Consider the following 121,896-nt stretch of genomic DNA (forward strand, 5'->3'; position numbering starts at 1 on the left):
GTGATTAATCATTCTTTAATATGAGGATAGCTAAGTCACAGTCTGAAACAGGAAAGAGAAGCTTAAAAGCTGGTTGCCTCGAGAGAAAGTCAAGAATCCGTGGTACAGTTGCATCTTGGCAGTGGAAGCTGAAGTGAATATCAGTAATTATTAGAACGTTGGGAACGAGTGTAGTGAAGATTAAAAAAAATTAATAGTGAAGGTTTCTGTGAAAGTTACAGTTGGATTTTTAAAATGGCATCTAATTCCGTGCTGAGATTTCTTCTACTGACAAGTGTCTTTCTAATTTGCATTTCCATCACTCGAAGCAATGAAGTCGGTTGGAATAACACTCTATTTCTAAATAACACCTCTGGAGGTAACATCATTTCGAGTAACATTAACTTGTCATTTTTTCTGATCGATTCTCTCTTTCACCAGTGAATGAAACCCAGCATCCTTACTGGAGTAATGGCCCAACTGGTAATGCTGCCCCCCACGGCAATACACCCGGATCGAATGTGACGGTGATTCGTGAAGTTTACATCATTAACAACACGAGGCCCAACAATAATCCCCACGGTCCTTATCATCCTCCACCGAGGGGATCAAAATCTTCCGGTGTAAGGTGGTTTGTGCAGCCTATTGGAGTGACTCTAATGGTTGCATCTTACATGATAAGTTCCAATTTTGTAATTTGAACTAAGAGACTTATTCTTAAGAACTCTAGTGGATAATTGAAAATTTAAAATTTGATTCAATCTGTTCTAATTTAAATATTTCTCATTGTTAGAAAGAAATTTAAATGTAAAACCTAAGGATAGTAAAAGAAATATTTTGAAACAAAAATCATCATGAACCCAAAATCATTTAATTCATTTCATCATCCAAAATTATGATAGGCCAAACATTCACAAAACAAGCATCGAACTATGAGAAATGTAAATAGTAACTTAAACAGAAAATTGATAATTTAAATATTATAGATTTGCCAGCAACGAGAATCAATAGAATCTTCATAGCCGAAAGGTTTGTAGTGCATTAGGTAAAGCATTTTACGAAAAAAAAACCTGAAAATAAAAACAAAAACTTAAGCAGAGTGGGCGTTGATATTTTTGGATTGAACGCGTTATATCTACGTTTTTTTAAATTTTCTGATATCAAATCTTTGAAAGTGGAAAATCGTAAAAATTAGAGATGTACTGAACAGTGATATTCGGCGAACGGCCGATTACCCAATATTGACCGTATCAATTATTCGGCCAAACGAATATTCGGCCTAACATTCGGTAAAATATTCTGTCGAGTTTTTAGTTAACCCTCATCCGCATTAGAGTGTCATTTTGACACTATTGCAAGTTTGAAGGCTTCTAACTTTTTTCAGAAGCGTCAAAAAACAAAAATTTCTTCAGGAACCCTAAATGAATTCAAAAGTTCTTTAATATTGCATCTTTACTTTTTTATGAATGAACCCTGGAAGCCTGGAAAAAATCCCTTTTCTGACTTAGAGTGTCAATTTGACACTCCAAAAGAAAAATCTATCTAAATCGTATGAATTATAATTAATTTCATATAAACCCTTTATCAATACAAACCTTGTAATGTCAGTCAAATATGTTTTGAACATCGACGCGCATCATATTTTTGTAAAATCTCACAGCGTTAATTGTGGCACCTCATTAGAATGTAAATGAAATTTGCTTTCCAATGAATATACTTTTGATTAGTCCAAACAAAGTAAAAGCACTGAAAGTCCGGGTACAACCTGACGGTGGACCACAAAAACAGAGGAAATTTCAATTTGTGAAAAAATTCGCACAAAAAAGTCAACTTTGAAAAATTCCAGTAAATTCAATTTTTGTTGCATCAAAAATCCAAAGACAACAAAATGTTAGAATTAAAATAAATTTTGTAGTCATATTTTAAAAAAAACTCTACCATCGCTCAAACAGCATTTACTAGCAATCGAATGAAAAGTAGGTTTTCAGACCACTTTTTTTAAACTTTGTATGACCCTTTCATTAAAAAAATTAAAAAAATATTTCTGGGCTCCATGATGTAGACATTAGCTTCAGCTTTCATATGCATAAAGCAAATATTTTTTTGGACGTGTAACATATGAACTACAGCAGTGTTCCTGAGGCATGTTTTTCGGATTTTTTTTCTTTCATGCTGAATAACGAGAAAACAAGTAGCTTTAGCAATATAATATGTTCTAAATATATTTGACTGAGATTGAAAGGTTTCTATTAACATAAGTTTTGTTTAGATCGGTTGAACAAGCCAAAAGTTATAACGATTTGAGCTTGTAGTGTCAAATTGACACTCCTAGTGCTGATAAGGGTAACGAAATCTAATGCGGATGAGGGTTAAAATACAAAAGCTGTTACTTCAATATCCTTTTATTTCTTCCATCTTTATGTCCCTCATGTTTTTGAGTTGATTATTTTCTACCAGATGATATTACCAGATGATTTATTACAAGATCTTTTTCAAGAAGGGGTCTCTCTGATTTTTAAAATGTCACCTGTAACTGATAAAACAGATGACTTTTCGCTTTCTAAGGCGTTCATCCTGTAAAATTATTCTGGGCAAAACACATCGAAATAGGGGCAAAGCAGTTCGATATTGCTTTAAATAAGATAAGATTTAAAATTTCAATTTCAAATTCAATCGATTAAGCAAATAATTTGAATTAACCTGGCAAAATCCGACCAATTTTGAAAAATATTTGGCATTCCGGCCACATTTGACTTATCTCGAACTCTTTATTGGAATTATGGACAAGCCTGGATACATGAAAAAAAATCTGGAATAAACGATAGTCAAAGTATAAAGCTATCAAAGATTTACCTAAGAAATATGGTTTACTGACACCATAAGCTTTTAAACATTGCTTTTGGGCATTTTATAAATTATCCAAAATGATTAGAAAAAAAATACAATTATGTTATTGTATTGAATATCATTTAATAAACATTCGGCCTATTTAAAAAAATGCCAGGGAGTATTACTGGAAATGTTGGGCTTAGCAAAACTGCCTAAGCATCCAAAAGTCTCGTTAAAAAGGTCGAACACAGCTTAATCAGCATAGTTAATGTGCTGAAGTTCGTTTTATTCTGCCCAAAATTTAAGTTCTTATTGAAACTTTGAAGTTCCATCACAGATTTGAACGGCCTTCTATTCAGCCCACAAGTAAACGTTTAATCAGCAAAACCAAAAAATAATTCGCCTCTCCTCTCTTACTTTGGTCACCCACCAACCAAGCCCATGTGGTGCTGCCGGTTTCTCGGCATCCATCTTTATTCCTCCCCTCACCTTCCTTAATTGATCTTGCTTAATTACCATCAAGACACCATTCACCGCCCAGTTAAGCGGTTTTTCAACTTCAAACATGTGTAATAAAAAAAATGACGGCAGATTTTTATTCGCTTTCTTTTCCAATACATCCCAAAACTGTTCTACTTTAAATAAAAAAATTAGTGGAACTCGAAAAATGTACGGTTTTCAAAATAATTAACTAAACTTTGGGGTGTTCAACTGGCCCTATTACCGCCCACTCAACTTTTTCGGGTATCGATAATGTTTTCTTAAGGAAAAACTATCTAAACAACACGGAAACTGTTCTTTTTAGTATTTTCCATACAACGAGCTATCAAAACCATATTTTGGCTCTTTAGAGAATACATTTTGTGAAATTTATTCCGCAAATTGAGTACAAATTTTAACAAAGTGCGTTGACTGTCAAAATTATGTTTCCCGGTAAACAACCTCAAGTAACCGGTTACTTTCAGCGATCAAAAATCATTTTCTAACATAATCAAACCAAATGCTTCTTACAATTTACACATTTGACTAAATACATGCGTTAAAAACAAAAAATTGTGCGTGACCAGTCACTAGGAACCCACACTTTTTTTTATACACCAATTACCGCCCATCACTAAACTCTTCAAAAAACAACAACTATTGAAAAAATCGAAAATTGTTTGATGCAAATCTATTCTACGAAAATAAAACTATCGTTTCAAGTCGATTTTAGGTCCAATAGGTACTATCTAGTAAACAAAAACCCTTTTTGCCCTAGGTGTACAGTAATGCTTAGTTCGCTAACAGGCGTCGAATTCAATAATTTGACCGGAAACGAAAAACCAAATATTTTATTTCTGGCTATTTATAGTTAGCATAATTAAGTGATGCTTTTTCAGTGAAATGGTCGAACAATGATGCCGACACAGAACACAGGTCTTATATTTGGAGAAAACATCCCAGTTTTTTTTCAAAATACACACAAAAGGGTGATTTTGGGCGGTAAATGGTGTCTGGGCGGTGAATGGCGTCTTGATGGTACTTTGTTTTTAAATTTTTTCGGTACATGTCGGCACGTACGCCAGTTCTGCTACACAATTATTTGATTCGCTTACTCAAGCAATCAAATAATCTAATGGAAAATATTAGTCCTAGTACCAGATTTGAACCCGATCCTCCGAGATGATAGCCAAACACGCTGCCATGACGCCACGCCTAGATGTTGCCTTGCCGGCAGCTAAAATTCGAAGTGGTTATAAGCTTCCTAGAAAACCCGCAAAGGCAGCCAGCGGCCAGCAGCAAAGACGTATTATGATTATTACTAAGAAACATTACGAAACGGCGTATAAATCAATCATCCGTTAAAATTACATTGGATTTTTAAAAAAATGGTATTCCATGTTTATAACTGTTAAGCTTAAAAGTTTACAAATTCTTGAGTTTATTTTGATATTTAATAAATGAATTGCTTCAACTGACTTTCAATCTGTGATAAATTCGTGGTAAGTGTGGAGAATAAGGTGAAAGATAAGAATCAAGTTTATTTGAGGGCAAATAAACTGATTTAAAATATAAGAAATATTAAGTTATTTACTTCAATGTTTCTTGAGAAAAATGTTGACATCTCGACACGTGAGTGCCTGCGAGATACAACAATCAATTATATAGGAGACTAGCTGATTTTACCCGGCCTTGCTCGGGTTCATGTAAAAAAAATTAATCAAAATGAGTCGTTTGACTTTTCTAAATTTTAGAAGCAGAAATTGCAATTTGACCGATTTTTGGTCATGCAATTTAAGTCTTTTTAAATTATTTAATGAGATTATAAACTGTTTTTTTATCGTTTTCATATCATTGGAAAACGTATAGATATTAGGTTTTCATTAATAGAAATTTTAAATGATTTCCCATGAAATCTTATCTCGAAAGACATTATTTTTACCCACCATTTTTTAGAAAACTTGCATAGATATTTTTATCTTCAAATGATACAACTGTTTTTTTTATCTAACTCATCCCCCATTCAATAAAAAGCTCTTTTGGAGATTATTCCACTTTTCAAGATGTACCCCGTAGGTTTTATTTACTTAGAAATTTCTAATAAGACTTCAGAACCTTGTTGAAGACTCACTTTGCATTGTAATTGTGTATCTTATGATCAGTTTTAATTAAATTGAATGTTTACTAATAGTTATTTAAGTAATCAAGAACAAATAATCTCGGAACTGAAATCGCTCGTTTTATAATATTATGATAAAGGTTTTTTAGCTCTATTTAAATTTTTCTATTCTTGGAAACAATTATCCCAATTATTATTGTTTAGATTGACCACTGCAAAGATTTTTAGATTCTACTTCTTTGAAATCGTAGTAATTCACGGCTGTACAATTATTTTTCTCAAAATTGGATGGTAGAATTGAACCCATTGATAACCAATAATAACTCAAAAGTTATAAATTGACCAATGAAATTTAATTGAATTAATCTAAAATCTAAAGATTTAGTTATATAATCAATTTTCAAATCCCTCGTTTAAATTTCCCGACGGCTATCAAAGCGTTGCAGTCGTAGCCTTGAACTTATAACCCTAAATCTTATTAATTTTTCTTTCTCTAAGAGGAACTCTTAAAATATGAAAATGGTTGGTTCTAAAGCTGGATTTTATGAAAATCCGCCCATTAATTTCCAGCACTCAGTCTGAATAGTCATTCAGCTAAAGAAGTCAATTCTCTGTTAACTTTCAAGTTCACTGTATATTCTTGTAGTCTCTCAAAGCCCCCCAACGGCGGTAGGGAGCACTTTGAAAACCACTACATTTCAAGTCAATGTATTCCCAACAGGCTAGTTGTATTTTTCAAACTAAAATGTAGGCTCTTTATTGCTTCCAAATATCTCGTACCTATAAAACACGTGCTTTAAACTGCAGAAAAAAAGCCCGCCAAAACTATCAGCCATCAAATTTTCCATCAGTAGCAGGCTTGGATTTGCTGTCCAGTACACATGAACTCTGGCTGGATGGTTGTTTCTAATGCCCGGCCCATGGTGATGGTGAAAAAACCCCGCCAAAGGAAACGAAATTCGGTCGACAAAATTGGTGCCATGACTTTTGATTCGTGAAAAAAAAAAACGAAAGTTGTATGGGAGGGTCCCTTTTGTTAGGTGGGAGGGGCTCAGAACTATTACTAAAACCTTACCCTGGTCCAAAAACACCTCTGTACCAAATTTCAGGCTGATCGGTTAAGCGGTGTGGATTTGTATAAGGTGCATACAAACATATATAGTCCAACTCATCTTTATATATTAGATGTAGATGAGTAAAAGGGAAAGCAATACCTCGATGAGCGTGGTAAGCGATCGATGAAAATATGTTCTTTCTTCTATTCGCGACTGTTACTGAAGACAGACGTACTTCAAAAGTGCGGTCCGAAAAATTAACTAGAGTTTCTTTGAAGTAGTCAAAGTTTATGAAAAATCAAAAACGAGAGTACACGACAGTAAGTAAATACAGTTGGATGAAATTATATAAAGTCAAATTATTTACTCATTTCATAAACAATCATTTGCTAGTTAGCTTTAAGCTGTTCTGAGTTGAAGTTTCAATATAAATTAAACATTTCAACAATTTCCAAGCTCCAAAAATGATTTATTTATTATATGTCCTTTTGTGATGTTCGTTCACATCTCATATTCATGAAATGGCGGACATGTCTCAAGAAAGGCTCTTTGAGGAACTTCTTGGAACTTGAAGTTTACAAAAAGCTATTTGAAACCTTATTTGTAACTTTTATACTGTGTGGGTGTGATTGACATGTAACAAATGAGGCTATTTGAGGAACTTTTTGGAACTGAAATCCACAGAAGGCTCTTGAGACATAATTTGTAACTTTTATACTGTGTGGATGCGATTGACATGTCACAAAAAAGCTTTTTGAGGAACTTTTTGGAACTTCAAGTTCACAGAAGGCTATTTGAGGAACCTTTTGTAACTTTCATGCTCACATTCGAGAAAATTCGGGACCAATTCCCTTTGGAACCTTTGTTCAGCGAAATTTAAACTTTGCAGGCACGAGTTTAAGTAGATATGAGACTTTTGATTGCTTGGGTGTAACTACTGTAAAAGGAACAAACAGGGGAGAGTTTTGAATTTTTCAAACCCTAGGCTCTTAAAACCTTTATTTTGGTTCCAAATCTATCCATGATTTTTTTGCAGAAATTTTAAGTAAAGTTTCATGAGTAAATTTAAACTTTTATTATTGTTCGGAAAAATTGAATATTTTGTTCTGAAAAATCAATTACAAATCTTCTGAGTTTTATCTTCACATTTTATTAATAGAATGAAAATTTTCAGAAAAATGTATGAAGCGCGATTTATTATCGAAAAACGTTTATGCTCACGTTCATGATACATATAGGTTGCTAGATTTTTTTCAGCACGTATCCGGGCCGAACAAATCGGGGCTATTTTATCTTAAAACCTGGCAAAAATCGGGCATTTGATTTCAAAATTGTCGACAAAAAAAACCGGCCAATTTTGATCAAAATCCAGGAGTCACAAAAAAAATATTGAAGAACAAATTTCATCACAACTAATCAATTCTTTTGAAATCGTATTTTAAGCTTTCAAAAAACCTCTCATTTTGCGCATTAACATAAAATAAAATTCGCAAGAAAATTTGTTATTTCTGTTTGTTTTGGCAAATAAAGTGAAAAAATCCCGACTTTTTTCAACGAAATCCAGGCAACCGGGACGGACCAAACATTTGTCAAATTTTGTATTAAATATCCGGACAAACCCGGTTAAAACCAGACAATCTGGCAAGCTTAATGTATGAAAGTGTTTTGAACCAAAACAAAACTTTCAAGGTTACAGGGTTTGAGAAATTCAAAAATAGCCTCAAAGCGACTCAATCTAACAACCAATGATTCAAGTCAATAAAAAAAAGTCTCTGGGAAGTTGAGTCTAATGTTGATCGCATTGAAGAAATTTCGTCATTCATTGGAAGTGTAAAATTTGCCTTAAATAAGGTTTTCAAACAGATGGAATAAGAATGAAAAAAAGTAAAATATGTCTTGTTACAGTGTGAAATTTTCCAGGATTTAATTTTCAAAAGTGCTGGAAAATGATATCAAAATGTACGTCCTTCCTTCTGAGATTCACTTTAAAATATTGATTAAGAGAGCCTACCGGCTGAGCTATTGGTAGAGATAGAAAGAAACCATTATTTGATTGGATTTTCTTAAGAAATTGTGTTTAGAACACGATTCTTGTAAAAAAAGAAAAGAAAATGTCGTGTGTTTCGTGATTTCAGGTGAATTAAACGGCTAGAAGGTTCAGGAGAAAATTTGTTTGTTTCCATAGTTAACAAAAGTTACAAGAACAAGTCTTATTTTTTGTTCTCTTCATAAAAAGCATTTCTAGAGAAAAGAGAATAAATTTTATTATGACAATTAGTCTTAATTTAAAATATAAAACTCAAAAAGTGATAAAATTTTGAAAGTCTATTTACTGAAGCTTGATTTTGAGCTGAATTTTACAGATGCGCGCTGTAACTTTTTGAATGGCTTCAAGCTGGTTTCTGTGTTACGAAATTGAAATAAAATCTTTCTTGGAGGAGAGTTGTAGCTCTCGCGAGAGATGTTTCAATTTTGTATTTTCTTTTGTGGGTTTCATGTTATGAGTAGTAATACACTGAACTCTTTGAGAAGGGGAAAAATTGAGAAAGATTTCAGAACTTCATTCAAACATCATATTTTTACTCTTTAAAATATGAATAACTCGAAATGAAGTTACAGAGAATTTAAAATTTCAAAGTATACCATTTTTATGCTAAGCTTACCATCAATATTGAATATCTCAGAGGTCGCAGCAAGTTCTGCTCGAGAACGGATGTGTTTCTTTCCAACGTAGCGAATTTTGCATTTGTCTTTTTTTTTTTGTAAAAGTTCATTGATTTTATCTGTTTGAAGCTTCTTTTTCGAAATATGTGTCAGGATAGGAGGGACGATTGTGCTAAACAAAATATTTGCAAGTGAAAAGAATCATTCAAATCCCTGTCGCCTGCAAATTGGATTACCTGTTCCAATAAGCGTCAAACTTTAGAAGTTTCAGGTGAGATCAATCCATTTACTTGTCCGTTTTATGATTCCATATTCACAAATTAAACATTTTCGTTTATAAATGAACACTATATCATTTCCTCGCTTAATTCCTTCCTTGTTCCTGCTTCTTTTGCGGTTTTCATTACAAGGTTGACCTGGCCAAAGTAGTTTGTGCAGTGCATTTTCTATGTACCAGATTGATAAATTTTCAATTTCTCTGTAAAAATACTTCATATCCATGCATTGAAGAAGGAATCGCAAAGAACAATCAACAAGGACATAGATGCCGAATTTTTCTTTTTCAGGCCTGAAAAAGACGCCGTGAACCGCATTAATAATGCTTATGGTAAAATCTACAAAAAATTGTGTAACACTCAGAAATAAAACTGCTGATCTAATTATCAAACTCAATAGATTTATAATGTTCAAGGTTCAGTCCAACATTAAAATTTTCTGTTTGATAGGTGAATGTCACAACTCAAATCAGTTTTCAGCTCTAGAAATAAATTCATGAGTCCTAAAAATATCATTAAAAATTCAAACTTATTTTTTTGCAGAATAAAATTTAAAAAAAGGAAGCAGATTCTGGAATTAAAATTGAAAATTTCATGAGACGCCCAATTAATCCTTTACACAATTTTTATTTCTACCAAATTTCAACAAATGCGGTTGTCAATATGAAGTGATAATTATTTCCGCAGTTTTTCAAAGCACTGTGATAAAGAATTTCGTTTTTGGTTCAGAAAAAGCCTTTTTTTTTATTTTAACTGATTTCAAATCCTTATATTTTTTAGGGACCCTGTCCATTTTCTGAAACTTATCCGTCTACCATTTTGGTAGAAGTTCAGTCGAGTATGGCGGATTTTATTTCTTCGTTGCAAGGACAGTTTTTAAGTTCTTGTCATTCTTGTCTTTTAAAAATCTTGTCATCGAAAACCATGGATGTGATATCGATTTAACAAGAACCCATAAACCCAAAATTACTTTTGATTTTTCTTTATTACTTCATTAAACCTTAGCTGGCATACAATTCTCCATTGGCTCTTTTTTTTTTTAATTGGCAGTAATTAATTATCTTAACGCTACAGAAACGGAAAAGAGTACACACTGAATGGAGGGTGATGGTGTAAAGGTTTATATTTTTCGATGTTTTATTTTTTCAACCGCGGTTTTTTTTTGGAAAAACTTGACCGCGTTGTCGTTCTTCTAACCTTTTCGAAAATGTTGCAAAAAACTAGTCCAAGTTTGAACAAACCAACAGTACCGAAACTGTCGTACAACTTGGTCTCTTTTTTCCAACAGATTGATGGGTTTGCATTTTTTCTTAAGTATGATTTTTTTTATTACTCTTAATTGATTCTTTGTTTAAATTATTTGCTTCACTGAACTTCCCCGATACGCGTTGATGGGTTTGTCTTAACTCAATATTAAGGTCTTATTTAACTAGAAAACATAAAAACAGACAAAAAATAAAGGAAAATAGTTGCTTATTTACAAATTCGGACTGTGTCCCTCATTGTCTTAGTACTAGGTTGAGAGGTTGCGTTGAAAAAAAAAAGAAAAGTCTCGTCTCAATAAAAAAAAATCAAGAAATCAAATAAAGCGAAACTATATTGACGAATTTCACTCACGTTAATTGAAACTAAACAAAAACAAAAAAACGCTAAATAAGGGTTAATAAGTTCAAGTTATGATTTACAAACATAAAAGTGCTTAGTCTTATTCCTGTTGAAAGGATGGTGGAGCAAATTTAAGCGGGGTTTAAATAAAGTGAGAAAATAAACCTTATCGCGATACTGTAAACATAAACACAAAGTAAACAATGGCTTCACATTTTTTTTCAAACTACTAATTCTAGGGGAAAAAATTATAAAGAAAGAATTGAGGAAAGATAAGATTTGAGGAAAAAAAACCGACAATAATGGAAACTATAAGGAAAATATCTGATGATTTGGCCTTTAGATGCTTGAGTTAATTTTTTTAAGTATAAAATTGTAAAATTTTGAAAGAAATTAATAATTTTATCTTTTGGAGAATAATGATATTTTGAAGAAAAAAGCAAAATTTTGAATTTGTTGTTATGGCTCTCAGTTGGGTTTTTAGAGTTTCCAAGTGATTTAATTCAGGTCAGAATTGACGACAGTTGTATGGCGTTTTCGATTATTTACCAGTTGAAATCCTAAAAGGATGAAACGAAATGGATTTTTTCTGTTGAAATTTCGTTTTTCCAAGAACAAATTAACAAAAAAAATTTAATGATCAAAGTTATAATATTTACTTAATATTTCTCTCAGTGTTCTTCGCAAAAAATGTAAACAGTCGACCATGTCGACATACACAATCGAAACAAAGCCACTCCAAGTGTCAAACTTCATCCGAAAGGATGCTACTATTTTTTTCTCTATGAGATTTTTTGATCAAATTTAATAAGGTTACACTAAAAAAAGGTTCCACTCAAAAAATGGGCAAATCGAAGGCCAAATCTTCAAAATTTTGTAAAGTCAAGGGAAAGAAGGTCAAAGTTTCGAGGAAAGGAAAAGAACTATTGGCGGTAACCTCTCTTAGTACTCGATGTTGTGACCCCGCAGGAAGGCATCGATCTGCCCGCTGCTGGCGTGACCCTGCTGAGGCTGGATGAAGTAGTACTGCTGCTGGGGTTGGGGCACCCGATGAACCTGAGGGCTGGAGGCCTGGAATCGGTGTTGCTGCTGCTGTTGCTGGGATTGGGTTTTGCGGGCGGCCTCCAACCGATCCTGGCGGAGTTGGCTCTGCTGAAGTTCGAGCTGTTGGGCGAACAGCTGTTGGCTATTGACGAACTGGAGTTCGTTCTGCTGTCGTTGGTACAGCTGCTGAGGGACTTGCGGGGCAGGCTGTGGAGCAGCAGGGGCTACTGGGGCTGAGTTCCGGTACAAGGGGCTCTGCTGTTGGAGCTGTTCCAGGCTGACTAGGTGTTGAGGTTGCTGGTGCAGGGGCTGGTGCTGAACGAATGGCTGTAGACGGTGGTTTAGCTGGAAGTCACCTTCGGACTGAGGGAGTTGCTGGTACAGGGCTGTGTCGTATTCACCGGTCTGTGGGTTGAAGACAAGCTGCGTCTGGTAGATCGGGTTGCCGCTTGATGGTTTGCTAGAGGTAAGGGCAGGTTTGGCCGAGGTTGAGCCGACCTTGTTCTCCTGTTGGAACTTCTTGAACTCGGCGTCGAAGTCTAGTGGGGCTCGGTTTCCTCCGAGGATGGTGTTGCCCTTGGTCGTGGAGATGAAGCCACTTCCGATTGAGGTCGTCACTTCCGTTTGAGGTCGGTAGGTCGTTGCGGGGGGTTGAGCCTGCAGGGTGTTCTGGGCTGGCACTCGGTAGATCGGTTTGGGAGTGATGTTCACCGGGATGGTCTGAGTAGGGGTGTGGAAACCGGTATTGGGAGTTGTCGAGACTACCTGAACTCGTGGTCGCTGGGTTACGGTCTGAGGTTGCTGATTAGTGAATGGACGAGCAGCTGGACGAGCACGTTGACCGATCTGGACCTCCTCGTCGGATTCTTCCTGCTGGTTGTAGCCGGTGGAGAAGGTGTTCTGGAATACGGTGGTCGTTGGTCGTGGAGTCGTAGGGTTGGGACGAGGAGTTGGTCGTGGAGCTACCGGTCGTCGTGGGTAGTTCTGTGGCACATTCTCATCCGACTCTTCAACAGACTTCTCTTCGTCTTCCTCGCTTCCTTCAGGGTTGTTGGGGTCACATGGGTTTCCGGACACATAGGTGAACTCACGTTTGTTGCCATCGGGGTCGATGTATCCGTACTTGCCTCGTACAACGCAATCGGTTCCACGAGTTTCCTCCTTGAACGAACCATCAGCGGCCTCATAACCGAAAGTGAACGATCCGTCGTCGTTGACCTTGTTGTAGTTGCGGATGGTCTGAACTGGAGGTGGTCTAGCTTCCTGAACCTTCTGACGAGCTGCCAGAGGAGCGGCTGTCGTTACTCGCACAACCTGTCGGGCATTATCGGCCCGAGCTCGAGCTGCCGGAGCTCCGTACTGGCCGTTGTAATCTTCCTCACTGGCCGCCACCAAGACCAGCTGCCGAGGATCCTCCACATCCTGCCGAGCTTGAGCTCTGTAGTACTGGACGGCTTGCTGTGCCCGGCTATCTTCCTCCTCAGCGCTGTTGATCTCCAAACTGTCCTGCTGCAGCTGCTGTTGCTGCTGCAGAACTCGCGGCCTCACCCTCAGTCGTCTCTGTTGTTGAGCTTCCACCGAAACTGCTAGCAACACTGCCAAGCCGGCCGTCAGCAACCACTGCAAAATGAAAGAAATCTCTATAAGAACGGATTGAAAAAACGGATTGAAGAGTGGTCTTATGGAAGAATTTCCAAAAAACTAAACAAAAAAATTGTAAAAATTGACGAAATTGACAAAATTGACGAAACTGACAAAATTGACAAAATTGACAAAATTGACAAAATTGACAAAATTGACAAAATTGACAAAATAGACAAAATTTACTAAATTTACTAAATTCACAAAGTTGACAAAACTGACAAAATTGACAAAATTGACAAAATTGACAAAATTGACAAAATTGACAAAATTGACAAAATTGACAAAATTGACAAAATTGACAAAATTGACAAAATTGACAAAATTGACAAAATTGACAAAATTGACAAAATTGACAAAATTGACAAAATTGACAAAATTGACAAAATTGACAAAATTGACAAAATTGACAAAATTGACAAAATTGACAAAATTGACAAAATTGACAAAATTGACAAAATTGACAAAATTGACAAAATTGACAAAATTGACAAAATTGACAAAATTGACAAAATTGACAAAATTGACAAAATTGACAAAATTGACAAAATTGACAAAATTGACAAAATTGACAAAATTGACAAAATTGACAAAATTGACAAAATTGACAAAATTGACAAAATTGACAAAATTGACAAAATTGACAAAATTGACAAAATTGACAAAATTGACAAAATTGACAAAATTGACAAAATTGACAAAATTGACAAAATTGACAAAATTGACAAAATTGACAAAATTGACAAAATTGACAAAATTGACAAAATTGACAAAATTGACAAAATTGACAAAATTGACAAAATTGACAAAATCGACAAAATTGACAAAATTGACAAAATTGACAAAATTGACAAAATTGACAAAATTGACAAAATTGACAAAATTGACAAAATTGACAAAATTGACAAAATTGACAAAATTGACAAAATTGACAAAATTGACAAAATTGACAAAATTGACAAAATTGACAAAATTTACAAAATTGACAAAATTGACAAAATTGACAAAATTGACAAAATTGACAAAATTGACAAAATTGACAAAATTGACAAAATTGACAAAATTGACAAAATTGACAAAATTGACAAAATTGACAAAATTGACAAAATTGACAAAATTGACAAAATTGACAAAATTGACAAAATTGACAAAATTGACAAAATTGACAAGATTGACAAAATTGATAAAAAATGTCACATAATTCAATTAAAAGTTACAGAAAATCGCCCAAAAATTTAAAAAAAATCGATGATTATTAAATGTAATTAAATTGGGTACAGTTATCTAGTATTATTTTCTAAAAATATTCAAATTAAACGCCTCCAACGATGAAATCCGACACAGACTTAAAGTGCGGATGGCCCACGGGAAGATAATAAATTATCTGGCCATTGTTGGGGCCATGTGAAAACGGTCACCGTGGCACCGAGGCGGCTTCCCCAAAAGACCGGCGCAACGCATTGTTTTGACGGCTAGATGAATGAATGAATGATTTAAATCATCTGCCGTCGTGTGGCGTCGTCGTGTTTGGACCACAGCTGTTTGAGATAAATCTCACCTGAATTAGTGTCAATTAGCAAACAATGGAGAGCTCATTTGCTGGGTAGATTAGTTTCAACTGGCCTTAGGTTTGTGGATTGAGCTTTTAAAAAGAAATTAACTGAAATTCTGAAAATTCTGAAAATCCTAAATTCCACAGGAGTTTATTTTCCGGGTACTCTCACCAATAATTTGGCCAATCAGTACATCCTCATTTCGCAGAATCAATCAGATTCCAACCGAAACCACCGAACATCATCAGCTCATTAATGGTGGAATACCCACCATTGCTATCGTCATCGTCCTGATCATAACTGCATTCACCATTCACGCAAAACGAATTCCGCCGACATCATCATCCATCGTCACAAATACACAAAATCATGTGTATTTGTTTGTTTGATAGCACTCAGCTCAACATTCCTTCGCCTCTCACCATAAATCTAACGAGGAGGAGGATGACGACGACGTCGTGTTCGAAAACATCATCGGGAAACCCTTTCACTACTTTATGGGTTGCATTCGGGACAATTTTCTTTAATGATTCGATGCAAATTGTCACCAGTAGCAGTATATCACCACTGGCTGACTGAATGGATACCTACGTGGCGACCGTGACAAACGGATGCGATGGTGGTGCGGTTGAGTGAAGCTGGAGGAATCTACATTTACTATGGTTCGGTGCGGTCGTCGAGAACTGCTACTGCTACCTGAAATTGTCTAGGATAGTTCCATCTGATTTCATCTCTCCTGCACCCTCTAGTCGAGCAGTTTTCCGTTCGGTAATTGGAACTTGGAAAAGAACTAGACGATTTCTTTCTTTTTAATTTTTTTTCAACGCGAAATTTGTTTTAGAACATATTTATTTCATAAAAATTTCACTGGAATCTTGAGTCGGTTGCAGAAATGTTTAAAATTGACACTGAAAAAAATTACGATCGTGAATGAAAAACTGTTATACAAAAAAAAAGAAACCGCTTGTTTCCAGTTGGGAATCAAAAACAAATCTTCAATTTTGCTAGCTAAAACACTGTAACTACGGAAGATGAAAATACTTAATGGAATATCTCGGGCTCAACATCAAAAAAAGGGCTCGTACGAAAATAAGTGTGGAGAGTTCGCCAGTACTAGCTTAATATCAGTTAAGTTCCGATTTCAACTTGCAAGCCGTCTCTTGGAAGGGTTTGACTTGTAGATGACGAAAATAAGTGTCGCGAGTTTGTCAGTACAAGCTACTAGTGTGAGTACTGGTAGGTATTGGTTTAGCTCTGATTTCAACTTGCGACCAGTCAAGTGAAAGGGTTTGACTTGTAAGTGACGAAAATTAGTGTCGCGAGTTCGCCAGTACAAGCTGCTAGTGTAGGTACCAGTAGATATTAGTTTAGCTCCGATTTTAACTTGCGACTAGTCAAGTGAAATAGTTCGAATATTAGGTGACGCAAAATTAGTGTCGCGAGTTCGTCAGTATAAGCTACTTGTATTAGAACCGCTAGATATTAGTTTAGCTCCGATTTCAACTTGCGACCAGTCAAATGATAGGGTTTAACCCATAGGTGACGAAAATAAGTGTAGCGAGTTCACCAGTACAAGCTACTAGTGTTAGTACCGGAAGAAATTAGTTTAGCTTCAATTTCAAAACTAAAACTAAAATTAGTGTCGCGAGTTCGCTAGTTTAGCTTAGTTTAGCTATGACTTCAACTCGCGTCCCGTCTACTGGAAGGGTTTGATTTGTAGGTGGCGAAAATTGATGTTGTGAGTTCGCTAGTACAAGTTACAAGTGTAAGAACCGCTAAATATTAGTTCAGCTCCGATTTCAACTTGCGATCAGTCAAGAAAAAGGGTTTGACCTGTAGATGAAGAAAATTAGTGTCGCGAGTTCCCCAGTACAAGCTACTTGAATAAGTACCGGTAGAAATTAGTTAAGCTCTGATTTCAACTTGCGACCAGTCAAGAGAAAGAGTTTGACTTGTAGGTGGCGAAAATTGACGTCGCGAGTTCGCTAGTACAAGCTACTAGTGTAAGTATAACTAGTGTAACTCTGATTTCAACTTGCGATCAGTCAGGTGAAAGGGTTCGACTTGCAGGTGACGAGAATAAGTGTCGTGAGTTCGCTAGTATAAGCTGCTAGTGTTGATACCGCTAGATATAAGTTTAGCTCCGATTTCATCTGACGATTAGCCAAATGGAAGAGTTTCAGTTGAAGGTGACGAAAACTAGTGTCGCGAGTTCGTCATTACACGCTTTGCGGTTTGAATTGAAGGTGACAACAATTAGTGTCACGAGTTCGCAAGTACAAGTTACTAGCGTAAGTACCGGTAAAAATTAGTTTAGACCCGATTTCAACTTGCGATCAGTCGAATGAAAGGGTGAAAGGGCAAATAATCAGGCAAAATCTGGACTTTTTTCTACAAAATCCAGGCAACTGGACCAGACCGGACCTTTCCCGAATTTTGTATCAAATAGCCGGGCAAGTCCGGGTAAGACTGGGTTATCTGGAAAGGTTATCTGGCATATCATATCAATTCGATCAAAAAGTCTATAATAAAACTTTTATGAAAATTTCGGAATAACAAATAATTTTTTATATTTTAAACCAAGCTCTATTTCTTCATTTAGGTTGTCAAAATTTTCTCCACGTGTATTCGGGCAGGGCAAATCCGGGCTATTACATCCAAAAACCTGGCTCAATCCGAACTCTTAATTTATTATAGTTTCAACCAAAAATCAAGGCAATTTTTTGAGTAAATTTGGGCAAAACACATAAATTATTCAATAAAAGTTCGAAACAAAAAACAATCTAAACCAGTGGTCGGCAACCTTTTGAGTCGGAAGAGCCGAAAACTTCAAATTTTCAAAATTTCAGAGTTTGAAAGAGCCACAATTAAATTTTTTTTTTCTAATTATAAAAAAATGAATCAATTTTTATGAAAATAAATCTAAAATCAGTCAATTTTTTTTTCTCTCTTGGATTTTTTCTACCTCTGTTTTTAATTACCATTAAGTACATGGACTCTCTTCAGGATTGTCAACTCTTTTGACATGACTTGATATATTATTAAATTTCATGCGATGGCAAGTATCGAGTCAAGAAAATATAAAATCCATATCAAGCTCAAATAAATACTTAGCATGATGATAAAATGAGAAATTTGAACATATTGACACAAGTACAATAATAACATTTTTTTTCGACGAAGAAGAGCTTATAACATAACAGGGTAAAGAGAAATAAATTTTCTTAAAAATTCAATCTGTTTTATAACATTCACTAGATTTAGCTAATACTTTCCAAAGTCCAGAAGTATGTGGTTGAATTCAAAGAAAATTTATGTAGCCGAAAAATTTAATCTTCAACACATATTCGCCTGAAAACTGGTATAACTTTATGAAATTTATGATATCAAGCGATCGTGTCTTAAGAATTGAATGCATCTGGGAAATTCAAAAATTTCATTGTATTTCGTATGTGATTCTTCAGTCTTGTGCGTCTTAAATTTCAGGAAAAATCTGTGGTTTGACAAATATAATTCTATGATATCGTGATTTTGTAGCCTTCATTAAAAATTCGTGACAAATAATTACGAAACTACTTTTAAAGTTCCGAAACAATAATTAACAAAAATAAATCAACGGTGATTTACTATAAATAAAAAATGAGAAAAAAAAATCATGTCCGTTACTGAAATTCTTTCAAATTTTCTGTCGTTTTGATAAATATTAGTTGCAGGCTTCACGCTTGAAATTATAAGTGTGTTCAAAGACTCAAAGGTTTACTTTTTTTTAAATACATACAATTAAATTATAAAAAAACTGATTTGGGGTGCTATGGTCAATTTTGTTATTGATTACAAATATTAAGCATTTGATTAAGTTTTCAAATAGATTATCAAGATTGAAATCTTCATTCATACACAATGCTGATTCGAGTTTGAAAAGCTGTGAAACTTTAATTTCTAATTCTAAATTCTTAGTTTTGAAATTTTGTATTTGAAATTCACTTTTTAACTCGATATTTATTGAGTAAGCTTTCCACATTTTATCTGTAGGTATCCAGGGCGGGAAAATCTGGGCATTGGGTTTCTACATTTTAAACTCAGAATCATGTCCGGATATTACACGCACATCCAGTCAAAATCTAGATTTTTTCGATAAAATGACAAGAAAAAAGCTGATAAATAAACACACGATAAATTATTTCCACCAAGACACATCAGCAGGCCTTTTTCTTCGATATCCGAGCAACTGGACCGGACCGGGCATTTCCCAATTTTTGCTCTAAAAATCCGAACAAGCCCAATTAAAACCGGACAATCTGGAATGCCAATGAGTTATCTATATTCCGATACATTTATATTATCGTTTTTAGTTCAAATAATAAGGATAGGAGTGATGTGAATTTACTAATATTTTTATGTTGATACGCATCACAGTTGTCAATGTTTTTCAAAAGGGTTGACTAATTCTTATACGATTTTAAAATTGCTATTGATCAATTTTTATACTTTGCAAAAAAGTGATTGTGAGTGCTTTAAATATTACATGTGATTAGGTTTACGTTCTTTGATAACAAAACAGAGGCTATCTAAGAACTACTTTTTTGTAAATGATTATCTTTGATTTTCTTTATTGCCACAGCTCAACTTTTGTGTTAGATTGAAACAACAATAAACAAATAAATAATTTTATTTAAGTTGCTGTTATTCTTTCCATTTAAGTGAAATGATAAATTAAATTTTGATCTTTTTTTTTTGTTTTGCCAGGAATTTACCACTTTGTGGCATTCTTCCCTATTAAATTTTGATCTCTACGTTGATGCTTCTAAAACAGTGGAAAGCAAAAAATTGTGAAATTGGGCTTAAAACATTGCTACTTTGCCATTTTTTTTTCTACTGCGGATGCAATTTTAAAACTTTTATCTGGAGCTATTAAAATCCATGTGCCAAATCACACGACTCAAATATCAGTTGAGCACGATTTTATAAACATCTTATTTAAAAATATGTATAATATTTTCACAGTGAGCTAAAGAGCCGCAGTTTTATATCCAAAAAGCCGCATGCGGCTCGCGACTTAAACGTATCGATTGAAGTTTATAGCAAGTTGAGAGGACAGCTTTAAATTGAAAAGCAAAATGAGAGGACAGCCTGAAAGTTTCGATTGAAATTTCAAGCGAGTTGAAAGGACAGCCTGAACGTATGGATAGAAATTTCAAGCGGGCAGAGAGAACAGCTTGAAATAGAAAAACAAATTGAGAGGACAGCCTGAACGTATTGATAAAAATTTTAAGCGAGTTGAGAGGACAGCCTGAACGTATCGATTTAAATTTCTAGTGAGTTGAGAGGACAGCTTGAAATTGAAAGGCACGTTGAGAGGACAGCCTGAACGTATCGTAAAAAATTTCAAGCGAGTTGAGAGGACAGCTTGAAATTGAAAAGCGGGTTGAGAGGACAGCCTGAACGTATCGATTGAAATTCATAGCGAGTTGAGAGGACAGTTTGAAATTGGAAGGCGAATTGAGAGGACAAACTTAACGTATCGATAGAAATTTCAAGCGAGTTGAGAGGACAGCTTGAAATTGGAAAGCGAATTCAGAGGACAGCCTGAACAAATTGATTAAAATTTCAAGCGGGTTAAGAGGACAGTTTGAAATTGAAAGCTCAATAAAACAGCTTGATTATCTATCAAATTGATAATCAAGCCGGTTGAGGGAGCAGCTTGAGATATGATAAAAACTCAAAGCAAGTCGAGAAGAGAGCTTAAAATTGAAAAAAAATGCTACGAGCTTGGATACCTTATCAAATTGAATATCAAGCTGGTTGAGAAGACAACTATGAAGTGAATCGAAAGGACAGCTTGAAATTTAAAAAAATAAGTGTATCGAGAGGACAGCTTAAACTTTTAATAAGAATGATCTTCAAGAAACCAGAAGTTCTCGAGCGGAATCTGAGAGTTCGGGAAACCAGAGAAGCTGCCGAAACCCTACACATCCAAGTAAGAGGAAAGCGAATCAACAAACCGAAGTAGGAAAACTAGCTACCTACAACGATCTTATAGCAAAACTGAGAGCAGAGACAGCAAACATACCGACAAGCAGCCGAAGAGAATAAAATTTTGCTGCTTTATTTTTTGTAAGTGATGTGAAGTATTGTAATTTTGATAAATGTAAGTCAATTTTAATAGTTTAACGTATTTAATAAAAGTAAATATTTTGAGACGTCTGATGAAGAGTAGAGAAAAGTAACCCGAAACGTTACGTAAATTTAAAAAAGTTGTTTCACTCACCGAAAAAAACTCAATCAGCGAAAACCGTATGTATAAGGATGATCCATACAGTTCAAAAGAATCAATAAAAATTTGAAGCGAGTTAAAAGGGTTGCTGATTTTTTCTCGATCCTTTTGAGAAAAAAAATCGAAAAGGCAGCTTTCCCTTAAAGGAATAATGTAGAGTAAAATAAATCAGGCGAAATGAAAGAACAACTTGTGATAAGAAAAAAACGAGCACCTTGAATGATTTTTTTATTTCAAGTGAGTGGATTTTTCCTTGAAACTGGAAATTATGATGAGAGTATGAGTCTAGAGTTCAAACGGTTAAAATTTCAACTTCAGACTTGAGACCTGAGCGAGATCCGAGACCTAAGAACAAGAATGCCGAAATCACACAAAAATTTTAATCACGGGATGTGTGTCACAGACATGAAACGTGAGACGTAAGATCTGAGAAGTGAAGCGTGAGAAGTGTCACATGAGATGTGAGCAATGAGAAGTAAGAAGTAATAAGATGTTTGTGACTCGTGAAGAGGTAGACGTGAGGAATGAAAAGTAAGACGAACGACATGAGAGCACTGCATTAGCAGAGAGACGTGAGAAGTGTGAAGTGAGACGTGAGTCGTTAAAAGAAAGACGCGATCAGAGAAAAGTGGGTCGGGAAAAGTGACACGAAAGACGTGAAAAGTAAGGCACAAAGAGTGAGACGTGAAGACTGGAACAAATTTAGCCCTCAAGTTTTTTATACAAAGACACGTCGATATTATGAAAAACCCTTAAAGTGAGTGTTGTACTTGAAATTCAATTCAGAATATCACTTCTCATGAATTAAAATTTAAAGATAATCATCGAATCCCCTACACGTCCTCTCAGATGACACCGATACTGATGCTTTCCATTTCGACGACTCGGTTGCCTCGTTCAATTTAATCATCCCATTCAGAGGAACTTCCCTCAGAAGTCGGAGTCGAAAGTGAAGGATAGTTGCTGCTGAAACATTCTAATCGTCCCAACTCTCCATTTTCGTCCTTCATCTTTCCATCCATTCCCTTTCTACCGGGAAGCAAGGAAAATTACCGGTGAAAATCTCGAGCCATCTCGAATGGCATTCCAAAACCACCTCCTGCTACAAACATTTTCCAAGTACTTACCCTAGTACTTCCACTTCTCGTGGGGCGGTTTAATTGCACCTCATTCCACAGATGGTCTAATCGTGGGTAGCAGCAGTAATTACATGCTACTTAGCGGTTTTCGAAATGCTGCAGCTCTAAATTCCTCATTTGGAATTGAAGGATCCCCTTTTAATTTGGAATGGGGAGAATTACAAGCCATTTGTTGAAAGTTTCTGTTCTGAGAGATATTTTTGACAATTTTGATGATTTTGACAATTTTGATGATTTTGAAAATTTTGACAATTTTGAGAAATTTGAAAATTTTGACAATTTTGAAAATTTTAAAAATTTTGACAATTTTGACAATTTTGACAATTTTGACAATTTTGACAACTTTGACTATTTTGACAGTTTTCCAATTTTTCCAATTTTGACAATTAATACAAGTATTTGAAAAAAAATTTAACATTTTCGATTAAACGTTTCAAACTAAACTTCGGTTAAGAGTATCGTTTCATTCATATTTTTCGCAGCATCCATTCAATAGCGGGAGTTTCAGTGTTTCATTCAAAATCGTACTCGCCTTCAGATGCTTCGTAGATCTTATCATGCCCGCCCATCAACCCAGAAGTGGCATCAGCTGCTTCACCTCTTATCGGAAATCTTCTTCGGATGGAAGATGGAATTTAATGAGCGTATGAATGTGTGATGTACCTGCAGTACTGATTTACGGGTGCAGTTCAGAGATGCACCTGCCCTCAGGTGGGTAAGCAAAGATAATCCACCCGCACTTGTCTAAGCCTTCACCGTTTGATTCAAACAACCGGTAAACTAAATTTGCAACCATACGAGACATGAGATTTTCCCATCTAGGGTAGAGGGTTTCAAAATTGGCTTACCAATGTCGATAGTTTTCAGAAATTTTTTTCAATTAAAAAGCCATCAGTACCAAGACCTTTTTTCGGAACTGATAATCAGCTAACAATCTCCATTCAGTTGATAGAAAGGTTGTTAGCTGTAAGATGCTGCCACGACAATTGATATGATGATGATGCTGATAATGACGCAAATGATGATGGGTCGGTTGATTGTGAAGTGCAATGGGAAATTGTTTCTCCATTCATAGTTTCTTCTTGCTTATGTTGTCTTTGCATTTCCCATTTGTTCGAGTTAATTCAGTTTTGCCTGCCGATGGAACCGACAACCTTAAGCGTTTATATAGTTGCTGTCAAATCACCTTCACATGGAATGAGTATTAAATAAAAATATTTTTTTTAGCAAAATTTCACTGCTCTATTTAACACGCCAATTAAAAAAAACATTTTCTTCCACTTTGAACAAAAATGCATCTAAAATGCCAAAACTGTCGAAATATCACACATTGTCAAAATTGTCGAAGCTGTCAAGCTGGTCAAAATTGGCAAATTTTTCGAAATTATCAAAATTGTCAAAATTGTCAAAATTGTCAAAATTGTCAAAATTGTCAAAATTGTCAAAATTGTCAAAATTGTCAAAATTGTCAAAATTGTCAAAATTGTCAAAATTGTCAAAATTGTCAAAATTGTCAAAATTGTCAAAATTGTCAAAATTATCAAAATTGTCAAAATTGTCAAAATTGTCAAAATTGTCAAAATTGTCAAAATTGTCAAAATTGTCAAAATTGTCAAAATTGTCAAAATTGTCAAAATTGTCAAAATTGTCAAAATTGACAAAATTGTCAAAATTGTCAAAATTGTCAAAATTGTCAAAATTGTCAAAATTGTCAAAATTGTCAAAATTGTCAAAATTGTCAAAATTGTCAAAATTGTAAAAATTGTAAAAATTGTCAAAATTGTCAAAATTGTCAAAATTGTTAAAATTGTCAAAATTGTCAAAATTGTCAAAATTGACAAAATTGCCAAAATTGTCAAAATTGTCAAAATTGTTAAAATTGTCAAAATTGTCAAAATTGTCAAGATTGTCAAGATTGTCAAAATTGTTAAAATTGTCAAAATTGTCAAAATTGTCAAAACTATCAAAATTGTCAAAATTGTCAAAATTATCGATATTGTCGAAATTGTCGAAATTGTCGTAATTGTCAAAATTGTCAATATTGTCGAAATTGTCAAAATTGAAAAAAATTAATCAAAATTGATTCAAAATAAAATCAAAATCGTATCAAAATTGATTCAAAATTGAATCAAATTAAAATCTGAATTGAATCAAAAATAAATCAAATTTGATTCTAAATTGATTCTAAACTGAATCAAAATTGAATCCAAATTGAATCAAAATCAAATAAAAATAGAGTTAAAATTGAATCAAAATTGAATCACAATTTAATCAAAATTTTATCAAAATTTAATAAAAATTTAATCAAAATTGAATCAAAACTGTATCAAAATTGAATCAAAATTGAATCATAAATTAATCGAAATTCAATCAAAATTAAATAATATTTGAATCAAAGTTGAATCAAAATTGAATCAAAATCAAATCAAAATTGAATCAAAGCTGAATCAAAAATGAATCAAAATTGAATCAAAGTTTAATCAAAATTTAATCAAAATTTAATCAAAATTTAATCAAAATTTTATCAAAATTAATTCAAAACTTAATCAAACTTTTTCAAAATTTAATCAAAAATAATTCAAATTTAAACTTAAATTGAATCAAAATTGAACTTAAAGTAAATCAAAATTAAAAAGAAAAGGAATTGAAGTAAATCGAAAATGAATCAAAATTTAAATTAAATTCAACCATAATATCATCGAAACTAAATCAAAATTAAATCAAAATGGAATCGAATAAGGAGCGAAATTGAATCAAACTTTAATAAAAATTGTATCTAAGCTGAATCGAGATTGAATCTAAATTGAACCGCAGTTGAATCAAGTTTTAATTAAAATTGAATCAAAATCAAATAAAACTTTCATCAACATCGAATGGAATATAAAAATAAATTAAATCCAAAATTGAATCCTGATTGAATCACAATTAAATCAAAATTTATTCAAAAACTAAATGAATCAAAGTGAATCAAAATTTAATTAAAACTGGATAAATGATGTAGTCAAAATATAATCAAAATTGAATCAAAATAAATCCAAATCAAATTAAAATTGAATAATAATAGAATCAAAATTGATTCAAATCTGAATCATCTGATCTGGATTAAAAATGGTTTTAAAATCGTATCAAAATTAAATCAAAACTGAATCAAAATTGAAATAAAATTGAATCAAGTTGTAATTAAAATTAAATCAACATTGAATCAAATTTTATCAAAATTGAATCAAAATTGGTCCAGTCCAAGTCCAGTCAAAATTCAATAAAAATTTAATTAAATTGTAAACCAGATTGTATCAAAATTGAATCAAAATTAAATAGAAATTGAATCAAAATTCCATCAAACTTGAATCAAAATTGAATCATGATGCAGTCAAAATATATTCAAAATCGAATCAAAATGAATCGAAATTGAATTAAAATTGAATCATAATTGAATAAAAAAATTTCAAATCAGAATCATCTGAACTAGATTAAAAATGGGTTTAAAATTGTATCAAAATTTAATCAAAATTGAATCAAATTCAAACAAAAATTTAATCAAAATTAAATCAATTGTTATCATAATTGAATAAAAATTGGTTCATAGTTCAGCCAAAGTTGAATAAAAAATAAATAAAATTTTAACCCAGATTGTAACAAAATTAAATCAAGATTAAATAAAAATTGAATCAATTTGAATTAGAATGGAATCAAAATTGAATATAAAAAATTTAAATTGAATCAAAATAAAATCAAAATTGAATCAAAATTGAATTAAATTGAACCAAAGCTGAGTAAAAATTGTGTCGAAATTGATTAAAAATTGAATTAAATTTTTATCCAAATTGTATCAAAATTCAATCAAAATTGAATCAAAATTCGATCAAAATTTAATCAAAATTTAATCAAAATTTAATCATAATTTAATCAAAAATAAATCAAAATTGAAGTAAAACGGTTTCGTAATCGTTTCAAATTTGAATCAAAACTGTTTCATAATCGTTTCGAAATTTGAATCAAAGTTTAATAAAAATTGTATTTAAATTTATTCTAAATTCAGTCAAATTTGTTACAGATTTGAATCAAAACTGAATGAAAATTCAATCAAAATTGAATCAAAATTGAATCAAAATTGATTCAAAATTGAATCAAAATTGAATCAAAATTGAATCAAAATTGAATCAAAATTGAATCAAAATTGAATCCAAATTAAAACAAAATGATTGGAAATTTAATCAAAATTGAATCAAAATTGAATCAAGATTGAATCAAAATTGAATCAAAATTGAATCAAAATCAAGTCAAAATTGAATCATAACTAACAGCTTAATTTTCGACACTGTTTCTTGGTAGGAAAAGGATCACTTTATGCAATCGAAATTAGTTTTGGAAAGTTGATATTTTAGTTCGGAGATTTATAAAACCAATCGCATCAAATTTGAAACAAAACGCCTCGTGATAGCTCAATTTCAAGTTACAACAGATGGGCAAATTGTCCAAATATGAAATTGACTTCCGTAATATGAAATAATGGAAATAGAAATAGACAAGGGAAATAATGATGATCACATGGGAGACCGATTTCCTTTAATCCAATAGACTTTAACACTCGACCAGTAGAACTTTCATACGTCAGATTGTCTCCGTAGTAGAATGTTCATATATGTGGCCCGAAGAGGCGCAAGATGTTAGTACAAATCCTACCGGGAGACAAGGTGAATTTTTTTATCATGTTTTTCAATATCAATTTTCAACTAATCTATTCGCTGAAATTTCACCAAAAAAACCAATTTTGATTCAAATTGTGACAAAATTACATAAAACTATATCAAAAATAATTTTCACTAATGACCATTTATTTTTGTAAGTCAGGTCAGGTCAGATCTTTGAATGTGTCAAAAACAATGCGAAATTTTGTCGAAAGTGTTTACGACACAATTAAGTCAACGTTATTTAACAGTCGTATTAAACCTGCTTCAATTTATGTTGAATGTATCAAAATAATAAGCTATAACAAACGGCAACATATACCAAAATTGAATCAAATTTGTGTAACAAATATGTCAAAATTATTCAAAGATATGTCCAATTTGTATAATTTTTTTTATTCAAAATTGAGTCAAAGTTAAAATTAAATATTGTGTTTAAGTTATGTCAAAAATAAATTAAAATTATGACAATTTAGTGTTTAAATGCAGTTAAAAGTGTATCAAAATCTTTCAAAATTTATGAAAATTTCGTCAAAATTCTATCAATATTTTTTCAAATTTTGTAAAGTTGGTAAACAAATATGACAAATTAATATTAAAAAATGTCAAAATGTGTCAAAATTATGCAGAAGTTGTGTAACATTGTATCAAAATGATGTTAAAATTATATCAAAATAACTAACAAATTGTGTTAAAATAAATCAAAATTTGGATTCAACTTTTTTAATTTTGTGTCAGAATGATAGGAAAAGTTGTATCCTAATTGTTAAAATCTTTTAGCTTTTAAAAGTTATGATGAATACAAAAGGTTGACAAATTTGAGTTAAATCAAAAGCCATCCAATCAATAAAGCAACCCTCATTAGTAAACATAACAACACCTTGAGGAAGTTACCTTCACCAAAAGTGCAATAAAAAAAAGAAGCGGAAAAGACAAAGAGCGGCTAAAAACTCAAATCAAAACTAAAAAAAACAACAAATCGCAACCGAATGAACGAAAGGAAGGGAAGTGAAAAAGGGTTGGTAACTACTCGAATTGACACACTGACTGAATGACTGACTGACTGACTGGTGTTCGAGGCAGCACAATCAGCAAAACATAAACACAACAACTAATTTCCTGAAAACACTTGAACAGTTTCAACTTCGAAGGGTTCCTCAGCCCCTTGGGGCTACACATCTCCCCCTTTTTTTTGTTTTGAGAGTTTCTGTCTTTCTTTATATCCCCAGAGCTTGTCGACAATCAACGAGGCACACACCCATCGGTGTGAAGATGCAGATCGTGTGAAGTTTCCCTTGAATGGATGGGATGAATCAATGGAGCCACACACACCCAAGGTGCTGTTGCTCTTAAGGTCTCTCAAGAAGCTTTTATCTCTGATTGAATTCAATCAACTCACCGGTAGATGTACTGTTTAAAAAAAACTAGTAAGAAAAAAAAATGAAAACATTAACCATCTTAGCAGAGATTCTCTAAGATTGAATCTCTCAACATCATAACATCAAAATAAATTTTAAAATTCAATTTAAAAATAAAATTCAAAAATTTGTTCAGCATAATTTTAATGGATATTTTTTTTTGTTCTCAAACTGTATTACACCATGACAAAGGTCAGAAATTTATTCACTTTGAATGTCAATGTCTCTCGTGAGAAAATGTACATCCAATCCATCCTTTCGAATGTGTCCAATTTCCTTAACTCATGTATGTCATACGAAGAGGGACGGCCGGCCGGGACCTTCAAGTGTCAAATGTGGAACAAACCGGCCGAAGCTTTTTTACGCTTATCCCTCGGAGCTAGTTTTTTTGCTACTATTAACCCACACCGGCACCGGCAAAGATTCTCGTCGTTCATTCAATAATGTGACTGAATGGAGGAACAAAAAGTGATGGAAGCTGTTTTTTTTCTCCTGTTTGCAAATTGCAATTTCCAACTTCCGAACGACCTCCTCGCTGCAAGTGGACGTGAAATCGAATCAACTCAACTTCTCACGAAATTCGCCAAGCCAAGTCGAGCCAACTGTTTAGTGTGATCTATTCTCGCGGTGTCCCAAGCCTAGACTTCTAGGTAAAGATTTTCCTGAATGACACACATCAGCAACAGAAGAAAAAATAACAACTCATTCAGCGTCCTAAACTGGCGGCTTCCAAGTAGCGAGTAATTTTAACAAGTTTGTTTTTTTTCTCTTCCTAACCGGTGTGGCGTCCAAATAAAGAGTGAAATCTAACCTTTACCTTTTCCCTCACAAAGCTTCGGTCGTCATCTTAGCGGCCAATATTGATGCGGGGAAGACGATTGATGAACAACTTCGCCTGGTAATTACAGCTAAACTGCTGAGAGTGGCTCACAGCATGTGCATTGACGGACTCTTCCATTCAGTTTGTCAATTTTTCAATTAAGTCAATCGCTGGAAGCTAAGGTAGTTTAGTCAAACTGTTCAAACTTCGGTTGAGAAAAATCACTATCAATCTTAAATCTGTTGAATTGAAAATGGAACGCAACCATATAAAAATGCTGACAAATGCATACAATAATCAAACAATTTTGATACAACTTTGGTGCAAACTTAACACACTTTTGAATTAAAATTTCTAACAACAATTGAATCAAAATTGTGAATCAATTTTGACAATTTTGACAATTTTGACAACTTTGACAATTTTGACAATTTTGACAATTTTGACAATTTTGACAATTTGGACAATTTTGACAATTTTGACAATTTTGACAATTTTGACAATTTTGACAATTTTGACAATTTTGACAATTTTGACAATTTTGACAATTTTGACAATTTTGACAATTTTGACAATTTCGACATATTATTCATCATTAAGCTAAATTTTATTTTGTTGAAGTCTTTTATAAATGAATGAAATGCTTTTGGATTGATTCGAAATGAACTTGTTGTTTTATTGAGTAAAACTCATTGATGTATTTTCTCATTTTCACAAAAACTATTCCGCTCCAAGAAACGTTTCATTAAAAAAAATCATAAAATGAGCTAGAAACAGAGATAATTTTTATTACACAAGTTTGCTGCATTTTTTAACTAAGTTAACTGAAAATCATTTTGAATGGGAAATTGGGCACTGAATCCGAAAATCAAATTTGAAAAAATCTCAGTAGAACGGTTTTAAAGTTATTCTCCAAATATGAAACTTTAGAAAAATGATAAAAATACTTGAACTTTAATTCAAATATCTCGGACTGCGTAACAAGAAATTTGAAATCTCTTTTTTTGCATATTGAAGGTAACTAAATTTTCTTTCGATCACCCGAACTTCAATTTCACGTATAATCAAAAGTATTGGTGAAAAAAAAGTATAAAAAATTAAAAAAAAACATTTCTTTAAAAAATTTTTTGTTTCAACAAAACTTTAAGACTAGATGGTAACATTTAATCATCTTTTTTTCTATTAATTTAAATCAGATTTTTTAAATGTTACCATTGAGTCTAAAACTTTAGCTGAAACAAAAATTTCTCTAAAAAAAATGCATTTTTCATAATGTTTTCTTGATTATACGTAAAAATTAAGTTCAGGTGATCGACAGAAAATTAATTCACCTTCAATATTTGAAAAAGAGATTTCAAATTTATGTTACACAGTCCTATCTAAGTTCAAGAACTTTTTTTTTTATTTTTTCTATAATTTAATATTTGGAGCATAACTCAAAAACTGTTCTACTGAGATTTTTTTTTGAATTAAATTTTCGGATTCAGCGCCCGATTTCACATGAAAAATATAGGTCGGTCAATATAGCACACGATTTTTTTTTTCAATTTTTAAAATAGTGTATTAATGGATATCACAACATTTAAACTTTACATCTTCATTGTATTGATATGTCATATTTTACCACATTTGTCTTTTAAAATTTTCTCAATTTAAAGAAAAAAATAAAAATTTAAAAAAATGTTCTCTTTTAATTTAATTTAATTTAATTTAATTTAAATGATAAATTTATTAATTTCAGGTTCGTCGTTATGACATTGAAGTCTCTCAATAAAAAAAATTATAAACATACGAATATTTTTACACAGGTTTCAACAATTACCTAAAGTGATTCGTTCTTCATTGCAAGCCATCACCCGAAATTACTTCACCCGTATGAAAAATTGGTGTCATCATTTCGAAGGTTTTGTTCAATTTTCTTGATCATCTGGCAAAATTTATACCAATGTTATTATTGGTGACAATGGAAGGTTTCATAACTCCTCGTATATAGGATGAGATAAAATTGAATAATTTGAGCATAGATCAATATCATCCAACTTATTACAATTTCAAGTTTAAGTGACTGCCCTTAAACAGTATTGATGAGGGAAAAAAGGCTAAAGTAGAAACCATTTGCCATTTAAAGTCAGACCAAACTTGAGAAACTTGATTCGTGTTAACTTGAGGTGTCTTTGTGTGGTCCTTCTACCCGTATGATTGTTATTATTTCTGCCAATTTTGTTATTCTTTCAACTAGCTAAGCTGCTGTTTAAGTGCATGCATGCATGCTTGATGTGACGCATGAAAACGATTTGTTTCGTCTGCCTCGTCTACTTCTTCTCCATTCATTAAATTATTTTCCATCTTCTTTTCTGATTCCCACAACGAACGCCGATTAAAGCCGTTAAGCTCCGGTGTGAAAATCGAGCTCTGCACGCGAATTATTGAAATTGAAATTGAAATGACGAAATTTTTGCGAGCGTTTACTTATTCACGTTTCATGTCAAGAAGGCAGTCGTGGGTCGCGGAGTTTGGGGCGGATTTGGCGTGAGAATTTTTTTCTTCTTCTGAAAACCATGAAGACGTCAGGTTTATGTATGTGAACTTGTTTTAACCTTCGCCGGTTTATGATACAAGTTGGATGAGGTGATTTTTAGTAGGTAATCCCCACGCTCTTGACCATGGGCCGGGTGGGTGAATTTCGACTGTTTAGTGGCATAGGAGATAGATTTTATTCTACAATTTTCAAGTTAAAATAGTATCGTCTTTTTCTGGATTTGAAATTTTAGAAAATTTCTTTTCAAGATTAATTTGGAGAAACTCATTTGATGAATAAATGTTAAATTTAAAATAAACAGTTTTGATTTCTTTAAATAGTGTTTTTGAAAGCAATTTTTAGAATTATATTTAAATAATATTCATATTTCCAAAATAAAAACAATTGTGTTCGAAAACAGGTGCAGAATAGAATTTAAAAAGAAAAACTCTCAAGTTTCTCAGCTTTTATTTATGGAAACACTTATCAGTTCAAAGCTTTTTTTTTCAATTCTGTCAGGTCTATAAATTTCTATGTAAATCAACATAATCAAATAAAAATTATACCTTTTTATACCCACAATAAGATGTTAGATTTTTGCTCAAAATCACAGTCAAAAGATTCATGAAAGAATTTTTGAAATACTAAAGGTGGCAATATTTTCCAGTTAGTTTAACACCACATGTTTTTGTTAAAAGATTTCAATATTCGTCTTCTTAGCTGTTTTCTTAAGAAAAACCTAAGAGATTCATAGATTCATAGATATAACATGTAAAACATATGTATTTTCGCACCTCAAAAAGGCACCTTAACTAGAGAAGCAATTGTTTGGAAACTCCATAAATTTCTTAAAATTTAAACTTTAAGTATAAAAAAATCACAGTTCTTGTTCGAAATTTTGCAAATAGTTTTGGATGACAACTCTAAATGAAATCTATACACCAAAAATCATCTTCTATGGATTGCGTTAGTAATAGGATTTTTTATCGAACTTTTTCATTTTTGCCGATTGCCATTGATTGATATTATATGCATATAGTTTAATTTAAAATAATCAAAGAGTTCCCATGTCAAAAAGTTAGATTAAATTTAAATAAGTCTAAATAGATTGAAGATGTGCAATAATATAGACAAATACAGTCCCAGTTTGAAGTTTCGTCCCCTAGGCATGGCCGTAGGAACGGGGGGGGTTTTGGGGGTTAAACCCCCCCCCCCATAAAGGTCTAAAAATTCCAAGACAAATTTGAAATTTCTAATCAAATTTTGATGAACAACTTAAATGATTCATGAGTAACTATAGTGAAATAATCTCGACTCCAAAACCTCAAAACTCATTCCAGAACCACAATTCTACATCAGTTTTTCAAAAAAAATTCTCAATTGTTGATAGTAATTCAGTCCCAAATATTGAATCCCAATGAAGTTAGACTTAGCTTACCAGATTGTCCGGATTTTGACCAGAATTGCTCACTCTATTTGCAAAATCAAACGAAAATTTCAATTGAGTCATAAGAGCTATGTATCTTGCGTCCAAATATTTTTTTAAAACAAATTTTGTCAAATAAACATAAAAGATTTTTTGGAAACCTTAAATATGATTTTGAATCGGCTGATGTGTTTCAATTAGTTAAACACAGTTTTCCACGTGTTTTTTTTGTATTTTAATGAAATAATTCCGAAATTCTCCTGCATATTGACCGGGTTTTTGGGAAAATTCTGAAACAATATGCCCTAATTTCGCAACATTTTGAAATAAAATACTTGCGGAAAAAAATCTAGTAAAAGTTCTTGATTTTCAGTTTGCATCATCATTGGTATAGAATCCTGCTTCGAATCTTGGTGATGCATTTCAATCTAAAATGTGATGAATTTTCAAATTCCGGAATATGGGGTTTGGGTTTCGGTCTGAAATTTTTATCCTTAATGTTTATGCAAAGTTGAAACATAATAAAGTTTAGAATTGAAAAATGTGAAACAATTTCATCATTCAATATGTTATTTAAATTTACTAGTTCAAATACGAATAAATTATTGAAAAAAATCATATTGAAAACCATAAATTCAGAATCAAATTAAAGATTTCTGGTTTAGGGTTCTGATACAAAATTCGCTTTTTGGACTCAAATTCATAGTTTTTGTTATCTGGAATTTAGATTAGGGTTTTGATTTTTGGTTCAAAATGCAGAATTCAGACTAGGAAAAAATATGCCATGTTTGTATCCAGATTAAGCTCAAATTTAAGATTTATAATCAATATAAAAATATCAATGTTTAAATTTCATTAAGTATTCAAATTGGAGGAGATCGCAGTTTCATAACTTTGATTCTTGGTTTAAAAAAATTCAATCAAAGTCAGTTTGGAAACACAAAACTGATGAAAATCACACATGAAAAATTAGATCAGGATTTATTTCAAGGACTATTTTTTTTTTAAATATCTAAACTTTAATTTTAACGGGATCACAGGATTATAATAATGAAATATAAAAAAAAATAATGATAATTTTTTAACTTGTTTTTTATCCTCAGGTCCTCAGGTTTTATTTAACAATATTTACATTTATTACAGATTCTTCATTCTTCAAAATCACAGGTTCTAACTTAAGCTTGCCAGATTGCCCGGTTTTATCCGGGTTTGCCCGGATATTTGATGCAAAATTTCGAGAAAGTCCGGTCCGGCCCGGTTGCCCGGATATTGTGAAAAAGGTCCGGATATTGCCCGGATTTTTTCACAATTTTCACAAAGAAACCAAAAAAAATCAAAGTTTTTGAGTAAGTTTCAGCAAAATCGATTAACGGTATGGAAATTTTCAACAGTTGTTTCAAATAATTTCGCTGATTTACTTTTATATACCTTTAAATATTTAAGTGTTCCAAAAAATTTTTGGAAGTCAGCAATTACGTTAATAAAATATTAATTTCATTTTTTTTTGCATTTTTTCATTGCTTTTATATATAATAACACCTAAATTTTGCCCGGTTTTTGCCCGGTTTTTGGATTTGAAAAATTGACATCCATGCCAAGATTTTGCCAGTTATTTTTTGAAAAAAATGCCCGGAATTGCTAGGCCCGGATGGAGTGGAAAATATCTGGCAACCTTTTTCTAACTAAAATCTTTAATTTTAATCGAGTTTACAAAAGTAGAAAATAAAGCTTATTTGAACAGTAATCCTAACTTTTTACTTTTATTGCTAAATATTTAAAACATTTTCACCCATGCTTAAAATGGTTATGTTTGTGATTAAAAAGAATTGGCTTCCTAATGCCAGTAAGTAAAAAAGTTGTGTAATCATTGTGCCACTCGCAACTTTCACTTATCTGGAACAACTGTGTTCGATGTTTATTCTTGGGCTCAAACTCACGAACATCAGCTCAGAAGGCAGCTTTACTGACTGAACTATATCACAAGTACCTATATTGTTTAAAGCTTCATTTAAAAAATTGCATCTCCTAGGACTAATTTTCAAAATTAAATAACTTTTAATGCAAAATAACTTTAACTTGAATCATTTATACTTAGTACATGTACATTTTTTCACTTGTGTATGCATTGTTCAAGCAAAAATGTTATAGGAAAAAAATGTCATCAAAACCCCCCCATGAGCCGGTTCTTTCTACGGCCCTGCCCCTAGGTAATTTATTTTCTAAAACTGAAAAAAAATTCTCATATTCGTATAAATAAGATCGAAATTGAAACTTTCTTAAAGTAATATTTTTAAAAACTCACGAACCAATATTTTAGATACAGCGTCCTTTTTGCTTTAATGAGCGGTAAAAATCGTTTTCTTTAAAACAAGTGTTGTGCTATTTTTATTTATTTTTTACTTTCATTTGGAAAATGTCGAAAAAACTTGACTGCACTGGGTTTGAACCAGTGCTGCAAATTATCAGTATCAGTTTTAATATTCATTTGAATTTATTGCAGTGTATCGGTCAGTTCAATTCCAACTGGACGCTTACGAGAATGAACAAGAAACTCAATCCCGAAAGCACTTTGCATACTCATTCACCAATCAGCAACATCGATGGTCAGTATACATTAAGGCTCTTAGCAGGTTGATGAGGTTATTCAATCTTCATTTTCAGTTTTGAGCAAACATGGCTGAAAATGAAGAAAGCCTCATTATTATTAAGTTTAGCTGAATTGTGACAAAGCTTGTTCAATTCGCTAGACTTGCAGAAATTGAATTGCTGCTGAAATCGCTATTTTTAAAGGATTTTGATATAAATAATACGACTTTTACAAATGGTGTAAAAGGGTGAGAAGGTTGAGAAATGAGTGTTCGGGTTGGCGAAAAGAACGCTGGCGAGGTAGCGTGTAAGTCGAATGTGGGGGACAAAACTATGACAAAATATCTACAAAAATATGATAAAAAATTGGCAATAAAATGACAAAACATGACAAAATTTTTACAAATGTGTTAAAAGTATGACAAAATTGTGACAAAAAATTTAAAAAAATACAAATATGACACCAGTTTTAAAAAAATACAAAGGAAACAAGAATTAACACGACTCAGTCGAAAAAATGACAAAAGTGATAAAAGCATGACAAAATTTTGGAAAAAAAACAAGGACAAAATTATGGCAAAAATATGACAAATGTGGTAAAAAATTGACAAAAATATGACAAAGAACAAATTGCAAAAATATGTCAAGTGTCTGACAAATATGTCAAAATTATGGTTAAAATATTACAAAATTTTAAATTAAAGACAAAATTCCGATTATGTCATCAAACTATGTAAGAATATGACAAACGTTGTCTCTTTCAAATTTTTGTCACTTTTTACCACATTAGTCAAAAGTTTGCCATATTTTGTCATTTCATTGTTATTTTTTTTATTACTTTGTCATAAGTCATAATGTTGTCTTATGAATAATCGTATAGTCTTAGCGGTTTTCAAGTCGTGTTTTCTTTTCAAATTCCAATTCACAATTTGAAAAAGTGGCAAAAACAAACGCCAACAGAAATTATCAGCAACTTTCGCTGACACTGATTGAATGCTTAAGCTGCCTTCACTGATCAAATAAAGTTAATGACATAAATGCCTAAGCGAAAGACGCTTTGTGAGTGATACAAATTTGTTCGGGTTTACGAGTGAGTTTTCTACTGACTGATTGACATATTAACAAAGCTTACCATAAGCACGAAGACGACCGAGCCGATCAGAAGCTTTTATATTTGTTAACTTTTCTATTTCATTCATTCCAGTTTGACCTTTTTACTCTGATAAAAAATTATAGTCAATATCATTCGTGCTTTAGAAAATGTGCAGCATTGATTTGAACTCCTAAAAACCGGTTCTTCAAGTGCGTTTTTTAAAGGACTTGAACAATAGAAAGTGGTTTGATCGGAATCGTAAAAAGTTTGATAAAATGGAGGAAGCAAGAACAAATACCATGCGTATACTTTTTGGACTAGGAAAAAGAGAGCCTTCTGAGCTGGAAATGTTTCGGTTCATGCAGGTTAAACTGCGTTTGGAATCGGAGACATTGTTGGCTATGTACAAGGAGCCAAAAGAATTTTGCGTGTTCGTAAAATTCAAGTCCTCGGAACAATTGAAAGCTGTGCTTTTTCGATTGCCATCATCGATCGAGTTCGATTATAGCGACGGAGAGACAATACAAGTTACATTATCAGCGGATACTACAGCGTTCAAATATGTTCGGATCTTCAATCTCCCGCCTGAGATTGAAGATAACGAGATATCGGAAGTTTTGAACAAGTATGGAACTATCCAGCGTATGATAAGGGAGCGATATGCGGCAGAAACTGGATATCCCATCTGGACTACTGTGCGCGGAGTGTACATGGCGATCAAGAAGGAAATACCGTCATTTATCATCGTCCGAAATTTTCAAGCTCGAATTTTCCATGATGGTTTGATCAATAAATGTTTTATTTGTGGCAGTAATGAGCATTTAAAAGTCAATTGTCCAAAGCGTGTCAGTGTTAATGGGCGGTTACAACAGCATGGCGGACCATCTTACAGCATGGTAACGGCAAATTTTCAAACCGAACCAATTCACCGTTGGTTGGCTCGTGATTTGAAAAACAGGAATAAAGGCGAAAGCAATAATCGAAGTACGTCTAAGGAACCGGCGAAAACGGAGGGGATGCAGACTCCAGTGGCATCGACAGGAGGTTCAAAAAGTACAACAATCGTGAAAGCTCCGAACTCATCTGAGCAGTCGGAGCTTCCAATAGGAGCTGAAGTTTTGGACGCCACGCTAGTTCAGAAAAATAGCAAAGCTGATTGTGCAAACGATTGTACAGTTGACGAGGAGGGATTTCAGACCGTTAAAGAACGGCGCAAACGCGGCCGGAAAGTTGCTGGCGACATGGAGACTTCAGATGGTTCTACCGCAGATTCTGACCAAGGCGTGAAACGTGATGCATTGAAGGGAAGTGCAGTATCTCAAACTGTTTTGACGAGAGCAAAAATAAAGCAAATTAAAGTTGATGAAATTAGGGTTAGGTCGAAGTCTTGTTCTAAATCAATATCGTCTATGGAACAAATGAGGTTACGGAAATAATTTGTATCTAATGGTAGTTTTAAAACTGATTGAAAAATACAAACAATCAAGATCGTTTTAATGAAATGAGCAAATGTTGAATAAAAAGTACAAATATAATTTTTGAAATTGTAATGCAAGAGGAGAAAACAGCAGTAAAAAGTTAGAAAAAAATGTACAAAGCCAATGTGTAAAATATTTGTAATATTAACTTTTCTTAATTTTAATAAATAATAATAAAAAAAAAAAAAAAAAAAAAAAAAAAAAAAAAAAAAAAAAAAAAAAAAAAAAAAAAACTCCCAATCTCCAGCTTTCAAGGCCAACGCACTACCGACTACCCAAGTAACCTAAAGTCGCATAGTTACTTAATCGTGTGCAATCAAAGTTCTTAATTGGCTGAATAAAAGGTTCTCGAGACCATTCATCGTATGTTCTCAATTTAGACTTCTGAACGAACATGAAAAATTCAAAGAAGTATCATGGTACATCGTTCCAAGTGACTTACAAAATAAGAAAATTATATTTAACTGTCGTGCTTTCTAATGAACTTCTTACGAATTTTTAAGTTCCATGCGGAAATTCTAACGATCTTCCAAGTTAAATGCGGAACTACGTCTTGATGAAACGACGTGAATTTTTACCAGATCAGGTCAGAAATTAGCCATGCTTAAATTTGTTTAAGAAAAATGTTAATAACACAAGGCAACAAAATTCAACTTTTTCCGAAGTTCACAGAATCAAAGAGTTTATTTTGACTAATATTGGAGCGCTGAGTTTATATCTATCAGCTTTTGTTTCCGAAATTTCTTTTGAAAATAGTTAAAATTCATTAAATAAATTTGTACACTTTTTTGAGAAAACTGTAGAACATAAGAAATATTATGAAAAAAAATTGACTTTAAGAAAAATTTTCCCGAAGATCGCGAATAATTATTACTTGTGTGAAAATAGTTCTCGCTGTTTTGTTTTAGTAATTTTTCCCTAAATCTACCAAAAACAGAAATTTTGACAAAATTTCAAAGAAGATTTGAACTTAATTCTTCTTGTATGTTTCTTACAGCATGAATCAAAATGTTTCACTGTCTTCAACAAAGTTGTTGAAAAATGAGTTAAAATTCTTCATATGAAATACTCAAAACTTTTCTTAGTTTATGTATTCTGTAATTCATATTTAGAATTCTTATGTTTAAAGCATTGAAGGATTTAAAGAATATAGAACAAAATATGAAGCCATGTTCCAATAAAACTCAAAGTTTTCAGGTATCAATATGTCAATTTTTAAATTTCTTATCATCTCAGTTTACCTTTCTTTTCTACATTTTCAAATTATGGGATGATTTAATAATTTCGCTGCCTTATAATGAATTTGAAAAAATACTTGATCTATTTTGAAGTGAACGGATTTTTATTCAAAAACATTATTGATAATTAAACTCATCATATGAAGAAAGAAAACATAAAAATTAATAAAAAAAATCAAGTGCAGGTTTTATAGTTTAAAATTTTAAGATCTGGTTTTTAAGCAGTCAGTTTCAATAATAGGTTCTGGAATGGAGAAAAGGTAAAAACTATGTTTTTCTTATTAAAAAATTGGATTTATTCGCTGGAAGAAGATTATGTTTTCAGAACACAGAAGTTTAGATTTGAAAAACATCAACAAATTTATAAAAAATATTACAAAAAAACAAATTGTTTAAGTATAAATTTCGTTAAATTTATTAAAAAATTTAAACAAAATATAAAGATAAAAAAATAAGTTTTTTTATAGGAAGCCTTCTCATGTGCTTTTCGTCTACAGGCAGTTGGTCTCTGGCTGTCAGGAAATATCGAAAGATCATCGAGTCATACAAATGTGTGGCCTGAATTAGTTAGATTAAACAAGTTCAATCTAGCGCCAAACGATTTAACACTCTCGAGTAGTTTTCCCTACATGGGGTTTAAAGTCAAATTTCCTTCTCCTCAAGAATGGTTATCAGGTTTCGTAGAGGACCAAATGTCCTCTCATATTGTATTCTATACTGACGGTTCATTATCAAACGGCCGTGCAGGTGCAGGAATTTACTGTCACGAGTTGAACATAGAATATGCTCAACCTCTAGGAAAATATTGTACAGTCTTTCAGGCTGAGCTATATGCTATTATGTATGGAGTGCAAATTGCTCTTCAAAAGAAAATTATGTTCAGAACAATTTATTTCTGTTCAGATAGCCAAGCAGCTATCAAATCACTCTGTGCTTCCAGTTCTAGATCAAAACTGGTTATCGCATGCCGGAAAGCAATCGAAGAACTTGCTGAAGGCAATGGATTAAACCTTCTATGGGTACCCGGACATAAGGGAATTTTTGGAAACGAATGCGCCGACGAACTCGCTAGAGCTGGGTCGGAAAAGGAATTTTACGGACCAGAGCCGGCTGTCCCAATATCACCATGTCGGTTCAGAAACCAAATTCAAACTTGGTCCTCTAACCAGCATGAACAATACTGGGAAGAGTTGGACACTTGTCGTCAAACTAAATTATTTTTAGAAAAACCATCTCCAATCATATCGAGTTACTTATTATCTTTAAATAAATCTCATTGCAGCATCTTGATCAGAGCACTCTCCGGCCATTGTAAACTCAACTATCACATGCACAACATTCAGCGTGCTGAATCTCCAGTATGTGGTAGTTGTGAATCAGATGTGGAAGATCCCTTCCATCTTATATGTAACTGTCCCTCATTTGCCAGACTACGTTTTCGTACTCTGGGATCTTACGCTTTAAGCGAATCTGAGTTTAAGAAATTAAACTTAAAAAACATTCTATCATTCCTTACCGAATGTAGAAAAGAGCTTTAATGCTAATAATCCCTAGTGGAAAGGCTTCATGCCATCTTAAATAGATTGAATTTATTTCTTCCTTTTATAGGTTTTTAAGGTTTCTCAGGTAAATGATGAAATCTTGGAAAAAAAAGGCTAGGCACAATTTTCCCGTTTGTTTGGATAACGTGCCGCTATTAAGCCTACCCCCATTCTGATACCTGATACCTGAAGATAAAAAAATAAGTTTTTTTTACACTTAGTTATACTTTTTTTTTCAATAGAAACGTCGAACCATTTAAAAACAAATTTATAGAAATACAAATTTATAATTGATAACTCAAAGGAACAGTGTTTCAGTGCTTATTTTTTAGAGTTTGATTTGGTAGATTTTGGCGTGCTGAACTCCAATCTCCAGATATTCTCTATCAACTCCAGTTTTGTTGATATGGAGTTTATAAGTTTAAAACTGATTCAGATTTGAAAATAAACCGATTCCGAATTCTTTGATTATACTTCATCCAATATTGAAATAATTTTTTGATAATGATCTAAAAAATATAAATCTCCAGTTTTTCAAAATTTGTAAAGATATCATTAAAAGTACTCCTAATTTTACTGAAAAAAAAGTAAAAAAAAGGTTTACTTTTATTTAACAAATTTGTTGAAACCTTGAAGTCTTGATCTATTTTTACTTAAAAAAAATCCTAAATTTAATTTGGTCTGAACCTTTATAAATATTCTTTTAATTTTCTTTCTCGTTATATACAAAATGGGGAAATCAGAAATTTCTTGAATGCTTTTAACATATTTTTAAAGTTAATTTAAAAACAGAAGCTTATAAAAAAATCATTGCAAATTTGGATTCAGGGCAACCAGAGCAATCAAAAGAAGCTCTCAGATTTTATACAACTCGGAAAAATGTGGCTATGTGTAATGTATCAAAAACCCCTTGGAATGTGGAGTCGAGCATTTAAATAAAAAAAACAAGAAACAAAAAAATAAATTGAGGTTGAAAGTGGTTCCTTGAAAAATTTTTGATATCAGCATGAAATTTATAATGACATAAACGATTTTTGATAACCAACGTGATTAGTAATATAGTAATGGATACCAGGTTTAATTTTTTGCTTGTTTCAGTAGTTAAGAAGTGGCTACTAACTAGATGATAAACACTTTTCTGACACGTTTGGTAACACTTATTTTGTACAACGTTAAATACATAACTTGATCTGTAAAAAATCACCATGTGGGGGAGGGGTTAAACCCCTAACCAAATTATTCATATAAAGTTGACAGTGTAAATGTTGCTTTAAACTTCTTTTATCAGTAACACCAAAAATAACAGTTTAAGAAATTAGTAAAAATAATCGTACTTCTATGGTTAAAATTTCAGGATCACAGTTCTGAAGATGACAAAAATTATATTTTTCCAATAATTCAATTACTTTCGTAGCAAGACAAATAAGTTGGTAATTCACAGCAATTTCATTAAGTTACCTATATAGTTCAACTTTAAAATCATTGCCTTTTGATGCTAAGGTAACATTAAATACAACTTCATTATCCCTCTAAAATTATCTTCATCAATATGGTAATCAATAGAATTTTAAAAAAATATTTAAATGTCTGTACGAAATTATTATCTAAAGAGTAGTAGAAAATTGTTGAAAAAAACTGTTTTCAAGAAATTAAAACCCACAGCAGTCAAAAAACGGTTCACTTGCCCAGCCGAAAATGGGGAAAAATATGAAAAGGATATGCTATATCGCGTATCTTAATAAATCAATTCTAAACTGTTAGAAAAAAAAATTGTTGTCTAATTCTTCCTAGGTTTTTTTTCTCAAAATTTTCATTGGCTCTGGTGTTGATAGGCCGAATCAAAACAATAATCCAAAATACGATAGATTGTCACGGCTTTTCAGTGATTTTGGTCAAATGATAAGATAAAAAATTAATTTCATTGTATTCCTAAAATGCATGTCAGCATCGAGTCAAAAATATACATCAATTGGTTCATAGTTCTTCAATTGCCCTTGAGAGTCTTTTGTCTTTTTTAAAGCTAAATTTTTGTTCAAATTTCAAATATTTTATACAGAAGTGAGATTGACGTGTCTGAATTTCATTTCGGGAACCATATTCAATTTTTGTATGAATAAAATAGTTATGTATACATGAGATTTTTCTTTGAATGTTAGGATTAGACGAACATCACTTTTATAGTTCAATCAATTTTAAGCAAAATAAGTCTTTTCTTTCTCAGCCAGTTGTTCTGTGTTAATGAAGAAAACTTATATTTTAGAAAATAAGCCTAATTTCGTGGAAATCAGTGAAATATTACGTGGTTGTAGTGAAAAAAAATCATAAACAAGTTTATTCAGCAATGCATCAGGATTCTCAAATCACAGAGAAAAAAGTATGGTATTTCTTACAAAAATCCACTTACAGTTGCGTTCAAAAATGAATGAAATCGCGTGGAGCTGCGCACCCACTTCCAACTTTGACAAGCTGCCATTTCTCTCTCTGTTGGTATTTTTTCATGAAAATTTCACACATTTTAGTTCAATTATTCAACTAACCCTCTACGAAGTTTGAAGTCTTTACAACGACGGGAAACAATGATAGAGCTATTTCCGTAAAAAAAAGGGAAATTTGGAGTTGCTTCACTAAACTTGCTCTTATGTCGACAATTTTCATTGAAAAATCTTGAAATTTGGTCCAAAGATGTGAAAATGTTTAATCTAATACCAGGCTAAGTTTCGTCAAAATCGATGAACGTCATCAAAAATGGTGGCGGGTAGAAAATCAGGTTCATTATCGCTCAGCAGACGATTTCATTCTTTTTTGCACGGATGTTTGTATGGAAATCATCGTAATCCATGTTTTCTTGGTGTTTTCTTTAACGAAATTAAAATTTATTACAAAGAATGTTGTAAATTGATAAAAAACTTCATTCGTGCTTTGTTTCGGAAGAGAAAATGTTTCAACAGAGTTCGAAATAAGAAGAACAGAGATTCAGAAATTTCCTGCTAATTACTCCGATAAACAAATTTGATACACAATCAAAGCGAGTATTCAATTCGCTCTTATGTATGTTTCAATACCAGCTCTGTTGGAACTATTTCTATTTCCAAACAAAGCAGGAATGAAGTTTCTATCAATTTACAACCTTCTTTGTAATAAATTTTGATTTTGTGAAAGAAAAAACCAAGAATACATGGATTACGATGTTTTCCATACAAGCATCCGTCCAAAAAAGAATGAAATCGTCTGCTGGGCGATAATGAACCTGATTTTCTACCCGCCACCATTTTTGATGACGTTCATCGATTTTGACGATTATTAGATTAAACATTTTCACATCTTTGGACCAAATTTCAAGATTTTTCAATGAAAATTGTCGACATAACAGCAAGTTTAGTGAAGCAACTCCAAATTTCCCTTTTTTACGGTAATAGCTCTATCTTTGTTTTCTGTCATTGTAAACACTTCAAATTTCATCGAGTGTTAGTTGAATAGTTGAACTAAATTGTGTGAAATTTTCATGAAAAAATATCAACTGAAAGAGAAATGACAGCTTGTCAAAGTTGGAAGTGGGTGCGCAGCTCCACGCGATTTCATTCTTTTTTGAACGCAACTGTATATCCAATCATATTTCTGATTCACCTACTATAAATATCAAAATTTCAACAATATATATTATAGACCATCTGAGCGATTTCGTACATTCGACAATATATATATGTATAACACATTCATTGTTTTCATAACTAATTTTGTGCATTCAACAATGAACGTTATAGATTCAACAATAATTATAGTAGATTCGACTATTATAATATGATTGATTTTATTATAAATATTTTAATTATATTCCTTTGTTTGCTTCAACGAGGTCCACATGGAAAAAACAAAGTCCACAGATGTTCGAATTATTTCAGCTGGTCATACAAATTATCAAAGCGTGTTAGTTTTTTGGCATCCAACTATAAATGTAATAGATTGAACTACAAACTGATGATTAAATTTACGCAATCAACTATATATGTAATGGATTCAACCGTAATGGTATAGTTGAATCAATTGTTAATATGATAGATTGAAATACATTTGTATGATTGATTTTAGGCATTCAACTATAAATATAGTTAATTCAACTATACAATCCTAGTTGACCTCTCACATTTAACTGTCAATATGATAGATTCAATTGAAGTGGTATAATTGATTCAACCATAAATATGATAGACTCAACTACAAATGTATGATTGATTCTAGTTATTGAATTATAAATATAGTAAATTAAACTATATTTTTATGATTGATTGTGAGATACTTGAATACTATAGTGTTCATCCGGGTTCGTCAGAAAAAAATTTAAAAAAATCGTTGGTGTGAGACCTATACCAGTAATGCTGTGGCTCAACTCTCAGTTCTTGACAAGCAAGCGCTCTTCGGCGATAGGTAGATATTTTCCTCTACCAGTTCCTGGCAAAGGTCGTGTAGTAGGCCGAAAGTTCCTGAAATTTGGAAAGGTACACCTACTCTGACTGCCCGTGAAATCGACGTTCCTTTACGTAATCCTGGGAAGATCCCACAGTAAACTAGTATGGTAAGTCAGTAAGGTTGGTATATCGAATGATAGATTGTTGTCATGATATTGAGTGAATTCTGCCTCCGCAAAGTCAATCATCGCCGGGTGCAGGAGGTCTTCCGGGACCGATCAGCAACGACGCACAATTTGCTGGGCCATCATGCATCAAGATGCAAAAAGAACAACAACAGAGGAACCAGAACGTGGATATCGAGATTATTGGTTAGCGTTTTTAGCATCGTGGCGGCTAAAACGAACTAGATGCAAAATGCTGAAATTATAACTTAAAACAAAATAGAACGTAGCCATAAAATTATTTAAAAAAAATACATCTTAAGATATGAAAACTTCCAATATAAACAAAATTTTAAATTACAATATTTAGAGTTGGCCTCATTGAATCTATCAAAGAAAAATAATGGAATCCTTCATATTTATAATTTATCCAATCATACATTAATAGTTGAATCTACTATATTTTAAATCAAATCAATCATATAACTATAATTGAATATACCATACTTACAATCGAATCTATCATACTATTAGAGTTGAATCAACTATAATTATTGATGAATGTAAGACATCAATCGTACATTATAGTTTAATCTATTTTATTCATAGTTGAATATCAATCATTCAATTGTAGTTGAATCTATCATATTTACAATTGAATCAATTGTGCCACATTAGTGGAATCTATCATATTCATAGTTGATTATGTAAGGTCAATCAGCAGTTTGTAGTTGAATCTATTATATTTATAGTTGAATATCTAAAATAAAGCATAAAATAGAAATTAAATCTATCATATGTACAGTTGAATTAATCATACCAAAACAGTTGAATCTATAATATTTATACGAATTTGTCTGGCCCGTATACGTGCCAAACAATTTTTGGCAACCTTAAGCTAACCGATGAGACGCTGTGCAATTTGTTCATTCATTTATTTTTGTTTAAAACCGAGCTGTAAAATGTAGCGAAATAGTTATTACTTTGAAACATTGAACAGGATCTCTCTAATTCTCAAAAATTCATCTCCTCATTATCGAATTTCGCTATAAGAATTCTAAATACGAAATTCGAGTTTAAATTTTAATATAAATTATGAATTTGACTACTGTACTGTACTGATGATTGTGGACTCGTCTGAATGAATTCAACTGAAAAAATCTTGAAATTCAAACTGTTTAAGCCGAATATACTGCTTCTGTCAGAAGCCACTTTGACGGATCGCCCTAATCAAACCCGATGAAGGGTAGTTATTTGTGATCGACCGAATAAAACAGAACATCTGTGAGGATTTTTCGCTGAACATTTTTTGCAGACCATCATGGACCGATCAATCTCTTGCCACAGATTCATTTCTATATTGTTAATTTCAAATTATCAGCCCCGGAAAGTTGGAAGTTAGCTTTAGAGAGGAACGCCCCTCGCTTCTGTTCCCCAACGAAAGCGAGATTGGCTCAAACCGGGCTCAAAAACTCATTGAACGGTTCAACTGCGAGCGTTTCGAGGGGTTTATTAAAAATCACGACGATGCCCGTCGAAAAACTGGGTTCGGTAAGGGGGGATGACAGAGCACAAGATGGATCTCGAGCCGATGAATGAACTGGCTGCTGCCCATCACCGGGCATCATCATCATCATCCATCTTGATGCGAGACCTTTTGATGCTTCTGTTCCTGCGATTGGAGATTAAAAAAAAAGCATTTTTAGAGGAACGACGGATGTTGACTTTCGTAGCGCGATGCCGCCGCAGCCATTTCATTGTGTTTTCAGAGCGTCTCAAACAAATCTGCCAGGCGGCTGGCAAATTTTCGCAACCGTCAATCAATATCCTTGGCTCGGGGTTTTGTTTCTTCAGACGGCGACGTCCATCCGTCAGCTGCCACCGTCGTCGTTAAGCAGGAAAAGCCTGGAAAGTCACCGTCGTTCATTCATCCTTCCATTCGGGGTCCATCTAATCTAGATGAATGGCCAAGGTTCTTGCTTCTCCGCGAGAGCCGAAGATCTTTCGTTATCCGTTTTTGATTGGTTGAAATTTGAGCTCCCAGCAGCTCAGCTCCCGGAAAGGGTAGGTATTTGTGGAATGAAATAAATCTCGGCCCGATTGATGGAAAGGTTCGGAAAGGTCAGCTCGTTGAAATTTGCCCGGCTCCCATTTTTTTTTAAATTGAAACAATGATGAATGGAATGCGACTTGAGTTCGATCTAATAAACTACTGGAAACCTTTTATTATGGACATAGAACATAAAAAATCGGGTATAAAATCATTATTTCGTCAACATATTAAATTTGGCATTAACCTACAACTTGAACTTGTCTTACCAAACATATGATCTGTTACTGAAATAAGCAGCTCAACTAACCTGTAAAGAGAAAGAATAGAAAAAAAATCATTAATATCAAGAATACTGTTTCACAGAAGATAAAAAAAAATCAATCAACTAAACTAAGTTAATCCCCAACTCTGAGTAAAGGTCACCCCGAAAAGTTAATTCTCCACTCCAAGGAAGAAAAAGATTGCTGGACAGAATCGTTCGTCGTTTGACGCGTTATTACTTGTGCACGTTGCAAATTTTTGTATGATAAATCACCACGAATTATACGGGTGCCCATCTTAACAACAACACCTGCCCTCTAAGCTGATTGCCTTTATGCGCATCAGGGTGACGATGAAGATGAAGATGATCGGGCATGTTTCCGATGATGATGATGATGGTGATGGCTGCTGACCTTTAACAGGATCAGGACGTTTCGATTCATATATAGTATTTTTTGTCTTGAATTTCAGATAGATTGTTTTAAGCAAACGTAGGAATTGATTCGAGACATACTGATTTCGAAATTCTTCTCTAATGATGCTCATTACCTAACGTGAGATCGATCTCTGGTGATGATTATGGTGAACTTTATTATTATTTTTCAAGACTCATGTTTCGAATATTGATCGCGCGCGCATCTTCTTTCAGGGGACAAGCGATACCTTTACTAAACATAAGGCCCTTGCCCCACCAAAAATTTGAAGAAAAAAAAATCTGCACATCTACACGGGGCCAATGAGCTTGACGATTAACATGCCGCGATTATGGATCTCCGTGAATGGTTACAAATAGTTCATAAAATCTTTAAGGTGCCACCATCAACAACCCAAACGCTTTATTAGTCCCATTTCAATCGGATGGCATGATGGCACACACAGATCGTCTTCACTTTTTTCCCACATGAATATGCATATGAAGATTTGTTTTTTTTTCTCTCTTATACATTTTCGCAGCTTCCAAATGAGACGAGACACGCTTCGCTACACGCTCGCAAGGGTCGTCGTCAGCGCTGATTTAAGATTGAAGAAGCGCATCTTCCCGGACGACTTCTCAATGGATGACTTCGAAGAAGCAAATGGTTTGCGTTCCTCGAATCTCACGTCCGCCGTCTTGAGCTTCATTCAACGAAAATCATCCCCAGAGCCGGATTAAATTTATTGCATTCAGGAATTCCGAAAATCAAAACCCAAGAATTCAAGAATTCATTCAAGAAGTGTTAGAATGGTCAAAACTGCGAAGATTGTCAAAATTGTCAAAATTGTCAAAATTGTCAAAATTGTCAAAATTGTCAAAATTGTCAAAATTGTCAAAATTGTCAAAATTGTCAAAATTGTCAAAATTGTCAAAATTGTCAAAATTGTCAAAATTGTGAAAATTGTCAAAATTGTCAAAATTGTCAAAATTGTCAAAATTTTAAAATTGTCAAAATTGTCAAAATTGTCAAAATCGTCAAAATTGTCAAAATTGTCAAAATTGTCAAAATTGTCAAAATTGTCAAAATTGTCAAAATTGTCAAAATTGTCAAAATTGTCAAAATTGTCAAAATTGTCAAAATTGTCAAAATTGTCAAAATTGTCAAAATTGTCAAAATTGTCAAAATTGTCAAAATTGTCAAAATTGTCAAAATTGTTAAAATTGTCAAAATTGTCAAAATTGTCAAAATTGTCAAAATTGTCAAAATTGTCAAAATTGTCAAAATTGTCAAAATTGTCAAAATTGTCAAAATTATCAAAATTGTCAAAATTGTCAAAATTGTCAAAATTGTCAAAATTGTCAAAATTGACAAAATTATCAAAATTATCAAAATTATCGAAATTATCAAAATTATCAAAATTATCAAAATTATCAAAATTATCAAAATTATCAAAATTATCAAAATTATCAAAATTATCAAAATTATCAAAATTATCAAAATTATCAAAATTATCAAAATTATCAAAATTATCAAAATTATCAAAATTATCAAAATTATCAAAATTATCAAAATTATCAAAATTATCAAAATTATCAAAATTATCAAAATAATCAAAATTATCAAAATTATCAAAATTATCAAAATTATCAAAATAATCAAAATTATCAAAATCATCAAAATTATCAAAATTATCAAAATTATCAAAATTATCAAAATTATCAAAATTATCAAAATTATCAAAATTATCAAAATTATCAAAATTATCAAAATTATCAAAATTATCAAAATTATCAAAATTATCAAAATTAACAAAATAATCAAAAATATCAAAATTATAAAAATTATCAAAATTATCAAAATTATCAAAATTATCAAAATTATCAAAATTATCAAAATTATCAAAATGATCAAAATTATCAAAACTATCAAAATTATCAAAATTATCAAAATTATCAAAATAATCAAAATTATCAAAATTATCAAAATTATCAAAATTATCAAACTAATCAAAATTATCAAAATTATCAAAATTATCAAAATTATCAAAATCAACAAAATTATCAAAATTGTCAAAATTGTCAAAGTTGTCAAAATTGTCAAAATTGTCAAAATTGTCAAAATTGTCAAAATTGTCAAAATTGTCAAAATTGTCAAAATTGTCAAAATTGTCAAAATTGTCAAAATTGTCAAAATTGTCAAAATTGTCAAAATTGTCAAAATTGTCAAAATTGTCAAAATTGTCAAAATTGTCAAAATTGTCAAAATTGTCAAAATTGTCAAAATTGTCAAAATTGTCAAAATTGTCAAAATTGTCAAAATTGTCAAAATTGTCAAAATTGTCAAAATTGTCAAAATTGTCAAAATTGTCAAAATTGTCAAAATTGTCAAAATTGTCAAAATTGTCAAAATTGTCAAAATTGTCAAAATTGTCAAAATTGTCAAAATTGTCAAAATTGTCAAAATTGTCAAAATTGTCAAAATTGTCAAAATTGTCAAAATTGTCAAAAATGACAAAAATGACAAAAATGACAAAAATGACAAAAATGACAAAAATGACAAAAATGACAAAAATGACAAAAATGACAAAAATGACAAAAATGACAAAAATGACAAAAATGACAAAAATGACAAAAATGACAAAAATGACAAAAATGACAAAAATGACAAAAATGACAAAAATGACAAAAATGACAAAAATGACAAAAATGACAAAAATGACAAAAATGACAAAAATGACAAAAATGACAAAAATGACAAAAATGACAAAAATGACAAAAATGACAAAAATGACAAAAATGACAAAAATGACAAAAATGACAAAAATGACAAAAATGACAAAAATGACAAAAATGACAAAAATGACAAAAATGACAAAAATGACAAAAATGACAAAAATGACAAAAATGACAAAAATGACAAAAATGACAAAAATGACAAAAATGACAAAAATGACAAAAATGACAAAAATGACAAAAATGACAAAAATGACAAAAATGACAAAAATGACAAAAATGACAAAAATGACAAAAATGACAAAAATGACAAAAATGACAAAAATGACAAAAATGACAAAAATGACAAAAATGACAAAAATGACAAAAATGACAAAAATGACAAAAATGACAAAAATGACAAAAATGACAAAAATGACAAAAATGACAAAAATGACAAAAATGACAAAAATGACAAAAATGACAAAAATGACAAAAATGACAAAAATAACAAAAATGACAAAAATGACAAAAATAACAAAAATGACAAAACTAACGAACGTGACACTGGTGACAAAAAATTTAAAAAAAAATTTCAAAACTGTTAAAAAAATACTTAATTTCTCAAATACTAAATTCAACTCTGCAAACCACAAGGATTGACCTCTTAAATCATGGCAAGCAGAAAAAAAGGCAATAAAATCTAGCAAATACGAATTTGGCATCTAATCGCCAGAGAGCCACCTGCCACCCCCTCACGAATAAGGTTTCAAGTCCCAATCGAAGATACGCACGACCGACCGGTTGTTCTTCATCTGGGAAGTTCCATCAAATCCCATAAAAAAAATAAAAAGAAAAAAAAAACAATCCGATGCATATGCTGCTTTAGCTTTGTTGTTGTTGTTGTTTATTTTCATTACAAACGATCGACCGGCGCGATGCGGTGGCACGTTTTGACATTTTCAACCGTAGCTATCATCAAATCCCACAAAGCTGCCCAAAGATGGTTGCCGAGAATGGTGGTGAGGTGCTGTTATTAATTACCGGTGTTTTGGAGCATCATCATCCCCCCTTCCCTTCACCCGAATCGATTAAAACTAAAATAGATTCTCCCCGCTCATTTGGGGCAATAAAGTTAACCATAAAACACACTCCGTTTTCCATTAAAACATTTCGATCGATACAGTTGCTTTAAGCGTCTTCTTCGAAGGGGTTGAGATTTTTCAAACGGAAAATTAATAAACTATCCGAATATACTTAATCAGGCGACAGATTGGGTTGAGTTGAGATAGAGTGCATCATCGTAATCCCCCCTTACCCGTTTTCGTTTGAGATGTTTGTAAATCATCTTCTAACCACCATATGTGGTCTCAACTTTTCATCCTAACAACCGCTCTCCCATTATATTAGCTAATCTATTTCCGAGTGTCGTAAAAATCAACAGTTAATCATCGCCTGTTTGGCATTTCGTGTGGAGACATATTGGTGAGTTACATCACTAGCCAACTGACAAAATTTATTATGAAAACAATGTTTTAAACCTGATCAGAAACTGGTGGATGCCAATGAACACTTAAATTTTTCATCAGTGTCATTGCGGATATTAATATTTTTTTCAAGCATTATTAAAATTTTAAAATCAAACTTTAGTATGTATGCTTTTTTACCAGTATGGCCCGAAGCTTTGAATCCGTGTAACTTAATTTTAAAATAGCCTAAATTGATGAAAAACTGTTTCAAAACATCTAGAAAAAAGTAACTTCATGTCTGCAAAGTAATTTGATTTTGCAATGAATATTTACGGAAATTTTAGGGTCATTAAAACATTAGTTCGAGTAGCCATTAAAAAAACACCATATGGATTCGCCTGACCACGTTGCTTCAAAACTAGTACTGCGTTTAAACTCGCCAAGAAGATTTTTAACGTACTCCATGGAACGGAAAAAGGCATGCATTTCTTTCAACTACCAGAAGACTGAAATTTTAAAATTTCTAACTAAATTTCGAATTTTTAAAATTGGTCTTGTTTTAGAACGCAGGGATTTAACCCTTTTAGCACTGAGCAAAAAAGTATACACTAGTGAAAATAACCGACCCAAATAAGTGAAGTTTCAAAGGTTTCTTGAAAAGCCTGTAAAATCGAAGGAAGAAGTGATTTTGACAAAATTCTACAGCAATTTGTTGGAAAAATGAAGATGATTGGAATCATTTTAATTTTGTTCCGATATTTATCTAAGCTCCTCATACGTGAAACGCCAAAAAAGGACGTTATCAAAATTTAAAAACATTGAACTTATGGGGGAGCTCCAGCTGTATTTGTTTAAATTTTAAAGTGTTCTAAGAAGTTGAAATATTCCTCAAAAACTAGGCTTACCAGAAAAAAATGGGAAGTAGGACATTTAGCTCCAAGTACTATTAAAAAGTAGGAGGTTTTTCAATCTGAAGTAGGACGAAAAGTAGGACGCTTTATTTTGTGATTTTTATTTAAAAAAAAAGTTTTTGCACAAGTTTTTGATAAGATAAGATAATAGCACAACAAATTAAGAGCAAAAACTTTTTTTACATTTTTATGTAGTTCTGTTTTCCAAATTCAATATTTTATCGTTAGTATTTATTTTTATAAAAAAAAGAAAGTTATTCTTGTTTCGTAGCATACTTCTTTGAAGAGCGGATTTTTCTAGCAACTCTACATTTTTCAACAATTGGGAATGGAGCTCTAAACATGAAATTTGCCTGTTGTTGTATTGCAGTAAGATAATCGCTCACACTGCGTCAGTAAGGAGATTTCCGCGTTCCTTGGTCCACTGGGTATTGATGACAGAAAAAATCCTCTCTACATTGGCGTTGTGAGCCGAAATTGCGCAAAAATATTTAGCAATCGTCAACAGCTCGGAGTGATAATCTGCTAATTAATTTGATTGGAAAAAATTATTTCCATTTTTCATGAGTTAGTTTGTTCCTAAATTCATCTTGTGAATGCTCAATGAACGAATTTAGGCGATAAAATTTGTCATACAGTTTGACTTCGTTGATTTCAGTACCTTGGTTCGCTAAAATTTTCACACAGTTCTCAAGCTGCTGGAATTTGAAACTTTGTGGTTCCAGCAAAGACAGCCAATCGCCAAATCACCAAAAATCAATGGGCCAAACCACTTGCGAATATAGTCCAAAGAAGACTTATAGACTTGGCACAACTCCTCTAGCACATTTTTCGCTTCCGATGGGTTATTAATTTCTTCCAGAAGGGGCCTTAACTTTCATTGGCAGAAACTGATCGTGAAGACGATTTTCCAAAATAGGTACGTACAAGATTCTCCAAAGAGTGAATAACTTCTATCAGTGAACTATGTTCGCGATCAACCGAGGCCATACTACTATGAAAAGCATTCATCAATGAATGCGTAAACAAAAGATATACTTTGCGTAAGGATTCGTAAAAAAAAGAAATAATAATAATATTGGCTGGGAATAAGCTAAACAATCTTGTCTTCGAATGGCTTAGCAATGGATGATAATTTACATCCACAAAATCACAAAAACTCTTTAGAGTTTCAGTACGAGCCGTGTAGATCGAGAATTTTTATGAAACCTAATGGTTTCGATGTCAATAGTAAGCTGGTCTGTGCCATGGTGCAAACTGTTGTGGACAATGTAAGCTAGGTATCCAATTCCAATCAACGAACCATTTCCTAAGCGTGATTTGAGGTGAGTGAAAAGGAAAAGCGCTAATAAGGATTTCGTATAAATGGATAGAAATAATAAAAAAAACGGCAAGTAAAAAATTCGATAAACAAGATAATAGTCCTAACCGTAAAAAAGAAGGATATTTTGGGTCCAAAGTAGGACGATAGAACGAGGGTCGAAACAGTAGGACAGGTCCTTCTAAAGTAGGACTTCTGGTAGGCCTACCCAAAAAGATAAAAAAAATACTGAAAAAATATAAGCTGGATAGCTAACAACGAAGTTCTAAGTTCAAATTGAATTTAGAATGGGTTCATAGTCATTCGTCATCCCAATTTTTGTCTGAATCTAGGCGTTGATTTAAAAAATATATATTTGTTGTTTTGAAATAAGTCACTAATGTGTGCTACAAACTTGTCCGGTGGCATAACAAAAATAATATCTGGTAATTAGTACTCGAACAAAATCAAAACCAAACAAAACAAGAAAACAAAACTTTTTCGCTTAAAATTCAAATGATTTGCTCAATTTTCACTTTGTTTAAAAAAAATATAAGCCCCTGAATCTATATAAAAATGGATTTCTGTCTGTCTGTCTGTCTGTTCCCTATAGACTCGGAAAGGGGGAGGGGGCCTCCCAAACAAAAGGCACAAGTTTGCATAACTCGAGAACCGATTAAACAAATGGTACCAAATTTGTCATGGGAGGGTATTCGGGTACGAGAACTAATCAAGCCAGTCGAACGAAATTTGGCATGCAAAGGTATATAGGAAGGAAGGATGTTTTAATGATGGTTTGAGACTCCTTGATATAGAAGGGGTGGGGCCCTTTGCACTTTACAGATAAGCGGGGTGAAAAGGAGTTCCACAGAACTTTTTGTATATCTTGAGAACTTATCCAACAAATGGAACCAAATTTAAAAGAAAATGTATTCAAGTACGATAAATATTTCTATTTTTTTAAGGAGAGATTTAGTTAAAACTATACAGAGCCAAGAATGTGGGAGCTTTTATCGCATAGTTTTCAAAACATTTCAAGCAATAGAAACTATATTGTGCATGAAATGTTTTTTTTTTTAAATATTCAAGACCCCTCCTTCTGAATAGCTCGAAAAGCCATTTGTGAAATATTATGTTATTTGGTAACGAAAATGTTATTATTGCTGTTGGAGGACCCTCCCCACATTGCAAGGGAGAAAGGCATATAAAAAAGAGTTCTAATATCATATTTAAATAATTATCGGAAAACATGTGAGACGAAAGCTCTCATTGTAAAGGTACCGAACATTTATTTATAATGAAATTATTTTCACAATTTATTGATTTTTAGAAGGTGTAGCAAGGCACACCGGGTCAGCTAGTGTAAAATAAAGATCGATGCATTATAATTATTTTATTTTAAAAATGCTAATTAATTACACTAGTTTACAAAATTTAAAAAAAATCATCGTGCACTTCATCAACTGACCCAAATTTTTACACGGAATCAGAAAATGAATTTAAAAAAAATTTCAGTTGAACAGTTTTTGGGTTATACTCCAAATTTCAAATTTTGGAAAAAAGTACTTGTTTTTATATTAAAAAAATTCGGACTGCATAAAATTTATTTGATATTATCTTGTTTGCACATATGAATAAATTTTCTATCAATCATCTGAATATCATTGTTGCATATGATCAACAGTATTGTTAATATTAGTGAAGTCGTGATAGAAAAAAAATGAAAAATGCATTTTTTTAGAGAAATTTTTGTTTTATCAACATTTATAGACTCGATGATAACATTTTTAAAATCTGATTTTCTACGGACCGTAAATTTGAATTCAAAACAAAGACTACAAGTGGTTTTTTAATCAAAGTCGATTGAAAATTGAAGAAGTTATGGTTATTTTATTTAAACAGTAAAATTTACATTTTTTTTTATAATTTATCGAACTGCAGTGTACTAATCTTAGTATAGTAAGAATAAAACACAAAAAAAATGTAAGAGATAAAAACATCGGATCAAATTTGCTTAATGCAAACAAGCACCAAATTTATGATTTTAGTTTGAAATTTGGCTTTAAAAAAACAGCAAAATTAAAAACGTCAAAAAATACACATAGAAAATAAAGCATTTTAAGCAGATTATTCAGGTGAAGAACAGATATCTACATGCTACTTTCACAGCACATATTTTCAATAAAGAATCAGTTACAAAATTAAAATCCTGAGGATAATTTTTGTAAAGAAATTTAAATTTGTTCCATAAATCAACACTGAATTGCGCTTAATTGTGTGTACAAACTAATTTTGACTCAAAATTGAAAATCTGGACAAGCTTGAATTCCTCAAAATTTTATATTAATCAAAAAAATTCATTCACACGCTAAATTCTTTTTAAGAATTCTGAACCTGAATTCAACAATTGAACTGTGAGTCTGTTTCCGAATTTCTATACGATTTCTGAAATGTACAAAAAATTCGAAATTCGATTCTGAGTTCAAGATCAGAATTTTATGAGCCAAGTTTAAGGGCTCTCATTCATCAATCTTATATTTAAAATCTTTTGTTCTGGTTTAATCTAAATTCATTATTTAAATTGTTATCTTTCAAACTGTATAAAAATGGGAATTGAAATATGAATTTCAAATGAAAAATGTGAATTTGAGTTTTAAATTTCGGATCGCCATTTAGAAGCTTTAAATGTTTGAAATTTGTGTAAGAATTGATTTTAAACGCTCCAAATTCCTCTTTTTTTTATGCTGGGAAAACTATTATCAAAATATTGAAAATGTATATGATTTCCGAATAACATGATCAAAATTTGATATGAAATGCAAAACAAAATTTGAACCATTTGAAGCAGCTTTTTTTCAATTTCTTATGATTATTCGAACTGAAAATCAAGAACCCAAAACTGGATTCTGAAACTGGAATCCCTAATACAAAATAGAAATACAACTTTGGTTATGGGAATATGGAACCAGAACATCAGGAATGGGTTGAATCTCTATGAACAAGTGAGAAAATTTTGAAAAACTGTAGCAGAATTTGGAACTTAGGATGGGTTTTTAAGGTGCTGGCATTGGTTATTTGCCTAGGATTGTTGCGCTTGAATAACCTTATTTTATTATAATAATTTGATTATGAATTTAAAACTTTGAGTGTAGAGAAGAAGAATACCTCGTTTTTTGGACCCTCATGGGATGGGGTTTAAACCCCAAAAGGTATCAAGCCAAATTTCAGTAAGATCTGACCATGGGGAGGGGTTGCATGAGAGGTTTTAAGCTATTCTACACGAGAGTGACAAAAAATACTGGTTTTTCATTCAAATTCTTATGAAATATGGACTTCACAAAAATTATTTTTTCTGAAAATGTTTCAAGTAGAATCTACTTTTTTCTCAATTGATTTTTTTTTAAATTCTGGATGAAATTTGTTAAGGTCTCTTTGTGTTCAAACGGTTGTTCACTAACCTAATCTTCATATGCCGCAGCCCGTGGCGTTGTGGATAGCCTTCCAGTCTTCTAAGCCAACGGTCATGAGTTCAAATCCCGGTCATGGCACACATAGTACACTTTCTGTGGATTAGTGGTTTTAGCATTTGCAAGATGCTAGCCATCATATCGTCGAAAGATGTACGCGCTTAGAGTTAAGTGAAAGGAATCTCTTCGAGGAAACATAAAGTTTCATTGAGATCCTGTATGTGTTTGCGTTCGTTTTTTTCAAAATATTTACTGAAAAAACAAGATAAAATTCTCATCGACTAAAGAGTTTTGAATTTCAAAAATGATTTTTTTTAGGCTAGAGGATTTTTTTCTGTACACAAATTGAAAATCCACCGGATTAGATATGGACAATTGATTTCGTCAAACATTTTTCCATGCTTTAATAAATATTAAATTTGGATTTTTAATATTTTACATACCTAGTTTCCGATTGCAATTGAATTTTAGAGATTGGGAAATATCACAAATTTTCTTATTTTTGTGCTAAATTTTCGAAGAATTAAAAAGCAGGAAAATAATCTCTGGAGGGCTGATAGATTTCATGTGAAATTCAAAACTAAGGAAGAGTGCATTTGTTCCCAAGTTTAGTATTGCACTGTTTAATTGATGTTTCCACAGCATTTTTGTTTACGAATATGGTAAAATGAAAACATATAATTAAATTATTGTACATATAAGAGCTACAAGTTGCAAAATCAGCAATCATTGACAAATCTAAAAATTATTTAAAGAAAGTATAAATGGAAAAAAGTGATTTTCACGAAATCAAAACAGAGCTAAAAAAACGGTTAACAATTGTTTCATCAATCAAAGTTATCCGCTACCTGAATAAGAAGTGTATAATAAGAAGTGTATATTCGTGCAGAACCAAGGAATAAATTTTGATCGGTAGCTGAAATCTTTAAATTCAGATTAAACGTGCTGCACTTCTACTAGTGTGAACCGTAACTTCAAATTCTTTTTCAATGGCGACCGTCAGAAGTTGGGTTTTAAAAATGTCGGCTATTAACGAGTCAAGTTCCGATGCCTCCAAAAAAGGAATGATGAAGATGAAATTCCTGCTGTGTCAAGTTAAGTTTTCAAAAATTTATAATCTCATTCCTATTTAGAAAATTAGTATTTTCAAGTTTGAAATTGTAAAACCTTCATTTTAGCTTTATTTTCTTGCCCAATTCGCTAGTTTCGAGTGCTCCGTGCCAGATTTATAGTACCGCCTGGCTTTCCTTCAGCTTGTTCCATCCTCGTTTCAATATTCCGGAGAAGATTTACCTATTCCATTGGCTCTCAAAGGTGTAGGAGGCAGACTACACTACTGGCAGACGAATAGACAACCGTTCCGAATAGGAAAAAAAAAACATTAAATCGACTGGTTCAAATGCTAGAATAACTGCAACTAAACTGAGGGGCCAAACATACATGTAAGCAATATACAGAGCTAATACACAACCGAATCCATTCCGAGAGCTATCTACCAGGTGCTTCACCAACAAGCCAGAAGCTCGTTGAAGAAGATGAGCCTCCTGCTTATGAATCAATCAGTCTCGTCTAGGAGCTCTCCACCGATAGGTCCAGATCTTTTGGGAACGATCCGAGGTGGAATGTGTATGAAGTATACTTGGGAGAGAAACTAAGGGGCAGATTCCTGAACGAACATCGGATTTGAATGGGATATTGGTTTGGATGCATAATTGGTTGCTGGTATATTAGTCAATACCAATAGTACATGCGGAAAACATAGCACCAAGCTTGTCGCCATGCCGGTGCAGTTCCCATACAACTTTGTAGCCAGATGGGCACCCAAACCAGACTTTTAAAAATAAATTCTATCGAAAATTGAAATATTTTGGAATCAAAAGTTAGTTGATTTCTTGTAGATTTTTTTTATTATTTTTCAAACGTACATAGAAATTTGAATCTTTGGACCACCTTATACGACAGATGTTAGAAAAAATTCAATCTTTGGGTGTACGTAATCGAATAAAACATTCCTCGGACTAACGTTCTGACTAAGGTAGGTACCTGTCAAAGGTCGTTCGGTATCTCCAATCAGTCGAGACGTTCGTCGTCCTCATCTCCGTCTCCTGTTGGTATGTTAAATTGAGTTGTATCGGAAATTATGAGACTGTTATAATGGTCGACAGTTTCTTCAATCAGAAATGCTAATTGGTAGGACACACACAAATACACAGATACACTTGGCTTGAGGTTGGCTCCAATTATAACTGACAGATAGCATCGGTAGTTTTTCACGTTTGGTTAAAGTTGTAAACAGACTTTTAAAGTTCAATTCTAGAAAACTATAGGATTTTAATTATTTTTCTTAATTTAATGGGTTTTTGTTTTTTTTTTTTAATTTTGTACCGAAATTTTGAATGCATAATTTTAAAGAAAACATTCAAGAATGATTTTTGCATGTTTCAACACAGTATTCATTCTGAATTTTGGATACTGCATTTCAAAATATGAAATTTGAGTTTTTTTTTTTTTTTGATTATTTGACGGGTTTGCGCCGGAAATCTTCAGTTTTTTCTCGAAAATTCAAATTTGTAACATCAACTGCCAAGTGTATTTTTCACAGAATTTTTTGTGACACAGACGGTCCTTCAAACACATGAATTTTTAATGCATTTTTATGTGCATTTATCGTACAATTATATTGTTTCCAAGATAAAACAAAAACGTTAATATCTCTGGATTTTTTTTTTAATTTACAAAAATTTATGTGGTTTTAAATAACAAAAATGAATCAAATTTGAAATTTTTAGGAACACAGGTGCAAGTTGTCAGATAATAAAAAATCTCCAACTATAGTTTTTAATTTTAAGACTACTGGTGGCAGCAGCTGTAAATGAATTAAACTTTGATGTAAAGGCTTAACTTTACTTAACAATCATTAAATGGAAGGTTTGATCTTTAAGCAGAGTCAGCTAGTAATGCAGTTTTGGCATTAAAAATGACACAATACCAGGGTGTGCCAAATTTCAATACAAGGGTGTGACAAATTAATTTTTTTTTAATATAAGTGGCCCGGGATCAATACAATTTCCTTTTTTGATAGAAATAAAACTGTATTTTTTAAATTTTTAAATGTGATTTGAGATTTCCATTATTGTGTGTATTTCAGGTGATTTTCATTAAAATGTTGATTTGTTTGTATCACATAAATATTGCAAAAGTGAGAGGGGTCATCACTTTTGCAATATTCATGTAAGGTTCATGAAATTTGATCCACATGTAAGTTCTATCATAACAAGATGATATATTGCTAAAAATTACGGTTCACATTATGATAACGGAGGAATCCTTCACAAAATCAGCGTAGAATAAAAAAAAATCGCCAAATTTTCTATTGATTTTTCTGAAAATTGATTCACAAACAAGTTTTGCCAAAAATTAAGTTCATTGTACATATCCAATGATCTGAACCACTTTTGCAACGGGAAAGGCTTCTATTCAAACACAATACAATCACTGTGAGTTTTGTAGAAAGACTTAAAGTAGCAAAAAATGGTAGCGCTAATTTTTGCATGGGCAGAAAGTAGAGCTTTTCCAGGTTTATTTCCACCATAAATTAAAATATTTGGTCGGTGACCCCAGTACAAAAGTTTTTTTTTGAAAATTTGATCTATGAAATCTTTAAAAAATAAAAATATTTAAGGAAGACGCTCATTTAACCATAGAAAACAGCTAAGATGTGTAACTTACATCATTGTTTCGTGTTCAGACAATAAAAAAGGCTATTTCCTAACTGGCTGATACTTCAAAGAGAAGATAAAATTGTTTAAAAATGCATTTTAAAATTATTTACCGAAAGCTGAAAATCAGTCGCTATAGGAGTATACTGAGAACCCCCACTGGGGCAATATAAGCAACATCAATCGGGGCACGATGAGCGTTTTCAAGTGAATTTCACTTGATGAAGTCAACTGGATAATATAGCTACAGCTTAACTTGTTTCATCTGGCGATTTGGCCTATTGGTTAGATGTCGGAGAGGTAATCAGTAGGCTCGAGTTCGATTCTTGTTCAAAGTGATTATTTTTTTCTCATGGTCAATGCATTTTACACTAAACCGTGAGGCGTAGATCTATCAAACAAAGAAATACTTAATTAATGTGTGTCCGTTTGTGGAAAACAAACAATTCACACACACTCATACATTATGTTTTTGGTGGTTCGCATCACCCGCCAAGATGCTACTAGTCATATAATGCAACAATCAAAATAATCGATACCTACCTACCTAAGGGTCCAGCGCCAATTGACCGGCGCATAGGGCTGAGATAAAAGATCTCCACTGCTGGCGATCCGGAGCCAGCGTCTTCACTTGCTGCCAGCCGAGGTTCTCGTCAACTGTGCGGATTTCAGCGGCTCGACTTCGCCGCCACGAGCTTTTGGGCCTGCCTCTTCTTCGATGCCCATCTGGATTCCAGTCAAGCGCCTCTCTGCAAATCTCGTTTTCATCTCTTCGCAGCGTGTGCCCAATCCATCTCCACTTACGTTCCCGAATCTCGATTTCTAGCGCCTTTTGATAACACCGGCGATGAAGTTCAACGTTTGAGATCCAGTTGCCAGGCCACCAAGCGCGGATGGTGTTCCGCAGGCAGCGATTCACAAAAACTTGCAGTTTTTGCGTCGTCACCGCATATGTGCACCAAGTTTCACACCCGTACAGCAATACGGATTTGACGTTTGAGTTGAAGATTCGGATCTTAGTTCGTAGAGAGATCTGGCGTGACCGCCAGATGTTTCGGAGACTCGCAAACGCAAATCGGGCTTTTCTGATCCGGGTCTCGATGTCCTTCTTGGTCCCACCATCAGGCGTAATCTGGCTACCAAGATACTGGAAGCACTCCACTGTCTCAACCTGTTGTCCAGCTACCACGAAATTGGAACGATTTTCTGTATTGATTTCCATCGACTTGGTCTTTCCGACATTGATTTTGAGACCTGCTGCCTTGGAGCTTTCGGTGAGGTCGTCGAGTTTGCTCTGCATGTCTTGTTGTGTTTGGGCGAGCAAAACAATATCGTCTGCCAGGTCAAGGTCGTTCAGTTGCTCCATGGTTGAAGGATTCCACGGCAATCCTCGGTTTGGTCTACAGTCAATCGATCCAGTCAAGATCTCATCCATTACGATGAGAAAAAGCAGCGGTGACAAAATACATCCTTGTCTCACTCCAGCAGTTACCGGGATTGGTTCGGACAAGACACCGTCGTGCAAGACCTTGCACGAAAATGCCTCGTACTGTGCTTCGATGAGATGGACTAGTTTCTCTGGGACCCCTCGTCGTCTAAGAGCAGCCCAGATGTTTTCGTGGTTCAGTCGGTCAAATGCCTTTTCGAAATCAACGAACACCAGCAGAAGAGAGTCCTGGAATTCGTTGATTTGTTCCAGTATTATTCGTAGCGTTGTGATGTGGTCCACACATGATCGTCCGGATCGGAATCCAGCTTGTTGCCGTCGGAGTGTAGCGTCGATTTTCTCCTGGATCCTGTTCAGGATCACTTTGCAGAGTACTTTGAGGGTTGTACAGATCAAAGTTATGCCACGCCAGTTACCGCACTCTGTTAGGTCTCCTTTCTTTGGGACCTTTACGAGGATACCCTGCATCCAGTCGGCCGGGAATGTTGCAGTATCCCAAATGTCAGCGAATAGACGAGCAATAGAAAATAATCGATCATGAATGGTAAACGAAAAAAAAATCTCCTCAAACAGGAATTGAACTCGAGACTTCTGATTACCTCTCCGACATCTTACCAATAGGCCAAATCGTCAAATGTAAACTGGGGCAGCTGCGGCAGAAAACGCTCATCGTGCCTCGATGAATTGTGCTCTGTTTGCCCCGAGTCAACAAATTAAAGTGAAAACGCGTTTCATAACTGGTTTGAGTGAAAAATAAAAAAATTAATGAAAGTGAAAATTGAGGAACAATGTGTAGATTATGTTGCAGTGCTTACATTATAGATCAAGATGATTCAAAGATCATGAAAGCTTATTTCCTGGTGCTTGAAAATTATAATACTTTTGTCACTTGAGAACCTAGATTTTTTTTTTTAATATTTGTGTAAAGATTATTAGGAGATTTCTTTTTTGGTGAAAAATTAATACTACAGGAAGTACAAAACTATTCCCCATGAAAGTTTATTCACGAAAATGTATACTTTTGTAGAAAGAAAAGTGCTTACTATGCCCCGGGTGCTCGTTATGCCCTTATCTCCCCTATATTTTTAAAATTGTTCTGCTGAGATTTGTTTAAATTTGATCTTCGGAAAACAAAATAAAAAAAAAGTGGGGGAGGTAGTAATTTGGCTACGACCGCTAAACGTAGAATTACGCAATTGTTTTTTGTCAATGTATAGAATAACAGAACTTATAGTGCATTTTTGAAATGACCAACATATGAGTGTCAAAATGGCAATATGACGTGACAAATTTCAATCATTTAACAGAATTTAACCATGTGACATAAACCTATCGCCAGAAATAATCTGAGCATGCAGTACATGTGACATAATCGGATCATGCAACATAATCAGATCATGTAACATAATTCGACCAGGTGACCTAATTCAACTATGCAATAAAATCGACCATCTGAGATAATCCGACCATGCAACATAATCGACCATGTGGCACAATCTGATTATGCAATATAATCAACCATGTGACAATATCCGATCATGCAGTTAAATCGAAGATGTGACATTATCTGATCATGCAACATTTTCGATCATGCAACATATTTTGATCATGTGACAAAATCCGACCATGCTACATAACTCGATCATGCAACATAATCCGACCATGTGACAAAATCCAACCATTCAACATAATCGAATCGTGCAATATAATCGGACCATGTGACATAATCCGATCCTATGACATAATCGACCATGCAACAAATATGTGACATAATCCGACCATGTGACATAATCGGACCATGTCACATAATCGGAGCATGCAAGATAACCAGACCATGTGACATAATCCGATTATGTAACAAAATCGGAACATGTGACATAATCCAACTGTTCAGTCCGACGAGCGGACTGAAAGTTGGAAAGAGAGCGCGAGAGAAGTGAGAACAGTCGTGGGCCAATCAGCGAGCAGCAGCCGACAAACCGAAGGTATAAAAACGCGCGCTGCCGCGCGTATGTCGTCATTCGTTATTAAACCGCCAAACCGTGAAGATCGGCGGAAGTGTAAATAGTGCAAAGTTGTATATAAAATGTAAATAATAGAAAAGTAAAAAGAGAAATAAATAGTGTTTGAGCCGATACTATTGCCTCCTTTCTCCGTTGCTTCGCTCCGACGCCTTGCTCCCGGGTCCAGCTGCCACAATCGGCTCTTTTCAGAGCCCTCCATCTGAAAGAGTTTGGATCTCGGTCAACTAGGCGATCGAGATCCCCCCCGAGCCTTGGCCGCCAGGCAGCGTCAAGAGGACCTGCCTCCACTGATGGGGCAACCATGCGTGGTTGTCTCTCAAGGTCCAATCCCACGAGGGGAACGGGCCATCAGTGGTTGTTTTCCCAAGCGCTCACATCGACGCGGCCTTGGCCTCCAGGTACAGTCCGAGGACTTGCCTCCACTGGTGAGACAGCCACCAGGGGTTGTCTAGGAGAGGCTCACTCCCACGAGGGGAATGAGTCCCACCAGTGGTCGTTTTGCCAAGCGCCGCACCCACAGTCCACCAATGGCTTTTCATGGCCACAACACCAACCATGCAACATTATCGACCATGTGAAATAATCCGACCATGAACATAATCGACCATGTGACATAATTCGATCATGCAACAAAATCGACCATGTGACAATCGAATCATGCAACATAATCCGACCATGCAACATAATCGGACCATGCAACATAATCGGACCATGTGACAGAATCTGATCATGCAACATAATCCGACCATGCGACAAAATCGGACCATTTGATATAATCCGACCATTCAACATGTGACATAATCCGACCATGCAACATAATCTGACCATGTGACAAAATCTAACCATGCAACATAATCGGATCATGCAACATAATCAGACCATGTGACATAATTGCCCATGCAACAGAAATAGACCATGTGACATAATCCGACCATGCAACATAATCCGACCATGTGACGAAATCCAACCATTTAACATAATGGGACCATGTGACATAATCGACCATGTGACATAATCCGACCATGCAACATAATCGGACCATGTGACATAATCCGACCATGCAACATAATCCGACAATGTGACAAAATTAAACTATGCAACAGAATCAGACCATGTGACATAATCGCCCATGCAACATTATCGACCATGTGACATAAATAGATCATGCAAAATAATCGGACCATGTGACATAATCCGATCATGCAACATAATCCAACCATGAGACATAATCCGATCATGCAACATCATCGAACTATGTGACATAATCGATCATGCAACATAAATGGACCCTGTGCCAAAATCCGACCATGCAACATTATCGATCATGTGACATAAATCGATCATGCAACATAATCGGATCATGCAACATAATCGGACCATGTGACATAATCCGATCATGCAACATAATCCGACCATGAGACATAATCCGATCATGCAACATAATCGGACCATGTGAAATAATCGCCCATGCAACATAAATAGACCCTGTGACAAAATCTGACCATGCAACATTATCAACCACGTGACATAAATCAATCATGCAACATAATCCGACCATGCAACATAACCCGACCATGTAACAAAATCTATCTATGCAACATAATCTCCCATGCAACATAAATTGACCATGTGACATAATCCGACCAAGCAACATAATCGGACCATGTGACATAATTTGACCATGTAACATAATCCGACCATGCTACATAATCCGACCATGCTACATAATCCGACCATGTGACGAATTCTAACCATGCAACATAATCGTACCATGTGACATAACCGACCCTGCAACATAATCGGACCATGTGACAAAATTAAACCATGCGACATAATCGGACCATGTGACATAATCGCTCATGCAACATTATCGACCATGTGACATAAATCGATCATGCAACATAATCGGACCATGTGACATAATCCGACCATGAGACATAATCGGGCTATGTGACATAATCGCCCATGCAACTTAAATGGACCCTGTGACATAATCTGACCATGCAACATTATCGACCATGTGACATAAATCGATCATGCAACGTAATCGGACCATGTGACATAATCGCCCATGCAACATAAATGGACAATGTGACATAATCCGACCATGCAACATAATCCAAATCCATGCAACATAATCGATCATGCAACATAATCAGACCATGTGACATAATCCGACCATGCAACATAATCGGACCATGTGACATAATCCGACCATGCAACATTATCGACCATGTGACATAAATCGATCACGCAACATAATCGGACCATGACACAATCCGACCATGCAATATAAATCGACCATGTGACGGAATCTAACCATGCAACATAATCGGACTATGTGACATAATCGACCATGTGACATATTCCGACCATGCAACATAATCCGACCATGCAACATAATCCGACCATGTGACGAAATCCAACCATCGACCATGTGACATAATCCGACCATGTAACAAAATCCAACTATGCAACATAATCGCCCATGCAACATAAATTGACCATGTGACATAATTCGACCATGCAACGCCACTTGCGATGACCTGTAGGATCCCTGCCACTGCCACTGGAGTCCTCCGCCACTGAACGCCTCCGCCGCTGGCTGTCTACGCTGGTGTGGTGGCCGTCATCGCTGCTCACCGTCATCGTTGCTCACTGGTCCACGGTTGCCACTGAACTACTGCAAATCGATATCTGAGTCGGATTACCACTGGTGGGGTCCACACTCAGATCGAAGCGCAGCAACGGTCTGTTCAGCTTGACGGCAAACAGAGAAAGAAACCGAGTCGACCGACGGGCCCTTCGTTTTATACCTTTCGTAGGTAGGGAAAAACAAAACCCATCAAAGCAGGCGTTGGTGATGACGTCATAATCCTTTAGATAGGATGTCTGTGAGATGGAAAGTTTTCGTGACGCGAGATCTGTTCGCAAATTTCAATTTGCCCCCCTATAGTGTTGCCGTAAGACGTAATTCTACGTCAAAAAATGCCATAAACGAGCGGTAAATAAATAAAAAAAAATATTTTTTTCAGAGGTGTGTATTCACATTTCTACAAATTCCTAGCAACAGTTTTCCCAAACTGTGCTTCATGTCACTCTGGGTTTGTTTATCAGATCCGGAACCATCCGAAAATATTCTTAGGAACAACCTTCCAAACAAGGAGGCCAAATCAAAGTGAACAATCAACAGCAGCCTTAAAAATCTGTGCTATCTAAGCCAATTTTTTCGTTTTGCACCGGAAGGCTAAATCAAAACAAACAATCAGCAGCAGCAACCTTAAAAATGTGCGCTTCAAAAGCCAATCGGTCTTTTCACCGGAAAGCCAAATCAATACAAACAATCAACAGCAGCCTTAAAAATCTGTGCTTTCTATCAGCAGCAACCATCAAAATCTACACTTCCTAAAACAATCCTTCGTTTTTCACCGGAAGGCCAAAACAAAACAAATAATCAGCAGCAGCAGCCTAAAAAATCTGCGCTTTCTATGCCAATGCGTATTTTTCCGCCAGAAGGCCAACTCACACCAAACAATCAGCAGCAGCCCCCAAAAAATCTGCGCTTCCTACGCCAATCCGTCTGTCTACCGGAGGCCGAATCAGAAACATTTTTTTTCGTAGCAGCATCCTTAAAAATCTGCGCCCCCTAAAGCAATCCATCTTTCCACCGGAGGCCCAACCAGATACACATTTTTCGTGGCAGCAGCTTTTAAAATCTTCGCTTCCTATGCCAATCTGTCTTTTTCCACCTGAAAGCCAAATCAAAACAAACAATCATCACCAGCCTTAAAAATCTGCGCTTCCTGTGCCAATCCGTCTTTCTAGCGGAGGTCGAACCAGAAACATTTTTTTCGTAGCAGCATCTTTAAAAATCTGCACTCCCTAAGCCAATCCGTCTTTGCACCGGAGGCCTAATGAGATAAACATTTTTCATGGCAGCAGCTTTAGACATTTGCGCTTCCTATGCCTATCCGTATTATTTCGCCGAAAGGCCAACTCAAATCAAACAATTATCAAAAGCCTTAAAAATCTGCGCTCCCTGTGCCAATCCGTCTTTCCACCGGAGGCCTAATATGATACACATTTTTCGTGGCAGCAGCTTTTGAAATCTGCGCTTCCTATACCAATCTGTCCTTCTCCACCTGAAAGCCAAATCAAAACAAACAATCATCACCAGCCTTAAAAATCTGCGCTCCCTGTGCCAATCCGTCTTTCTAGCGGAGGCCGAATCAGAAACATTTTTTTTCGTATCAGCATCCTTAAAAATCTGCGCTACCTAAGCCAATCCGTCTTTTCACCGGAGGCCTAATGAGATAAACATATTTCGGGGCAGCAGCTTTTGGCATTTGCGCTTCCTATGCCAATCCGTATTTCTTCGCCGGAAAGCTAAATCAAACCAAACAATCAGCAGCAGCCCCCAAAAAATCTGCACTCCCTGTACCAATCCGTCTTTCTACCGGAGGCCGAATCAGAAACTCTTTTTTTCGTAGCAGCATCCTTAAAAATCTGCGCTCCCTAAGCCAATCCGTCTTTCTCCACCAGAAAGCCTAATCAGAAACACATTTTTCGTAGCAGCAGCATTGAAAATCTACGCTTCCTATGCCAATCTGTCTTTCTCCACCTGAAAGCCAAATCAAAACAAACAATCATCAACAGCCTTAAAAATCTGCGCTCCCTGTGCCAATCCGTCTTTTTACCGGAGGCCGATTTAGAATTTTTTTTTCGTAGTCGCATCCTTAAAAATCGGCGCTCTCCAAGCCGATCCGTCTTCCACCGGAGGCCTAATTAGATACTCATTTTTCGTGGCAGAAGCTGTTGACATTTGCGCTTCCTATGCCAATCCGTATTTTTTCGCCGGAAGGTCAACTCAAACAAAACAATCAGCAGCAAAAATTTGCGTTCCCTAAGCTAATCCGTTTTTCCACCGGAGGCCGAATCAGAAACATTTTTTTTCGTAGTAGCATCCTTAAAAATCTGCGCTTCCTAAGCCAATCCGTCTTTCCACCGGAGGCTTAATCAGATACACATTTTTCGTGGAAGCAGCTTTTGAAATCTGAGCTCTCTGTGTTTGTTCAACGAACAACGCCATTGTCGTGATTCCACGATCAATACGAATCTCAATTCAAAGATCCACTCATACCGTATTTGTTTTCTCCCCTCGTACAGTGGGATACTTAACCCGACAAAAACAAACACAAATCGTCGCCGTTATATTGCTACCTCACTCACTCAAACGCTCTCTCGCAAGCAGAGCTCCATCAGGTCAAAACCAGTGCAACACTGTCCGAATAAACAAACAATATGACAGCACCTAGTGGTGCACCAGTGCAACACTCGGCATAAACAAATACGGCATCAGACACGTCAGTCGTTCACAAGATTCGATCAATTACTGACTTTGTTTTATTTGTTTCGACTAGTGTTGTCAAAATAACAAGCGTTGCCGTTGCCAAAGAAATTTATTTTCTTTTATTTGACCCCAGTGTTGCCAAATACAACTATTATTGAATATCCTTCATCCCATCACCACACTAACATTCATTCAGCCTATCATCCGTTCGGTACAATATTCATTCGGCCTTACATCCGTTTCATCCTATGGACCATTTGACTTAACATCGTTCATTCCTAGCTAGTGCGTATTCGGTCTGTTGTCCAATTGTTCTATCGTTTTATTCGACCGAACATCCTTTATCCTGTGTGGGGCGCCAATGGATGAATGAGTACATAAGCACATTCTCTCAGGGTAGGCGTAAATATCTCTCGCATCAAGGATTCCACAATCCGCCAGCCGAGCTGCTACGTCAACTCTGTTACGGATTATATCCTGGTGGGTGATCTCGTGTGGCTAACGGAGCTGCACATTTGGCGACCGACGGGACATTTTGACATCATATTAGTGCGTTTGGTGTTTTTTTTTCATCATCAATCTTGATCAATCTTGATTGAATAGTGAACGAACCTTCAACAGAGATCACCCACCAGAGAAATAAACAGAAAAAGTAGTGAACCTGTATATAAGAGAAGTGACATCTGAAACACAAAATTCCAATCGAGCAAATGAACTGTCAAAATCGATTCCAATCGATCCAAGCATTTTGTCCCAGAGCTTTTACCTTTCTTATTGAAAACTCAACCAAGGAAGGTATTGTGATTGTTGGTATAGTTCAAACAGATAATTTTTTTAGCTGGTCATATGAATTTATGATTAGGTTTATTTCAATGCTTTGGTGAATCGTGTTTCTAGTTAGAAAACTAACTAATTATTAACGAAATTCAAGTCATTCATACCGTTTATCGCGATCCTTCGGGCATCGAGTTCAATGTTGTTTTGTTGGATTGAAGGAGCGTTCACTTTAGAGCTTGAACATTGAGCCAGAAAACAGTGCTGGGGATTTTTTTTGTCCAAGATTTCGGCGATGTTGCCACATATTTTATTTTAAGAGGGATCAGATGTCGCTTCTCTTATATGAAGGTTCACTAAGAAAAAGTGATCAAATGAAAACGAAAACAAAGGAACCAGTGTTGCTGAATTAACTTTTTTATCATCATTACTAATTTTAGTGCCATTTATTGAAAGGAAGGTGTGGTAAGCTAACAAGTCATGAGGATAGTTTAAAGATTGCGAGTTGGGAGGACCGCACGCTAGCACAGCACGTTGGGAGGACTGCTGTATTTAGAAAGTGTGTTGGGAGGACCACATCAAAGCCTAAGAAAAAATAACGTGTCGAGAAGACAGCTTCAAAATAGTGTGTTGGGAGGACCACTTGTAAAGCTCAAAGAAATAGCGAGTTGGGAGGACAGCTATAATAGAGTGTGTTGGGAGAACCACTTAAATTGAAAACTGAAAGAAATAGCGAGTCGGGAGGACAGCTATAATAGAGTGTGTTGGGAGGACCACTTAAATTGAAAACTGAAAGAAAAAGCGAGTCGGGAGGACAGCTATAAGAAAGTGTGTTGGGAGGACCACTTGAATTCAAATTGGAATGAGAATGAGAGGAATTCAAAGAGGAATGAGAAAAATAATAAGTGTTTTGGGAGAAACACTTGTAAAATCCAAAGAAATAATAAGTCGGAAAAGGCAGTTAAAAAAATGTATTGAAAGAACCATTAGAATACAGGAAAATGGCGTGCTGAGGACAGCTAAAAGTACAATTTTGTTCGCAGAATTGATTGAACATGAGAAATCGTACCCTAAGCAGCTTACTGATTGGAAGCATGTGAGAAGGAAAGTTGAAGAAAAACACTAGAATTTATTTCAACAATTTCCTTAACTGAAAATGGAAAATACGTGGCAGAAAGGCCATTCAATATGTTTTTTGGATAAAATTGGAAAAATGTTTGGTTAAATGAAGAATGGATAATTGCTTCAATCGGAAAAAAGAGCACTTGACGAGTTACATGGTATAAGCAAAAGAAAAAGTGTCCAACAGATTTAATCCTGTTTACGTGTAGAAAAATAACCATCATTATAGAAATCTTAAAACAATATAATCTTAAGGACAACTGCAACTTCAACCAATAGCGCAGGGGTTATACGATGAAAAAAAAACGATTGAAATGATTGGAAGGCAAGCGATGGTATAACACCAACGATTGCTTTAATAATAATTCGATTAAAGCTTCAATTAAAAAAAATTGCTAAAGTAAAACGTTAAATGAAAATGAGTGTTAAATTTATCATGATTATTTGCAAAAGAACTGAGCACAAATGTTAAGATTGCATTTGTCAAATTTTCTTTTATATGTTATGAGTAAGCGCAAAACAATTAGTATTTTTGAATACAATATCTACATACAGAGCATAAATTATTAGATTTGGAATATGAAAATTGGAATTCTATTCAAAATGCACAGTACCTTTTTCGATAGTGAAAAAAACTTGGAACAAATATCGGTAGGTAAAATTATAAGTTTGAATCGAAAGTATTCTACGGTTGATATTTTGTTGGAAAAATTCTTCGTTTCAATGTTAGGTGCAAAATTTTGGTAGGAAAAAAATCGATTGAGCGTTTAACTAACGTTTATGGCAACTCTGTTTCAATGGGATGCTGATGTGTAAGGCCGAACCAGCACGCTAAATATAAGGGGAGAGGAAGGAAAGAAAAGTATCGAATCCCCGTCGCTTCCTCCTGAACGCTCACTCACACAGACTCGCTAAAACGCAGTCGTCATTCGTCACGCAGTGAATCGAAGCGAATCCTGTAATGCCCACCTCTGTGAGCAGAGAGCGATGCAAAGTTTGTAAAGAGAGATCATAGACTATGGAATGGAATGGCTGTCGAGGTTAAGTGACGGGTTTGAATTGGAGCGAGTGAGATGCATGTATAAACTTCACCTAAATTGTAATGGATTTTGTGGGCTTTTGTTAAGGATTGCAAAAAAGCTGTTAAAGTATCACTTTTTTTTTTCAATAAACTTTAATCAAGTTGAATTGAAGTTGTAGAAATCGCATTTTAGATTAAATAGGGCATTTCCACCTATGAAATTTGTTGTGATGTAAAACTTCTCAAAACATATTTTTCGCCTTCACCGTCTTAATAAAATTTTTGTCCACAATCCCATACATAAACCCACAAATCAGACTCTACTCCAATAATGAACTTCCTTGGAGATGGAATTCTGGGAATAAGATTCTATGCCAGGCCGGCATCAACAAGCATTCTAAAAACTGGCATTATCCTCTCAGCGCAACAGCATTGTATATGTCTGAAAGAAACAAAATAAAACATATCCCATATCACATCACAAGACAAATCATTTTGCTTGGGAGCCCGAGTCAGAATTGGTTACCCTGAGCACATCTAGTAAGAATCACTACCACCATTTTTGAAGAAGCTGCAAATTCGATACAAAAAGAAACCTAGCAGCTTTGCATGTGAAATCCGACACCGCGCAGAATAGGTATGTTTTACAGCTCCAATAGGTTACCGATAATTAGCACCAGCCATGTTGTGTGCGCAATCCTACTTTTCGAAGCGTAGAAGAGAAAAATATTGAAGAAGCGTCCTCGTTCGGGTGCCGACTAAAGTTGTGAAACTGAGACCTGAGACAAAGATTCACCGCTTCCTTCCCTAACTAATTGGGGGAACTGGGAAAATCCACCTAGAGTTGAGTTGATTATAATTATAGACTTCGGATCGGAAGAATGCGGGTGAAGATGGTCCGTCCTAATCATCGTAGGACTAACCTGCTGGCTGGAAACCGATCGATCAATCGATTTGTGATGGTCAAGGATTTCCCTCTGTTCACTTCCTTCTTTTCGAAAAGGAAGGAAGGAAACTCAGGCGAACAGACTTTGATTAATTACTGTCGCTGACTTAGAGGTCACTGCTAGCATTTAGCACTACTTGACTGCCTATTTAGTTGTCTGGCACCCGCATCGTCTAAGTTTTTCTAATCACCGAGATCCGAAAAGCTGGATAAATTGTATTAATTGATGAGAAATACCCTTGAAAACCCATCGGCTACAGGTAATCTTCTGTTGATTGGAATTTTTTTATCTTACATATTAAAGGTATGGTTTCGGAATGATGATACCATCATTTTTGGATAAATCCATTTGGCAGGATCGCCAAACAGCTTTTTTTAGTTTTGAAAAAAAAATCCAGAAGTATGACTTAAAAATAAGCCTGGTAACTTCCAAAAACAGTTTCAGACCCAAACACACAAAGCCCCAGCCGATTCTCACGGTTTTCTTCTGCTTCTTGTTGCTGTTGTTGGCGGGATCCTTCTCGGCGGGATCTTCTTCAATCAGCTCTCAGGTGGATGGCTGCTGCCCATAGTAGGTAAGCGCAGTAAATCTCGACCGGTGGTTGCCGTGCATGTAGGCTTGTATGAGGATGATGCTGCTGATTATTATTTCTTCGACAGCAAATCGTGCCGATGTCGATTTTGCTGATGTTGTTTTTGTTTGCCTCGGATTCAAAACGGGCTCTGAAGGTGGGAAAGTTGTAGGTGGTCGGTTCGGGATGTGCGACTGCAAATCTAGCTAGTCGCGGCAGTTGTGTTGTGTTGTATTGCACACAAAGTGTTCTGACGAAACAAGCGCCCCGGTCGAGACAGTTTAAGTGCAGTGGCAGCAAGCGAGTAAGCACACTCGACTGCTAAAGGAGATTACCTACTTATACTCTAGCTTTAGCGACAACGGATAGAGGAAGCTAGGAAGAGTAGAGTAGAGGAGTAACCTAGCGACTACATATGGGAATGTTCGCTAGACACACAGACGATTTGCCTTCTCGCTAGAAGACGTCCAGAAGCCGGGGCGATGAGACATTGAGTAGCAGCGCATCCGTGCATGCGGAAAGCTGAACACGGGATACTTGAATTCGATGAAATAATATAGATAATTTTGAAAAAGAATTGAATCACCGTTATATATGTTTGATAATTTAACTAACGGCCTTATCGGTAAAAAGTTATGTCCTTTTTTGTAAGGAACATTTAAAAATAATTAAATTTTATAGACGAAGAGAATGTTAGAAGAAATGGTCAGAAAATGAGCAAGTAGAATTTTATTTGGAAGCTATAGATATTATCACATATTAGATTTTTGATCAGCACAGGTAAACTTCTATGAAGTGATAGATAGAGATAGAGCTGAATCTACCACCACACATAAGTAGGCCATGCGTGGTTCGCCCTATACGCAGAAACTTGTAGAGCGAACGAACAAAATAGATGGTATGCTTAGATATGCTTACTTTAGCTCAGAACGGATCTATCGATGTGTAGCCTTCACAGTTTGTTATCATCGCGTTCGATACAGCCGAGTTTTGATTGCGAATCGTTACGGTCGATAGTCTGATAATGGAATTCCATCGATGCTACATCATAACGATTCGCCACTAGATCCCGGTTGGTTGTACTTTTAATTCAAAAAAAATTTTTTAACTGCATCAATAGTTGCTTAAATCGAACGATGAAGATGTTTTCGACAACGTTAACAACAGGAGTTTTCCAGCACAAAAAGCAACAGAAACCGAAAATTTGGATATTGAAAAATTGACAATATATCAGCTGCCTTCAAAATTGTTTCCGAAAGTAATCGTAAATCAAGTTGATTTGGTTGCCTACTGATGAAATAAGGGTTTTGCGATACTCTCTGCTGTAATATATTCATCTAACATCAGTTTAAGTCGCAGTCGCACGTACAGACGAGAGATGGCATCATTTTCGTCAAACTGACTGGTTCTACTGTTTTCACACCAATTCAACGAGTTGATCAACTACCTGGCCGACGTCATCAAACCTTTCCTTAATAGCTTTTCTTTTCCTTCCCACTTCTTCCTTTGATTCCCTCCTTAATATCCCCTTGACTCCTTCCGCTCCTAAAAGTTATGTTGCTGTTGCTGCTGTTTTGGTACAGCTGGTGCTGTTCCTGACCTGTGCGGTTGCGAAACCGTGGTATTGCTGCTGTTCCTGTAAGCTGTCCTGGCTTTACACACTTTCACGTATGGTATGATAATCAAAATTTGTTAAGCTTAGCTGTTTCGAAAGTTAATACCAAATGACAACGTTTAATACTTCCTTTTCCTAATATTTTTATTTGTTCACATTGATGTAATAGTATACTCATCTTACACTTCATTCGATTTTATAGTTTAAATATCAGAAATGGTTTTTGATGTAATTTTTGTGTCATTCATATTAGTTTTAAGTTTTGCCAAGACATTCTCTCTGATACTCCTCTTTACATATCTCTCAATCGACAATGGATAGTTCTCCTGTTAATGATACCTCTCAACACATTACTAAGGCAGTTCTGAATGCTGCTATGAGCAACCATTTATTGAATGTATGTCATATAAATGTTCAGAGTCTCTGTGCACGACGCATGACCAAATTTGAAGAATTGAAAGATACTTTTCAGGATAGCAAAGCGGATGTTATTTGTATGACCGAAACTTGGATGAATGATTCAATTCGGAATTCTCAAATTTATATCGAAGGTTTCTATGTCCTTCGTAACGACCGAAACCGGCATGGTGGAGGTATTTGCGTTTATATACGGAATAACTTGAAACATAAAATTCTTGGAAAATCTTCTTTTGGAACTGATTCTGTAAATTCTTTAGAGCACATCATTTTTGAGTTATTGATAGGCACCAACCGAATCTTGTTAGGAGTTTATTATAATCCCCCGAGAAATGATTGTTCTGAAATTTTGATAAACCACTTTCATGAATTTGGACTAACTTACGAGCATACCTTTTTCATAGGCGATTTTAACATGGACTTACTAAAGCGATCTTCCTACTCTCAACGACTACAAGATTCTTTACAGCTAATATCATTCAATTGTGTAGGCACGGAACCAACTTTCTTTCATAATACAGGCTGTTCTATGCTTGGTTTGCTTTTAACGAACTCACCAGAAGTAGTTAACAAGTTCAATCAAATTTCCCTCCCAGGAATATCACACCACGACCTAATTTTTTGTACGCTCAATTTTGAGCGAGTGGAGACGATTGTCGGATATTGGTATCGCGATTATTCATGTTACGATCTGGAAGGCTTAAATTCTGCTCTGCAAGTCTTAAGTTGTGAAACGTATACTACCATAAGTGATCCGGATGATATTCTGAACATGCTGAACACGGATCTTTTTAACTTTAATGAGAGGTTTTTTCCGTATAAGTTTAGAAAATTCAAGAAAAATTTATGGTTTACCAATGATATACAACTAGCTATCATAAATAGAAACTTAGCTTACCGAAATTGGAAACACAATAGAACCACCGACAATTTAAATTCGTTTAAACGAACAAGGAATCAAGTGAATACTCTTATTAAAAATGCTAAAAGGGATTTGGATAGTAAGAAAATAAATTTCAGACTCCCGCCTAAAGCTGTTTGGAGAAACATAAGGAATCTCGGACTAACGAAAAGATCATCTAACACTCACCAAAATAATAACTTCTCTGCGGATGAAATTAATTCCTATTTTTCCACTAATTTTACTGAATGCTCGAGTACGTACACAAGTCGTGCCAGTTCAAATGGATTTACCTTCAAATTGGTTGAAGATTTTGAAATAGTTAGTGCTGTGCAATCCATCAAATCTAATGCAACTGGTTTTGATAATATCCCGATTAAACTGATACTCATTTTACTTCCCAAAATACTCCCTATTTTGAAACATTTATTCAATTCGATAATACTTTCTTCCAAGTACCCTACAGAGTGGAAAAAATCTAAAATAATTCCATTACCTAAAAAACATAACTGCGATACAATCTCCAATTTACGACCCATAAGTATACTATGTTCATTATCTAAAGTTTTTGAGAAGATTTTGAAAGAACAAATATCACTGCACATTAATCATAATACACTTTTACATGATTTTCAATCTGGTTTTCACAAAAAACATAGTACAGAAACTGCTCTGATAAAGGTTCATGATGACATTGCCAAATGCATTGATAAAAAAGGATCGCTGTACTGTTATTGATAGACTTTTCCAAAGCCTTCGATCGCGTGTCCCATGCAAAGCTGTATAACAAGTTAGTTTCGTATTTTTCTTTCAGTTTATCTGCCGCAGATCTAATTAAATCATATTTGGTAGATCGTCAACAAGCAGTTTATTATCAGAATAATCTTTCAGAATTTGAAAGTATTAAATCAGGTGTTCCACAAGGCTCCGTACTCGGCCCTATTCTGTTTTCTCTGTTCATAAACGATCTTCCTTCCTCATTGTTGTATTCATATGTTTGCCGATGATGTGCATCTATACTATTGCCACTACGGCAAATACAATCGATCTGACTTGTCCTTTAAAATTAATCAAGATCTTCTAAGTTTACATCAGTGGTCTTTGAATAACTTACTTCCTATAAATGCGTCTAAAACTCAAGCCCTCCTGATTGACAAATCGAAACGTTCTTTTATTCCTCCCGATTTAATTCTAAACAACGAATCCCTGATTTTTGTTGAAAAAGTAAATAACCTTGGTATTATTTTTGATAACAGTCTGAATTGGAGAATGCAAATAAAAAACCAGTGTTCTAAAATATATTGTACGCTTAAGCAATTAAACATAAATACTAGATTTTTGGACGTTCAATCTAAGTTAAAACTTTTCAAAACTTTCGTTTTACCCCACTTTACATATGGAGATTTTGTTCTAAGCAATGTGCCTGCATTTTTACTTGACAGACTGAAAGTGGCTTTGAATGCCTGCGTGAGATACGTTTTTAGGCTGTCTAGATTTTCAAGAGTAACTTATTTACAAAAACATCTTCTTGGCTGCTCTTTCGAAAAATTCTATCATTTTCGTTCTTGTATGGTCATGCACAACTTAATAACTACTGGTAAACCAATGTATTTGAAATCCCTTTTAATACCACTACGAAGCTCGCGTTCTTCCAGTATTAAAATTTCAATCCACAATTCTTTTTACTATAATAGTTCATTTGTTGTTCGAGATATCGTTAACTGGAATCAGCAACCGAACGTGATTAAAAACATAACTCAAACAAGAGGATTCAGGGAGAGTTTATTGGCAAAACTAAACGATACAAATTAGGACACATGTAGATTAGTAGGCACATTTTCAGAAACAGTAATAGAATAATCATCAAACAAACTATCATACAAAATGTAACAAATCAAAAGATTTTCAATCTTAAGTTGCATAAATATACAAATAAATAAATAAATAAATAAATAAATAAATAATGCTCGATTTTTCGTACAATTTTTAAGCTAATCATGGACAAGAACCTCAAAATACATCGCAACAAAAAACAACATGTAGGTGACCATGCCGACGGCTGATAACTTATGATCAAGTAGGTCGTGGAATGAACTTTTTGACACTGAACTCAGTGCTGAAAAGTAGCACTTTTAGTGTCAAATATTCTGGAGGGCCCGGGGCAGATTTTCTCGGGGCGCCCTTATATCCCAGGGAATATAGATATCACATGCAAAGATGGTAGCTTCCATAGAAATTGTTAATGCAAACATTTCGGAAGAGTTCATTTTTCCCTACCAATAACCTAAAATGCCACTGTACTTTGTCTCAATCTCAATCATTATATTAGATTCGGCACGTGTGAACAAAAGATAAGTTTTTCTTCCTAATTTGACCAATAAATAAAGTAAAAATTGTAATTCATCAACTTCTATCCTATCTTGAATGGAATAAAAATAAAATAGATATTTTTGTACACATTGTATCTGTAAATAAAAATGCGGCTTATAACAGATATACCAAAACAGAGGCGTGGGAAGAACAGCCTCATGGCGGGATGGTTTGATGACTGATTTGTTTCTAGAATAGGACAGAGGATTGTAACTTTTTAAAATACGTGCTTAAATCTTAAAAATGATGAGCTAAATTTGTATTTAACAAAATATAGATGTCACCCACCGATGCTTAAAAATTTTTAATTTGCTCATGAGGCTGGCAGATTTAGTTTATTTTATTGAGTCATATAATAAGTTTGTTTAAAGGAAGCCTTCATTTTTTTTTTAAATATAATCTTATGCTACGTCCACTTAAGATCCGGAATAATATATCATCGGTATCTCGGAAAGAAATTGACGAAATGGCTTCCTGACTATAGCGGCAACTCTCTCAATCTGGCCAAAACTTCACCAAACCAAGTTTTGATGTAGTATAGTAACGGACCTATTTTTGACCGCTTTGGGAAGTGGATATGCTATTTTCTGAAATAAAAAAAGTACATGTTACAATTTTGGACTGCTTGATCGGTCCATTACGAAGGCCTTTTCAATCGAAACATATCGTCGCTTGTTGCAATGAAACAAGATTGAAGCCTAAAAACTCGTTTCTTCGACTATTACTCTGGTCGGTATTTTGGACCACCCTCTGGACCATCCTTAAACAAAAGTTTTTTTTCTTAATTTTGCTATATTTTTGACAACGATTGATGCGCAATTATGTGAATAGTTAATTCAGTAAATCTTTTCCTTTCCTATTCGTGTTGTAAAGTTTCGTTTGTTCACGTTAATTTATTTCTGAACTTTTCCCCAACCTCTATTCAGGTACACTTGTTTGTAGAACATTTCTCACCACAACCATCTGTTTTTTTCTACAACTTCTTATGCTTTAAAACAGTAATTTTCGATAAAAACAAGTGAAAAAACAAAAAATCTCAAATGTTTTAAAAATGCCGACAGTACACTGCAATCTTCACGAAATGTGTTCTGCAGTGTTAAGTACCGGCCACTTGGCTTCTCTTTATGGTCAATTGTTAGAACGCAAATCTCTTTCAGTTGACCCAATGATAGATTAAGAAAGTTTGACATCATCAACTCAATTTTGACTTCCAAAACCTTAGTGGATTTGGTTTGGCTTCTGTTCTGTAGAATACATAGATTCCAAAAATATAAAAATGTGCGAGAATTATGCTATATGCCAGATATTTTTGTGTAACTGAAAAGTTCAAAAAGTTCATTTTTTTTTTTACACATGTACCTTTTTGTTCTTCGAAAAAATTGACCTTTGTAGTAAATTTTTCCAAAAAAAAAGAAAAAGAATTTTTGCAGAGATCACTGTAGGTGCTGCTGCAACACAATAAATGATTCCGGACTCTAACTGGACAAAGTTTTATGCTCAAATCATCTATATATATAAAAATGAATTTCTGTCTGTCTGTCTGTCTGTTCCCTATAGACTCGGAAACTACTGAGCCGATCTGCATGAAACTTGACAGTTGGGGGTATTAGAGGCCAGGGAAGGTTCCTATCATGGTTTGAGACCCCTCCCTCTCACAGGAAGGAGGGAGGGGGCCTCCCAATCAAAAGACAAATGTTTGCATAACTCAAGAACCGGTTAAGCAAATGGCACCAAATTTGGCGTGGATGGGTATTTGGGGACGAGGAATGTTTCTAAGAATATTTGATACCCCTCTCTCCTTCCAGTGGAGATATAGGAAGGGGGGAGGGGGCCTATCTTACAAATTTTTACATAACTGGAAAACTAATCATGCTAATGAAACCAAATTTGGCATGAGAGGGTAGTTGAATACGAGAAATGGTTCTATGATCATTTTAGACCCCTCCCTCTTTGTTGTTTAAAGGGGGAGGGGCCTCTTTCATATTTTTTTTTACATAACTCAAAAACTTATAAAGCAAATGGAACCAAATTTGGCATGGGAAGGTATTTGGATACGAAAAATATTTCTATGATTATTTGAGACCCCTCCCTCTTTCCAGTATGGAGATATAAAAGGGGGAGGGGCCCTCTTTTTAATTTTTTTCATAACTCAAAACTAATCAAGCAAATGGAACCAAATTTAGCATGGGCGGTTATTTGGGAACGTGACATGTTCTAATGATTGTTTGAGACCCCTTCCTTCTTCCAGCGGGGAGAAAGGAAAGGGGTAGGGAAGTTTCATACAATTTTAATTGCATAACTCAAGAACTACAACAGCAAATGGAACCAAATTTGGCATGGAACGATATTTGGGTACGAGAAATGCTTCTATGAATATTTGGTATCCTTTACTCCTTCAAAAAGGTGGATGAAAAGGATGAGAAGAGGTCTCCCTTACAATCCCTTACTTCCATTCAATGGGGAGAACGGAAGGGGGATGGTACTTCCTTTCAAGTTTATGCATAACTCAAGAATTTAAGTACAACGCAAATAAAACCAAATTTGGCATGGAATGGTATTTCAATACGAGAAATTTTATTATGTCAAACAATTCCTTCCTTGCATGTATGATAGGGATGATAGAATTGGGAATGAAGGAAGGAAAGAGGAAAGCTTACATTTAACTTTTTTTTTAACAAAATCCGAGAAATGGACAAAGCTTAACATGGAAAAACATTTTGGTATGATTCTATGATTATCTGACACACCACCCTCCTTTCATTGAATAGGTACATAGGAGGAGGGAGATGAGCCCAATACAATTTTGTAAGCCTAAGTTCTCAATTCATGCTAACGAAGCCAACAAATGGAAACAAATATGGCATGGAGAGGTACTTAGTTACGAGATATGTTTCTACGACTGTTATAGAACCTTACGCCTTACAGTGTAGTAAGGGGAAGAAAGGAGGGGGGGAGGGAAGGACAGATGGGGAGGGGGCTCTCTTATCAGTTTTTTAGCATAAATCCAGAACATATCAACTAAAAACAACCATATTTTACCAGTTGGATTGTTTGCGTACGATTTATTCGAGACCCACCTTTTTAGTGCGAAGCTTATAGAAACATATTAAAATTGTCAGATCTTAAACACAAATTTATAAATCAAGATTCAGAATATTAGTTTTAGTTATTTTTGTGTTGCAATCCGAAACTCCAGCTGCAGCTCTCATTTTATAGCGGTTGCTTATGAATTTTGTTATAGTTTGATTTGAAATAATGCCAACAAAACAATAAAAACATGAATAAATTCTGAAAATATCATTCGATTTTGAAAGGTGTAGCAAAGCACACCGGGTCAGCTAGTATAAGATAAATCTATCTACCTCTTGAGAAGATTCTAAGATATCAATTATTGTTGAAAGCATATCAAATATTCAAAAAATTAGAAAGAAATCAAATTTATAGTTTGAAGATTGACTTTTAAAAAAAACAGCAATATTAAAAATGTAAAAAAAACCGAGATAATAAGAAATTTTTGCAAGATTTTTTAAAGTCAAGATTAAATATTTTTATTTAAAATAAAATATTGTACATATACAATATATTCAATAGTTACAATCCCGAGGATGATTTTTTTAAATAAAAATTAGTTTATTTCAGAAAACAAAATTTGCAAAATAAACGGAAATTCTACTTTTTGTTTGTGATTTTCAGCTGAAATAATAAAATCGATCTAACTACCTATCTAAATTTAGACGAGCGATCTGTTGAACTATTCAACGAAGTAGTCGTCTTGATATTGTGATCATTATTGTAAAACTCATTAACGAATTTCAATACGGTTCTTTTTTTTTAAATGCTGTATTTATTTAGAGATTTACCTGTAATTTACAAGGTGTCTCTGGGAGAAAACATTATTTTTCGAAAATTAGCATCGCTCATTTTCACACCAACTGAAAGCTGGGACTTTCCCTTTTCATTTGTGCTCAAATTTGAAATAATCCATCGGGGGAGTCTTGAACAATTAATTTTTTTTCAGATTTTCAAACCATTTTATGGTTTTTTTTAAAGGAAAAATCAAACTAATCACTGTTAAATCGCTTGTCTTACCATTAACGTTTATTCAGCTCCATATTTCAATATTTAACATGATCAAATAGTAAATTTCCCTGGCTCCAGCTTTTAAGAAGACATCAAAGTGATACAAATTGAGAGAAAAGAGTTGAAATTTCAAAAATAGAGTGATTATTATTTCATTTGAAAAATGTAATACAGTATTGTTCCGATTTTGTCAGCCCCATCTTGAATTTAGGGCTGACAAAACAGGGTACCTGAGAAAATCGGAAAAAAAATTTTCTTGAAAATAATTTCAATTTTGATTTGATAATTGTCCGTTTACTTGTTATTTGGATATTTTATGTCAATACCATGATAAGGGGTGACATTGACCTCTTTTCTTTATTTTTTACCCTTCTTACAAAGAAGGGAATACATGTCTTTTGAAAAACCAACTTTCGATCCGAGGCCCGGAGGGCCAAGTGTCATATACCATCCGACTCAGTTCGTCGAGATCGGAACATGTCTGTATGTGTGTATGTATGTGTGTATGTGTGTGTATGTATGTGCGTATGTGTGTGTATGTTACAAAATAATGTCACACACGTTTCTCGATGACCGCTTGACCGATTTGAGTTCTTGAGGCGTCAAATGAAAGGTCTTGCTAATAGCAAAATGGAGGACCTGTTCAAGAACTCAACCCTAAGTGATTGTTTACAAACACCTTTCATACAATGGATTGTGTACATGCCATTTATAAAACCGTTGGTGCGTAGCTGCAGGATTGATATGCAATTGCAAAACAGCTGAATTTATTGATCACGTTTTAATTTGTAGTATGTATGTATGTAATGGTACTTTTTTATTGATTTACAAAAATAAATGTTTTATTTTGAACCGTCCTTTATTTTTCTGAATAAAAAAATAAAACATGTTTCATGAAAAACGATAAATCCACGTGGTTGTTCTCTAAGGAACTATCCATAAACCACGTAAACTCATTTTTGGTCATTTCAGACCCCCCTTTCCCCCTCGTATACTTTTGTCCATATAAAATTTCGAAAATTTGTATGGAGCGTAGACGTTGGCCAACAACTCCCGCCCTTCCCCCCTGAAGTCTACGTGGTTTATGGATGATCTCTAAGGGCTATCCATAAACCATGTGATCAAAATGTGGTCAAGTTTCAACCTCCTTCCATTCGCCATGAATGAAAACTCTTATGAACCTTCAATCACCCCCAACCCTTAAAATACCAACCCTTGAAAAGCCGTTTAAATACTATATATCCCCCCTACGTAACACAATCGTCTCAAAATTTCTAAGCAAAATCCACAAAGCGTAACAAACTGCTATACCCCCTCCCTCCTCTGAAAGCGTTACGTAAAATTTGAATGGTCCCTAAAATACCAAGTGGTTAATGGATGGCCCTCTACGTGGTTCAGGACAACCCCAAAAAAACATACAGTGTTAAATGACTGGGTTTTTAGTTCAAAAGCATAAAATTTCAACTAAATTTAAAGGCTGACAAAATCGGGATAAAATGCTGACAAAATCGGGGATAGACAAAATCGGGGGTAGACAAAATCGAGAGCTGACATAATCGGAACGATACTGTAAAGCTTCTCGCCACTGAATGAACCAAGACTAGAAAAAAGTATTCAACCAATATTTGATATTGTAATTGAGTTCTGAAACTGGGATTAGTTTTTGATGTTTTGCCATAAGTTTAGAGAAAAGATTGTAACGCTTGAATATTTATCTGGGCCCTTAGCCTGATGAAGTAAGGTAATCTACAGTCTATCACATTAACGATATATATTTATTTATCAATCTTACTCTGAAGTAATATCTGACATTCTAATTTCCGTGTGATATTCTGAGAAAATTACTCAGAATATCTAGCAACACTGCTGAGCTACCACAAGCCTAGTTTGAGTTGTTTGGCATCACAGTGTAAGGATGTAAACATTTGTACCGTTTTTACCATCATCAGCTGTCATCAGCAATCATCGATTCTATTGTTCGCATTTGCGAACTGCATGTAACAAGTTGGAACCAAAACAAACAATGTTTAGGTTTCGCCGGTAGATCAGATGATTTCCTTTGTTGTTTAAAAGGGATTTCGTCCGGAACAGTTCCGAAATCGTGAGTATTAACAAAATGAATTCATATCTTTCACTAATTTAATCGGAATGTATTTTGATATGCAACTCTGAAATAACGTTGAAAATTGGTAACGATACGTGAATCAAAACACAGCAGACATAAAATCGCATTAGAAATGATAGCTCAAATCGTTAACAATGTAAATGCGAATCGCAATTCATACCAAATAAGCAAACGATCGTAAAAATGGTTACCTAAAATCGGTATAAATCGGATATGATAAAAAGTCTGCCATTTTTGCAAATTTATGCTCCCGCGCGGAATTCAAGTGAGAAAACATCCTTATTGTTTTCTCTGCGGTTAGCAGTGCAACCAGATTGTTGAAAATCAGATGGAAAAATTATCCAATGAGAGAAGCAGCAAATATTGTTGCTGGCAACGATTTGCTTGCATTGAGAGCAAAACTTGCGCTCTCTCGCATACGTTCAGGATGTACGAATGAGGTGTTGAATATTGTCCAATTGGTATAATTCTTATCGTTTAAGCAAGAAGTTAAAAATAGATTTATGTATATTGCCCCCACTTTGTCAGATAAATGTTGTTTTTTTTTTCGAATTTTTGCGATGATTCTATAATGTATACGAAACGTATAACAAAATTTGTTGCGAAATATATCTACAAAAATGTTTGCTGGGAACCCTTTTGAATGCAAAATCTTTCAAAGAACAGAAATGTTAAAATCAATACTAATGTAGAGAAATGAATCCAACTTAGATGAAATTTCAGGGACTAGATAAGAGAAAATCGATGCTGAAAAACATGCGAAAAAAAATTCGCCTTGTCTCCCGGTGAGACTTGAACCCACATCTTGCGCCTCTCCGGGGCCCATGTATTAACATTCTACTATCCAAATACGGCAAACGCATCATTTCTCATCATAACTGACAACCCGTGCAGGATATGAGAAGGCAATGCAAATCTTGCCGTGCTTCAAAATGTCCAAACTTGATTCCAACTACCGTAAGATGAAATGATGGGAACAGAAATAGACCAAGAAAAATGATTATGATCACATGGGAGAACTATTTCCTTCATTCCGATAGACATCGACACTCAACCAGTATAATATTCATACGCCAGGTTGGTCTCCTGTAGTAGAATGTTAATACATGGGCCCCGGAGAGGCGCAAGATGTGGGTTCAAGTCTCACCGGGAGACAAGGCGAATTTTTTTTTCGCATGTTTTTCAGCATCGATTTTCTCTTATCTAGTCCCTGAAATTTCATCTAAGTTGGATTCATTTCTCTACAAAAAAGTTTCGCTGACTGAATGTTTGAGTCAAGACCCATCTCTGGGTCGCAGTTTAAAAATATCAATACTAATGTTATGAATTCTTCTTGGTACATATTCGTACCTGAAAATTATCAAATTTTCGATGATGGCGAAACATATTAAAGAATCATGAGAAATGAAGACTATCTTGAAAACGTGAAATCTAACAAATCTACAATTACAGCGTTTGTAGAACACTTCAACTAAGTTATGGTAACATTTTGGGACAAACCTAAGATCCTCCGGTGCCAATTTTACGATGATTCAATATCCACATAAGTCCACATAAGAAAATGGGACTTGGTGAAAGAATTCAAAAATGTTCAATCTCCATAAAAATGTTTGAAAAACCTGTACTGTACTGTTGTAAATATTGATTGTTAGTGAACAAAACTTTAAACTTTGGATAAGTTTTATGAATTCGGAGCTCAAGAAACTTTTTCCCTGAGTTTTTCAATTTATATTTGAAATTTCAAATGCAGGATCCATGCACGTACGCTGTCAAAATAACAGAAAATCTAATTTTCAATTAAACTCATAGTGTTCTGGGAATCAATGTCCCCTCATCAGGGAGAAAAAGAGAGCACAGTCCTCCAAATTATGTGAAACAAATACCATCTTTAGAGAAGCAACTGCTCGCTGCTTCTGCTCGCTATCAGTCCGGAGGCTCCCTAGCAGATGGTTTCCTTCAATTCTTCTCGGATCCCCCAAAGGAGATTCTGAAACATGGTCCCGGTGTAGATTTCTAGTACTATTTCTCGGCTCCAAGCCGGAATAAATAAAGCAAAAACAGCAAAGTCCTCCAGAACCATGGAATGGCGGGATGGAATGGCGTGGGTGGTTGGGTTTTGGGGTTTGAGAAGAGGGTGGCTCGTATTTTGTCTGCCATGCAAGATAGCTGCCTGACTGACGAACTGACTGACTGCATTCCGGCTCCCAGCTGGTGCCTCTCTCTCTCTCTCTCTTTCTGTGAAACAACCCCGAGGGCAGATTTCAACTTCTACTTTTCGACACCGACTGCACGAATGTCGATGGCTGAAGGCTCTTCATCCCTCCCTCGAGACGCGGTGCTTGTTGGAAGTTGGAAGAAAAGACCAACAACTTGCACCGATGCATGTGCATCTGTGCAAAGCTTCTTCCTCCTCCATAGTAGATGCTTCCTCTTATGCTTACTTTATGTAGGGCTGTTGCTCAGATAGACTATAGAAATCGAGGCAGAACAGTTGGAAATCGAACAAGTTCTACTTTGGTTCGGGGGGAAGTTCAACCGAGTGTCACAATAAAATAAAAATAGACAAAAACATTACATGGCTCTCTGGTTCCGGAGGCTAAATTCATGAGTTGATGGAACCGTTTTTTGGGGGGTAAGATCAGACATCGAGCAGAGGGAAGAAGGTCTCAACATCCAGTACAAAGGATCCCCAGAGCCAGTAGTTACAAGATTGCTGCTCTCGAGCGAGCTGCTCTTATCAAGTTTATGGAGCAGCAGATCCGTTGGGCATTACGGAATTACACTTAACCCTTCCGTGGTAAGTCGAAAGGTTAAACTCAGTCCGAGAAGCCTAGGCGAAGAGGAGAACAACTTTGGACTTGGACAAGTCATCCCGGGTGAAACCCTACTACACCTAATTGGTCGAAGGTTCTAGGTCAAACTGTTGAACTGTGCGTTCCAGTTCAGTTCCTTTCTGTTGTTTGTGGCATCCGTCCGTTGTTGTGAATTGCAGTTGCACTTTCAGGTTAACAGCTTCAAGACAGGCAATTTAATTGATGAACTTGTACCGGTTTCGAGAGGAACCATTTGTTTGACCTAATTAGTTTAACAAGGTGGCTAAGAGGTTGGAAAAAGGGGAAAATTAATGTAACAAATGTTTATTTAAGATTCACAGAAACCACTACGATTTAGTTCAGAAAGTATCACAATCAAGATTAAGATGAATTTTAGAATTTTAGCTGAAAATCACTAACGGATGACAGAATTTGAGGTTATTTTACAAATTTTGTTTTATGAAATAATCTGATTTTCAATAAAAATAAATCATCAAGGATTGTAACTATGGAAATGATTTAAAATGAAATTTTTTTCTTAAAAAGAAACAAGTGATTTTTACGAGAAAAAAATTGGAAAAAATTCCATATTTTCTCGGTGTTTTTTAACATTTTGAATATTGTAGTTTGTTTTAGGTCAATCTTAAAACTAAATTCCTAAAAATTCAATTTTATACATTAATTTCTAACAACTTAATTTATTTTCATCGATAATTGATATCTTCGAATATTTTCAAGATTTTAATGATTTGAGCCTAGATTAGTTTTTTTTTTAAGAAATGCTTTAAATCAAATAAAGCGGATTAACCACCAGACTCTTGAGCAAATTCAAAGTGTTCAGTTCGAGCAGTCGACTAAAATTGAAGAGAATGACGCTGAATCCGCGCGAGAGTACCGCACCGAGAGAGCAGGACGGCGAAATGGAAAGTTCTAGGCGGTTCCATCTGGCGCAAGCACGTGCTAATGTGCTTGTCCACCACTCTATTTAAGGGCGCAACCTTCAATGCGCCTGAAATCATTCGTTATCAAACCGTTGGACAGTCGAGATGGGATGGAAGGGAACAGCGGAAATAGAAAGTGAAGCGAAAATAAATAGGAAGAAAGCCGAAAGAGTGTCTTGTTCTTCTTCGCTGCTTCGTCCAGCTACTACAATTGGCTCTTTTCAGAACCCCTCCATCTAAAAGAGCTTGGAGTTCGGTCAACCAGGCGATCGAGATCCTCCCGAGCCTTGACCGCCAGGCAGCGTCATGAGGACCTGCCCCCACACACTGACGATCTACTTCTGCAGCTGCTATGCTCCCCCAAGATGGTCCTTGGAGAGGTTCGGCACTATGGTTGACAAGATTGTAGAGGTGCTTAAGGGGATAAGCCCCATCGTTATAGCTGGCGACTATTACGCGTGGTCCGACGAATGCGGTAGCCGTCTCACCAACAAACGAGGCGAAATTCTTTTAGATGCACTGGCAAGGCTGAATTTTGACCTGGCGAACGTATGTAACACCAGAACCTACCGTAGGAACGGGAACGAGTCAACCATAGATGTCACCTTCGGTAGCCCGGGGTTGGTATGCGATTGGATGGTGAGCGAGGCCTACACGAATACGATCACTTCGCGATTCGCTATCGTTTAGGCTCAAGTACGCGGACAGGTAGACGTGAGCCTAGGACAGGGGAACGCTTCTGGAAGACTACACAGTTTGAACTGAACGTCTTTGTCGAAGTGTTGCACTGGGAGAGGAGCCTGGACAACCTGTCTGCGGAAAAACTGACGACGGTTCTAGCTCGCGCTTGCGATGCTGCGTTGACGAGAAGGGCCAAGCGTTAAGACACTAGGCCGCTGCCATAGGTCAATGCGCAGGATGCAGAACGCAAGGACCCAAGAAAGGAGAACGTAGCTTAGGCCACTCTTCACAAGCGTGAGATCGGCCCTCCACAGGGCCATCAACGCAAGTAAGGGGGCTCGTTTCAAGCAGTTATACCGTGTCGCCAACGACTGTCCATGGGGATCGTCATGGCCTGTGGGGGTGCACCACCTGAAACGTGCTCGGAAAAACTAAGAGTCATCATCAACGAGCTGTTCCCATAGCACAATGTTACCCGCTGGCCAACTGTCCCGTATGACTGGGACACCAGCGCTGAAGAGCGGATAATGGTAGAAGAATTTCGCGAGATGGCCTAGTCTCTCCAACCAAGGGAGGCCCCCGGACCGGACGGCATTCCAAACGTCACAGTGAAGACCGCGATCAGGGAGGTATGTTCCGGACATCGTTGCAACGATACGTGACGGAACGAGTGATCCCTGACACGTGAAAACGGCAGAAACTCGTCCTCCTGCCAAAACCGGGTAAGCCTCCAGGAGATCCATCGGCGTATCGGCCGATCTGTCTACTGGATACAGCGGGTAAGGTGCTGGAGAAGGTGATTCAGAACCGACTTCAGTGATACAATGAAAGCGAAGGCGGACTCTCGGAAAAACATTTTGGTTTCCGTAGAAGACACAGCACTGTAGATGCCATCCGCTCGGTCATCGAGGTAGCGGACAGAGCTAGGTTAACAAAGAGTTGCGTGTTCCGCTTTTGCGCGGTGATCACTCTGGACGTGAACAGCCTTCAACAGTGTGGAAAGTTACTTCCACAATCGCCAACTGCAGTATATGACAGATGAGGGATTGCGAACACAAGAAATTTCGGCGGGTGTTTTACAGGGGTCAATATTCGGCCCGGTTCTGGGGAACATCACATACTACGAACTCCTACGAACAAGCCTCCCATCGGGAGCTGAACCCGTAAATTACATTTTCGGATGATGTAGTCCTCTTGGCGAGAGGCTCCTCAACAGCGGAGTGGAGCTAATCACCAACATGATCTCATCCCAAACAGGTACCATTGCAGTTGGGCCGTGAAATATCGTGTCCAAACGTGCAATCAATGATGATGACCCTGCTGTTTATCAGCGGATACCGGACCATGTCGTCCGAAGCCGCCTGTATAGTGGCGGGTGTCATGCCCATCTCGGTTTAGCTAGAAGAGTTTATTTACTGCTATGACAACAAAGACACGCCCAACGTACGAGATCTTGCCAATGAGGACTCGATGTCCAACTGGCAGCAGCTGTGGGATAGTTCAGCGAGAGGAAGGTGCACCTATCGTCTGATCCCGCACATCCCGGAGCTGGATCTGAAGAAGGCACAATGAAGTGTACTTCTATTTGACGCAATTTCTGACTGGTCATGGATGCTTCATGAAGTACCACTACCGGTTTGGACATGTGGCTTCGCCATATTGCCGCCCAGATTGTAGGGACGTACAGGAAACACCCGAACATGTGGTGTTTGCCTGTCCGAGGTTTGCGACGATACGTACCTACATTCTTGTCGCCTGCGGGCCCGATTGGACAGTAGACAACGTGGTACAGAGGTTGTGTGCGGGTTCCAACACCTAGCATGTGGTCAGCAATGGATTCACCCGGATCATGACTGCCCTGCAGAGGAGCGGGAACCAAAGGCAGTCCCGCAAAAGCGTTCATAAGAGGAAACCTGAGGGGATAAGACAATACCTTCCTCGTAGCGGACTTCGCAAGAAGAGGGTTAACCACTGTCGGGAGATACCCACGGGTAGAGAGGCTCTTAATGCCGGGCGAATCTCTAGAGTCGGTGTAGGATGTCGTCACCACCAAAGAACATCCGAGTCGTAACGTTTAAAGTCCTGAATGTGTGTCGTGACAGACGCGAGTCCAGGACAAGCTGCTCTCGATCTGACACACGACGGACAGAAAAAGACGTGGGCCGAAAATCCTATGGTTGCCAGACAAGGGGATAAAAAAGACCGGACAACGGTCGGAGTAGACTAATCCCATCCGACGGGGGGCTGTCCAGTAGTGTGCGTTCGATCCCACGGTTTGAAGCTATAAAAATAAGGCAACACTTTCTACGTAGCGGATGCCATGGGAGCGCACGTTCGTGTGTAGGATGCTCCACCTTCGGGGAGTATCCGAGTAGGGCGGTTCTCAACGACCGAAGCTGCGGAGATAAGACTTGACCTTCTTCGCAGTGGAAATCGTTGGGAAAGGATTATTCCACGATCGGGGAATACCCACAGGTAGAGCGGCTCTCGACGTCGGGTGAGCCATTTGAGTCGGAGTAGAATGACGTTTTAGTCGGGAATCATCCGAGTCGTAGCGTTAAGTCCGTGTGCGCCGTGACAGGTGATCTGGCACACGACGGGCACGACGGGTGGCAAACCTCGAATGCTGGAGATAAGAGGTCGAACTTCGAGTCGTTGGAGGAGAGGTCAGGCCTCGAACCTCCATGAAGGGAGGTTTGTGTGGTTAACCCCAAGTCTTTATGATAAAGGGTTGGGTCTCGAGTCGTAAGAGAAGGGATCAGGCCCTTAATCAACAAGAGGAGGGATATAAGTGCTCACCTCGAGTCATTACGAGAGAGGACAGATCTCAAGTCGTTAGAGGAGAAATCGTGCCTTGAATCGTGTAGAGGAGAGGTCAATCTCGAGTCGATGCGAGGACTGGTCGGATCTCGAGTCGTTAGAAGAGAGATCAGGCCTCGAGTCGCGAAGAGGAGAGGTTTGTGTGGGAATCTCGAGTCATTGCAAGGAGAAGTCGGTTCTGAAGTCTTTAGGAATGAGTTCAGGCGTCGAGTCGTAAGGATAAGCATCAATAAAAGTTATTGCTCTATTTTGTTACTTGAAGCTTCAGTAAACAACCTAAGCTCATCATTCTCAGATTTAAGGACGTATTTTAGAAAATTACGATCCTATGTCCTATCCTAGAATAAAAAAATCAATTATCAACCCTCCTCAGTTATCAACTCAGATTGTACACTGGGTAATCTATCGGATTGGCAAGCCGAGCTGAGAATGTTGCAGTGAGTTCGATTCTCACTATATTTTTTTTGGGATGAAGTATCCAATAGGATGAATGTTCCATAAAATGTTTTTCTTGTTTCGCTTGAATGTAGTAGTCATGCATGATTTTTGCAATTTTTGTATAGGTGGATTTCGTGAACACTTTTTCTAAAAGCTCAAAAATTCTATTGGACTAAATGACAAACAAGAAATTTAAATTCCGTGAAAAAACTCATAAATTCTTTTCGAAAGTTAAACATTTGATTACCATTTCAAGCCAAATATTAAAGACAACGGTCATAATTCTTTGCTACAACAAAACTGTCTGACATCTACAAACAGTGACAGCAACAGGAAAACAATTAACCTTCATTAATCAATTTCCATTGCAAATTGATTCGCAAAGTAAGCAACACCTCCGAAGTCACTCCTCCTCAACGTTTCCTATATGGCACAAGTAAAGTACAAAATGCAACCAACTGCAGACGACCATCTGTGGGTGGATTGACCCAACTTTGGCTTCGTCGACGTCATTTCAAGTAAAAAAAAATCAACATATAATTTCAGTCCTCCTCCACAACAACCAAAAGCAACACTCTGCCGAAGGATTTAATCAAGACATCGAGACCCCCTTGGAAGCTGCCAAGATTTAAGATGAAGTACCTACAAGTATGAGTTCTGAGTAATCTTAACCTACAGAGAGCTTAACATAGTTTCGAGAATTACTCTGGTATTTCTAAACTCTTAGAGCCTCAGAAAGGCCGGGTGGTCTTTCTGAGGTTCTTGGAACAACACCCCCATTTTTTGCATGAGACAATACAAAATGGTGAGATTCGAGACAATAAACGGGGTTGAGTATGGTTGAATGAAAATTAAAACCATATGTCTTAAGGTTCTTTCATTCAGAATAAGTTTAAAAAAGGGAATCATTTGTGTTGGTTTTGGTACCCATGTCATTTGACTTAAATTTTTTGTTGTTAGTTTTTGGATCTGATAAATATGACAGAAATTTTTATCTGACTGATTTGGCACCTTCCTTTCAAACAGTTAAAAAATACTCACGATATGACTACCATATGTGGGGGAATTCTTTTCGAGAGAAAAACTCACCTGGAAAAAATAGAAAAGAAAATTTAAATTAAATTTTATCCTGAAATTTAGTTAAATTTTTCAAAAACAAAATTGTATGAAAAATAATTAATTTACAGCGATCATTGTGATTTTTTCCTACCGAATGTGATATTGACCTTCAAAATCGAGCATCGATTATTGATATCTCCTCAGATCTTGTCCAACAAAATCAAATTAAAAAATCCAAACCACCTTTCAAAACCGCCTAAGGGCTGAACCGGGCCTACGTCAACGATGACCGTCAAATGTTTTCGATTAATTTACGATGTTGAAGGTGCAAAAAAGAACCCCAAAAATTGAGCTTCGTTATTTTCCCACCAGCAGCACCAGCCAGTACCTTTGTCGGTCCAAGTAAAAGTAGATTTTACTCAATGATAAAAACAGAAAGAAACATCCACAAAACGCGAGCAACAACTTTTGACACCGGTTGAACTTGACCGCACGTCGTCGTCGTCCGGCATTTAATCGATGGCATTGTCGAATGGGAAAATTTAATACCATTTTCGTTCGATTTGCGTTCCGGTTCCAGGGGCCAGGAATTGCTCGGGGCGGTTTTTGGGGTTGAACTTTGAATCTGCGATCCGCGGTTCGCGGTTGATGCGATTTTGATGAATGTCCGTCCGAACGACTCGTTAACACCAAATATGGCCCGCATTCACACAATTAGTACCGGAATGTCGAAGGGTATGCAAAACATCTTAATTCATTAGCGAATTTGATTTGTGTTAGTTCCCGTCATTAATATTTCCTGAAAGTTTCTCTCTTCTTGAAAATAGACATTGTCTCAAACTTGTCGATTGTTTGCGAAATTTTATAGAGGTTTAAAATATTTTTAAATCTGATTCAATGATTAAGTTTTAATGACAAAAGGATTTCTCTAATCTGTAATCTAGAAATTCAGATGTACTCTCAAAACAGAAACGAAATACAATGCAAAAATTGATAACTTAGAATACTTTAGAACACTTTTTTTTTTACTTTGAATGAAAAATTTAGATTTTTTTTATTTCTATTCCCCCCTCTATTCGAAAAGTCAAATTTTTCTCCTACTCATTCTTCTCATTTATCAAAAATAACAGAACATTCGACACACTGTTATTTGCAATAGTAATCATACACGGAGAATAAAGTATAGTTTTTCCAACCATATTCCACCTATATTCAACTATAATTCTGATTCTTCTCAACCAACGATAAATCTGAAGATTTCAACTATATATATATATATATTAAAAGATTATCTGATTGATATTTTGCTTATAACAACACCTATAATAGATTCAACTATAGTTGTATGATTGCTTTTAAGCATTCAACTATAAATATAAATGATTCAACTATAATCGTATGATTGATGTTGTGCATTCAACAAAAAAAGTAGTAAATTCAACTACACTGGTATAGTTGATTTAACTGTAAATATAATAGATTTAACTATATTTCTACGGGTAATTTTGGTCGTTCAACTATATAGTAACTATATATTACGTTTTTTTTTAAATTCTGATCTTCTATTCCAAAAACCAATTTTTCTTCAACTCTTCCTTTACTGTTATTCGCAATTACAATTCTAAACTTTATTAATTCTGCAAGCTATAAACTAATTTTGATTCCGACTTTTATTCAAGCTGATCAGATTGTGACCTTCTGATTTTTATTTGGTTCAGAATATTAAACTGGAAATTCGAATTCTCAGTTTTAATTTAAAGTTATTTTTCTTTTTTTCTTTTTTTATTTGAAAATCATTTCTGTTTAAAATACTTATTTGATTCAATGATAATACATTGAAAAAATTTCGGAGTTCATTTTTACAATAAGACCGGAATAAATTTTATATGATTCTTATGTCACATGAAGTTGAAACATCTCGAGTGGAAGACAGTAAAAAATAATCCAAATTTTCAATCAACTAGAACAAATTGGACAATATCTTGCATGTAACAAACTTGCATACAATCTAAATTGCTTAAAAGTGAGAAAACAATCTTTGGCGCTTTTTCTTTAAAAATTAATTCGAACAAAATCACCTTACTTAAATTTCAGTAAAAATTGATCGATATGGCATTCTTATTCTTTTTTAAGCTATTTTTCTCAAGAGCCCTGATTCGGGAAAAAAATGTAAGATCGTGCTCAAAAAGCTCATCAAATGTTGCAAAACCCATTATGAACTTACAAGTTTAGTGAATTTTGAACTAGAATGAGGTCCTCACAAAAATTAGATGGAAAACATAGAATTATTTTATGAACAATATTCCACACCTACCCAAATTTTTATTTTGTTTGCTCATTGTATTTATAATTTATAAATATGAAAGACTTAAACAAAATGTCCAGAAAAAATTGAAAAATTGACATTGTGGCATACTTTCATTAATATCAATAGCCAATTTTTCATCGTCATTAAAAATTTTCTTGAAATTGAGAGAACGTGAATAAGAGTATTTTTCTGAGAGTATAAATGTAAAAGTTTGAATTCAAATTTCTAATTGTTAAAAATATCTAGATTCAACTTCAGTAACACTAGGCAAAAAAATTTAAGTTTCATGGATGTACAAAAAAATTAGTAGTTGATTTTGACAAATTTGGGGACACTGAATCCAAATATGAAATATTTTTATAACTATAACTTTCGAAAATAGGTTGAAATTCATTATTTAACCCTCCATAGCTGATTGCCAAATATCCGTTTCCGGAAAATTTCACCTGTAGTTTGTTATCGTTTCCGTGGGCCTCAAATATTGAGAAAAAATGATATTAAATTCATTGTGTCAAAATTTCAAAATAAAGAAGATTTGTTTTTCAATGCTATTTGTATTTGGTTCCAAATGAAATGTCCCAAAAACCAATTATATTTTCAAATTGCTTATCATTTCTAACAGCTTCGCAGTTTTAAAGTGTTTTTTTTTTCGGGAATTTTCATCCGGTTGGATGATTCATCCCGTTTATAAGTGTTTCATTAATTTTCGGAATTGTTAAGAATACATCTATCCGAAGATGTATAAATATGTGGGGTCCATTGAAAATTTGTTGATGGATTTTTCGGAAATAAAAATTCTTACTTTGAAAGATACCATCCAATTTTAGCTATGCTTCGCTGTATCTCATTTCTCAACAAACTGATGCTCGTGACTCAAATTTTAAATTTTTCTCATTAATTTTATTATCATTTGCAAATAACATAATTGATCTCTAAAAATCACAGTTCTTCAACATGTTGGAATGAAGATAAAGACGCTTTGAGTCTGAGCGTCAGGTCATATTGAAAAAGAGGGTAAAAAAAATTCGTCATTTTTAAGCAAAATTGTAGAAACAAACAAATTTAAAAAAAAAAATAAAGGGTTTTAAATCAATGATTAACATTCTCGAACACCACTACTCGTATTGACATCAGAGATAAAAATTTATAAAATTTTTCCTTTTGTTTGTTTTTCTCTGTTTAGCGGAAAAGAGGAATTTTGTGGAAATTTTGATGGATAATTTAGTTTTTTGACTTAAGAAATATTCAAAGAACCTTTTTCTTTAGCTATTTCCTGAAGGATAAGTCAAAACGGTTTGAAATATTCATCAAAATTGTAAAATAAATTAAAATCTTTAATATCAAAGACTCAATAACGTTCTTGTCTGATGGCAAAAAACGTAATTTTTTTTTTAAATTCTTGAATTTCGTTTTTTTTAAGATTTGTATTCATTAGAGTAATAGAAAAGATGAAACTAGGATAAAAAAAAAGATTCAAAATAAATTTCATTTTATTGTTGGTTAATTTGTCAGTTATTTGGGTATTATTTGACTCAAAACAGGTTAGTTTCCAAAGCTTTCAAAAGCCATATCGCCAAAACTAATGGTGATGGACAGATCTGACAGATGTTGAGTATTTCAGACGCCAAAATCTACCAAGGTCAGTTATAGGAACATAGGCACCAAAATGCTGCTCACTGTGATATTGAAATTATGTAAAACATTCAACTGAAGTTATAACTTATAATCCAAACATATTTTTTTCTAATTGATCAATTGAATCCAGCGATGGATGGTAAATTCAATTTTGAATAAAGTCCTAGAATCTCACCTCAATTTTTCATTTTTGATTTAAATTGTCACATAGCTATACAAAATGATGCTTTAAAAAATAAATATTCATTAAAAATAAATTATTTCAATTTCGTCTTTCCATTCCATTTCTAATTTCCAACTTGGACTTAAAATTCCTATGTGATCTCATTTCGAATTTGAATCCAGATGATAAAAACTGATTTTAATGCTCCTGATAAAATCTCAAGAATCAGATCTATATCTATAAGATCCACTGTCATTTGAATTTTGGGTTTCTTTTTATTGATAGAAATTTGAATTCATGTTCTGCAATTTAGTTTGATTTTGAGCTATGCATTCTGATTACAGAAGCCTAAAGTTGTTTCAATATTTATCATTAAACTCTTATCATTCGAAATCGAAATTTTAATCAGTCCTTGAACCTGAGTTTTAAATCTTCTCTTTATTGACCAATTTTTTTTAAATGAAACCAGAACATTATTTTTTATTCATACACAATTTCCAACTGTTCATATGATGCAATTTGGATTTACTGCTCAAAGTTTTCAGTCTGAAATTTCATTGGGAATCTGAACATTCAACCTTCATTCAACTGTCGAGTTCAAAAAATAGTTTGGTTTTTTTTCCAAATTTGAAATGTTAAAATAATTTCACTCTTAATTTTTAACTAAAAACTTTTTTGTGCATACTTTTTCCTCGAGGAAATTCGTATATTTCTATAAATTTGGATTTTTTGTAAATTTTAGAAACAACTGTAAATTTATGTACATTTTGGTTGATTTTTGTGAAATTTTCCTAAATCTCTTTCAATTTTTAAAATTTTGGTTAATTTTTGCTTATTTAAGTAATTGCTGTTATTTCAGTTAATTCATTACAATTTTTTAAATTTCTGCCAGTTTAAGTCATTTTTTTAAAATTCTGTATATTTTCGCAAATTTCAGTTAATTTCTGTGAATTTCTAATTTTGTTTTAAAAAATTGCTTAAAACTCCTGGAAATTACTGTAAATTTTCCATAATTTATGTTTTCTTTTCTGTGAATCGCTGTGAGTCTATGTTAATTTCTGTTGTTCTGTTTAATAATTACTGTCAATTTCAGTAAATTTTTGTGAATTCCTGTAAACTCCTGAGAATTTTTGTAAACATCCTGTAAATTTTTGTTAATTTCTATAATATTCCGTGAGTTTAAGTTATCGCTGTGAATTTCTGTAATTTGTTGTAAATTTCTGTTAATAACTAAAATTTTCTGAGAACTTCTGGTAATTTCTGTACATTCTTTTAAATTGCTATAAGTTTTAATAAATTTTGGAATATATCTGTTGATTTCAGTAATATCTGTGAAATTCTGTAAATTTCTGTAAATTTCTGTAAAAATCTGTAAATTTCTGTCAATTTCTGTAAATTTCTGTAAATTTCTGTAAATTTCTGTAAGTTTCTGTAAATTTCTGTAAATTTCTGTAAATTTCTGTAAATTTTTGCAAATATCTGAGAACTTCTGTAAATTTCTGTAAGTTTCTGTAAATTTCAGTGAATTTCTGTAAATTTCTTTAAATCTGTTTATTGCTATAAATTCCTGTAAATTTCTTTAAATTTCTGTACATTTCTGTAACTCTCTGTTAATTTCAAAAATTTCTGTAAATTTATGTAACTCCCTTTAAGTTTCAAAAATTTAGAAAATTATTGTAAATTTCTGTAAATTCTTGAAATATTCTGTTAATTTTTATAAATGCGAAAAATTTTTGAAAATTTTCGTAAATTTGCTTTAAAAATTTCTGTAAATTTTTGATAATGTATGAAAACTTTTGTAAATTTCTCAAATTTTCGTATATTTCTGCAGCTTTCTTTCATGTTTTGTTGATTTCTGTTGATTTTCTAAAATGTTTTGTAAATTTCTGAAAACTTCTGTAAATTTCTGCAAATTTTTGAAAATTTCTGTAAATTTCTGTGAATTTCCAAAAATTTCTTTTAATTTCTGTAACTTTGTAATTGCATACTTCTGCTTGTTTCTGTTAATTTTTGATTTTTGATTTTCTTAAATGTTTTGTAAATTTCTGAAAACTTCTGTAAATTTCTGCAAATTTTTGAAAATTTCTGTAAATTCCTGTGAATTTCCAAAAAAATCTTTTAATTTCTGTAACTTTGTGTAAACTCTTGTATACTTCTGCTTGTTTCTGTAAATTTTTGAAAATTTCAAAAATTTTCTGTAATTATCTGCCAATTTTCTGTATTTTTCTGAAAATTTCTATAATTTTCTGTAAATTTCTGTGAATTTTCGTGAAGTTTTGTGCATTTCTGAAATAATCTTATCATTTCTCGAAATTCCGAAGATTTCTTTTCTGAAGACTTTGTTAATTTCTGCAAATTTCTATGAGTTTTTGTGAAACTCTGTTAACTTGTGTAAACTGTAATAAACTGCTGTTTGTTTCTAAAAAAAATATGTTAATATCTGTTTATTTCTGGAAATGTCTGCAATTTTCTGTAAATTTCTGTAATTTTCTATAAATGTTGGTGAATTTCTGTAGATTTTTGTGCATTTCTGAAAACTTCTCATCTTTTCTAGAAGTTTCAATGAAATTATTTTTATTTTCGTAAAAATCTGAAATTTCCGTTAAATTTCTGTAACTTTTTGTAAATTTCTGAAACATTATGTAAATTGCTCATAAGTTTCTGTGAATTTTTGTAAATTTCTTTTCATTCCTGTGTGTTTATGTTAATTTCTGTGAATTTCCGTAAATTTCTTTAAACTTCCGTAAATATCTGTACATTTCTTAAATTTTTGTAAATTTTTGTAAATTTCTGTGAATTTCTGTTAATTTCAGTAATTTTCTGTAATTTTCTGTAAATTTCTGAAAATTTCTGTAATTTTTTTTAAATTTCTGTAAATTTCTGAAAATTTCTGTAAATTTCCGTAAATTTCTGTAAATTTCTGTAAATTGCTGTAAATTTCTGAAAATTTCTGTGAATTTCTGTAAATTTCTGTAAATTTCTGTAAATTTTGGTAAGTTTCTGTAAATTTCTGTAAATTTCTTTAAATTTCTGTAAATTTCTGTAAATTTCTGTAAATTTCTGTAAATTTCTGTAAATTTCTGTAAATTTCTATTAATTTCTAACAATTTCTCGAAATTAATATAAATTACGAAATTTTTGTAAATTTCTATCAATTTTAGTATTTTTTTCTAAATTTCTGTTTATTTCTGATAATTTCTGCAAATTTGTGGAAACTGGTGTAAGTTTTTAAAAGTTTCAGTTAATTTCTGGATTTTTCCGTTTAATTAGAAAGTTGCTGTGAGTTTCTGTAAGTTTCAGTATATTTCTGTAAATTTATGAATATTTCTTTGAATTTCAGTGAAGTCCTGTAAATTTCTGTAAATTTCTGTTAATTTCTGTAAATGTCTGTATATTTCTGTAAATTTGAAGACGAAAAACTGTTTTCATGGAATAGTTGCATTATTTTTTATAATTTTTCTGCTAAAATTTGAATTTGATATGGTTGTTTCAATCAAATATAACTCTTGCGTAAGAGAACAATCAAGAGTACAGTGAAATGCGTTTTTCCTTTTCACTAAAATAGATTAGTTAAGTAAAGTTTTGCTATAAGAATTTTTTTAAATATGTAGAAACTCTCCGATAAAAATTGAAGTGTAAAAATCCAATTTCATGCAAGATACCATGAATTTTTTGTATGAATTTTAGTCAGATTTATTGATTTCTTGATTACAACTTAATCGATATCAAAATGTTAATAACTTTTAAAATTTTAAAGGAGGTTCTATTTCGAAAAAGAAATATTTTGATTGGTTCTTGATAATCGAACTATAAATCAGAAAAGCTGAATACAGTTTACATTACTTGAAATTCAAACAACGGCAGGCCGATTTGGTATTTGAAAATTGTTTCCAGTCTGTTACCTACTTAAGCAGTTACAAAACTGTTGCTCGCCAAAATTTATCCAAGAAAATTAGTACTCCCGTAGAAAAATGGGCTGCCCACTTCGCCCGGCCCCGGCTGCTCGTTCTGCCCGTATCCCCCTTACATATAAGTAAAATCGTGTGATTTGCAACAAGCTTAGTCAATTTTTAAACGTCAGGTTTTCATTTTCGTTATAAACTCAAAGTGAAGGAGCATCTTCGAAAATAAACGACTGTACAATAAAATGTGTTTTCTTAATGTACTGCTTCGTTCAAATTTAGGGTTAAATCGAAAATTGTTTCATGACAGCAATTCGATCGCATCGAATTCGTTTAAATATATTCACCGGAAATTCAAAGAAAATTGAAAGACAAGAAGCAACTAGGAGCTCCCGAAATTGATTTACTACTTATTGATGTCGTTGACAGCAATTTCGTTATCGTTATAGTCATAATTTTGATAAATTTCCTCATCACCGTCACACCAGCCAGGCTAATATGTGTCACCGACTACTGGAGTCACCGAGTTGTGTTGAGAAAAGAATGGTGGAAAAAGTCGAAGAACAGCTTGTATGTATGAATGAAGCCTTTTCGGTGGGCGGGAGCGTTAATAACAATAGAGATAAACGACACGAACGCCTGGCTGGCTGGTTAGCTGGTTGGCTGCATGATTTATTCGGTGTGCTCCTCCCTCAACTTTCCGGATTTTCTGGTCTATCTTTATCTGCACTCTGCCCGGTTATCATCCCCATTCATCTTTTTCACATTCTTCAAAATGGATAACCTATTAAGTGATGAAAAATGGCTCAATTTCCTTCCCTCAGTCGGTTGTTCGAAAATTTGGGAATTGTGTTTCGGTGTGAATGAGAGTATGTGACTCGACTATATGCGGCTCCATGTTCCATCCGATTGTTGGAGGTATAATAATAATAATCATAATCGCTTTATCCGTATTATTCATGATATCTTGACTCTGCTATCGCCGTCTGAAGATGTTCGGTTTCTTCGTTTCAGTCGACTTATCCCGCTTAAAATGGAGCTTAGCCTCAAATTGTTTCATAAGCTTTGGATTAGAACTCTCTTAAAAAAGAAATTATTGAATTAATGACAAAAATTGTTCTGAAAAGTAATATTATTAATAGACAATACCTTCTAAGGTACTTCTATTGTCAATTGCTCATCTTCACTCAAACAAATTCCAACCGAGGAGAACATTCAGGCAGGACGCAGCTTGTCGAAGTCGGTGCCGACTATTGCAGCATAATTTGGAACGAATCGCTCCGAGCGATCTTGACCTTAGCCGATTACGGGGGAGGCCTTTCGCCACCTCTCTCGACGGATAGCAAGTCGCGGTGCCGAGTGAAAGGGAATCAGATTGTTTCACTTATTACCCCCTCTTCTTCATGTTCTCATCCTTTCGTTGCCCGGCCAAAAGCAAGCGGCTTTGGATGGCTGCATGCTTTCGGTGTTTATCTCTCTTGTCTGTAAAGAACTTGAGACGTAAATTACGACGAACAGTGCCAGAAAAAAAACAACAAACCGTGACACCTCTCTGGTTGGGGAGGACTGGCTCTGGCAACGGCATAAGTTGGTGGTGTTCCATTATTATTATTATTATTCTTCGCCGAAGTTACACAATGTCGCGAGCCAACCACCTTGCTTGGTACCAACTGAGCTGATGGTTGTTGTCTTTGCGGCTTACCGGTAGGCTTCTTGTTAGCCGAGTTGGCTCAGAAGAGAGCCGATGTTGTAGGGAATATGGGCTACCATGAAAATCTCTCAAGTGAGTTTAACTCTAGAAATATTCGAACATGTTTCCCATAAACTAGAATTTATGGTGACAACATAACCAGAGTCCATAATGATGAGTAGAGGAATTGAAGGTAAAGTGTTGTCAATTCTGACCAAAAACTAAAATGTTGAGAACGACGATTTTAATACTTATGACTCAGTTTGCAAATTTCAAAACCTAGAGTGCCTAGTTCTATTCTATTCTATTTTGTTCATACATAGTGGATATCAACCAACTTGTTCATTCATCTACTACAGAGCAATTAATAACTATTAAGGTTACTGAACATGTTTTCTGTTGTATTTAGAATTACAATTAGAAAACCTCGCGTTTTTAGGTTTAGTTTTTCGTGACTTTTCACCTTCCAACAAGACAAGCATTCAATAGTAAGAACTTTTTTTTTCTAATCACATATTAGGCATACCATATGACTTAGGATTTTGAATATATTTGAACTTCTCAAACCCCGAGGTCCAAAATTTTTTGTTTTGGTTCGGAACCCATCCATGATTTTTTTCCAAACTTTAAAGTAAAGTTTATATGATTAAATTTTAATTTTTAAGATAGTAAAAAAAAATTTAAAAAAATTTCTCCTAATACGAACAACATTTTTAATTAACTCTGGAGTAATTTTATCGTTTGTGTGCCAATTTTAAAATCTCTCAAAAAAATTTCTTCTCAACATCTATGTTCAAAATTGTAAGTTAGTATCTCTCCAGATAACCGACTAATAACCTGTAGAATGGAGGTATGAAAATCATAAACAAGCTTAAACCAAAAAGAGTGCTTTTTAGACCTCAGGGTTTGAGAAATTAGAAAATGAACCCAGAACGACCCATTTTATAAAGCAAGGCCGGATTAAGGAGGGGCCATAGGGGCAATTTCCCCGGAAAAAAAAGTTTTAACATTACTTTAATCATACTTCTGCAATTTCTGAAAATCTATGAGAAGGAATCAAAACTTAAAAATTGGAATAAAAACTTGAAATATAACAACCAAAGGGGCCCCTGTGAAATAAAATCTAGAATTGTTTTTCTGTTACATAAGTTAAGGGGGCCGCTAGATTAAGCAGTGGAGAAGTTCTCCCGCATTTTGCAGACTGAGAATATCAAAATCTTGGTAATGATTTTAAAATTTTCAACCCAAAATCTGATTTAAAAAATATAAACTGAATTCGGAAAAAAAAATCGAAAAATTAAGAAGTTATATGAGGGCAAACACCTCAATTTTTTTAATCGAAACATGTCAGTCAGGATATTCTGTACAGAACAGGTAAAATGAAGAAAAAAATCTCCTCATTTTCATAACATACAAACGGCTTACACAATTGGTTCATGCACTTAAAGAGCAGCTAATTTTTCCAAAACTGGTTCAAAGCGCTAAAAGAGAATTGAGAAGTTTTATGATAAACATTCCAGAATTTTACCCGGGCAGTGTACGGATTAATTACTTTCACTATTTACTATTATTTATTTTACTTTAACTTTTCAATCATTATTATTGAAATCTCCGTTGGTTCATAAAATTTAAACCTATTTCCCTCCCTATTTTTGAAAATAATTTTTTTTAAACTGTAATTGCTTATGGACCAATCTACAGTACAGAGTTTCTCTATTGAACTTCCATCCCAATTTCTGCCTGGACTTGGAATTCTTATTGAACATTTTCAACTGATTTATTTAACCAAAATTTTATCATCTACTTAAGTAAATATCCTGAATTCAGCATATCATTTTCCAAATGATCATTCGCATATTATCTAAAACACTATTTCATAGTTTTGTTGCTAATAGCATTAAGTGATTATCTTAATATGAATATTTTCTATGTTTTTTATCTTATCTTTTTCTAGATTCAATTCACTGAGATTTTTAAGTCTTGTGTTGTTTCTTCAGTTACTGAAGTTCAGTTTCATGGTTTTTCTAAATTTTGAAACCACAGGATCTTTGTCTAAGGTACAAAACTCATTTGGATTCCTTATCTGACTTTTTTTCAATGATAAATGATTCTGTGTTTTAAACATTTTATCTCTATTCTGATTTATTTTTCAACCGATATTTTTGCACTTATTTGAATTGGAATCATATTCATAATTGACAGCTCAGTGGCCGAGTGGATAGCGTGGTGACACGGTAATCGCATGGACCACCTGAGGCATGGGTTCGATTCCCATCTTGGTACTGGGTGTTATATGTTAATTTTAAGTTGTCCACGATTATTCAGTCTGTGAGCCTAAATCGGCTAAGACGGTGTGTGTCTTTATAAATGAACATCTCATGAAAAGGTTTTTTTCCTGTTTAAAAGATTAAAAATTAAAATTCACATTTGGGGCAATTTCTGCTTTAGCTCTGATTGTAACTTTGAATCTATTTATGTTTTGTTCCGCAAAACTTGATTTGAAATTATCATTTAGATTTCAATGTCAATGTCTAATCTAAGATTTCAATGTCTATTGGTGGTTCTGAATATAACCTGATTTCAAGTTTTGAATTCTAAAACTCTTATATATGTATCTCTATGGAATTCTCGATTTAGCTCAATCCAGACGATCAATGATGAAAGAAATAACATTTAAAATATCTATCCGTTCATTTGTCTAAATCAGAGAATTTTAGTTGGTGATAAGGATATTAAAGAATTAGAATTAAATTTTCCATTTAACAGCGCAAGTCAGAGCTTTCATTTATGAGAAATTTCTAAACTCTGCCGTAATGTTTGCACGTGATGAATAAACAATTTTTATTTGAAGGTATCAGAAACTAACTTCTACGCACACATCATGGCTATTTGAAGACAGTATACTGAACTCATCTCCAGTTCGTTCACACGTTTAAAATGTTATGTTTTATCTTGGATAGCATTTGAAAAAAAATAAAGAGTCATAGAGGCCCCCCGAGAAAAATCGCCCGGCCCCCCGATGGCTTAATCCGGCACTGCTATTAAGACAATGCTTCAATTTTGTTGAAACTGGGGAATAGTATTTTTATTGGATATCAGGCCCGTGTGAAGGACTTGTCTATGGGGGGGGGGTTAGGATATGAGTGGAAGTTTTTCAAAATTCAAATTTATTTAGTGATAATAACACTACCAAGAACGCTCAATGAGTATGGAAATGATTCCCAAAACTATCTTTACTTCATAGGACCATCACAAAAGTTTGAAAAAAAGATATATCATAATGGATAAAAGACCAAAATTTCGATTCATTTAATTAATTGAAAAAAAATCACCGTGATTATCGTTATTTCATGTGGTTAAAAAAAAATTCTAATCTCCTTCTTTCCACCATCTGAATTTTCAAATCTTGAATTGTTTTAACTAAAAGAACATTTAATAACATTTAAAAATAATTCCACAAAAAAAGTTAGTAGATCAATAATTACCAAATACAAATAAAACAGACATCAAATTTCAAATAAATGTTTATTTTAGGCAATTTATTAAAATTTTTACTAAATAATGTTCCTTTATATAAGAAATAAATAAGCTTTAAAAGTTATTTTAGACAGCACACGTTTTAATATTTTGGGGATATAAAGACATGAATACAAAATGGAGTAGGCGTTGTCCTGATGGCAGCGCACGTGTTTTTTTTCGGGTCCGCGAAAGTTTTAATTAAATTGATTGTTTTAATTAGAAATATTTTCATAAATTGATAGAAGATAAGTAAAAAAAAGTAGCTGGAAGTCTACTGAATCTCTGATCGCCAGAAGTGTTTCAAACGGGCTTGTGGGATGATAGTTATGCACATTTTATAAAATTTGCATCGAGCAAAAGGCTATAGTTTGGACAATTGAAATGAAGTTTGTGACTCCAGTGCGATTGACTTAGTGTATTTCTAGGTTAACGAAGGAGTTTCCACTGTTAGATCTCACATGTTTCGCCGAAATAGCGGAGGTTGTGTTTCGGTAACGGCTTGTGGATTCATAAACCTGTATGAAAATGTGTTGAGGCTGCAGTTTTTTGCACATTCTGTGATAATCTTCGTCGATTGTTGTTATTAAATAATTTCCTGGGATACCTATGAATTATATCACAATCAAGAAAACAAGAACTTTGAAATTGGTGTTTTGAGTGTGATAATTGAAGAAGTGATTGTTATGTCGAGTTTATGTGGGAAACAAAGTTTTCAATTTGGCCAATCGCCGTGGTGATTTCGGCATGCTGCGATCAGATAAGTTTTTCTTATATGGCTTATTGGCCGCTTAGAAATACCCGAAGCCTTTTATGGAAAAACTATAAGTATTCTAAATATCATTTTATGAATTTTAGATTCCTTTTTAAAAACAGGGAAACATAAAATAAATGTTATAAATAGGTAAGATACAAAACATGATTCAAAGTGTATACTAATCGTAAACTCAAAATAGCTTAACTCTATTATGGGGGTTTAGTGGGGGGTTGGACAGGGCATCAAACAAGCGGAAAACTGACATACAATGGATTGTGGGTTCAAGCCAGCCGGAGTATCTCGGCAAATTTGGAATTATGCGTAGGGTACTACGGTACCTTTTCAGGATTCTTTATTTGTTTCGAACAGTTTGAAGGGAGCGAGATGATTCAAACCTGTCCCAAGCCAGTGGTAACGGACCCCTTGGTTGTGCTGCAATTATTGTTGATGAGTTAAGCATGAACAATATTTGAAAATGCGATCGAGACTTCCCGTACCGCCTCGGGTCGAAAGACCTATCAGCCACTGGTGGGTTCTCATACATACATACATACATAAAGACATGAATACAAAATTATCTTCTGAATCAAAATTCTATTCAAACCGGAATTAAAATTCAAAATAGAAAATCGTTGCTCTGTAATTAAGAAGTTTTAAATCTAATTTACAATTTAAAAGATCTAAAATAAATATGTTTTAACAGAAAAAAAAATTACCCTAGGTTTGGTCTACATATATTCAATCAGGAAAAATAAGATGTATCTTGAAGATTGAAGATTTAACCATGAATTCATGTGAAAATTCAATGCATTTTTTCTTACCTAAGAAAAAAATAATCAAGCACAAAGATCAAATCTGATTTAATTTGTAATAAAAAGAAAGGACAGAGTGTTCAGTGATTTTATTTTACTATCAAATTCTTCCAGCTATCCAAATAAAGGGCTGATAAAATTTATTTTTGGAATAAAAATTATTTATTTTTGTGTTTTAAAAATATCATATTCTTTCAATTCTTAACTGAAAACTTATATTTAAAATGTATGAGTTTGAAAATAATATTGATATTTATAAAGCAATTAGAAACTGCAAAGGGTAGTACAGTAGTTTTTCGATTTTTAAACTGTTCGATTTTTTTCAATACTCGCTGAATCCATGCTCGATTTGATGATGGTTGTTGTTTCGATTATATTAAGCTTTCTTAGAAATCATTTAGAAACCATTTCCAGGACCTCAATTTTCTTTCAAAAGCTACAGCTACAGCGTCTTTGTTTATGACGTTTTTTTATAGCTTATGTTATGGTATACAGGTATTCAATAATATAAAAATACCATTGAATTGCTATTTTATCTGTACAGCGTTTAAAATCGTCATTTGCATGTTAAAAACACTTGTAATAATCGATATAAGTACTTAAACGCCACGCTAATGCTAGTGTTGGTATTTATGTTTGGTTAACTGCTCTAAAAAAGTAATTTTTTTTATTGTGCTAATCATATAAAGATGTGGGTGAATTTAAGCGTTTTTGAAAAGAGATAAGTGTCTCTGATTTCTTTGTTGATTTTCATTATTTGAAAGGAAGGCGTGCGTAATTTTGATTGGACAGCCTTTAGTATTGTCTGAATAGATAACTTTGAAAAATAAAAATGAAATTCTGTTAGCTTTGCCTTAAAATATACAAAAAGGACTAAGATTTCTGATTTTCTACATATGAAAAACAAAGAATTATCTGCCCATAAAGCAAAATTTGAGAATCAAAAGTCTGAGTTGAAAAAATTTCAAAACATTTGTCGAAAAGGTAAACTTTTCTGTTAATCAAAGGTGTGGAGATTAAAATATTGAAATATGAAATTTGCAGAAGATAATTTTTTGAGGCAGTTTACTTTAAATATATTTTTCAAAATGAACACAAGAGATAACAACTGTTAAATTTCCCTAAAAACTAAATAATTCACTTTAATTAAAAAATTCTCAAAATTGCTATAGACAAGAATGGTTTGAACTGAAATTGATTCTTTGTGTTTAGTAAACTTTGATAATTACATCGTAGTCTATATATATTTTTGAACAAAATAAGAAACAGCATATTTTCACAGTGTCCTATATCTCGGCCATGATCTTGGCAATCATCAGGAATATCTATAATTTTTTTTTCATTGAAATCATTTTTTTTAACAAATGTAAAATAAAAAATCGGCTAACTGAGAGTGTACTGTTTGACAAATGGTGGGATTTTATAGCTCATAATGTTAACCCTCCCAGCATTTAAAATTTAAATTTAAATTTAAATTTAAAATTTAAAGTTCTTAAAACACAATGACACTTTTGTTTTAAACAGTCTTCAATATTAATCTGAATAATCAAAAAAAGTGTCCTTATGTCTTCCGAACTTAAAAACCAGCTTGATCTTAATCATAACAAGTACTAGAAATCTAGGAAAGGAAATAGAAAGTAAAAAGTTGGAAATAAAACGAAAAATATAACAGCTCAGGTGGTTCACTTTAAATAATATCTCAAATAGTTTCACTCGAATTTAAGCTAAGGGCTCCCTAGAGTGAGTATTGCAAACAATTTTCGGCATTTATGGAGGCTGGCCAATCAGGACCAATTTTTCCAAAACTTGATAAAATGTGAGCATTTGGAGTTTTTCAAAAACAAAATCTGGAAAAATCCAGGCAGAATCAAGTGATTATTTGACAAGAAAAATAAAAATGAAGTGAGAAATAATACTACATATTTCATTATTTTTATCGAAATACGTCAGCAACGTTGCAATAGTTTTCCAAACTTCTCAATAAGAACAAATTTAAATAAAGCTTCCTCAAAACACTGTGCCCCACTTTAGTTTTTTATTTAGTTTTTTTCCTGTGTACAGAACCAGCAAAATACGGACTTGTTCCCACAATATTTTGTTTTTTTCTGGTAACCAGCCGTATTTTGCTTTACTTGTACACTTTTTTTTTACCCGTGTATGTTCGAAAAAATCTTTAATGTCTGCCCACAATAAATAATACACCACGTTCTCTTATTTAGTGAACTAAAAATATATTCAAGGAGTTCTCAGCGGATTATGTTGCAATATTTGCTCAATAGTTTAAAAATGATAAGACTTTTACGATGACTGGAATTACTTGTTTTGTTATTAGCATTGTCAAGATTAAAAAAAAATTAAGGTAGCTAGGGTTAGTTGCCCTACTTTGGACCCTTTAAGCGGTGGTTTTTATAAACCCATGTTTTTCTCATACATGGACGATTGTTTTGTGGTTTTTAGGAAACCAAATCGTAGTTCATGGTTTTAGCCTCAAATTTCAATGAGAATTTCCATCTTTGGTTTTGTCGTTTTTGATAGGTTTACAAAGATATGGATGATAATAATTTCCTACTTTGAACCTACTGTTCCTGCATTGGCACTAGACTTGTACCCCTTATTGGACCTAGATCTAAAATGCCAGTGAAAAGATATATTTTTCTAAAAACATCAAAAAATCAATGAAATATTTTATTTTGATCAAAAAATACCACGAACTAATACTTTGGATTTTTTACAATTCAAATAAACCCCTGAATTTCTGCCATGAATATCTCAAGCCTTTTCCTTATTATCACATTTCTCAGCAGCATAATAGTAAGAAGGTGTTTTGTGTTCACTTGTTGTTTATTTACTTAAAGCTGACAAAATATGTTCGAAATGTTCAATAGAGGTCCTTAATTATGCCCTCATGAAAACTTGCACCTTAATGATTGGTTTGTATTGAAAAAACTGATGTCAGGTCTAAAAATGGAACATCATGGCCGAAAGTGTCCTATGTTTGGACCTATTACATATTTTCCGGGTTTTCCAATGATTTTCTATTATTTGAGGAAAAATAGATGGGATAGTTCATATTCATCACAACAATGGTAGTTTTTCTTTAAAATTAGGCTTGGCATGTTAAACAATGTGATTTATTCTTAATTTCTCTGATTTTTCGAAATACTTCCCACTAATTGAGTTGCCTATTTTACCACCAAAGAGGAAGTAATTTTTTTAAAACGTTGAAAAGTTTTTTGGAATTATCTTATATGGCTAAAAGCGGTATTATAGGATAAGGGAAGAATAAGAGATCATTATTTGCATTGGAGTGTCTTGAATCTACGCAAACCAAATGAGTTTTATCCGATTTTCGGCATTTTAGGACTAATGTAGGCTCTAGGTCCAAAGTAGGAGCACTCACCCTAATTATCAGTTTTTGAATGAAGATTTGCAGCACAGAATCTAATTCGGACAATATCAGAGCAAATTACAGGAAAAATTGAAATTTTTACGCAAATATGAAAAACTCGAAGAGAAACATTGAAAATCAATGGGAATTAAATTTATGAAACCGGACAATCTAGATTGTACACTTCACTTTGTAAGCATAAGAATCAATATGAATTATGCAAATTTGTATTTACTTCTTTGACCTTTAATGAAATTTGTAAAAAAAATAAACAATATAAAAAAAAAACTTAAGTTGCTTAAATTGATCCAATCAGTCATACTGAGACTCTTTGTTGAATTTTCATTTGAATTTCTATCTTAGATGAGAAATTTAAATTGAAAAATCTCCAACTCAAGATTTCTTCAACTGATTCGGATGTACGTTCATTTAAAAAAAATCTTACTGAAGTAAATATTCTGAATTCAGTACAAATATCATTTTCCAATTGATTAATCCTGAATTGTCATCAATTCAAATTGAGATTCATTTTATTGACATTTTAAAATCTTCTGATGTTTTTTAAGTTCCGTGGTTTTCTAAATTTTGGGAATTCGATATCTTTGTCGAATCTTCTCGACTCATTTCATTCTTTTAATGATAACTGATTATGTGTTTCAAACATCTTATCTACAATCTGATTTTATATTTTCAAATTTATTTTTGTCGCATTCAAAATAACTATTTGACAATTTTTCCAGTTTCCAATATATGATGTGAAATTTAAAATCAGCTTCACATTTGAATTTAGTTCTTTTGTTTTGCTTTTTTTACAATCTATTCTAAGTCTGAAATTTAAATGTTATTTCCTAATTTTTATGAGAAAATATCCTATTGAAATAAAAAAAAAATCTACCTTTGGTTTCAGCTATTCTATGCTAATTCGTGAAAAAAGATGATGATATTTATTTTAACATTTATATTATTCAGAAGATTTGAAGCTGATCGATTTGATTTAATAATGTGACAATAATATTTGAACTTTAAATTTAAGAATACAATAAGTAGTACCGAGTTTCTAATTTTAATTTCATTTTATTATGTGAATTCGACTTTTAAAACTCAGATTTCGGAAATATTTGTAAGAATATTCATTCTGAGAACAGGATTACAAAACTAAATGTTTCCAAGCTCTGATGTCAAAATTATGATGAACAGGAAAAAATGTTCGTCATGATATATTATAAGTATTACAAATAAGAGCAAGTAATGGCTTCTAAGGAGACAGTTGAATTTCGTTTTTGTTTGATTGGCCAAATGAAGTGAATAAATCTGGGCAATATCCGGGTTTTTTCAATAAAATCCGGGCAATCGTGCCGGGCCGGACTGTTTTTAAATTTTATATCAAATATCCGAACTAACCCGGATAAAACCGGGCAGCTGGCAACCTTATCATTAATACTGTAAAACATTTAAGAAGTTGACAAAGAACTCCAGTGAGTGTGTTCTAATTAAGATTTTCACGATTAAAAACTAAAAAAAAGTTGTTCAATTTTATCATTTGGAAAATAATAAATTTAAAATATTTTATCGTATTCAATTTTATCTTTTGCAATGATTACTGAAGTTTATAAAGAAAAAAATTATAAAAATATTAACTTACCGTTTTCTGAAGACGCATTTTCGCCTTTGTGATAATCCTTCTGCTTCTCCTTAGAAAACTCGATTCACCTGAATACCCAAAGCTAAACTAATCACCTACAAACCCTATGACGAACGAAAAAAACCAAAAAAAAAATCACACAAATTATCAAAACAAAAAGATCAACTACAATTCACTTTCAAACAATCCGATCAATTCATATGTTTCACGTTTTAACATCAAAATGCAACTCTTGTCACTAAGATCATTAATCGGAAATTTCACTTCTTTTCGAAGCCAAAACGTCAATAAATCAATAGCACGCATTCAATCACTTCAATCTCGGAGAAAAAATGGAAACAAAAACGACGGTTCGCCAATTTTTTTAATTCATATGCAATCAGGGTGCCACACACAAAATCACCGCACTGAAGCTTTTTGATGTTGCTTCTTTCACTGGCGTTTTTTGTTTGATGATGATTTTTTTTCGAAAATTTTAATTCCCCTTTCAACGACGTCAAATCCGCTTCTGCCTTCAAAGGTTCACCTCAAAAATGGAGGGTTGTCAATAATATTTTTTTTTTCTGATTTTCTGAAATCCGCTTTCCGGACAGCTTTTGTTGTTCCCGGATTCAGCTTCAGCTATTCCAATCAGGTGTCGATGGTCACAAAAGAAGGCGAAATTTGCGGCCGAACACGTTTTCTAATTCACTTTCGGAATAACTGGAACCTTAATAACTGCCTTATTGAATCGAAGTCCTCTTCGTCGTTTGGGGGCTGCTTTTTTTTCCTTTTTTTTTCTTCTTCAGGTAAAGCTCCCTTATGTTTCAGTTTAAGAGTCGTGTTGTTGCGCATTCCACTCACGACTAGTTCAATTGCATCACCCGGTTTGATTTTTCACACTGGCTGCGATCACGACGATCGGCTAGCTTCAGTTTTATGGGGCCTCACACAAATACACTCTCTGACTTGTAGAAAATTAATCACTGGGTCCTTGCTTCAGGCAAGGTTAAATCGGGAAGTTCCCTAGGGTAGCACCCAAAGGCCTTCCGAAACCTACCACCAGCTGGAGCCGAAACTTCGATTCGAGCACTAAACAAGTTTTGAAACCGCACTTCGGAAAATTTGGGAGAGGTCACCTGGGGGACTCCACAAAGTCGTTGTCCTCGTCTAGGGGAAACCAAAAAAAATTAAAACCAATAACGCAATAAAAAACCGGGTAAAGGACACACACACAGACAGACACAAACCAAGTTGTGTACAGGGGAACGTTCTACGGCAAAATGTCTTCGGTGACCTGGTGAGCAGGGTATTTTATAACCTTTTTCCCCCAAGAGCTGGGGGGTTTCTCGCTCTCCTCAGATCGGAGACTTGCGCGGCGACTCATTTTGAAGCGACGAACCTCAATTTTTCCTCCCAGAGACCCCACAGCAGTTAGTGGAGTCTCTCCGGCAGCGTTTTCCTTCGTTTTCGCTTTCATTTGTTCGGCAACTTACTCAGAGGATCAAATCAAGTGTCTCACGTGGTTTTGTCTCCCCCAAACCCGAGGGAGGATCACTAGGCTGCTCGAAATCGTGGAAAATCGAACCCCGCAAAACTGCTCGAATGGCGGTTTGTTTTGGTTTTGGTTGAAAGCGAGAGTGAGCGTAAGCCTACTTTGGTCGCTACATGGAGGGAACTTACGATTTCGTTAACGGTTTGCGCCGCCGCGCCGCTCACTTCAGTTTCGGATTAGACCTGCTCAGTTGGCACATAGCTATACCGATTTGTGTTGGAGACGGTGTAACTCAACTGAGAAGTGAACCACTAAAAGAATTTCTAAGCTCGATTAACTTAGAATGTGTTCTTGACATTCGATAGGGTACATAAGGTTTAATATTGACAATTTTGACAATTTCACCATATTTGACAATTTTGGCAATTTTGACAATTTTTTAAGTTTTGACAATTTTTCCAATTTATACAATTTTTAAAATTTTCTATTTTTCTATTCTGCTAACTATGAAATGTTAACATTTTTGCAATTAAGATAATTTCTTGCATTTTTTTTTTCAATTTTCATAGTTTTGCTTTTTAAATAGATTTAATTTTTATGCTTTGAAATTAAAAATTATGTTTTGAATTTCGGAACAATCTCAAAAATGTCTCAAAAGAGTCTCAAAGAGTTCCAGAAAAGTTTCGAAAGAGTCTCAAAAGAGTCTCGAAAGAAACTTAAAAGAGTCTCAAAAGTATCTCAAAGAGTCTCAAAAGAGTATAAAAGAGCCTAAAACAGTCTCAAAAGAGTGTCAAAGAGTCTCTAATCAATTTAAAAGAATCTTAAAAGAGTCTCAAAAGAGTCCCAAAGAAGTCCTAAAAGAATTAAAAAGAGTCTCCAAAGAGCCTCGAAGGAGTCTCAAAAGAATTTAAAAGAGTCTCAAAAGAGTTTCAAACGAGTCTTAAAGGAGTCCCAAACGTTTCCCAAAGAGTTTCAAACGTTTCTCAAAAAACCTCAAAAGAGTCTCTAAATATTCTCAAAAGGGTCTCAAAAGAGTCTCAAAAGAGTTTCAAAAGAGTCTCGAAAGAATCTTAAAAGAGTATCAAAAGTATCTCAAAGAGTCTCAAAAGTATCTCAAGGAATCTCAAAAGAGCCTCAAACAGTCTCAAAAGAGTCTCAAATAGTCTCAAATGAATTTAAAAGAATCTTAAAAGAGTCTCAAAAGAGTCTCAAAGAAGTCCTAAAATAATTTAAAAGAGTCTCAAAAGAGTCTCAAAGGAGTCTCAAAAGAGTTTCAAACGTTTCCCAAAGAGTCTCAAAAGAGTCCCAAACGTTTTTCAAAGAGTCTCAAAAGAATCTCAAAAGAATCTCAAAAGAGTTTCAAAAGATTCTCGAAAGAATCTTAAAAGAGTCTCAAAAGTATCTCAAAGAGTTTCAATAGTATCTCAAAGAATCTCAAAAGAGTATAAAAGAGCCTCAAACAGTCTCAAAAGAGTTTCAAAGAGTCTCAAATGAATTTAAAAAAATCTTAAAAGAGTCTCAAAAGAGTCTCAAAGAAGTCCTAGAAGAATTTAAAAGAGTCTCAAAAGAGTTTCAAAGGAGTCTGAAAAGAATTTCAAAGAGTCTCAAAAAAGTTTCAAACGAGTCTCATAAGAGTCCCAAACGTTTCCCAAAGAGTCTCAAAAGAGTTTCAAACGTTTTTCAAAGAGTCTCAAAGGAGTCTCAGAAGAATTTGAAACAGTCTCAAAAGAGTCTCGAAAGAGTCTCAAAAGAAATACAATAGACACATTCCATGGGCTTGTACCGCTCAAAAGTGATTTTTATCCGTTCGCGTATCAAAAAATCTCAAAATTGTCCATTATTTTTATAATTTAAATCACACAAAACCAACGGAAAAAAGAGAAAAAAGTTTTATTACACATGTTTTAGATGGCTCGTTTCACCAACATATGATTTTTTACATTTTCCACGTTTTATTTCGTAAACCATATTTTTGGAATTTTATGTTTTGTTTTTGTGAAAATTACGTTTTTTTTATTTTGTCTAATGGATGTTGGGTAATCGCCGCGAAATGTATTGTTGTTTAATTTCATCGACGTTTTTCGGCGAGTTTTATATTGCATTGTCAACAATTATGTCTGGTGTCTTCAAACAATGAATGTTGCCTAAAAGTTAATCTATTTTAAAACTCTGATTAAAGCTACAATTCATTCCAATTTACTTAATTACTCTATCATCTCCCGAAATTCTCTTTTGTTATAGGAATTCAACCCATTAAGGTCATTCTTCCTTGATCGAAATTCACTGATTTAGAAAACTTCAAAAACAGATAGCAACATGGTTAACTTTTCATGGCTAATTGCAGATCATCGTAAGCAGATTAGAAAGATCGAAAGAAGAATAAATATTTGTATCATAACAGTTGAGAAAAAACATTTAAATCTTAGATTTAGAATTGAAAATTTGAAAAACTTAATGAAAATAAAGATTAATTACATCGAGATACAGCTAAAAGAGTTCAAGAGTAAAATTCGAAACCAAACTTTCGTCAGAGCCACAATTCTGTGTCTCAAGTTAAAATTATAATTTCAAATTAAGATTTGAGAAACAAATAACAAATGAATTTCTCATGCAAAATAAGGAAACAAAGTAACTATCAGGACCAAAGCAGGAATTGCAAAATATATAATTTAAATCGAAATGATTTAGGTATTTTAATTTTATATCTTTAAAAAAATCAATTTCATGCAATGTGCTGGAATTCGAGAAAAGTGGATTATTTACAATTTTGTAAGAAAAATTCTCATTCTCATCAGACCAAATATAACATAAATATTAGAAACTTTTGTCAAATAGTTCTTCAATAAGTGGAAAAATGTTAAAGATACATAATCATAAATCTAGAAGAAGAAAAGATTAAAATCATATTCATATTTAGAGAACCACTCATCGAAATTTGATATTCAACTATGAGTGTGTTTTCATGATCAAAAATAATTTGAGAATGATCAACTAGAAAATAACTTGCTGATATCTGGTTAAGTAGAAGGTAATTTTAAAATAAAAGTGCAAATTTCTATAATGATCGAAAAGCTTACAACAATTTTGCATTTTTCATCTTTTGCATTCTTATAAAGTAAAAGGGAAAAATATTTCATATTGAAAAAAATATTTGATTTTATAATTGGTTTAAAAATATATAAAATGTTCTAGGAGTTACTATTGAGTAACTCCTAGAATATTTTCTTGATATTCATAGTTTTTCACCGGACAAGAAAATCGAACTATTATCTGGCTCAAACAAAACTCAAATGAGTCTTAATTTCCTTCAGCTATCTTCAAATTAATTTTTTTTTTTTGAAGTTTCAAAAACAATTCGAACGTTGTTGACAAGTTTTGATAAAAAATGAAAATGTGAGGTGTTGGTCACTTTGTAATAGATTTTTTTTTCGAATGATCGCTGGATTTGATTTGTTCAGATTTTGTGTAAAATAATTCAAAACCAAATGCCCAGACCAATAAAAATGTGGGAAAAAAAACCTGTAATTCCTGTTCTAGGGGGCCCCTTAACTTACATTATTGTAAGTGCCCTGCCCTTACTTGTTAGATTTTACGTTTTCATTATAATTTTCTCGTTTCAATTCTTGTTTGGCTGGATCTCTTAAAATTAAAGTAGTATGATTAAAGTAATGTTAATTTTTTTTCTTCCTCGAAAGGCCTCCTTGAGCCGGGGCAATTGCTCCTTAAGCTCGGAATGTCAAAAAAAATGTAAAATGTAAAGGTCAAAAATCGCATTTTCCTTCATTCTTACTCTTTATTTAGAGGTTGAATTCGCAGAATCCAAGAAATTATACAACTTTTGGCCACCCTGCCAAATATGCAATTTGAAACCTGAAACATTGACCATCTGCTGGTTGCTGAATGACATCAAATTTTATAAAGTTATAGAAAGGGTTTCATAGTTAAAAGTTCAAAACGTCTTTTTGTTTTGTTTTTTCGAATCAAATATAAGGCTAAACATGGGAATTCATGAAATAACACGTATTAAAATAATTTATTACAATTTGAAGGAAAATTGCAATGTCGAGGTACAATTCTTACTAAATATTTTTACTTTAATTATTATATAATTCTTCAAACAGAGTATTTTTATATAGTTTTGAGTATTTCAAGCTATAAAACAAAGCAACAACAAGTGAAATACCTACCTATATTTTTTTTCAAATACTGCAGCTGAACTCAAAAGAATTTGGAATTTATCAATTGCCTTTTGAAATCATATCATCGAAACATATGTTGTCCAAATTAATTTCGCAATTGATCGTATTTTTTTTTATCAACCTGTAAGTAAAAAATGCAGTTAAAAAAATCTGAGTATGATAAACATCAAATGGAAACCAAAAGGTAAAACTCAAGAATAGAAATCCAGAATTCATCTGGCAAATGTTCAAAACAAACAAAACAAAACATATTGTGATGTAAAAATTTTTATTTATGCATCCGAATTTTTGTGGCCAAGTTTTATCAAAATTTCTTTGAAAAGATTTTTGAAAGCCTAAGATACGATTTAAAAACTGCTGACGAAAATGCCAGGTTTATAAATTCAAAAAAGCCTGGATTTGACCGGCCCGGGTACGTGCTGCAAAAAAATCTGGCAGCCTTACTTGAAAACATATTTAATAAAATATTAAATGAAGGTTTCAAATCAATCATCAACTTTTCACAAGACCGCAAGTGATTTATCTCCATCCTGTAAAAATCGTAACCAAATTTTAAA

The 121,896-nt window shown here is 34.1% G+C and overlaps 1 protein-coding gene across 3 annotated transcripts; it reads right to left on the reverse strand.

Annotated features, from left to right (window-relative positions):
• Window positions 1-10,367: 10,367 nt before the first annotated feature.
• Window positions 10,368-116,976, reverse strand: LOC129761042 (mediator of RNA polymerase II transcription subunit 12-like). Of its 3 annotated transcripts, none has more exons than XM_055758742.1 (4): window positions 116,880-116,976; window positions 116,706-116,815; window positions 115,667-115,770; window positions 10,368-13,670 (listed from the first exon to the last, which is right to left on the reverse strand). In XM_055758742.1, the coding sequence occupies exons 3-4, from the start codon at window positions 115,682-115,684 to the stop codon at window positions 11,949-11,951; spliced, it is 1,740 nt and encodes a 579-aa protein (XP_055614717.1). In that variant the 5' UTR covers window positions 115,685-115,770; window positions 116,706-116,815; window positions 116,880-116,976; the 3' UTR covers window positions 10,368-11,948. The 3 variants fall into 3 exon arrangements, with proteins under 3 accessions (XP_055614717.1, XP_055614718.1, XP_055614719.1); XM_055758743.1 differs by having other exon boundaries at window positions 116,896-116,927; XM_055758744.1 differs by having other exon boundaries at window positions 116,785-116,907.
• Between the last annotated feature and the right edge of the window lie 4,920 nt (window positions 116,977-121,896).

The sequence above is a fragment of the Uranotaenia lowii genome, chromosome 1 (assembly GCF_029784155.1).
Source record: "Uranotaenia lowii strain MFRU-FL chromosome 1, ASM2978415v1, whole genome shotgun sequence".
Lineage (NCBI taxonomy): Eukaryota > Metazoa > Arthropoda > Insecta > Diptera > Culicidae > Uranotaenia > Uranotaenia lowii.